The sequence below is a fragment of the Nuphar pumila genome, chromosome 11, assembly GCF_984573655.1.
Source record: "Nuphar pumila chromosome 11, dmNupPumi1.hap1.1, whole genome shotgun sequence".
Taxonomy (NCBI): domain Eukaryota; kingdom Viridiplantae; phylum Streptophyta; class Magnoliopsida; order Nymphaeales; family Nymphaeaceae; genus Nuphar; species Nuphar pumila.
In genome coordinates this window covers 104,382,935-104,527,113 of record NC_143259.1, presented here as the reverse complement: position 1 = coordinate 104,527,113, position 144,179 = coordinate 104,382,935, and the positions used below count along the sequence as shown (strand labels likewise).

At 37.5% G+C, this 144,179-nt stretch overlaps 1 protein-coding gene across 2 annotated transcripts; it reads left to right on the top strand.

The window, feature by feature from the left end:
• Window positions 1–68,117: 68,117 nt before the first annotated feature.
• Window positions 68,118–139,437, top strand: HVT1 (helicase in vascular tissue and tapetum). 2 transcript variants are annotated; one of them, XM_089979964.1, is made up of 14 exons: window positions 68,148–68,414; window positions 85,369–85,459; window positions 101,842–102,151; window positions 102,333–102,407; window positions 102,634–102,678; window positions 103,592–103,682; window positions 103,769–103,827; window positions 129,945–130,106; window positions 134,090–134,142; window positions 134,233–134,266; window positions 134,381–134,470; window positions 134,553–135,557; window positions 135,652–136,728; window positions 138,173–139,437. In XM_089979964.1, exons 1-14 carry the CDS (start codon window positions 68,294–68,296, stop codon window positions 138,683–138,685), a joined length of 3,726 nt encoding a protein of 1,241 aa, XP_089836090.1. In that variant the 5' UTR covers window positions 68,148–68,293; the 3' UTR covers window positions 138,686–139,437. The 2 variants fall into 2 exon arrangements, with proteins under 2 accessions (XP_089836089.1, XP_089836090.1); XM_089979963.1 differs by lacking the exon at window positions 85,369–85,459 and having other exon boundaries at window positions 68,118–68,414.
• Window positions 139,438–144,179: the final 4,742 nt, after the last annotated feature.

Here is a 144,179-nt window from a genome sequence, read left to right as displayed (position 1 = left end):
TTGAACATGATCTTCCGCTGAACTTCTGTTTTAAACTCTGATAAATGATTGATTTCAAAGCTTTCATAAAAGGTTTCAAGTCTACGATTTTGGGGCGTTACAACTTTTGGTATCAAAGTAACAAGGAAAGTGGTAATCCTTGATCATCCGCCATCTGCATCGCACTGTGAGTATCTACTTCTTTTAGATTGTTCTGTAGGTATTTTAATTAAAGAATGTGTTTTGCTTAAATGTTGTTCAATAAACTGATCAAATCTATAGACGCATTGACCGGAGCAGTTGAGCAGCTCCAAGCGATGGTCCAGAACCTGGATCATAAGGTTGATAGGTTGGTTTGCACGAGCACCAATCTAGAGCGAGGTGTCAGCCCTCATGTTTTGTCCGATCCGATGTGCCTTCGAAACCCTGTTGATTGTCACTTTTGCAGAAAGATGGGGCATTCTGCTGAAGAATGCCACTTTAACCAACGGCGCGACCGAGAGTCTGCCGAAGATAGTGCTGACAACAAGCGTCGACCTGCTAAAAGACAGAAACTAAGTGAAGGAAATGAGCCTCAACGACCGTTAAACCCAAAATGTTTGAGATGTGATCGTATTCACCGTGGACAGCATGTCCTCGAGCCTCTGGTGGTTGCTTTTATTGTGGAAAAGTGGGCCACTTTATCCGTGATTGTCGCATAAAGAAGGTCGATGACCTTCGGCGAGTGGGCAGTACGCCCCAACCTTCTCAGTAGTAGCAACAGAACACATAGAAAGCGTCGAGTAGACACTTTTGTTAGTCTTAGTTTTTGACTTTTTGTGTGTATTGTTGCGTATTTTTGTTAAGTAAAAGCTTATCGATGGAATTTCGTGTGACTTTGGTGTCTTTGTGATCTTAATGATTGTGATGCTTATTAGGTGAATGACGTGTCACGCCTACAACTGATTAACTTTTAGGTGGTTGACTTGTACGCCTACAAATCATTAGTTTAGATCCCTTAGATATATGACACCTCACGACTACAAAATGATTAGTAGTTTGATGATACATCACGCCTATCTAACTGTGTTGCAGAGTTTCGTATTATGATTGATTATGTGATTATATCATCCTTGTATAGCATGATTGGCGAATATCATGAGTATTGGACTAAGATGTCTCGTAGATATGTGCGTGTGTTTCACGCTGAAGTGGTCGAATGCGATGTGCTTCAAGGTAAGAATTGTGGATGCATATGATGGTGCAAAGATTTGAATTGTCTTATTTGCACATACAACTTGAATCCTGTGAATTTATTGAATTACGTAAGAGCTACATAAGTTGAAGTTTAGTTGATTCATAATACGTTATCTGCGTATTTCTGTGTATAGAATTTATGCTTTGATTGCGCATGCTTTGAGGTTCTATTTGAGGATATAACATTCTTGTGGCATGGATGAATTGCGTAGTTTAAATCTTCTATGTGATATGATCGATATGCCACGTGATAAGAATTGTTGGAAGAATGTGCGATTTTGTGATTTATTCTGCCATGAGAAGTGATACGATGCATATTGCTGGTATTTATGCTTATGCCCATCTTGGTGGCTTCTGACCCTGTGTGCGGTCAATTATTTTGATCAGTCGATTGTTTTGATGCATGTATCACTGGGTATGACGTTTGTTGAGGATCTGATCTCCAATGGATTATCTGCGAAGGGGTGTATGACCAAGATCAGGTGACCCACTAGAGTGGTAGAATTCTATGAGGACGTGCACTGTCCAAGACCGGGTAGCCGCGGAGACGGTGAACTGTGAGGAAGTGTATGGTCCAAGACCAAGTATACCATCTAGGGCGGTAATTCCTCGTGAGGTCGTACATTTTCCCATACCAGGTGATTCGGCGTGGATCTTGTCGATTATTAGTGGCTATCGACCCAGTGAGCGGTCATTTGTGTTGATGCGGGTATCGTAGTGATTTTCTTTGATTATGGCATTTGTTGAGGATTGGGTTCTCAAAGATTTTCTGTGAGGGTTCGTATGACCAAGATCTGGTAACCCGACTAGAATGGCAGAATCTCTGTGAGGATATACACTGTTCAAGAGCGGGTAGCCGCGGAGACGGTGAACTGTGAGGAAGTGTATTGTCCAAGACCAGGTATACCATCTAGATCGGTAATCCCTTGTGAGGTTGTACGTTTCCCGGATCAGGAGGTCCGACAAGGAACCTGTGTGACTTTGATTGCCATGAAAGGCTATGGTGAGCTGTATTGATCTTCTGATATTTATGAGTATAGCCAGTTGTGAATCTATAGATTTGGCTTCCTATTTTAGCGTGATTTTTATGCCCAGCTCAGATGTGTGAATCAGATCTGTATTGATTTTTAGATCTTGATCATGTTTCAGACCTTCTGTGGAAGGGTGGGCTTTTATGAGAAAGTATGTCGCCTTAAGTGAGTCTTGATAGGTGGCAGTTGGTCGCATAAGGCCTTGAGAGGGTATAGATTGTGGTTATTCATGACGCAGAGTTTGTTAGAGTTTGCGAGTGTGACACACGACGTCTTGATGACGATTTAGAGACCCCGTCCAAGGAACGCAAGTTAGAGCAGTGTCTCGTTTTGTCTCTTTATCCCTTATCACGTCTAGTAGAAGTTAATGTTTAACCTTTCCTTTTGGTCTTCTACTAGACCCATTTTCTTTGATGACTCGTTGTGTCTCTTCATCCTTGAGGATAGCGAATAAGCATTCTTATAGCCTTCGGCTAAACTCCTTTTATGACTCTCTATGAACTCTTGCGAAGACAAGTTTATAATCAATTCACACATACGTTTTGTTCGATCAAGTTGTGGATTTCGAACCTTTCTCTGGGACGCATTATGTGATGTCCTGATCACTTCAGAAGCTTATGTGTCTGGGGGTTCGCATGCGTGCGTGCATCCTAATCTACCTAGTTCCCTTTGGTTGCGATCTAGGCAGATCACCTTCCTATGAAATTTCGAGGGCGAAATTCTTTTAAGGGAGGTAGGATGTAAGCCCGTGAAAAAAAAATCGTGTCAGACACGTGTCGGACACGAGTCAGGGTCTGACCCCTGTGTCGGGCCCGGATCCGGGCCGGACCCGAGCTCAACCCGGACCCGGGTTCTCAAACTCTCGAGAACCTGCGTCTTTTAAAAAGACGCAGGTGTCTCGGGCGAGGGGCAAAACCCTCGCCCCTTCTCTCTCTCCTCTGCTCCGCCTCCCTCGAGCTGTCGCCGGCGATCGGAGACGCCGACGAGCGGCTCCGTCCGGCCGCCTCCTCTCTCGGTCCGGCGGGCCTCCCGACGATGCGAGCACCCCTCGGCCTCCCTGACGACCGGCGTTTCTCCCCCTTCGAGCTCCGGTGAGTCCACGATCGCTGCCGACCTCCCTGCTTAGCTAGCGGCTGCTCCAGGGACCCCGAGCACCGGCGACCCACCGCCGACCTCAACCCCCTCCCTGTTGTTCCTCCCTGCGGCCACCTCTTCGCCTTCGCTCTGAGTTCCGACGACCTTCGAGCCGACCCTCCACCTTTGCTGCTGCCGGCGATTGGAGTCCTCGGCAACCCTTCAGCCTTCGGCGATCCTCGGTTGCCGACGATCGACGCAGGCAGCCACCTTTCCTCGGTCCAGCAGGTTTCCCGACGGCGCTGGCACCTGCGTCCCTCCCCTTGGTCGTCGGCAACTCGCTGCCAGCTTCCTCAGCCACCAGCGACCTCGTTCTTCCCCCTCTTTGGGCTGTGAGGGCGGTGACCTCCGACGGTGGCCCTCGGCCCTCCAGCCTGCAGACTCCCCTGTTGCTGTCGTTCTCGGAGGTAAACCCTCCCCTTTTCCTTCTTTGTGCAGGGTTTATCGACAGGGGGGGCTGAGCCCCTGTCGTTAATGCTGGTTGGCAGGGGGTTAAAAACACCCCTGCCTCCCATTTTGCTGTTGGTCGACAGGGGGCTGAACCCCTTGTCGATTGACTCTTCTTGGCAGGGGGTTCTGCCCCCTGTCACTTTCCCTTGTCTCTCGATAGGGGGCGGAGTCCCCCTGCCTTTGTGATTTCCTTCTGCAGGGGGCTTCGCACCCCTGCCTTCTTTTTGCTTCCCGGTGGGGGGCGAGCCCCCCTGCTCTCCTATTGTCCCTCGGCAGGGGGTTCTGCCCCCTGCCTCCTTTTGGTTTGCTTGGCAGGGGGTTCCGCCCCCTGTCACCTTCTCCTTTTTGCTGTGGGTTAGCCGGGGGACTGAGCCCCCCTTGCTCCTTTGTTTGGTTCTCGGTAGGGGGAGGGGTCCCCCCCTGCCTTAATGTTGCCTCTTGGCAGGGGGCTTTGCCCCCCTGCCTTCTTTGTTTGTCGGCAGGGGGCTGGGCCCCCTACCTTCGTTTGTTTCCCCTGCAGGGGGCGGAGCCCCACTGCACCTTCTGTTGCTCCTCGGCAGGGGGCTCTGTCCCCCTGCCTCTCGCATTGTGCCGGCAGGGGGCGATGCCCCCTGCCTCCTGCGTTGTGCCAGCAGGGGGCGAGGCCCCTTGCTTTCTTGCTTTTAGGGCAGGGGCTTGCCCCCTGCATCTTTGCTGTTCTCCGGCAAGGGGCTTTGCCCCCTTGCCTCGTTCTTGCTGTCGGCAGGGGGCTGCGCCCCTGTCTCATGATTTCTGACAGGGGGTGTTTCCTCCCCTGCCTCGTTGTGGCAGGGAGCTTCTGCTCCCTCCCCTGCCTTTCCTTGTGCTAGCAGACAGGGAGCTCCTACTCCCTGCCTCTGCTATTGTTGCCAAGCAGGGCTGAGGCCCCTGCCTCTGGCACCCTTGTCTGCAGGATGCAGAGCTCCTGTCTCTGCCTTCTGCAGGCAGGAGACCTTGCTGTGTTTGTTTCTCTTCTCTTATATGGCATATACTAATGTTCTAAGCTCTCCAGGTTGAACGGTGGATCCAGCTCGCCCTCTGTGGCTCGAGCTCTTGCTTGCCTACGTTGCATGCGTACGAGGACCCGCAACCAATTAAGGTAGGGGATTCTTGCGTGAAAGGACAATGAACTGATAAATGCTAAAATAAGAAAGATAACTAAAAGAGGATGATATATGTATACGTATAATATATATACGTATGTCTTTACCTTCAAGGACGCGGTTTCGCGATCCTTGTCCTCTTTACTTTTCTGCACTTTCCTTTCTGTCGCTGCCGCGCTATATGTGCCTAGGCTTTCTATTTCTGTCTTTACATTCCATGTCTTTTAACTCAAGGACGCGGTTTCGCGATCCTTGTCCTCTTTACTTTCTCGCGCTTTACTTTCCTGCTGCCCCGCGCTTTGCGCCTTGGCATTTACTTGCTTATGTCTGCCTTGTTCTCCAGGATGTAATCCTGATCCTCCTTTATGTTCTTGCACTTTACTTCCAGCATTTACTTGTTGCCCCGCGCTTTATGCGCCATGGCTTTGCTTCTGCCTTACTCTTCGTGCTTTACTTTCTTGTGTTGTCGTGCTTGCTCTTGCAATTACCTTTTGTATGTATTCGTCTTTACCTGGTTGTTGCGCTTCGTGCATATGCCTTGTTCATGCATGTATCCTATATCTGTCGCATGCTCCTTTTCCTGCTTGCGCTTATCGATCTATCGAAGTGCAACCCTATGCCTCGTGAGTCGTCCTTTACACTTGCGTAGTCAGTGTAGGATCTCCTACCTCACGAGTCGCTTGCGTAGTTGCCTGCTTGTGCGTTACGATGATCGAGGTATGATCTCATACCTCGTGTAAAGCTTTAGCGTTCTGCCCTCGCGGTGCGGCTTCGCCCCCGAGGCTTGTCCCTCGTCGTACCTTTGTATTAGTATGTGCATGAGTTTGCCTCTTGTCAGCTTGCACTCTCTGAGTGCAACTTCGAGTGCGTAGTGTATATCGTCTCACTTGGCTTACAAGCCACGACACGCACTTATGCACTTCAGTTCTCAAAAGACATCGTCTTAGGTGCGATCCTATTTTCAGGAATGTATAGCTTGTAAAGTGATAGCGGCCAGATCTCCCAAATCGGTGCATTCGGGATAGGTGTGTTACAACCTTAGTTCACCTATTCGATTTGACTCAGATAGCCTGGTTCAAAAGCTTGTGCACGAGTAGGGGCAGGAATCCTAGCAAGGTACTTGCGCCATCACTAGATCGGCGTTACCTCACCTCTGATACAAGACCTAGTTTCTAGGCCTTTCTGGTTCAACCGAGATTGTAGTGCCTTCCTTTGTGAAGGTATTGTTGGATCTCTTACGAAGGATCCATGTTCCTCCTCTTGTAGTTGTACCCTTAAGTCACATACGATATGTTTGGGCTACGAGAGCAGAACGAGAGGTCTACAGTAACCTCCAAGCGTGTATTGACACATTAAGCTAATCCTGTTATGTTGTTTTCGCCTAATAGGCCGATTGCTCGCGATTGTCTAAAGGACCCGAGCATGATCAGTTGGAACTGGAATAAGTTCACTGCGGGTTTCTATAAAGTAGAAGCTTTGGGATTTCCTGCGAGAGATCCATACCCCTCTTATCGTGGTTGTACTTTTGAACAGGTACGTTTCGTACTACGATGAGTAGGATGAGAGGCCTATGTCTGTCTCGAATATGCAATGGCATGTGTTTGAGATCACAAGAGTGATGTTTCTACCCTCACTGAGGATTGACCCCCTTTTCATTGTGATTATATATGTGAATAGTTACGATGCGTACTGCTGTGAGTAAGATGTGAATTGTGTGCTTGTCTCGAACGCGCAATGGCGCGTATAACTCACCTAAATAATAATCATGCGCCTTCACAGGCAAGATGCTCGATTGGGTTGAAAGACCAGAGCATGAGAATGGGACGGCGGTTAAGAAACCCTCCGTCGCGCTCATTCGGAATGGTTCATCAAGAGAGAGGATGGATAGTACAAAACTCCGATGGACAGTCATATATGGCAATCTCGGCCAAAGATCCGACCTTCCCCAGTCATCGGAGGTTAGGGAAAATCCTTCGGGCCACTTCTGCAGAAGTACGGATGCGCATCCATTGGGCCTTTGTTTGCCTTTGGAGATTTACTCTCTTGGTCACAGACCGTCCCCTTAGGAAGCGGACTCAGTCAGTCATTCGGGGTATAATAAAATACATAGCATAATGGACCCCCGAATCGATCTCGGCTGTTTCTACGTTTTGCCTTGTGCGTACCCACAATGGCCTGCTCAGTAATGAGACAAGATATAACTTATACACATGATCTTGAGATATGCATATTGTGACGTGCATTGCTTGCTTGCTTGTTAGCTCGGTAGTTAGGTATGCTACTCGTTGAGCTAGGTACGCCGGTCGAGGCGTTACCCTTATTGGTTAAACTGCTTACGCAGTTCTGTGCTTGGTGATAACTAGTTTCTCATACTAGTTGATTGCTTATCTTTTGTAGCTTATAATTGCTTGTGATGCAATAGCTTGTGCCTCACGATTAATGTAGCTGTTGGCCAATAGGCTGAACCATATAATGGTACTTGTATTTATTTCGAATGTTGTTATGAATACATGTCTTTTGCAATTGCTTTTGCTTGGCTGGTGGATAGAGTTAGTTACTCTTCACCTATTATATTTGTGAGGTTGCTATAGTGGTCTGTTTAAGCACTCTGATCCTTCCTGCTCTTTTACGTAGCTGTCTGCTTTACTAGAGCTTTGCTTACTCCACAACACATTTGGTTAGATCTGCTAGTCTTGCTTGTTCCTGCTTGAGCTAGCGTTTATCTTACTTATTGCAGCTTCTGCTCTTTCTTGTCCTTTGCACCCCTACTAGTCTGTTGTGTGACTGACCCATTTTCATGGGCAGGTAGTGAACAGGTTGAGATGGCATGATGACGCGATGCACTCAAGGCAATGCCCTTTCCTGACGTTGCGCTCCTGGGATACTTTTGATAGATGCGGTATAAGGTTTTTTTTGAAAGCATCTCTTTTGATTATAACTCTGCATTTCTAAAACTGTATTACCAAAATGTGGTTCTTCTTTAATTTCAATAAAATATCTTTTTGAACTGCAAATCGGTTTGTAAGAGGGAAATTGCTTTTTGGTTGTAATGTGCCCAAGGTCTAGGGACTTGTTGTTTTGAACCTGATCTTCCGCTGAACTTCTGTTTTAAACTCTGATAAATGATTGATTTCAAAGCTTTCAACCTTTTTCATAAAAGGTTTCAAGTCTACGATTTTGGGGCGTTACACAAAAACTCGAAGGCTTGAATAATCTGGATGTGATCCAAAAACACGAAGATAAGGTGAGTCCATGTTTAAACTGGATGACGGAAGGCGATTGATAAAAAATTTGTGGTAGAGAATGCTTCTACCCAATATTGTTTTGGCACAGAACTATGAAAGATCATAGTGAGACCTAATTCAGTGATATTGCAATGTTTTCTTTCCACAACGTCATTTTGTTGTAGTGTCATGGGGCAGGATATTTGGTGTTTTATTCTCATATTATCAATATACTTAATAAACTTGTGACTAGTGAAACCACCACCATCGGATTGAAAAACTTTGATTTTTTACTCAAACTGAGTTTCGACATATTTATGAAAATGAAAAAAACTCTCATAAAAGTGATATTTTTGCTTCAGAGGATATAACCACGTGAATCGAGTATAGTTATCAATGAAAATAACATAATAACAATAGTTATATCGAGACAAAACAGGAGTGGGTTCCCATATGTCATAATGCACTTTTTCAAAAGGCTTAACAGTTTTATTATCTAAATCCAAAAATGGTAGGCGACAAGCCTTACCAAGTTGACAACTGGCACAGATGTTGTCTTTATTATCAAGTATAAAATCAATAAGTCTACTAATATTCAAAAACCACATGATATTGATCTGAGAATATCTGAGTTGTTCGTGCCATATAGCTTCTGAAACCTTCCTGAATCGTGTAGAGAAAAATGCCTCTAGACTCTCTCCAAGAGTATAAAGATCACCTTTTCTACTCTCCTTGGGCACTATTCTCCCTGTTTTTCTGTTCTTTATGACACAATCAGAAGAAGAAAAATAAAAAATATATGACTCATCCGTTGTTAACTGACTAACTGAAACAAGATCTTTCTTGAGAGAGGGAACATATAAAACTTCGCGTAAAGGGATGAAAACATTATCGACATTTAATCAAACACTTCCAATGTGGGTGATGGATACTTTTTCATCCCTCTCCACCATCACTAGATCATTGCCAGTATAAGGTTTCATGTTAAGCAATTTACCTAAACTTCTATACATATGTGTCGTGGCTCCGGTGTCAGCAAACCACTTTGCATCCTGACTTTCGTTTATGGCAATAGCAGTTAAAACTTGAGTTGCATCTTCGGCTTGAAAAGTATGATTAAAACGATTAAAACACCTCAAAGCTGAGTGGTTTTTCTTATTGCAAATTTGACAGACGACGCCTTCTTCTTTGCCTTTTGTCATTATGCATTTGAGATTCACCCGTTTTCTTATAATCACGTGGATTTTTATTCTGAAAAAAATGCCCCTTGAAACTATTTTTAAAATGGTCGTTCCCATGCCCTTTTTCTTTGTTAAGAGCATGTTGACCATAAAATGCCATTTGTGACTGGTTTAACTCATGTATTTTTGGTTCGCTCATCACGTCTTTGTAAGAGAGGTATGATTTTCTTGTACGAGGGAACGGGTGGTTTTAACATAACGGTGACAAACGACTCATATTCAGAACCAAGTCCTTGCAACAACCAGTAAACCTTTTTGTCATCGACAGGTTTGTCGATGGCAATGATGTCATCACAAATAGACTTAAACCTTTGAATATAAGAATCAATAGTGTCAATACATTTCTTTATAATAGTCATCATGTGCATAAGATGAAACTCCTTTTCTTGAGATTTCTGAGTGAAAGTATCGACAAGAGTCATCCATATTTTCTTTTATGTTTTCAATCCAACAACCAGTCTGAGAACACCTTCGGGCAAGGTTCCAATAATCTAGCCTTTTAAGAGGCAATCTGATTTTTTTCATGGCAGATATTATGGGTTCAGAGCCTCCATCGCGTTGGAATTGGCTTGAGTGACAATCATCATAGGCAGCTCATCAGAAAGAAAACCCTGTATGTCCTGGCTTTCAATCAACGCCATGATTTGGGTTCTCCACAAGAGAAAATTGGAATGAGACAGTTTTAAGGAAATGAAATTTGATACATTTAGTGTCACCGAGTATGGATAGACCAATGACTGAGTTGCAGAGGAAGCCATGGAAAAACTGGGTATGTCTGAAAAACGAAATGCTCCACACCTCGATGGCTCTCATACCATAAAGAGAAAAGGAATAAAGGATAAGAACACAAGATGTCCGTGGTTAAAAAAAATCCTATATCCAAAGAGAGAGAAGAACTTGGTTAACTTAAGGGTAGAGTGTACACATGTTCAAATAGGGGAAAATAATTTAATGCCAAGATTAAAGAAGCATTTGTTAGCTTTCGTTCACGTGCAGAAACTGACTCCATGTGACGTGATAGAGATCGTGTAGATGGTGTCAACTGATTTCGCATTTTATGGAAGTGGCTCCTCTTAAAATTATCGAAAGAATCATCTGTTAGCTTTTGTTTATGAGTAGCAACCGACCCCATGTAACGTGGTAGAGATCCCTTCATTTTAGTGTTGATGATGTCGACAGCGTCAACCGATTCCTCATTTGGTGGAAGCGGTTCTTCAACCTTGGTTTTGATAATATTGATAATTAACCTCGTAGGATTATCGATAAAATTAGATACTCCACTATGAGGTTGAACGTCTTTGACAAACACTCCCTTCAAAAGTGGAGCTAACTCCTTATGTGGAACAAATCCCTTCATTTGAGGATGGGGAAGTTCAACAATTATTGATGGACTCTCTTTATCAATAATTTGAAGCTTATCAAATGGGAAAGTCTTCATCATTGATTGAGATTTCACATTAGTAGTGGTGACTATGAAAATAGCTTAATATGCAGCAGAGTCCTTAATATCAAAAGTTCTTTTAAAAACTCCCTCGATGATCAACAACCACGCAAAGAACTTGGCATGCGGTGATGGACCATGAGCCCACACGCATTCCTTCGGGAATGTGTCGACCCCCAAAGGCATTCATAAAAAACAATAGCTATTAGTGATAAATTTGAAAATGCTAGGAATTACCAACTGGGGGGGGGGGGTCACCTTGTGTTGGACGTTGCAAGTTCGACTCCCAATGGTATGGTTGTATAACTGGTGGGGGTTTGCCTAACCCTAGCTTTCTCTGTTGAAAAAAAAATGCTAGGAATTATGACATTTAAAAATTTAAAAACAAAAAAAAATGAAGATTGGAGTCATCGTGTGTGAATCCACAGCTTATTACAGACTCGTATTAATGATGGTTGAAATCCTCATCTTAAATATTCTTCTCCTAAAAGGAGTCATTGGTTAACCAAGCTCAATCATGAGCTTAAAAGTCTCTCAATAGTTGCGGCAAATAGATCAAACTTCACCACCGAGGTGGTATCCCGTGTGGTAAGCGGGGTCCTGGGCCCAAGATCTAATCCCTTTGTCCGCCTAACCCCAAAATTAGATCAAACTTCCATCAGACCACTCACAAGGTCCGGGCGCCCCTTTTTATCAAAAGCAAAATGAAGATCGGTTCATGGAACATTCAGAGGGCTAGAATCCCGACTGGGGTAGTTGCCAATCACTCCATTTCCATGTTGCTAAACACTTTGCCATAGAATAATGATCAGTTTCTGTTGAGAGTTGTTTATGGGCCCCCACTACCAGTGATCGAAAGTAGGGTTTTTGGTGAGAGGTAAATCGAGTGGGTTCTCTTACGCCATGGGTGATTTTAACTCCCTACTTTCACCACATGACTGCAACTTCCCCACAAAAACCACCCATTCCAAGAAATGTTTAAACTCATTTCCAAACAAATGGGGTCTCTATGATATTCCACTAGGAGGAGTTTCTTTCTCTTCGTGCCTCTCCTTGTTCAAGAAAGCTGGATAGGGCTCTTGTATCTTCTCATTTCATTGAGTCTTTTCATGACCGTCTGGCACAATTTGCCCCCTCGCTGTTTCTGGCCATGTCGCGATTATTCTAGAGTTTAGTGAAGGATTTAAACACAAGAAGCACTTTCATTTTGAAGACTGATGAAAGCACATCTCAACCAACCGATTTATGATTTGCAGAAGCTATTGAAAGTGAAAAAATGACACATTGAATCAATGACATGAAAGAAGAGCTTGACTCTATGACAAACAACCAAGTGTGAAATCTTATACATCGACCAGATGAAATAAGACATGTTGGTTGTAAGTGGGTCTTTAAGACCAAGAGACTCCAAAGGTCAAATGAAGAGATATAACGCTAGGCTCATTGCAAAGGGCTTCATACAAATGAAAGACATTGATTATAATAACAGTATTTCTCTTGTCTCAACTAAAGAACCTTACGTGCAAACTGAAAAAGCTTAAAAAACAACTTAAAATATAAGTCAAGCATCATGGAGACACTAGGTTGCTATTGCTTCAAACTCGTCTAGATGTTGATGTTATGTTTCACATCCAAACGATGTGCAAAAGATTGAAACCCGCTTTATTGGATCTGAAATCAAAGAGGCACTTTGGTCTCTTCGATACTGGTGGGGGGTGGGGGTCTGCATAACCCAAGCTGGTCTTTAAAAAAAAATGCCCCTGAGCCCGATGGTTTCCCTTCCCACTTCTTCAAGGATTTTTGGGATTCCTATAAAAAGGATCTACTGGCTTTTGTTGTTGAATTTCACTCAAACGGTATTATGTTAAGGGAGTTGAACAAGTCACTTTTCATTCTTATTCTTAAGGACTAGAACACAGAAGACTTGTCACATTTTGGGCCTATATTCCTGTTTGGCACTCCCTACAAACTAAATGCCAAAAACCAAGCAAATTGCCTTCTAGAAGTTCAGCTTCCCCTTATATCTCCCTTCCAATGTGCCTTTCTCCCAAAGAGGCAAATTCATGATTGTGGGATGCTTGCAAACTAGCTTGTTCACTCTTTCTCAGAAAGGTAGTCCAATTTTCATCCTCAAGTTGGACATTAACAAGGCATTTGACACAGTTTGTTGGCCTTACCTCAAGCAATGCATGTCTAAAATGGGATTCGAGGCTCTCAATTCAGGGTCATTGGTAAGCTTTCTTCGACTCGGTTCCATGGAGAAGGGGCCGCACCAAGGGTGCACTCTTTTGCACCTCTTGTTCAATATTGTTGGTGAAAGTTTAAATGCTAGGAAAGCAATTTCTTCTAGTTTTATTGAGAGTCAATAGCTGTCTGGTTTGGAGGATTTCTCTATGGTACAGTATATGCCAACGACATACTAATTTTCGCCTCCGCTTCAAAGCAACAAATGGCAATGGTTTTGCTTCTACTCAAAGTCTTCCATAGTATTTTAGGCTCAAAATTTTTTAGCAGAAGTGTTGTATTATCATGCTAAACTCAAAGCATGTCAAATCCTTTGTGGAGTCTATTTGGTTATCATGCTACCTCCCTTCCTCTTGATTATCTTGGTTTTAAAGGTATTGTAGGTCAACAACAAGCTCAAATTTGGTCTGACCTTGAGGTAAAGATAGAGGACAAGATCAATACCTGGCAAGCTCATTACTATTAGCATGTAACGTTAATACTCTTGATAGTTTCCAGAGAATGGGCTGTCACCTTGCAAATCGTTGCTTCATGTGTAAGAAGGATATTGAGACTGGCCCACGTCTCTTTTGGTTTTGCTCTGCTTTCCGAAGTCTGTTTGAATTCAGCTTGCCGGGTGTTCACCTTGATGTTGATCCCTTAACGTGCTTCCCTCAGCTAGTACTTGCACCCCCCCCCCCCCATTTGCTAAGTACTCAGAAATTTCGGCCTCTTGGCAAATTTGGGATGACCAAAACAAAAACACCATCATTTGTAGTTTCATTTTTTCTTGGTTTCAAATTTTGATTGAAAAGGATGTTTTAAACAAAATTTTGCTAGGGGTGGTTTATTGGTGGTGGTCTAAAAAGGCTGAGAACCCGTTTGGGGTATATAACGAACAGGATTAAGCCCTACATAGTTGAACCCTGTGAAGTAGCCTCACGTATTCATGGAACATTCAGGGAGATCTAGGAAATTCAATTGTTTTCAAATTTTGGATTTGTGTGCAAGGTGCTTGAACGTGGACTCTGTGTGTATATAAACCTATATCTACGGGTAAGGGAGACTCAGAGAAGGATCCAAGTATGGACTCTTATGAGGTCCCATTTTTTTCAAACTTGGAGCAAAATTCAGAGGGACATAATCTAAGATCCAAAGTAGTACCCAGTACTTCTAGTAAGGACAAGATGACTGCTAAATCCTCTCATTTTAATTAGGATCCCAAGAACTAAGAAATGGGGGAACACCTAAATGATCAAGAGATGTTGAAAGTACGACAGTTACAAGTAAAAAAAATACAAAGACAAACATGAGATTGAATGTAAGGGGCCGTTGACGAATATGAAGAGGTCTAGTCAATTGGGAAAGGAAAACACGCAAGCTTTAGCCACTTATGTCATTATATATAGGAAGAAGCAAACCAGTCACTTATGATTAAGAGCAATTCATGGCAGAGACTTCTAGAAAAGGAAAGCAAATAGTCTATGAATATGAAGACAGGTGAATATGTCCTTATAGAATGAAAATGTTGTTTTCAAGTTGATGTTAAACTAGAGCCAACAAGAAATGACAGAACTCAAAGCTCTCAAGTATCAACAACAAGGGCAATCCAGGGAAGCAGTTCCTACCTGATAGGTCTGAATCAATCACCTTGAATGGAGTCACCTCCGTGGGCTGTGGGCTCGTAGGTGATGAATATGAAGATTTGGTATGGAGTTTGGAGAATGAACTTCGTGATATACATCAGATTCATCAAGTCAAAGGAGAAAGGAGGTCTTACATAGTTTGATACTTCATATTGGATGGAGATGGAATTCCAAAATAAGCTCCTCGAAATTTTATTAAGTACAATGGAGCTGAGGATCCTAAGACTCGTCTTACCTTATTCTTCAATGATTGTGACAATTATCAAAACAATGATCTAACTCTCATCAAGTGGTTTTACAAGATCTTAAAAGGAAAAACTCTGGACTAGTTTTTCACCTTAAACATTAATTGCATTAAGTAATTTTATAAGATGATTGATTTATTTGTGGAAAGATTCAAATACAATGTGGATGCACTGCCAACAATTAGTCAGTTATATGATCTCACATAGAAAACGGATTAGGATGCTCAAATATTTATTAATCAATTGGGAGTTGCATACCATCAAATGAAGGAGCTAATGAAAGAGTCTCATGCACTTACCATCATCCTCAACAATTTCAATCAGCCATTGAAGGGTCTTCTCATCACTCAAAAGTGTGATACTTTTATGAAGTTGATAAGTACAACCACATGGATGTAATCCAATTTGAAAAGATGAATGTATAAAGGGATGGTACTAAAAACTTGGGGAAAGCAAGGACTCAAGCTCAAAAAGTTTGACCTCAAGAACCAAGTCAACACTACTATGAGATCAGGAGGAACAAACCGAGGTCAAAGTCAGACAAACACATCTCATAATCAGTCACAACAAAAGTGAGTTATCCAAAGGCCTCAAAATCAATAGAGGCTAGAAACCCAAAAGCAAGAGTAACTCAGTTCCAACTCGAACCAAAACTGGACTCGAGATCAAAAGTTTGCCAAGTTTAGGCAATCTTTGACAAAAGTACTTGAGTTCTTGTTACAAGAAAAGATGATTAAGCTCCCTGAGGTCCCTAACCCTCCTCTAGTCAAGGGTAAAGATTCCACTAAGTTTCGCAAATTTCATCAAATTGTAGGTCATGATATTGAGTAATGCATTATTCTTCGTCACATCATTTAAGATTACCTTGAAAAATGATAGCTCAAGCTCATAAGAGAAGAAAGTTAGTGTGGAAATCAAAACGTGGGTATTTACACCAACCTGTTCCCTTCTCATCAATCCAACAATGTTGAGATAATAGAAGAAAGAGGTAGTCATTGTAATGGGTTTTTTCTTAAGCCAGAAAGTCAAATTTGATGATCTTACCAGCAATCTATATAGATCCTCAAGACATATAACAATCTATGGTCATTTCAAGCTAGGCTAAGGTGCCCATTGTCAAGATTAGGCCTGAGGTCATTGAAGGTGTATTTATCCAACCATGGCAGGTCAACATCATTTGCCTTGATGAGTCAATCGAGAGTATCTCACATGCTCCCAAAATAGGCAGTCAAGAGTCTTCCAGTCAAAGAGTGATCCCAGATGTCTTTGTCTTCCAACCATGTCATCTATGGTATCGATCACCTCATGCAGTCTGAATGAGTATACCAACCAAAACACCTCAGAAAAGGCATTCCCCTCTTGCAACACCAAATGGAGCTACACACTCAGCAAGATCCAAAAGCAAAAGTGTTAGCCACTCCAACTGGAACAGATACTAACACAATATCAAGAGTCATTTGCCAAAACTTACAACACAAATCTCTATTTTGGAATTGATCAAAGTGTCAACAGAATATAGACAAGCTATCGAGAAAATTCTCAACAAAGTTAGAGTCTCTCTTTCCTCATACTAAATCCCTCTGCATAATTGCCCAAATCAAAAGGCTTTATATCCCCAGTTGCTTAATAGATGGTGGAGGAAGTTTGAATATTTGTCCTTACATTGTCTCCAAAAAACTGGACATAACCTGATCAGAGTTAGGCAACCATAAAATTCAAATCAATGGGTATGATGGGAACATAACAATGACTTTGGAAACCATTATTATAGATGTAGGAATCAGACCCATAGACCATAAAACTTTGCTCCCTGGCATTGATCTCTCATCCTCCTAATACTAGTTTTTAGGGAGACCCTGGATCAATGATCTGGAAGTTGTTTTATCAACATATCACTAATATATCAAAATCCTATGAAGTGACCAGATAATTATTGTCTTTGCAAATGATCCAACTATTAGGATACCTCGACCCATGATCCCTAAAAGGCTAAATCTGATAAGTTACCTGACATACACTCAATCTGGGAAAGGGAAGAGACCTCATCTTCATCCTCTGGGAACCAATTTAGAGTGACAATTGTGGACTTCTAGACACCCCATTTTGAACCGAGATATTTTTCATAGCAAAATCCTTAATTTTCATCAAAAAGTCTAACTTTAATATGACTTTTGACCTTCAAAATGACTTCTTTAAGCTTTTTCAGTCAAAAGGAGAGTTTCATCTTTTCAGGAAACCAAAAATTAGGTTGATCTGACACCAAAATCAAATTTTATGACCAAAATAAAATTTTGAGTAATAATGACATTTAATTGTCATTATCTCTCCCTTGAATTATCGGCAGTGGAAGCCTTTTTCAAGTCATAAGGTTAGCATTCCTTGACAACACATTTCATTATCGTCAAGAGCTTGCTACCCCCATAAATTATCGTTAACACCTTCTGTTAACGACAAATAAATTTATTGTTATCAAAAAAATTGTCATTAATACCATATGTCATATGCAGGTTCGGTCAAGAGGGAGGATCCCATTAAGTTCTGCAAATTTTATCGGACTGTGGGACATGACACGGAACGGTGCATCACTCTAAGGCACATTATTCAATATCTCTTGGATAAAGGGGATCTCAAACTCATAGAAAATAAGGATCTTGTAATAGGGAATGAGGAACCAGGAATCCATATCAGCCTATTCCATGAACAACCAATAGTTTTGAAGCAGTAGAAGTCGTCGGACAAGAGGAGCACTCACAACCGTCTTCACATCATAGGTGATCGCACATTATGGTGCTCCCTTCGATTTTTCTAAGGAGGATAGAAATTAGTAACAGACAGTTCCAAGATGGACCATCATTCCAATTGTCAAGGTGGGATAGCCAACGCAACTAAAAGAGGAAAATCAAAAGGAATTCAATGTAATATACTTGGATCAATCCACTGAAAAAATCTTTGAACTAACCAAATAGGGTAGCATCCACAAAAAGGAGTAACAGACATTACTCTCTCTTACTATCCCCTCGGATTGAGCCTCAGCAAAAGGGGTTGATCACCTCACCTGGTCTGGTTGGATATACCAACTAGAGCAACCCCAAAAAGGTTCTCCCCTCCTTCCCCATCAAATTGTTCCTCGTACATGATACGAGTCCGAAAGAGAATTTCCAGTTTGGGCAGAATTTCCAAAGAAAGGATAATACGATATCAAAAGTCACATGTCTAATATCACTACACCTATAATCATATTGGAACTAATCAGGTTGTTATTAGCGCATCATAAAGCATTAGAGGACATTCTGAATAAAGTCAATGTCCTTCCAACGACAGATCTATAAAGTTTAATGGCACCTTCTCTGAGGATGATTCATCGAAGCCTGTATTCCCCCATACAAAGGCATTGCATATCACTGTCCAGATCAAAAGATTCTTTATTCTAAACTATTTAGTCAATGGCAGGAGAGGTTTAAACATTCGTCCCTATATAATTACCTAGAAACTCAATATCACCCCTTTAGAATTTGGAGACCGCTGCATCCAAATTAGTGGTTATAACGAAAATGTCATAGTTACCTTAGGGAAAATATTTTTGGTTGTAGAAATTGATCCGATATCCCATCAAACCATATTTTCCGTAGTGGACATATCTGTTTCTTACAATCTACTCCTGGGACCACCTTGGATCCATGACTTGAAGGCAATTTCCTCCACGTATCATTAGTGTATAAAGATCCCCTGAAAAGATCACATCATTATTGTCTTTGTTGATGATTCAACCATTAGGCTGACACAGACGATGACCCCTCGGATTGATAAAGTAACTAACATCCCCTCCATCTGGGAAAAGGGGAAACCTTCTCATCTCCCATAGAGTCTGGTACTGGTAAGACATCCAAGGTGGTTACTGTTGACTATTTGAAGCAGCCCAAGTTCCTCAAACTATCTAGAAGAGTTGATGAGTTTGAGTTCAGGAAATGCAATGAATATCCTAGATTTGCCAAGTTTACTAATGGATGGCCCATGTTGTTGCGAATGGGATACTTGACTTTTAAAGGACTGGGAAAAATGATCAAGAAATTCAAACTAACATCTTGTCCTCTAAAACCAATTTAGGAAAATGCCTAGGATATGATGAAAAAGGAAAGAAGATGGTAACGGCCAAGAAAAGGTTGGAACCACCTCATTTTTTTGAAGGAGAAACGTTGATTCATGATCTCATTACTGAAATCATCCCCGAAGACACAAAAAAGATGTTTAAAGAATTGGGATTAGAAGGTCTAACTTTTTTGTCGATGACCGATCCCCGCGTAAATTCCGACATCGCTTGTCGATGTTGTAGAATTCACATCAAGCCATCTCGAATTAGCAAAAAAAAATGGGAAACAAGGAAAAGAAAACACAAATCGCGATCCCAAGGGGGGCTGAACTGAAGAACCCCACAGCCGAATGAGCTATTCCTCAAACTCCAACCAAACAAAAGAAACCAGCAGGAAAAATGAAAAACAAAAAGAAAGAAAGAGAAAAGGAAAAGGGGAACCGAGGGGATACCTCTTTCGACGACGGTGAAACGAGCAGGGAGTGGCGGATAAACGGACGGCTGACGGCAAACAAAAAATTAAAGGCTCCGACAGTGGCTGGAGCAGTGGCAACCTGCGATGAACCGGTGGTCGGAGGTCTGGCGGCGGCGACGGAACAAGGCGGCGATGGGGGTAACGACTGCGGCACAGGGTTTTGAAAAAATAAAGAAGAGAAGACGAGAAAAGGGGGAAGAAGGAGGAAGGAGGGGAGAAGGCGGCTGATCCGCGGTTAACAGGTGGTGTTTCCGGCCGGCGGTGCGGGTCGGCGACAGAGATGGAGTGAGGGAAGAGGGAGGAGGCGCAAAGGAAGAAGTTCGGGTGAAAAAAGAAGGAAATTAAGAAGAAGGGAAGTAGCGAGAAAAGGGGGAGGGGGAGGGGGAGGGTCAGGGCCCTAATGGCCCGACCATGCCCCTTTTTTAACGGGTCGGGTCCGGTTCGGCCCGACTCAAAATTGGACTCCATGCGACCAAAAAAGAAAAATAATAATAAAAAAAACATTTATATATAAGAGACCGTTAAAGTAGAAGTTCATATAGACTGAACTTAGTCTATTTAGCCAGTATTGGCCTTAATTTTGACAAAAATTGGCTCTAAAACAATTATTTATTCAATTAAAATATTTTATAATTAATTTTATAACCAAAATATCTTTTTTAAGCAATTATTTCAAAAACCATTAAAATGTGTCTTATTAAGTTTGAAACACTTAAAAAACACCTAACTATGTTTGTGGCTTTTTTAAATAATTAATTTTCATGATAATTAAATATTTTAGCAATATTTTATCTACAAAAATGATTAAAATAACCCTTTTAACCTTACTAGTCCGGAGTGTATAATTAGGTGCATAAAGCAACCAAGATTAACATTTAAAGGATAGAAACACTTTTAACTCAAAGTAAAGCTAATTCTTTATTTATTTAAAATCTGCAAAAATTTATAGGTTTTACAATAAATAGTTGAAACAATAAACATTTGAGCTAAGAAATGATTAGATTGTGTTATATGTATTTAATGATTTTATTATACTTATTCATCATATAGTCTCTAACTCTTTTACATAGTTACACATATATGCATGCATGTGAAAAAAAATGAACTATTCAGTTATAGGCAATAAACCTATGAATTTATTACTACATTTTTTCTTTTTATTTCTCTAAAATGGTTTATATTGCTAGAATAAGCCTGTGAATTGTCCTACATCGTCAATTCACTCCTCTCTTCACGCGCATGCCCATATTAAAGAAGTGCTTGGGTGTTGTGAAAAGAAACACATTATATTGCAAAGATTCTTTCCTTAGAATTAAAATCAGAATCCCCATTTTACCCAAAATTGCTACCTCCAAAAACAAGGGTTGCCATTAAATTTTGCGTTTTTTTTTTTCATAACAAAAAGATCCCCATGTGAATAATAAATGAAACCTATAATATTTGTACAATGATTTGCTCATCCTACCAAATTTGAAAGATTGGATGATATTTCGTAGGAACCATAAATAAAAAAAAAAAAAAACATGACATATTTGCAGACATTTTGGGCGCAATAGAAAAGAATGCTGTAACCGGGGTGGGTGAACGAACCCTCTGGGTCTACATTCATCCTTGAATGTCATGTTCAAATTGTGGTGTTTTTTATAAGAAAATATTAGTAAATTTTATTTTAAAATAAAAATACACAGTTTTCACGATAAATAACCATTTAAAACGTAAATATCATGTTCAAATTGTGGTATTTATGTTTTTCATAAATCTCACGATATTTTGAAAATCTCAAGAGACTGCCATTTTTTACTTTCTAGCAATTTCTCGTGATAATCTATGCCAACCCCTTCCAAAATGTCGATCCTTTCCTCCAAGAAACTCAGGGGGTGCCAAAAGTCGATGATCCACCTTTACTTCCTCCACCTTCCTAGGTAGGGATGGCAGTGGACCGGGGCGAGGGACGAGGTCTTCACCCCCCGCCCCGTTTCAAAATCTGAACCTTCATCCTGCCTCCATCCCCGCACGGGGATGGATTTTAACTTCCACCCCCGCCTCCATCCCCGTTTCATGTCTTCCATCCCCGGTCCAAACGGGAGCGAGGCGGGGCCCCGTTTTCCCTTAGTCTATAGTCATCCCTTAAAGGATTGGGGACGGGGCTAGGCGGGGATTGGGATGGGGAGGGGAAAAGCGTAAGTCCATCCCCACCTCCATCCCCGCACGGGGATAGATTTTAACCTTCATCCCCGTTTCATGCCCTTCATCCCCGGTCCAAACGGGGCGAGGCAGGGCGGAGCCGCATCGTGTGCAGGGCATACTGTTTAGGATGTGTCGTATCAGAGCCACACATCTTGGCTTGAAAAGGTATTTTACTTGCCAAGACTGCACCTTTTTGTCAAATTTGTAAATTAGGCCCAAGCTAGGCCCGAACCATGGCCGAGGCCGTGGCCCAGTTCATCCTGTGCATATATATTATATACGTTATAAATATTATATATAATGCATTATATAATACATTATTTATGACATAATATATATTATAATATATCATATATAACATAATATATAAAATAATGCATCATATAAATAATAAACATTATATATAACATAATATTATATTTATTATATATAATATAATATATATTGTATATAATATAACAGTCCAAGCCTTTCCAATTAGGCCCATGGGTTGAACTTTAACAAACTGTTTTCCTTCACAAGACGAGCCAGCCCAAGCTCTGCTCGTGTGCATCTCTAGGTTTAGAGTCCAAAATTCATTAATTTTAATTTAAAAACATACACACACATATATATATATATATATATATATATATATATAGAGATAGAGAGAGAGAGAGAGATGCTAAATGATTCGTGTTAAATGGGTTTTTCAGGTTTTTTATTTTATTTTTAAATTCTGACCATACAAATGTGATTTATGTGCTTGGTTTTATAGGGATCAGCTCTTTAAGTGTTTGATTCTGACACACATGGGTGGGTTTTTATAAAGTTAAAAAAACCATCGATCATTTTTTTTTTGTAAATTTTCAACGCTTCAAGTGTCATTTTTCATCAAAACACATGATCCAAGTGTGGATTCCTCGTAAATTGACTATGCCCAACATATTTGTGGGGTCGATACAGCAAAAAACGGGGAAGGAGGAAAAAATCCATTTAACACGTATTATTTAACACATTTTATTTAGCATCTATCCATTATTATATACATATATAAACACCTACTATCACCTAATATAAGGTCCAATTTTTCAAAATTCTCAAACCTTTTTGTTGATCGCAGCCTACAAAAATGATATAATTAGAAAACAAGTTTTGGATCATGTAATTACGGGGTACATGTAAGTTCTTTAAGATCTTCAAAAGCCAATGGGTCACAAACTACCAAAATTTCTTTAAGATCTTCAAAAGCCAATGGGTCACAAACTACCAAAATTTCATGCCTTAAAAAGTTCTGTTTTTATATTTACTACTGAAACATGGTTTCTATTGAATAAACTATGTTGAGTACCTCTATAAAATTTGATTGAGAAGATTCAACATAGAGTAGGTGGCAATAACACCTTAGTGCTACTTTCTCTCTCTATATATATATATATATGTGTGTGTGTGTGGAAATTGCGATGCCCATTTTTTAGTTAGGTCAAGCTAAGAGCCTCCAACAATTACAATTGTAAGTGTTTTAAGCTATATTTGAATTGCTAGGTTTTGTTTATCATTACTTATTTATTAAGAAACAAGGTTTGTTTCAAATTGATTTGATGCAAAAATGTGAATATATATATATATATATATATATGTGTGTGTGAATGGAAATTGCGATGCCCATTTTTTAGTTAGGTCAAGCTAAGAGCCTCCAAAAATTACAATTGTAAGTGTTTTAAGCTATATTTGAATTGCTAGATTTTGTTTATCATTACTTATTTATTATGAAACAAGGTTTGTTTCAAATTGATTTGATGCAAAAATGTGAATATTTTGTCTTCAAATTTTAGTATACTATCAATCATTGAATTTTGTACCTCTTTAAAATAGATAAAAATGCCTAATCAAAAACATGTTTTCTATTGAATAAACAATGATAAACACATCCAATGGTTCAAATAAAAAACAGAACACCTAAAGCTATGATTTTTAAAAGATTCTAAGGTTTCTTAACAAAAAAAAGGCAGCATAATCCCACTTCTCTCTCTCTTTCTATATCTATATATTCTTATAAACAACTATTTTAACTTAGGCTCGCCATGATTTCAACCACGGCTTGACTCATTGCAACAATGTGCCAAGCTTCAACCCCTTTTGTTAGGTTTGTTTTGCTCATTTACCAGCCCTAACAAATTGAGAACAAATATGAGTTGCCCATATTCAATAGTACAAGTTGTACGTTTTTTCAATAAGTTATGAGGCTAAACTCTAACGTGCAGTCACAAGTAACGGTATCTTGGTAGACCTAAAGGGTTTGGCATAGTGGGATGGGGGCCTAGACTGTTTGAAAGCCAGTCTAGGTTCAAATCCTAATGGCGTCATCTCTTGTGTAAGCTGAAGCTTGGAGACTTTTTGGGGTCCTCGTAAGCCTTCAAAGTTTTACGATGTACATGAACAGATAAGTACATCCGGCTGAGCCAGCACAACTAGGTCTCTATGTTTGGAGCAATTTTTCAGAGTAAAAAAAAAATATTCGTATTATTGCCATATAAAGACGTAAACAAATACGAACACTAAAAGGTGTTTTTTGAATCCTATATGACGAAATTGTGACATGCCTCAAATTTCTCCAAAATATGGTAAACTTTGTGGAGTTATCAAAATATCATGATATTATCGTCTCATTTTCAAAATATAGCCGACATTGATGATTGTAGCGCTCTCATGAAACCTAAAACCCTTTTCTCATACACTGTACATGACTCGTGCGCAATCGTGTCATGTCATGCCCTTCCCAGTATATATATACAAGAGAGGCAACGATATTAGACGTTCTTTCTCGCCATTGTCGTCGGCTACAGAGAGAGAGAGAGAGAGAGAGAGAGAGAGAGAGAGAGAGAGGATGGGGAAGAAAGGACAAAAGAAAGGGAACATAGGCCAAGGCGGGAAGCCCCACGTCGCCGAAGCAACCAGGATTCAAATTTCCAAGATCCTCGAAGAGTTCCGACTCGGGAATTCCCAAGGTAAATCCTTTTTAACAACACCACCCACCTCCCCTCCCTCTCTCTTTCCTCCGTTCATTTTCTATTCCGATACCCAATTTATAGTTTCGTCTGTTGTCGCTTAAGATAGTCGCTTCTGTGCAAAATCTTGTTTACTTCAGCTCCACCGATATAAGTGCATCAGATAGTTATTGTCCTTCTTATATAGTTCTGTAATCATGATTAACGGCGGATGATTCTGCAAATTTGGGTGGTTGAACATAATCCAGTACATGTCTAAAAAATAAAAAAACAAAAGGAAATGAGAAAACAACAATAAATACAAAGCATCATAAATAAAAAAAAGAATGGAATTGAAATAACAAAATAAATTATCTGGATGCATTATAGAATGGTTCCACACTGCCAGACTCGGAAATAAGATGTGAGAATCAAATATTTATTGATTTTATATCATGATATGAGATCATGTTTTGAACCTTCTATGGAAGGGTGAACTTTTCTCAGAAAGCTTGATGCCTTAGGCAAGTCGTAGCAGGTGGCAGTTGGCCGTGCAAGGCCTTGAGAGACGGGAATAGATTAAGGTTATTCAGGACGAAGAGTTGTTAGAAATTGTGAGAATGACAAACAACGTCTTGATAATGGTTCAGAGACCCCGTTCAAGGAACGTAAGCAAGCTAGAGCAATGTCTCGTTGTGTCTCTTCATCCGTGTCGAATCAAGTAGAAGATAACGAATAAGCATTCGTATAGTCTTCTGCTAAACTCCTTTTCTTTTTTTGTGGCTATGTATAAACTCTTGCGAAGCCAAGTTTATTAATGAATTCACACATACATTTTGTTCGATCAAGTTGTTGGTTTCGAACTTTTATTTTGTGGAACTCATTATGTGTTGTCATGATCCCTTCAGAAGCTTATGTGTTTGGGAGCTCACACGTACGTGCATCCTGGTCAATATTTATTTCCTTAGACTGCGATCTCAACAGATCACCTTCCTATGAAATTTCGCGGACGAATGGGCAGGTTGCAAATTTCGTCTGCGAAATTTCATAGGAAAGTGATCTGCTGAGATCGCAGTCTAAGGGAATAGATATTGACCAGGATGCACGTATGTGTGAGCTCCCAAACACATAAGCTTCTGAAGGGATCATGACAACACATAATGAGTTCCACAAAATAAAAGTTCGAAACCAATAACTTGGTCGAACAAAATGTATGTGTGAATTCATTAATAAACTTGGCTTCACAAGAGTTTATACATAACCACAAAAAAAGAAAGGGAGTTTAGCAAAAGACTATATGAATGCTTATTCGTTATCTTCTACTTGATTCGACACGGATGAAAAGACACAACGAGACATTGCTCTAGCTTGCTTACGTTCCTTGAACGGGGTCTCTGAACCATTATCAAGACGTCGTTTGTCGTTCTCACAATTTCTAACAACTCTTCGTCCTGAATAATCTTAATCTATTCCCGTCTCTCAAAGCCTTGCACGACCAATTGCCACCTGCTACGACTTACCTAAGGCGTCATACTTTATAAGAAAAGTTCACCCTTCCATAGAAGGTCCAAAATATGATCTCATATCATGATATAAAATCAATAAAGATCTGATTCTCACATATGAGTCCAACATAAAATCTTGCTAAAGATTTGAGAAAAGTCCACCCTTATACCCTATGTCTAAGTTTATGTCAGATGCCAGACTCGGAAATCAGATGAAAGCATTTATTTCAGCCTTATTAGCTGAAACTATTCCTCTGAGTTATCAAACGACAATACTCGATAGCTGGTGGAAGCGGGCTATATAAGATGAAATGGATGCTTTGTAATGAAAAGAGGCGGAAGCACCAATAGAGCAAAAAGTCACTCCTTAAGAGTGACTACAAGAGCCAAGAACACAAACACCAAATGTGCATACACAAAACTCACAAATATAGGAAATGACTTAAAGTCATAAGTTGGATTTATTGAAGAAAGGAAGAGAAGGGTGTAAAAACCCATACATTTACAAGGGGGAACCTCCTCTTTATATAGAGGAGGGAAGCACTAAAGAGGACCCATAAAGGGGGCTCCCTTCTAGTCGTTGGGAGCCCCAACGGTTAGATGGGTGGGGCCCCTTTATGATTCCAAAAAGCAAAAAGAAAAAATAAAAAAGGAAAAAGAAAAAAGGGAAAAAGAGAAAAGGTGAAAAAGAAAAAGGTACATTTGGGAATTACCAAAATACCTCTATCGGGTTTTTTGGTTTATACAAAACAGAAAAAGAAAATATAATTATGTATATATACATATATACGTATATATACTTATATATATACTAATGTATATATATATATATATAAGTATATGTATATATATATATTTATATATACATAATTTAACATGCTTTACTATCTCAACAGACATGAGACCTTGTTGATCCCCCAGGGGATGCAAAAATTGTTGAATGCAAATGGGTATATACCATTAAGTATAACTCAGATGGTTCTATTGAAAGGTATAAAGCACGATTAGTAGCAAAAGGCTACACTCAGACATATGGGGTTGATTTCTTTGAGACATTTTCTCCGGTAGCACAGATGGGCACCATTCGTCTTGTTCTTTCTGTAGCGGTTCACTGTGGATGGAGTTTGTATCAGCTAGATATGAAAAATGCTTTCTTATATGGACATTTGTCTGAGATTGTCTACATGCAACAACCTCTTTCGTTCGAGGTTGAGGGGGAGTGTCAGAAGGTGTGTAGATTAAGAAATACGATATATGGTTTAAAGCAAAGTCCTCGTGCATGGTTTCAAAAGTTGTTTGAAGTGTTGTCAAAGTTTGGTTTTAATAGATCAGTGTCCCCTCGTCTCGTTCGAAGAACCCACCTCCGTTGCCACCTCCCATTTGAAATGTGGTCCTGAACCTCTCCCAGTCCTCCGTCAGGACTGAGGCAGACTTTATCGCATCGACCAGGGTAGTAGGCCAGCTCATCAACACACGAGTTTGCAATCCATTTTTCAACCTGCGTACATACTTGATCGCCCTCGTCTTCTTATTCTTGAAGAGATTCGGGCAATACCTTTTGAGGCTCCGAAATCTAGTGGTGTAGTCCACCAGACTCATGGTCCCCTAAGTCAAGTCGAGGAACTTCTGCTGCATCTCTTCCTCGGCGTAAGAGGAAAAGTATGCGTCCAAAAACTTCTCTCTAAACACCTCCCAGGGAATCTCGTCCATGTCGGCGAACTTCACCCTTTGCAGAGTGTCCCACCACTTCTTGGCATCACCCTTCAGACGGTACTTGCCAAATGGTGTCTTGTCCTCGGAGACAGGTAGGATGTCAAACGCTCGTTCCATCTCCTCGACTCAGCTCTCTGCTGCCTCTGGGTCGGCCTTGCCCGCAAAAGTCGACGAGTCCAATTTCAGAAACCTCTCGAAGGAAACACCGCATACGTTCGGAACAACTTCAACAGGCGGATCACACGCAGCTGCCTGCGCAGCCTGTGCCGCCTGCATGGTCTGTGTCGTCTATGCTGTATGCGTCGCCTGAGCCGTCATGGTCTTGGTCAGGGTGTGGATGACTTTCATCGTGAAATCCCTCTTCTCCTGCGAGTTTGCGGGAGCACCAGTGGAAGATCTACAACGCACATATTTTTCACACAAAATTAGACCCTTACCGATCTTACCCCATTGGGGTTGATCTCGAACAATGATCGTTTATACAATTACATCAAAATTCTTAATGCACACTATAAGGGAATTACCCATGAATACAAACAAGCATAAGAGATTCAGTGCTTAAATAAGAGTATTAAATAGCCTTACCAGTGAAGGAGACTGCTCTGAAATCATTGAGTTTTATGGGCTTTATGGTGCCATTTTCATTGTTATCCATTTTTACAAGGGCTAAAGGAGATAGAACGAGAAGAAAAGAATAGAGAAGAAGAAGAAAGTAAGGTGAAGAACACGAACCCTCCACCACCAAGTAAGCATCACTGATTTATCACTTGAAACACAATCATGATCTTCACAAGCACTTGAATAGAGAAGAGGAAGAAAGTAAGCAAGGTGAAGAACACGAGCACTCCACCACCAAGTAAGCACCACCGATCTATCACTTGAAACACAATCACGATCTCACAAGCACTTGAATAGGAGTTACAAATGAGCTTCAATATCTTCAAGCTTTGAGTGGCACACTTCTCGATGCACCAAGAAACAATTCAACTTGATCACCAAGCTCTGATACCATGTAAGAAAATGAGCCTCCAACAAAGTTCACCAAATTATTTGATTTTTCACATGCTAGTTCACTCAAGATAATTGTTATGCTACTATTTTTTGATGGTATCATAATCACAGGTACCCAAGAGTGGATCCCTTAACAATATGAAGACTTACAAGCCTCCACACTTTGGAAGGAAAAATTATGGAGTACCAAGGAAGATCATATGCCATTTTTGCAATGAATCAGGGCATATCAAACCGGAGTGTCAAAAATTGAAGAAAATGGTGACTTTCATTAGAGAATAATCTACCAAGATGAGTGATAAAGTAAGCAAGAAAGGTGGCAAACTCAAAGATCTTTCAATTGTTAAATAATATATATATATATATATATATTCACATGAATATGTATATATATATACATATATACACTTTAGAATGTACTTTAGGCTATATTATACATTTTGTCTTTTTTATTTTTTTTTTGTTTTCTTTATTTGTGAATATGTATTTGTGTATATAGTATAGTATATATGTATATATATATATATAAATATATACATATATATATATTTATATATATATATATATATATATATCAGATGTATATATATTTATATTGTAAAATAAATATATATATATATATATATTATTTTATATATATAATATAGTTGGGCTAGAATTCTAGCCGTTGGGAGGTCCTTCTCTCCCTTCTTGTGCTCTCTCTCTCTCTTTTAGTTCTCTCTTCTCTCCCTATTGTGTATAAATAGGGGTGTTCTCCCCTTTGTAAAGGACACTTTTGCACTCTTGATTTATGGAATAAAATATATTTTTTTTATATTGTGTTCATTCTTGTGAGTGTCCCCTTCGTGAGTGTGTTCCTTAGGGAACACTTTTGTGATTATCCACTCAAGTTAGTAGACTTTTGGTTCATGATTAAAGATTCTTTGTAGATCTTTACACATTCCTCCTTGTCATTAGTATAATTTTGGATTAATGAGTTTAAAATGCTTCTTGCATATGTTAGACATCAATAAAATATTATTTTATTGTGAGCCTCTTTTATGTGTCCACTTTGGTTATTTGGTGGACTTTATTGGAGGCTCCCATTTCCCATATTATCATCAATAAAATATTTTTTTGTTTATGTTCTTTTGACCCCTTGTGTGGGCGTTTGTGAGTGAATCCTATAGTGGGTTTCTTGTTGATGCTTGTCCACTTTTGTATCAATTTGATGGACTTTGTTGGTGACACTTGAAGGCTTCCATATCTTCACTTATTATTAATGATTTTTTTTACATTGTCTTCTTTGGTGTGTGTGTGCTCTTAGTGGCTTTGGTGTGCCCTTAGTGGCCTTTGTGTTTGTCCTTTGGTGCACTCTTGTTTGTGAGTGAAGACTCATTCATTAAAAGATTCCTTTTTCTTTATTGGATTTAATTTAAAAATTTGTTTTTCAAATTGTCTCTTATATATGAATCCCCTTATTTGGAAGTTTATTTTCATAGGTTCTCTTGCTTTCTTATGGCATTTGTGATTTGTGTTGTCCATCATAGAATTTTATCTGATGTATCATATGTTTTTTGGCTTGTTGTTGTTGGTTCAGAGTTAGCCATTGAGGTGAGTTATGCGTACACCTCAAGTCTTCTTATCAGTCTAGACTATCAAGTTTATGAGTGTTGTGTTGACACTTGTTTTGGGTCTGACCGATAGTTGATTGGCCTCCGAATCCATGAGTTGGTTCACTCTATTGTTTTTTGGGAACCAAAGATGTTTCTTGGGGTGAGTTGTGTGCACCTCGGTTTTGTCAGTTTAGATTGTTGGCTTATAGTTCAACTCTAACTGATGGTTGTTTGATTTATGATTCTTTGAGTGTGTTGTATACTTGTATCACTCATTTGTTTATATGGCCATTGATATATTGTTGATGCTTGTATTTATGCGTATCTGTGATGGCTATATTCTTCGTTGAAACCATGATGGTTTACTATATATTTTATAAAAATTCATTGTTCTTACCTTATTTTAAATCTTGTTTTCTTGGTGACATTGGTTTGTTGTTATAACAAGTTCTCAGTACCTCGCTTGTTGCTCCACCCATACCTCTTATTTAAGTGACATTTTTTTGTTGGATAAGAGATTTTTGTTTATCATTTTTACAACCATGGTTGTGGTGAGTTATGTGCACCTGTTGTAGCTGATATTATTTGCATTTTACAATCATTTGTGAGGTGAGGTATGTGTAGTTGATATTATTTGTATTTTACAATCATTTGTGAGGTGAGGTATGTGCACCTCTTGTGGTTGTAGCTGGTATTGTCAGTTTTGATTATCAGTTTGGTAATGGCTGACATTATGTTTGATCTCTTGTTCTATGCGCTGATACACTTGAATTTTGAGGTTTTGAGTTAGAGGTCTAATGAGGTGATTACTTGTAGTAACCAAACTATTGTTGGGATTTGCAGGTTTTTAAAATCTCTCCATAATTTTTTTAAACTTTTACTACTCATTTGCCCTTTTATGAGAAATGTTTATTCATTAAAATATTTCCATGCATCGTTATATGCATTGAATATGCTTTAATTGCATGTTGGATATATATGTTTAGGGTATTTAGATTTGTTCCATGTTGGTTGTCTTGCGTGTTTTGCATAAATTTAATTAATTTCTCGATTTTTGTAAACTCCTTTGAGTGTTGTGGTAAACAAGAGACAATTACTTATGGTAAACAAACTATTGTTACAAAGTATCATTTCTCTTGATTTGTTGAATGTGGGTTTTTGAATTTCCTCATTGTTTCCACTGTGCATTTATATAAAAATTGTTACTTTTTTTGAAAAATCCTTTCCCAAAACATTTTATTTTCTCCTTGGGTAGATTTAACTCCATGGTTGAGTTGTTTAATTGTTCTCTTTAAATCTTGTTCTTGATAGTTAAAGATTCATATTCATGTGTTAAATATAACATGTTATATATATGTGTTTTTTTCATCATAGTTGTGTAAATTTAATCTTCTCCTCTTGTGGGCTGTGTTTGAAGTTTAAAACATTTTGTATGCGTGATTGTTGAATTTACTTGGTATGATAGATGATTTATTTTCTTAAAACCTTCGGATGGTATGCATGCATGATTATCTAAATACATGTGCATGTTTAAATTTTTGTGGATAAAGCCTCTAATTAGGATTTATGTTTTCTTGAAATATAGTTGTTTTTTGTGACTATCTTTGAGGTGTGTTCATATTATCTATGTTTTGATTTATAAAAAGTATTTTTAAACTTTTGATTATATTTAGTATATCTATAGTTATTTTTGAAATCTCCTTTTATGTTTTATGATATATATATATATATAGTTGGGATGTTTGGTTAGCTCTATCTTTAGGTTTTCAAGTATTGATGATATCGAAGAACCTAGAGACCCTTTGTGTAATAGAGCATATGATTGAAGATCAAGTACACCCTTCAAGGAGACAACTAAATGGAAAACTTGACGAAGTGAGACATTTTATGTAATGGGTTTATGCTTTTGTAATTGCGAACTTACAGTGAGTCACCGTAAGTTTGAAGGGGGGGGGGGTAAAATAGCATGCATATATATAATATGTTTTTGAAGTTAGGGGCATTTTGGTCTTTTTACTCTTGTAATAGGCACTGTTCATTAAGAACAAATTTTCATTTCTTATTTTTTATTGTCATTAATTAAGTAGAGCAGGGGCTCTATAGTCATTTGACCATAGTCATTAGAGCTCCCCAACAGTCATAAATATGACCGTTGGGAGCTCCCAGTGGTCTCTCTCTCTCTTGTATGTGTATATATAGGGGGTTTGTCTCACTTGTACGTTGCTTTTGCTTAAGCATTTGATCAATAAAGTATATTTTTTATATTTGTTGTAGCCATTTAAAAGTGGGGTTAATACGAGTCAGATAGATTTTTTCCTACTTAGAAAGAGAGATAGGGGTTGTTGCATCGATTGTAAGGTTATACCGGGAGAAAGTGTAGCTACACAACATAGAGTCTTAATTTTAGATCTTAGAATTAGACAATGCCGCAAAAGGGATAGACATAGGATAGATCCTAGAATTAAGTGGTGGGCACTGAAAGGAGCTAAACAAGGAATGTTTGTAGAGCAGGTAGTTAAGGAAGCTGATTGGTGTCTCGAGGAGGATTCAGAATCAATGTGGAATAAGATAGCGGGTGGCATGAGAAAAGTGGCTAAGGAGGTATTGGGTGAGTCTAAAGGCGGTGCACCACTAGGTAAGGATACATCAAAACGAGGATGTCAAATTAGCTATTAAGGTTAAAAGAGAGTGTTATAGAAATCTAAGTAAGAGTCGTGATAATGAGAATTTGGAGAAGTATATGATAGCAAAGAAGGAAGCTAAAAAAGTTGTTCGAAACACGAGGGCTAAGGTATATAAGGAGGTTTATGACAAGTTGGATACCAAAGAAGGCGAGAAGGATATTTATAGGCTTGCAAAGATGAGAGATAGGAAATCGAAGGATTTGGGTATGGTTAGATGTATCAAAGATGAAACGCAAAGGGTTTTAGTCAAAGATGAGGAGATTAAGGAGAGATGAAAAGATTATTATGATAAGCTATTTAATGATAGTCATGCTCAAGATCTTGGAGACTTCTCCATTCCTTTTCATGAGATTAATCGTGACTTCATGCGCAAGATTCAAAAGAAAGAAATTGCAGAGGCTTTGAAGAAAATAAAATCAAGAAGGGCAGTTGGCCCAGATGGTATACCTATCGAGGCTTGTCCCCACAAAAACCACCCATTCCAAGAAATGTTTAAACTCATTTCCAAACAAATGGGGTCTCTATGATATTCCACTAGGAGGAGTTTCTTTCTCTTCGTGCCTCTCCTTGTTCAAGAAAGCTGGATAGGGCTCTTGTATCTTCTCATTTCATTGAGTCTTTTCATGACCGTCTGGCACAATTTGCCCCCTCGCTGTTTCTGGCCATGTCGCGATTATTCTAGAGTTTAGTGAAGGATTTAAACACAAGAAGCACTTTCATTTTGAAGACTGATGAAAGCACATCTCAACCAACCGATTTATGATTTGCAGAAGCTATTGAAAGTGAAAAAATGACACATTGAATCAATGACATGAAAGAAGAGCTTGACTCTATGACAAACAACCAAGTGTGAAATCTTATACATCGACCAGATGAAATAAGACATGTTGGTTGTAAGTGGGTCTTTAAGACCAAGAGACTCCAAAGGTCAAATGAAGAGATATAACGCTAGGCTCATTGCAAAGGGCTTCATACAAATGAAAGACATTGATTATAATAACAGTATTTCTCTTGTCTCAACTAAAGAACCTTACGTGCAAACTGAAAAAGCTTAAAAAACAACTTAAAATATAAGTCAAGCATCATGGAGACACTAGGTTGCTATTGCTTCAAACTCGTCTAGATGTTGATGTTATGTTTCACATCCAAACGATGTGCAAAAGATTGAAACCCGCTTTATTGGATCTGAAATCAAAGAGGCACTTTGGTCTCTTCGATACTGGTGGGGGGTGGGGGTCTGCATAACCCAAGCTGGTCTTTAAAAAAAAATGCCCCTGAGCCCGATGGTTTCCCTTCCCACTTCTTCAAGGATTTTTGGGATTCCTATAAAAAGGATCTACTGGCTTTTGTTGTTGAATTTCACTCAAACGGTATTATGTTAAGGGAGTTGAACAAGTCACTTTTCATTCTTATTCTTAAGGACTAGAACACAGAAGACTTGTCACATTTTGGGCCTATATTCCTGTTTGGCACTCCCTACAAACTAAATGCCAAAAACCAAGCAAATTGCCTTCTAGAAGTTCAGCTTCCCCTTATATCTCCCTTCCAATGTGCCTTTCTCCCAAAGAGGCAAATTCATGATTGTGGGATGCTTGCAAACTAGCTTGTTCACTCTTTCTCAGAAAGGTAGTCCAATTTTCATCCTCAAGTTGGACATTAACAAGGCATTTGACACAGTTTGTTGGCCTTACCTCAAGCAATGCATGTCTAAAATGGGATTCGAGGCTCTCAATTCAGGGTCATTGGTAAGCTTTCTTCGACTCGGTTCCATGGAGAAGGGGCCGCACCAAGGGTGCACTCTTTTGCACCTCTTGTTCAATATTGTTGGTGAAAGTTTAAATGCTAGGAAAGCAATTTCTTCTAGTTTTATTGAGAGTCAATAGCTGTCTGGTTTGGAGGATTTCTCTATGGTACAGTATATGCCAACGACATACTAATTTTCGCCTCCGCTTCAAAGCAACAAATGGCAATGGTTTTGCTTCTACTCAAAGTCTTCCATAGTATTTTAGGCTCAAAATTTTTTAGCAGAAGTGTTGTATTATCATGCTAAACTCAAAGCATGTCAAATCCTTTGTGGAGTCTATTTGGTTATCATGCTACCTCCCTTCCTCTTGATTATCTTGGTTTTAAAGGTATTGTAGGTCAACAACAAGCTCAAATTTGGTCTGACCTTGAGGTAAAGATAGAGGACAAGATCAATACCTGGCAAGCTCATTACTATTAGCATGTAACGTTAATACTCTTGATAGTTTGCAGAGAATGGGCTGTCACCTTGCAAATCGTTGCTTCATGTGTAAGAAGGATATTGAGACTGGCCCACGTCTCTTTTGGTTTTGCTCTGCTTTCCGAAGTCTGTTTGAATTCAGCTTGCCGGGTGTTCACCTTGATGTTGATCCCTTAACGTGCTTCCCTCAGCTAGTACTTGCACCCCCCCCCCCCATTTGCTAAGTACTCAGAAATTTCGGCCTCTTGGCAAATTTGGGATGACCAAAACAAAAACACCATCATTTGTAGTTTCATTTTTTCTTGGTTTCAAATTTTGATTGAAAAGGATGTTTTAAACAAAATTTTGCTAGGGGTGGTTTATTGGTGGTGGTCTAAAAAGGCTGAGAACCCGTTTGGGGTATATAACGAACAGGATTAAGCCCTACATAGTTGAACCCTGTGAAGTAGCCTCACGTATTCATGGAACATTCAGGGAGATCTAGGAAATTCAATTGTTTTCAAATTTTGGATTTGTGTGCAAGGTGCTTGAACGTGGACTCTGTGTGTATATAAACCTATATCTACGGGTAAGGGAGACTCAGAGAAGGATCCAAGTATGGACTCTTATGAGGTCCCATTTTTTTCAAACTTGGAGCAAAATTCAGAGGGACATAATCTAAGATCCAAAGTAGTACCCAGTACTTCTAGTAAGGACAAGATGACTGCTAAATCCTCTCATTTTAATTAGGATCCCAAGAACTAAGAAATGGGGGAACACCTAAATGATCAAGAGATGTTGAAAGTACGACAGTTACAAGTAAAAAAAATACAAAGACAAACATGAGATTGAATGTAAGGGGCCGTTGACGAATATGAAGAGGTCTAGTCAATTGGGAAAGGAAAACACGCAAGCTTTAGCCACTTATGTCATTATATATAGGAAGAAGCAAACCAGTCACTTATGATTAAGAGCAATTCATGGCAGAGACTTCTAGAAAAGGAAAGCAAATAGTCTATGAATATGAAGACAGGTGAATATGTCCTTATAGAATGAAAATGTTGTTTTCAAGTTGATGTTAAACTAGAGCCAACAAGAAATGACAGAACTCAAAGCTCTCAAGTATCAACAACAAGGGCAATCCAGGGAAGCAGTTCCTACCTGATAGGTCTGAATCAATCACCTTGAATGGAGTCACCTCCGTGGGCTGTGGGCTCGTAGGTGATGAATATGAAGATTTGGTATGGAGTTTGGAGAATGAACTTCGTGATATACATCAGATTCATCAAGTCAAAGGAGAAAGGAGGTCTTACATAGTTTGATACTTCATATTGGATGGAGATGGAATTCCAAAATAAGCTCCTCGAAATTTTATTAAGTACAATGGAGCTGAGGATCCTAAGACTCGTCTTACCTTATTCTTCAATGATTGTGACAATTATCAAAACAATGATCTAACTCTCATCAAGTGGTTTTACAAGATCTTAAAAGGAAAAACTCTGGACTAGTTTTTCACCTTAAACATTAATTGCATTAAGTAATTTTATAAGATGATTGATTTATTTGTGGAAAGATTCAAATACAATGTGGATGCACTGCCAACAATTAGTCAGTTATATGATCTCACATAGAAAACGGATTAGGATGCTCAAATATTTATTAATCAATTGGGAGTTGCATACCATCAAATGAAGGAGCTAATGAAAGAGTCTCATGCACTTACCATCATCCTCAACAATTTCAATCAGCCATTGAAGGGTCTTCTCATCACTCAAAAGTGTGATACTTTTATGAAGTTGATAAGTACAACCACATGGATGTAATCCAATTTGAAAAGATGAATGTATAAAGGGATGGTACTAAAAACTTGGGGAAAGCAAGGACTCAAGCTCAAAAAGTTTGACCTCAAGAACCAAGTCAACACTACTATGAGATCAGGAGGAACAAACCGAGGTCAAAGTCAGACAAACACATCTCATAATCAGTCACAACAAAAGTGAGTTATCCAAAGGCCTCAAAATCAATAGAGGCTAGAAACCCAAAAGCAAGAGTAACTCAGTTCCAACTCGAACCAAAACTGGACTCGAGATCAAAAGTTTGCCAAGTTTAGGCAATCTTTGACAAAAGTACTTGAGTTCTTGTTACAAGAAAAGATGATTAAGCTCCCTGAGGTCCCTAACCCTCCTCTAGTCAAGGGTAAAGATTCCACTAAGTTTCGCAAATTTCATCAAATTGTAGGTCATGATATTGAGTAATGCATTATTCTTCGTCACATCATTTAAGATTACCTTGAAAAATGATAGCTCAAGCTCATAAGAGAAGAAAGTTAGTGTGGAAATCAAAACGTGGGTATTTACACCAACCTGTTCCCTTCTCATCAATCCAACAATGTTGAGATAATAGAAGAAAGAGGTAGTCATTGTAATGGGTTTTTTCTTAAGCCAGAAAGTCAAATTTGATGATCTTACCAGCAATCTATATAGATCCTCAAGACATATAACAATCTATGGTCATTTCAAGCTAGGCTAAGGTGCCCATTGTCAAGATTAGGCCTGAGGTCATTGAAGGTGTATTTATCCAACCATGGCAGGTCAACATCATTTGCCTTGATGAGTCAATCGAGAGTATCTCACATGCTCCCAAAATAGGCAGTCAAGAGTCTTCCAGTCAAAGAGTGATCCCAGATGTCTTTGTCTTCCAACCATGTCATCTATGGTATCGATCACCTCATGCAGTCTGAATGAGTATACCAACCAAAACACCTCAGAAAAGGCATTCCCCTCTTGCAACACCAAATGGAGCTACACACTCAGCAAGATCCAAAAGCAAAAGTGTTAGCCACTCCAACTGGAACAGATACTAACACAATATCAAGAGTCATTTGCCAAAACTTACAACACAAATCTCTATTTTGGAATTGATCAAAGTGTCAACAGAATATAGACAAGCTATCGAGAAAATTCTCAACAAAGTTAGAGTCTCTCTTTCCTCATACTAAATCCCTCTGCATAATTGCCCAAATCAAAAGGCTTTATATCCCCAGTTGCTTAATAGATGGTGGAGGAAGTTTGAATATTTGTCCTTACATTGTCTCCAAAAAACTGGACATAACCTGATCAGAGTTAGGCAACCATAAAATTCAAATCAATGGGTATGATGGGAACATAACAATGACTTTGGAAACCATTATTATAGATGTAGGAATCAGACCCATAGACCATAAAACTTTGCTCCCTGGCATTGATCTCTCATCCTCCTAATACTAGTTTTTAGGGAGACCCTGGATCAATGATCTGGAAGTTGTTTTATCAACATATCACTAATATATCAAAATCCTATGAAGTGACCAGATAATTATTGTCTTTGCAAATGATCCAACTATTAGGATACCTCGACCCATGATCCCTAAAAGGCTAAATCTGATAAGTTACCTGACATACACTCAATCTGGGAAAGGGAAGAGACCTCATCTTCATCCTCTGGGAACCAATTTAGAGTGACAATTGTGGACTTCTAGACACCCCATTTTGAACCGAGATATTTTTCATAGCAAAATCCTTAATTTTCATCAAAAAGTCTAACTTTAATATGACTTTTGACCTTCAAAATGACTTCTTTAAGCTTTTTCAGTCAAAAGGAGAGTTTCATCTTTTCAGGAAACCAAAAATTAGGTTGATCTGACACCAAAATCAAATTTTATGACCAAAATAAAATTTTGAGTAATAATGACATTTAATTGTCATTATCTCTCCCTTGAATTATCGGCAGTGGAAGCCTTTTTCAAGTCATAAGGTTAGCATTCCTTGACAACACATTTCATTATCGTCAAGAGCTTGCTACCCCCATAAATTATCGTTAACACCTTCTGTTAACGACAAATAAATTTATTGTTATCAAAAAAATTGTCATTAATACCATATGTCATATGCAGGTTCGGTCAAGAGGGAGGATCCCATTAAGTTCTGCAAATTTTATCGGACTGTGGGACATGACACGGAACGGTGCATCACTCTAAGGCACATTATTCAATATCTCTTGGATAAAGGGGATCTCAAACTCATAGAAAATAAGGATCTTGTAATAGGGAATGAGGAACCAGGAATCCATATCAGCCTATTCCATGAACAACCAATAGTTTTGAAGCAGTAGAAGTCGTCGGACAAGAGGAGCACTCACAACCGTCTTCACATCATAGGTGATCGCACATTATGGTGCTCCCTTCGATTTTTCTAAGGAGGATAGAAATTAGTAACAGACAGTTCCAAGATGGACCATCATTCCAATTGTCAAGGTGGGATAGCCAACGCAACTAAAAGAGGAAAATCAAAAGGAATTCAATGTAATATACTTGGATCAATCCACTGAAAAAATCTTTGAACTAACCAAATAGGGTAGCATCCACAAAAAGGAGTAACAGACATTACTCTCTCTTACTATCCCCTCGGATTGAGCCTCAGCAAAAGGGGTTGATCACCTCACCTGGTCTGGTTGGATATACCAACTAGAGCAACCCCAAAAAGGTTCTCCCCTCCTTCCCCATCAAATTGTTCCTCGTACATGATACGAGTCCGAAAGAGAATTTCCAGTTTGGGCAGAATTTCCAAAGAAAGGATAATACGATATCAAAAGTCACATGTCTAATATCACTACACCTATAATCATATTGGAACTAATCAGGTTGTTATTAGCGCATCATAAAGCATTAGAGGACATTCTGAATAAAGTCAATGTCCTTCCAACGACAGATCTATAAAGTTTAATGGCACCTTCTCTGAGGATGATTCATCGAAGCCTGTATTCCCCCATACAAAGGCATTGCATATCACTGTCCAGATCAAAAGATTCTTTATTCTAAACTATTTAGTCAATGGCAGGAGAGGTTTAAACATTCGTCCCTATATAATTACCTAGAAACTCAATATCACCCCTTTAGAATTTGGAGACCGCTGCATCCAAATTAGTGGTTATAACGAAAATGTCATAGTTACCTTAGGGAAAATATTTTTGGTTGTAGAAATTGATCCGATATCCCATCAAACCATATTTTCCGTAGTGGACATATCTGTTTCTTACAATCTACTCCTGGGACCACCTTGGATCCATGACTTGAAGGCAATTTCCTCCACGTATCATTAGTGTATAAAGATCCCCTGAAAAGATCACATCATTATTGTCTTTGTTGATGATTCAACCATTAGGCTGACACAGACGATGACCCCTCGGATTGATAAAGTAACTAACATCCCCTCCATCTGGGAAAAGGGGAAACCTTCTCATCTCCCATAGAGTCTGGTACTGGTAAGACATCCAAGGTGGTTACTGTTGACTATTTGAAGCAGCCCAAGTTCCTCAAACTATCTAGAAGAGTTGATGAGTTTGAGTTCAGGAAATGCAATGAATATCCTAGATTTGCCAAGTTTACTAATGGATGGCCCATGTTGTTGCGAATGGGATACTTGACTTTTAAAGGACTGGGAAAAATGATCAAGAAATTCAAACTAACATCTTGTCCTCTAAAACCAATTTAGGAAAATGCCTAGGATATGATGAAAAAGGAAAGAAGATGGTAACGGCCAAGAAAAGGTTGGAACCACCTCATTTTTTTGAAGGAGAAACGTTGATTCATGATCTCATTACTGAAATCATCCCCGAAGACACAAAAAAGATGTTTAAAGAATTGGGATTAGAAGGTCTAACTTTTTTGTCGATGACCGATCCCCGCGTAAATTCCGACATCGCTTGTCGATGTTGTAGAATTCACATCAAGCCATCTCGAATTAGCAAAAAAAAATGGGAAACAAGGAAAAGAAAACACAAATCGCGATCCCAAGGGGGGCTGAACTGAAGAACCCCACAGCCGAATGAGCTATTCCTCAAACTCCAACCAAACAAAAGAAACCAGCAGGAAAAATGAAAAACAAAAAGAAAGAAAGAGAAAAGGAAAAGGGGAACCGAGGGGATACCTCTTTCGACGACGGTGAAACGAGCAGGGAGTGGCGGATAAACGGACGGCTGACGGCAAACAAAAAATTAAAGGCTCCGACAGTGGCTGGAGCAGTGGCAACCTGCGATGAACCGGTGGTCGGAGGTCTGGCGGCGGCGACGGAACAAGGCGGCGATGGGGGTAACGACTGCGGCACAGGGTTTTGAAAAAATAAAGAAGAGAAGACGAGAAAAGGGGGAAGAAGGAGGAAGGAGGGGAGAAGGCGGCTGATCCGCGGTTAACAGGTGGTGTTTCCGGCCGGCGGTGCGGGTCGGCGACAGAGATGGAGTGAGGGAAGAGGGAGGAGGCGCAAAGGAAGAAGTTCGGGTGAAAAAAGAAGGAAATTAAGAAGAAGAAGGGAAGTAGCGAGAAAAGGGGGAGGGGGAGGGGGAGGGTCAGGGCCCTAATGGCCCGACCATGCCCCTTTTTTAACGGGTCGGGTCCGGTTCGGCCCGACTCAAAATTGGACTCCATGCGACCAAAAAAGAAAAATAATAATAAAAAAAACATTTATATATAAGAGACCGTTAAAGTAGAAGTTCATATAGACTGAACTTAGTCTATTTAGCCAGTATTGGCCTTAATTTTGACAAAAATTGGCTCTAAAACAATTATTTATTCAATTAAAATATTTTATAATTAATTTTATAACCAAAATATCTTTTTTAAGCAATTATTTCAAAAACCATTAAAATGTGTCTTATTAAGTTTGAAACACTTAAAAAACACCTAACTATGTTTGTGGCTTTTTTAAATAATTAATTTTCATGATAATTAAATATTTTAGCAATATTTTATCTACAAAAATGATTAAAATAACCCTTTTAACCTTACTAGTCCGGAGTGTATAATTAGGTGCATAAAGCAACCAAGATTAACATTTAAAGGATAGAAACACTTTTAACTCAAAGTAAAGCTAATTCTTTATTTATTTAAAATCTGCAAAAATTTATAGGTTTTACAATAAATAGTTGAAACAATAAACATTTGAGCTAAGAAATGATTAGATTGTGTTATATGTATTTAATGATTTTATTATACTTATTCATCATATAGTCTCTAACTCTTTTACATAGTTACACATATATGCATGCATGTGAAAAAAAATGAACTATTCAGTTATAGGCAATAAACCTATGAATTTATTACTACATTTTTTCTTTTTATTTCTCTAAAATGGTTTATATTGCTAGAATAAGCCTGTGAATTGTCCTACATCGTCAATTCACTCCTCTCTTCACGCGCATGCCCATATTAAAGAAGTGCTTGGGTGTTGTGAAAAGAAACACATTATATTGCAAAGATTCTTTCCTTAGAATTAAAATCAGAATCCCCATTTTACCCAAAATTGCTACCTCCAAAAACAAGGGTTGCCATTAAATTTTGCGTTTTTTTTTTTCATAACAAAAAGATCCCCATGTGAATAATAAATGAAACCTATAATATTTGTACAATGATTTGCTCATCCTACCAAATTTGAAAGATTGGATGATATTTCGTAGGAACCATAAATAAAAAAAAAAAAAAACATGACATATTTGCAGACATTTTGGGCGCAATAGAAAAGAATGCTGTAACCGGGGTGGGTGAACGAACCCTCTGGGTCTACATTCATCCTTGAATGTCATGTTCAAATTGTGGTGTTTTTTATAAGAAAATATTAGTAAATTTTATTTTAAAATAAAAATACACAGTTTTCACGATAAATAACCATTTAAAACGTAAATATCATGTTCAAATTGTGGTATTTATGTTTTTCATAAATCTCACGATATTTTGAAAATCTCAAGAGACTGCCATTTTTTACTTTCTAGCAATTTCTCGTGATAATCTATGCCAACCCCTTCCAAAATGTCGATCCTTTCCTCCAAGAAACTCAGGGGGTGCCAAAAGTCGATGATCCACCTTTACTTCCTCCACCTTCCTAGGTAGGGATGGCAGTGGACCGGGGCGAGGGACGAGGTCTTCACCCCCCGCCCCGTTTCAAAATCTGAACCTTCATCCTGCCTCCATCCCCGCACGGGGATGGATTTTAACTTCCACCCCCGCCTCCATCCCCGTTTCATGTCTTCCATCCCCGGTCCAAACGGGAGCGAGGCGGGGCCCCGTTTTCCCTTAGTCTATAGTCATCCCTTAAAGGATTGGGGACGGGGCTAGGCGGGGATTGGGATGGGGAGGGGAAAAGCGTAAGTCCATCCCCACCTCCATCCCCGCACGGGGATAGATTTTAACCTTCATCCCCGTTTCATGCCCTTCATCCCCGGTCCAAACGGGGCGAGGCAGGGCGGAGCCGCATCGTGTGCAGGGCATACTGTTTAGGATGTGTCGTATCAGAGCCACACATCTTGGCTTGAAAAGGTATTTTACTTGCCAAGACTGCACCTTTTTGTCAAATTTGTAAATTAGGCCCAAGCTAGGCCCGAACCATGGCCGAGGCCGTGGCCCAGTTCATCCTGTGCATATATATTATATACGTTATAAATATTATATATAATGCATTATATAATACATTATTTATGACATAATATATATTATAATATATCATATATAACATAATATATAAAATAATGCATCATATAAATAATAAACATTATATATAACATAATATTATATTTATTATATATAATATAATATATATTGTATATAATATAACAGTCCAAGCCTTTCCAATTAGGCCCATGGGTTGAACTTTAACAAACTGTTTTCCTTCACAAGACGAGCCAGCCCAAGCTCTGCTCGTGTGCATCTCTAGGTTTAGAGTCCAAAATTCATTAATTTTAATTTAAAAACATACACACACATATATATATATATATATATATATATATAGAGAGAGAGAGAGAGATAGAGAGAGAGAGAGATGCTAAATGATTCGTGTTAAATCGGTTTTTCAGGTTTTTTATTTTATTTTTAAATTCTGACCATACAAATGTGATTTATGTGCTTGGTTTTATAGGGATCAGCTCTTTAAGTGTTTGATTCTGACACACATGGGTGGGTTTTTATAAAGTTAAAAAAACCATCGATCATTTTTTTTTTGTAAATTTTCAACGCTTCAAGTGTCATTTTTCATCAAAACACATGATCCAAGTGTGGATTCCTCGTAAATTGACTATGCCCAACATATTTGTGGGGTCGATACAGCAAAAAACGGGGAAGGAGGAAAAAATCCATTTAACTTATTTAACACATTTTATTTAGCATCTATCCATTATTATATACATATATAAACACCTACTATCACCTAATATAAGGTCCAATTTTTCAAAATTCTCAAACCTTTTTGTTGATCGCAGCCTACAAAAATGATATAATTAGAAAACAAGTTTTGGATCATGTAATTACGGGGTACATGTAAGTTCTTTAAGATCTTCAAAAGCCAATGGGTCACAAACTACCAAAATTTCTTTAAGATCTTCAAAAGCCAATGGGTCACAAACTACCAAAATTTCATGCCTTAAAAAGTTCTGTTTTTATATTTACTACTGAAACATGGTTTCTATTGAATAAACTATGTTGAGTACCTCTATAAAATTTGATTGAGAAGATTCAACATAGAGTAGGTGGCAATAACACCTTAGTGCTACTTTCTCTCTCTATATATATATATATATATGTGTGTGTGTGTGGAAATTGCGATGCCCATTTTTTAGTTAGGTCAAGCTAAGAGCCTCCAACAATTACAATTGTAAGTGTTTTAAGCTATATTTGAATTGCTAGGTTTTGTTTATCATTACTTATTTATTAAGAAACAAGGTTTGTTTCAAATTGATTTGATGCAAAAATGTGAATATATATATATATATATATATATGTGTGTGTGAATGGAAATTGCGATGCCCATTTTTTAGTTAGGTCAAGCTAAGAGCCTCCAAAAATTACAATTGTAAGTGTTTTAAGCTATATTTGAATTGCTAGATTTTGTTTATCATTACTTATTTATTATGAAACAAGGTTTGTTTCAAATTGATTTGATGCAAAAATGTGAATATTTTGTCTTCAAATTTTAGTATACTATCAATCATTGAATTTTGTACCTCTTTAAAATAGATAAAAATGCCTAATCAAAAACATGTTTTCTATTGAATAAACAATGATAAACACATCCAATGGTTCAAATAAAAAACAGAACACCTAAAGCTATGATTTTTAAAAGATTCTAAGGTTTCTTAACAAAAAAAAGGCAGCATAATCCCACTTCTCTCTCTCTTTCTATATCTATATATTCTTATAAACAACTATTTTAACTTAGGCTCGCCATGATTTCAACCACGGCTTGACTCATTGCAACAATGTGCCAAGCTTCAACCCCTTTTGTTAGGTTTGTTTTGCTCATTTACCAGCCCTAACAAATTGAGAACAAATATGAGTTGCCCATATTCAATAGTACAAGTTGTACGTTTTTTCAATAAGTTATGAGGCTAAACTCTAACGTGCAGTCACAAGTAACGGTATCTTGGTAGACCTAAAGGGTTTGGCATAGTGGGATGGGGGCCTAGACTGTTTGAAAGCCAGTCTAGGTTCAAATCCTAATGGCGTCATCTCTTGTGTAAGCTGAAGCTTGGAGACTTTTTGGGGTCCTCGTAAGCCTTCAAAGTTTTACGATGTACATGAACAGATAAGTACATCCGGCTGAGCCAGCACAACTAGGTCTCTATGTTTGGAGCAATTTTTCAGAGTAAAAAAAAAATATTCGTATTATTGCCATATAAAGACGTAAACAAATACGAACACTAAAAGGTGTTTTTTGAATCCTATATGACGAAATTGTGACATGCCTCAAATTTCTCCAAAATATGGTAAACTTTGTGGAGTTATCAAAATATCATGATATTATCGTCTCATTTTCAAAATATAGCCGACATTGATGATTGTAGCGCTCTCATGAAACCTAAAACCCTTTTCTCATACACTGTACATGACTCGTGCGCAATCGTGTCATGTCATGCCCTTCCCAGTATATATATACAAGAGAGGCAACGATATTAGACGTTCTTTCTCGCCATTGTCGTCGGCTACAGAGAGAGAGAGAGAGAGAGAGAGAGAGAGAGAGAGAGGATGGGGAAGAAAGGACAAAAGAAAGGGAACATAGGCCAAGGCGGGAAGCCCCACGTCGCCGAAGCAACCAGGATTCAAATTTCCAAGATCCTCGAAGAGTTCCGACTCGGGAATTCCCAAGGTAAATCCTTTTTAACAACACCACCCACCTCCCCTCCCTCTCTCTTTCCTCCGTTCATTTTCTATTCCGATACCCAATTTATAGTTTCGTCTGTTGTCGCTTAAGATAGTCGCTTCTGTGCAAAATCTTGTTTACTTCAGCTCCACCGATATAAGTGCATCAGATAGTTATTGTCCTTCTTATATAGTTCTGTAATCATGATTAACGGCGGATGATTCTGCAAATTTGGGTGGTTGAACATAATCCAGTACATGTCTAAAAAATAAAAAAACAAAAGGAAATGAGAAAACAACAATAAATACAAAGCATCATAAATAAAAAAAAGAATGGAATTGAAATAACAAAATAAATTATCTGGATGCATTATAGAATGGTTCCACACTGCCAGACTCGGAAATAAGATGTGAGAATCAAATATTTATTGATTTTATATCATGATATGAGATCATGTTTTGAACCTTCTATGGAAGGGTGAACTTTTCTCAGAAAGCTTGATGCCTTAGGCAAGTCGTAGCAGGTGGCAGTTGGCCGTGCAAGGCCTTGAGAGACGGGAATAGATTAAGGTTATTCAGGACGAAGAGTTGTTAGAAATTGTGAGAATGACAAACAACGTCTTGATAATGGTTCAGAGACCCCGTTCAAGGAACGTAAGCAAGCTAGAGCAATGTCTCGTTGTGTCTCTTCATCCGTGTCGAATCAAGTAGAAGATAACGAATAAGCATTCGTATAGTCTTCTGCTAAACTCCTTTTCTTTTTTTGTGGCTATGTATAAACTCTTGCGAAGCCAAGTTTATTAATGAATTCACACATACATTTTGTTCGATCAAGTTGTTGGTTTCGAACTTTTATTTTGTGGAACTCATTATGTGTTGTCATGATCCCTTCAGAAGCTTATGTGTTTGGGAGCTCACACGTACGTGCATCCTGGTCAATATTTATTTCCTTAGACTGCGATCTCAACAGATCACCTTCCTATGAAATTTCGCGGACGAATGGGCAGGTTGCAAATTTCGTCTGCGAAATTTCATAGGAAAGTGATCTGCTGAGATCGCAGTCTAAGGGAATAGATATTGACCAGGATGCACGTATGTGTGAGCTCCCAAACACATAAGCTTCTGAAGGGATCATGACAACACATAATGAGTTCCACAAAATAAAAGTTCGAAACCAATAACTTGGTCGAACAAAATGTATGTGTGAATTCATTAATAAACTTGGCTTCACAAGAGTTTATACATAACCACAAAAAAAGAAAGGGAGTTTAGCAAAAGACTATATGAATGCTTATTCGTTATCTTCTACTTGATTCGACACGGATGAAAAGACACAACGAGACATTGCTCTAGCTTGCTTACGTTCCTTGAACGGGGTCTCTGAACCATTATCAAGACGTCGTTTGTCGTTCTCACAATTTCTAACAACTCTTCGTCCTGAATAATCTTAATCTATTCCCGTCTCTCAAAGCCTTGCACGACCAATTGCCACCTGCTACGACTTACCTAAGGCGTCATACTTTATAAGAAAAGTTCACCCTTCCATAGAAGGTCCAAAATATGATCTCATATCATGATATAAAATCAATAAAGATCTGATTCTCACATATGAGTCCAACATAAAATCTTGCTAAAGATTTGAGAAAAGTCCACCCTTATACCCTATGTCTAAGTTTATGTCAGATGCCAGACTCGGAAATCAGATGAAAGCATTTATTTCAGCCTTATTAGCTGAAACTATTCCTCTGAGTTATCAAACGACAATACTCGATAGCTGGTGGAAGCGGGCTATATAAGATGAAATGGATGCTTTGTAATGAAAAGAGGCGGAATCACCAATAGAGCAAAAAGTCACTCCTTAAGAGTGACTACAAGAGCCAAGAACACAAACACCAAATGTGCATACACAAAACTCACAAATATAGGAAATGACTTAAAGTCATAAGTTGGATTTATTGAAGAAAGGAAGAGAAGGGTGTAAAAACCCATACATTTACAAGGGGGAACCTCCTCTTTATATAGAGGAGGGAAGCACTAAAGAGGACCCATAAAGGGGGCTCCCTTCTAGTCGTTGGGAGCCCCAACGGTTAGATGGGTGGGGCCCCTTTATGATTCCAAAAAGCAAAAAGAAAAAATAAAAAAGGAAAAAGAAAAAAGGGAAAAAGAGAAAAAGGTGAAAAAGAAAAAGGTACATTTGGGAATTACCAAAATACCTCTATCGGGTTTTTTGGTTTATACAAAACAGAAAAAGAAAATATAATTATGTATATATACATATATACGTATATATACTTATATATATACTAATGTATATATATATATATAAGTATATGTATATATATATATTTATATATACATAATTTAACATGCTTTACTATCTCAACAGACATGAGACCTTGTTGATCCCCCAGGGGATGCAAAAATTGTTGAATGCAAATGGGTATATACCATTAAGTATAACTCAGATGGTTCTATTGAAAGGTATAAAGCACGATTAGTAGCAAAAGGCTACACTCAGACATATGGGGTTGATTTCTTTGAGACATTTTCTCCGGTAGCACAGATGGGCACCATTCGTCTTGTTCTTTCTGTAGCGGTTCACTGTGGATGGAGTTTGTATCAGCTAGATATGAAAAATGCTTTCTTATATGGACATTTGTCTGAGATTGTCTACATGCAACAACCTCTTTCGTTCGAGGTTGAGGGGGAGTGTCAGAAGGTGTGTAGATTAAGAAATACGATATATGGTTTAAAGCAAAGTCCTCGTGCATGGTTTCAAAAGTTGTTTGAAGTGTTGTCAAAGTTTGGTTTTAATAGATCAGTGTCCCCTCGTCTCGTTCGAAGAACCCACCTCCGTTGCCACCTCCCATTTGAAATGTGGTCCTGAACCTCTCCCAGTCCTCCGTCAGGACTGAGGCAGACTTTATCGCATCGACCAGGGTAGTAGGCCAGCTCATCAACACACGAGTTTGCAATCCATTTTTCAACCTGCGTACATACTTGATCGCCCTCGTCTTCTTATTCTTGAAGAGATTCGGGCAATACCTTTTGAGGCTCCGAAATCTAGTGGTGTAGTCCACCAGACTCATGGTCCCCTAAGTCAAGTCGAGGAACTTCTGCTGCATCTCTTCCTCGGCGTAAGAGGAAAAGTATGCGTCCAAAAACTTCTCTCTAAACACCTCCCAGGGAATCTCGTCCATGTCGGCGAACTTCACCCTTTGCAGAGTGTCCCACCACTTCTTGGCATCACCCTTCAGACGGTACTTGCCAAATGGTGTCTTGTCCTCGGAGACAGGTAGGATGTCAAACGCTCGTTCCATCTCCTCGACTCAGCTCTCTGCTGCCTCTGGGTCGGCCTTGCCCGCAAAAGTCGACGAGTCCAATTTCAGAAACCTCTCGAAGGAAACACCGCATACGTTCGGAACAACTTCAACAGGCGGATCACACGCAGCTGCCTGCGCAGCCTGTGCCGCCTGCATGGTCTGTGTCGTCTATGCTGTATGCGTCGCCTGAGCCGTCATGGTCTTGGTCAGGGTGTGGATGACTTTCATCGTGAAATCCCTCTTCTCCTGCGAGTTTGCGGGAGCACCAGTGGAAGATCTACAACGCACATATTTTTCACACAAAATTAGACCCTTACCGATCTTACCCCATTGGGGTTGATCTCGAACAATGATCGTTTATACAATTACATCAAAATTCTTAATGCACACTATAAGGGAATTACCCATGAATACAAACAAGCATAAGAGATTCAGTGCTTAAATAAGAGTATTAAATAGCCTTACCAGTGAAGGAGACTGCTCTGAAATCATTGAGTTTTATGGGCTTTATGGTGCCATTTTCATTGTTATCCATTTTTACAAGGGCTAAAGGAGATAGAACGAGAAGAAAAGAATAGAGAAGAAGAAGAAAGTAAGGTGAAGAACACGAACCCTCCACCACCAAGTAAGCATCACTGATTTATCACTTGAAACACAATCATGATCTTCACAAGCACTTGAATAGAGAAGAGGAAGAAAGTAAGCAAGGTGAAGAACACGAGCACTCCACCACCAAGTAAGCACCACCGATCTATCACTTGAAACACAATCACGATCTCACAAGCACTTGAATAGGAGTTACAAATGAGCTTCAATATCTTCAAGCTTTGAGTGGCACACTTCTCGATGCACCAAGAAACAATTCAACTTGATCACCAAGCTCTGATACCATGTAAGAAAATGAGCCTCCAACAAAGTTCACCAAATTATTTGATTTTTCACATGCTAGTTCACTCAAGATAATTGTTATGCTACTATTTTTTGATGGTATCATAATCACAGGTACCCAAGAGTGGATCCCTTAACAATATGAAGACTTACAAGCCTCCACACTTTGGAAGGAAAAATTATGGAGTACCAAGGAAGATCATATGCCATTTTTGCAATGAATCAGGGCATATCAAACCGGAGTGTCAAAAATTGAAGAAAATGGTGACTTTCATTAGAGAATAATCTACCAAGATGAGTGATAAAGTAAGCAAGAAAGGTGGCAAACTCAAAGATCTTTCAATTGTTAAATAATATATATATATATATATATATTCACATGAATATGTATATATATATACATATATACACTTTAGAATGTACTTTAGGCTATATTATACATTTTGTCTTTTTTATTTTTTTTTTGTTTTCTTTATTTGTGAATATGTATTTGTGTATATAGTATAGTATATATGTATATATATATATATAAATATATACATATATATATATTTATATATATATATATATATATATATCAGATGTATATATATTTATATTGTAAAATAAATATATATATATATATATATTATTTTATATATATAATATAGTTGGGCTAGAATTCTAGCCGTTGGGAGGTCCTTCTCTCCCTTCTTGTGCTCTCTCTCTCTCTTTTAGTTCTCTCTTCTCTCCCTATTGTGTATAAATAGGGGTGTTCTCCCCTTTGTAAAGGACACTTTTGCACTCTTGATTTATGGAATAAAATATATTTTTTTTATATTGTGTTCATTCTTGTGAGTGTCCCCTTCGTGAGTGTGTTCCTTAGGGAACACTTTTGTGATTATCCACTCAAGTTAGTAGACTTTTGGTTCATGATTAAAGATTCTTTGTAGATCTTTACACATTCCTCCTTGTCATTAGTATAATTTTGGATTAATGAGTTTAAAATGCTTCTTGCATATGTTAGACATCAATAAAATATTATTTTATTGTGAGCCTCTTTTATGTGTCCACTTTGGTTATTTGGTGGACTTTATTGGAGGCTCCCATTTCCCATATTATCATCAATAAAATATTTTTTTGTTTATGTTCTTTTGACCCCTTGTGTGGGCGTTTGTGAGTGAATCCTATAGTGGGTTTCTTGTTGATGCTTGTCCACTTTTGTATCAATTTGATGGACTTTGTTGGTGACACTTGAAGGCTTCCATATCTTCACTTATTATTAATGATTTTTTTTACATTGTCTTCTTTGGTGTGTGTGTGCTCTTAGTGGCTTTGGTGTGCCCTTAGTGGCCTTTGTGTTTGTCCTTTGGTGCACTCTTGTTTGTGAGTGAAGACTCATTCATTAAAAGATTCCTTTTTCTTTATTGGATTTAATTTAAAAATTTGTTTTTCAAATTGTCTCTTATATATGAATCCCCTTATTTGGAAGTTTATTTTCATAGGTTCTCTTGCTTTCTTATGGCATTTGTGATTTGTGTTGTCCATCATAGAATTTTATCTGATGTATCATATGTTTTTTGGCTTGTTGTTGTTGGTTCAGAGTTAGCCATTGAGGTGAGTTATGCGTACACCTCAAGTCTTCTTATCAGTCTAGACTATCAAGTTTATGAGTGTTGTGTTGACACTTGTTTTGGGTCTGACCGATAGTTGATTGGCCTCCGAATCCATGAGTTGGTTCACTCTATTGTTTTTTGGGAACCAAAGATGTTTCTTGGGGTGAGTTGTGTGCACCTCGGTTTTGTCAGTTTAGATTGTTGGCTTATAGTTCAACTCTAACTGATGGTTGTTTGATTTATGATTCTTTGAGTGTGTTGTATACTTGTATCACTCATTTGTTTATATGGCCATTGATATATTGTTGATGCTTGTATTTATGCGTATCTGTGATGGCTATATTCTTCGTTGAAACCATGATGGTTTACTATATATTTTATAAAAATTCATTGTTCTTACCTTATTTTAAATCTTGTTTTCTTGGTGACATTGGTTTGTTGTTATAACAAGTTCTCAGTACCTCGCTTGTTGCTCCACCCATACCTCTTATTTAAGTGACATTTTTTTGTTGGATAAGAGATTTTTGTTTATCATTTTTACAACCATGGTTGTGGTGAGTTATGTGCACCTGTTGTAGCTGATATTATTTGCATTTTACAATCATTTGTGAGGTGAGGTATGTGTAGTTGATATTATTTGTATTTTACAATCATTTGTGAGGTGAGGTATGTGCACCTCTTGTGGTTGTAGCTGGTATTGTCAGTTTTGATTATCAGTTTGGTAATGGCTGACATTATGTTTGATCTCTTGTTCTATGCGCTGATACACTTGAATTTTGAGGTTTTGAGTTAGAGGTCTAATGAGGTGATTACTTGTAGTAACCAAACTATTGTTGGGATTTGCAGGTTTTTAAAATCTCTCCATAATTTTTTTAAACTTTTACTACTCATTTGCCCTTTTATGAGAAATGTTTATTCATTAAAATATTTCCATGCATCGTTATATGCATTGAATATGCTTTAATTGCATGTTGGATATATATGTTTAGGGTATTTAGATTTGTTCCATGTTGGTTGTCTTGCGTGTTTTGCATAAATTTAATTAATTTCTCGATTTTTGTAAACTCCTTTGAGTGTTGTGGTAAACAAGAGACAATTACTTATGGTAAACAAACTATTGTTACAAAGTATCATTTCTCTTGATTTGTTGAATGTGGGTTTTTGAATTTCCTCATTGTTTCCACTGTGCATTTATATAAAAATTGTTACTTTTTTTGAAAAATCCTTTCCCAAAACATTTTATTTTCTCCTTGGGTAGATTTAACTCCATGGTTGAGTTGTTTAATTGTTCTCTTTAAATCTTGTTCTTGATAGTTAAAGATTCATATTCATGTGTTAAATATAACATGTTATATATATGTGTTTTTTTCATCATAGTTGTGTAAATTTAATCTTCTCCTCTTGTGGGCTGTGTTTGAAGTTTAAAACATTTTGTATGCGTGATTGTTGAATTTACTTGGTATGATAGATGATTTATTTTCTTAAAACCTTCGGATGGTATGCATGCATGATTATCTAAATACATGTGCATGTTTAAATTTTTGTGGATAAAGCCTCTAATTAGGATTTATGTTTTCTTGAAATATAGTTGTTTTTTGTGACTATCTTTGAGGTGTGTTCATATTATCTATGTTTTGATTTATAAAAAGTATTTTTAAACTTTTGATTATATTTAGTATATCTATAGTTATTTTTGAAATCTCCTTTTATGTTTTATGATATATATATATATATAGTTGGGATGTTTGGTTAGCTCTATCTTTAGGTTTTCAAGTATTGATGATATCGAAGAACCTAGAGACCCTTTGTGTAATAGAGCATATGATTGAAGATCAAGTACACCCTTCAAGGAGACAACTAAATGGAAAACTTGACGAAGTGAGACATTTTATGTAATGGGTTTATGCTTTTGTAATTGCGAACTTACAGTGAGTCACCGTAAGTTTGAAGGGGGGGGGGGGTAAAATAGCATGCATATATATAATATGTTTTTGAAGTTAGGGGCATTTTGGTCTTTTTACTCTTGTAATAGGCACTGTTCATTAAGAACAAATTTTCATTTCTTATTTTTTATTGTCATTAATTAAGTAGAGCAGGGGCTCTATAGTCATTTGACCATAGTCATTAGAGCTCCCCAACAGTCATAAATATGACCGTTGGGAGCTCCCAGTGGTCTCTCTCTCTCTTGTATGTGTATATATAGGGGGTTTGTCTCACTTGTACGTTGCTTTTGCTTAAGCATTTGATCAATAAAGTATATTTTTTATATTTGTTGTAGCCATTTAAAAGTGGGGTTAATACGAGTCAGATAGATTTTTTCCTACTTAGAAAGAGAGATAGGGGTTGTTGCATCGATTGTAAGGTTATACCGGGAGAAAGTGTAGCTACACAACATAGAGTCTTAATTTTAGATCTTAGAATTAGACAATGCCGCAAAAGGGATAGACATAGGATAGATCCTAGAATTAAGTGGTGGGCACTGAAAGGAGCTAAACAAGGAATGTTTGTAGAGCAGGTAGTTAAGGAAGCTGATTGGTGTCTCGAGGAGGATTCAGAATCAATGTGGAATAAGATAGCGGGTGGCATGAGAAAAGTGGCTAAGGAGGTATTGGGTGAGTCTAAAGGCGGTGCACCACTAGGTAAGGATACATCAAAACGAGGATGTCAAATTAGCTATTAAGGTTAAAAGAGAGTGTTATAGAAATCTAAGTAAGAGTCGTGATAATGAGAATTTGGAGAAGTATATGATAGCAAAGAAGGAAGCTAAAAAAGTTGTTCGAAACACGAGGGCTAAGGTATATAAGGAGGTTTATGACAAGTTGGATACCAAAGAAGGCGAGAAGGATATTTATAGGCTTGCAAAGATGAGAGATAGGAAATCGAAGGATTTGGGTATGGTTAGATGTATCAAAGATGAAACGCAAAGGGTTTTAGTCAAAGATGAGGAGATTAAGGAGAGATGAAAAGATTATTATGATAAGCTATTTAATGATAGTCATGCTCAAGATCTTGGAGACTTCTCCATTCCTTTTCATGAGATTAATCGTGACTTCATGCGCAAGATTCAAAAGAAAGAAATTGCAGAGGCTTTGAAGAAAATAAAATCAAGAAGGGCAGTTGGCCCAGATGGTATACCTATCGAGGCTTGTCCCCACAAAAACCACCCATTCCAAGAAATGTTTAAACTCATTTCCAAACAAATGGGGTCTCTATGATATTCCACTAGGAGGAGTTTCTTTCTCTTCGTGCCTCTCCTTGTTCAAGAAAGCTGGATAGGGCTCTTGTATCTTCTCATTTCATTGAGTCTTTTCATGACCGTCTGGCACAATTTGCCCCCTCGCTGTTTCTGGCCATGTCGCGATTATTCTAGAGTTTAGTGAAGGATTTAAACACAAGAAGCACTTTCATTTTGAAGACTGATGAAAGCACATCTCAACCAACCGATTTATGATTTGCAGAAGCTATTGAAAGTGAAAAAATGACACATTGAATCAATGACATGAAAGAAGAGCTTGACTCTATGACAAACAACCAAGTGTGAAATCTTATACATCGACCAGATGAAATAAGACATGTTGGTTGTAAGTGGGTCTTTAAGACCAAGAGACTCCAAAGGTCAAATGAAGAGATATAACGCTAGGCTCATTGCAAAGGGCTTCATACAAATGAAAGACATTGATTATAATAACAGTATTTCTCTTGTCTCAACTAAAGAACCTTACGTGCAAACTGAAAAAGCTTAAAAAACAACTTAAAATATAAGTCAAGCATCATGGAGACACTAGGTTGCTATTGCTTCAAACTCGTCTAGATGTTGATGTTATGTTTCACATCCAAACGATGTGCAAAAGATTGAAACCCGCTTTATTGGATCTGAAATCAAAGAGGCACTTTGGTCTCTTCGATACTGGTGGGGGGTGGGGGTCTGCATAACCCAAGCTGGTCTTTAAAAAAAAATGCCCCTGAGCCCGATGGTTTCCCTTCCCACTTCTTCAAGGATTTTTGGGATTCCTATAAAAAGGATCTACTGGCTTTTGTTGTTGAATTTCACTCAAACGGTATTATGTTAAGGGAGTTGAACAAGTCACTTTTCATTCTTATTCTTAAGGACTAGAACACAGAAGACTTGTCACATTTTGGGCCTATATTCCTGTTTGGCACTCCCTACAAACTAAATGCCAAAAACCAAGCAAATTGCCTTCTAGAAGTTCAGCTTCCCCTTATATCTCCCTTCCAATGTGCCTTTCTCCCAAAGAGGCAAATTCATGATTGTGGGATGCTTGCAAACTAGCTTGTTCACTCTTTCTCAGAAAGGTAGTCCAATTTTCATCCTCAAGTTGGACATTAACAAGGCATTTGACACAGTTTGTTGGCCTTACCTCAAGCAATGCATGTCTAAAATGGGATTCGAGGCTCTCAATTCAGGGTCATTGGTAAGCTTTCTTCGACTCGGTTCCATGGAGAAGGGGCCGCACCAAGGGTGCACTCTTTTGCACCTCTTGTTCAATATTGTTGGTGAAAGTTTAAATGCTAGGAAAGCAATTTCTTCTAGTTTTATTGAGAGTCAATAGCTGTCTGGTTTGGAGGATTTCTCTATGGTACAGTATATGCCAACGACATACTAATTTTCGCCTCCGCTTCAAAGCAACAAATGGCAATGGTTTTGCTTCTACTCAAAGTCTTCCATAGTATTTTAGGCTCAAAATTTTTTAGCAGAAGTGTTGTATTATCATGCTAAACTCAAAGCATGTCAAATCCTTTGTGGAGTCTATTTGGTTATCATGCTACCTCCCTTCCTCTTGATTATCTTGGTTTTAAAGGTATTGTAGGTCAACAACAAGCTCAAATTTGGTCTGACCTTGAGGTAAAGATAGAGGACAAGATCAATACCTGGCAAGCTCATTACTATTAGCATGTAACGTTAATACTCTTGATAGTTTGCAGAGAATGGGCTGTCACCTTGCAAATCGTTGCTTCATGTGTAAGAAGGATATTGAGACTGGCCCACGTCTCTTTTGGTTTTGCTCTGCTTTCCGAAGTCTGTTTGAATTCAGCTTGCCGGGTGTTCACCTTGATGTTGATCCCTTAACGTGCTTCCCTCAGCTAGTACTTGCACCCCCCCCCCCCATTTGCTAAGTACTCAGAAATTTCGGCCTCTTGGCAAATTTGGGATGACCAAAACAAAAACACCATCATTTGTAGTTTCATTTTTTCTTGGTTTCAAATTTTGATTGAAAAGGATGTTTTAAACAAAATTTTGCTAGGGGTGGTTTATTGGTGGTGGTCTAAAAAGGCTGAGAACCCGTTTGGGGTATATAACGAACAGGATTAAGCCCTACATAGTTGAACCCTGTGAAGTAGCCTCACGTATTCATGGAACATTCAGGGAGATCTAGGAAATTCAATTGTTTTCAAATTTTGGATTTGTGTGCAAGGTGCTTGAACGTGGACTCTGTGTGTATATAAACCTATATCTACGGGTAAGGGAGACTCAGAGAAGGATCCAAGTATGGACTCTTATGAGGTCCCATTTTTTTCAAACTTGGAGCAAAATTCAGAGGGACATAATCTAAGATCCAAAGTAGTACCCAGTACTTCTAGTAAGGACAAGATGACTGCTAAATCCTCTCATTTTAATTAGGATCCCAAGAACTAAGAAATGGGGGAACACCTAAATGATCAAGAGATGTTGAAAGTACGACAGTTACAAGTAAAAAAAATACAAAGACAAACATGAGATTGAATGTAAGGGGCCGTTGACGAATATGAAGAGGTCTAGTCAATTGGGAAAGGAAAACACGCAAGCTTTAGCCACTTATGTCATTATATATAGGAAGAAGCAAACCAGTCACTTATGATTAAGAGCAATTCATGGCAGAGACTTCTAGAAAAGGAAAGCAAATAGTCTATGAATATGAAGACAGGTGAATATGTCCTTATAGAATGAAAATGTTGTTTTCAAGTTGATGTTAAACTAGAGCCAACAAGAAATGACAGAACTCAAAGCTCTCAAGTATCAACAACAAGGGCAATCCAGGGAAGCAGTTCCTACCTGATAGGTCTGAATCAATCACCTTGAATGGAGTCACCTCCGTGGGCTGTGGGCTCGTAGGTGATGAATATGAAGATTTGGTATGGAGTTTGGAGAATGAACTTCGTGATATACATCAGATTCATCAAGTCAAAGGAGAAAGGAGGTCTTACATAGTTTGATACTTCATATTGGATGGAGATGGAATTCCAAAATAAGCTCCTCGAAATTTTATTAAGTACAATGGAGCTGAGGATCCTAAGACTCGTCTTACCTTATTCTTCAATGATTGTGACAATTATCAAAACAATGATCTAACTCTCATCAAGTGGTTTTACAAGATCTTAAAAGGAAAAACTCTGGACTAGTTTTTCACCTTAAACATTAATTGCATTAAGTAATTTTATAAGATGATTGATTTATTTGTGGAAAGATTCAAATACAATGTGGATGCACTGCCAACAATTAGTCAGTTATATGATCTCACATAGAAAACGGATTAGGATGCTCAAATATTTATTAATCAATTGGGAGTTGCATACCATCAAATGAAGGAGCTAATGAAAGAGTCTCATGCACTTACCATCATCCTCAACAATTTCAATCAGCCATTGAAGGGTCTTCTCATCACTCAAAAGTGTGATACTTTTATGAAGTTGATAAGTACAACCACATGGATGTAATCCAATTTGAAAAGATGAATGTATAAAGGGATGGTACTAAAAACTTGGGGAAAGCAAGGACTCAAGCTCAAAAAGTTTGACCTCAAGAACCAAGTCAACACTACTATGAGATCAGGAGGAACAAACCGAGGTCAAAGTCAGACAAACACATCTCATAATCAGTCACAACAAAAGTGAGTTATCCAAAGGCCTCAAAATCAATAGAGGCTAGAAACCCAAAAGCAAGAGTAACTCAGTTCCAACTCGAACCAAAACTGGACTCGAGATCAAAAGTTTGCCAAGTTTAGGCAATCTTTGACAAAAGTACTTGAGTTCTTGTTACAAGAAAAGATGATTAAGCTCCCTGAGGTCCCTAACCCTCCTCTAGTCAAGGGTAAAGATTCCACTAAGTTTCGCAAATTTCATCAAATTGTAGGTCATGATATTGAGTAATGCATTATTCTTCGTCACATCATTTAAGATTACCTTGAAAAATGATAGCTCAAGCTCATAAGAGAAGAAAGTTAGTGTGGAAATCAAAACGTGGGTATTTACACCAACCTGTTCCCTTCTCATCAATCCAACAATGTTGAGATAATAGAAGAAAGAGGTAGTCATTGTAATGGGTTTTTTCTTAAGCCAGAAAGTCAAATTTGATGATCTTACCAGCAATCTATATAGATCCTCAAGACATATAACAATCTATGGTCATTTCAAGCTAGGCTAAGGTGCCCATTGTCAAGATTAGGCCTGAGGTCATTGAAGGTGTATTTATCCAACCATGGCAGGTCAACATCATTTGCCTTGATGAGTCAATCGAGAGTATCTCACATGCTCCCAAAATAGGCAGTCAAGAGTCTTCCAGTCAAAGAGTGATCCCAGATGTCTTTGTCTTCCAACCATGTCATCTATGGTATCGATCACCTCATGCAGTCTGAATGAGTATACCAACCAAAACACCTCAGAAAAGGCATTCCCCTCTTGCAACACCAAATGGAGCTACACACTCAGCAAGATCCAAAAGCAAAAGTGTTAGCCACTCCAACTGGAACAGATACTAACACAATATCAAGAGTCATTTGCCAAAACTTACAACACAAATCTCTATTTTGGAATTGATCAAAGTGTCAACAGAATATAGACAAGCTATCGAGAAAATTCTCAACAAAGTTAGAGTCTCTCTTTCCTCATACTAAATCCCTCTGCATAATTGCCCAAATCAAAAGGCTTTATATCCCCAGTTGCTTAATAGATGGTGGAGGAAGTTTGAATATTTGTCCTTACATTGTCTCCAAAAAACTGGACATAACCTGATCAGAGTTAGGCAACCATAAAATTCAAATCAATGGGTATGATGGGAACATAACAATGACTTTGGAAACCATTATTATAGATGTAGGAATCAGACCCATAGACCATAAAACTTTGCTCCCTGGCATTGATCTCTCATCCTCCTAATACTAGTTTTTAGGGAGACCCTGGATCAATGATCTGGAAGTTGTTTTATCAACATATCACTAATATATCAAAATCCTATGAAGTGACCAGATAATTATTGTCTTTGCAAATGATCCAACTATTAGGATACCTCGACCCATGATCCCTAAAAGGCTAAATCTGATAAGTTACCTGACATACACTCAATCTGGGAAAGGGAAGAGACCTCATCTTCATCCTCTGGGAACCAATTTAGAGTGACAATTGTGGACTTCTAGACACCCCATTTTGAACCGAGATATTTTTCATAGCAAAATCCTTAATTTTCATCAAAAAGTCTAACTTTAATATGACTTTTGACCTTCAAAATGACTTCTTTAAGCTTTTTCAGTCAAAAGGAGAGTTTCATCTTTTCAGGAAACCAAAAATTAGGTTGATCTGACACCAAAATCAAATTTTATGACCAAAATAAAATTTTGAGTAATAATGACATTTAATTGTCATTATCTCTCCCTTGAATTATCGGCAGTGGAAGCCTTTTTCAAGTCATAAGGTTAGCATTCCTTGACAACACATTTCATTATCGTCAAGAGCTTGCTACCCCCATAAATTATCGTTAACACCTTCTGTTAACGACAAATAAATTTATTGTTATCAAAAAAATTGTCATTAATACCATATGTCATATGCAGGTTCGGTCAAGAGGGAGGATCCCATTAAGTTCTGCAAATTTTATCGGACTGTGGGACATGACACGGAACGGTGCATCACTCTAAGGCACATTATTCAATATCTCTTGGATAAAGGGGATCTCAAACTCATAGAAAATAAGGATCTTGTAATAGGGAATGAGGAACCAGGAATCCATATCAGCCTATTCCATGAACAACCAATAGTTTTGAAGCAGTAGAAGTCGTCGGACAAGAGGAGCACTCACAACCGTCTTCACATCATAGGTGATCGCACATTATGGTGCTCCCTTCGATTTTTCTAAGGAGGATAGAAATTAGTAACAGACAGTTCCAAGATGGACCATCATTCCAATTGTCAAGGTGGGATAGCCAACGCAACTAAAAGAGGAAAATCAAAAGGAATTCAATGTAATATACTTGGATCAATCCACTGAAAAAATCTTTGAACTAACCAAATAGGGTAGCATCCACAAAAAGGAGTAACAGACATTACTCTCTCTTACTATCCCCTCGGATTGAGCCTCAGCAAAAGGGGTTGATCACCTCACCTGGTCTGGTTGGATATACCAACTAGAGCAACCCCAAAAAGGTTCTCCCCTCCTTCCCCATCAAATTGTTCCTCGTACATGATACGAGTCCGAAAGAGAATTTCCAGTTTGGGCAGAATTTCCAAAGAAAGGATAATACGATATCAAAAGTCACATGTCTAATATCACTACACCTATAATCATATTGGAACTAATCAGGTTGTTATTAGCGCATCATAAAGCATTAGAGGACATTCTGAATAAAGTCAATGTCCTTCCAACGACAGATCTATAAAGTTTAATGGCACCTTCTCTGAGGATGATTCATCGAAGCCTGTATTCCCCCATACAAAGGCATTGCATATCACTGTCCAGATCAAAAGATTCTTTATTCTAAACTATTTAGTCAATGGCAGGAGAGGTTTAAACATTCGTCCCTATATAATTACCTAGAAACTCAATATCACCCCTTTAGAATTTGGAGACCGCTGCATCCAAATTAGTGGTTATAACGAAAATGTCATAGTTACCTTAGGGAAAATATTTTTGGTTGTAGAAATTGATCCGATATCCCATCAAACCATATTTTCCGTAGTGGACATATCTGTTTCTTACAATCTACTCCTGGGACCACCTTGGATCCATGACTTGAAGGCAATTTCCTCCACGTATCATTAGTGTATAAAGATCCCCTGAAAAGATCACATCATTATTGTCTTTGTTGATGATTCAACCATTAGGCTGACACAGACGATGACCCCTCGGATTGATAAAGTAACTAACATCCCCTCCATCTGGGAAAAGGGGAAACCTTCTCATCTCCCATAGAGTCTGGTACTGGTAAGACATCCAAGGTGGTTACTGTTGACTATTTGAAGCAGCCCAAGTTCCTCAAACTATCTAGAAGAGTTGATGAGTTTGAGTTCAGGAAATGCAATGAATATCCTAGATTTGCCAAGTTTACTAATGGATGGCCCATGTTGTTGCGAATGGGATACTTGACTTTTAAAGGACTGGGAAAAATGATCAAGAAATTCAAACTAACATCTTGTCCTCTAAAACCAATTTAGGAAAATGCCTAGGATATGATGAAAAAGGAAAGAAGATGGTAACGGCCAAGAAAAGGTTGGAACCACCTCATTTTTTTGAAGGAGAAACGTTGATTCATGATCTCATTACTGAAATCATCCCCGAAGACACAAAAAAGATGTTTAAAGAATTGGGATTAGAAGGTCTAACTTTTTTGTCGATGACCGATCCCCGCGTAAATTCCGACATCGCTTGTCGATGTTGTAGAATTCACATCAAGCCATCTCGAATTAGCAAAAAAAAATGGGAAACAAGGAAAAGAAAACACAAATCGCGATCCCAAGGGGGGCTGAACTGAAGAACCCCACAGCCGAATGAGCTATTCCTCAAACTCCAACCAAACAAAAGAAACCAGCAGGAAAAATGAAAAACAAAAAGAAAGAAAGAGAAAAGGAAAAGGGGAACCGAGGGGATACCTCTTTCGACGACGGTGAAACGAGCAGGGAGTGGCGGATAAACGGACGGCTGACGGCAAACAAAAAATTAAAGGCTCCGACAGTGGCTGGAGCAGTGGCAACCTGCGATGAACCGGTGGTCGGAGGTCTGGCGGCGGCGACGGAACAAGGCGGCGATGGGGGTAACGACTGCGGCACAGGGTTTTGAAAAAATAAAGAAGAGAAGACGAGAAAAGGGGGAAGAAGGAGGAAGGAGGGGAGAAGGCGGCTGATCCGCGGTTAACAGGTGGTGTTTCCGGCCGGCGGTGCGGGTCGGCGACAGAGATGGAGTGAGGGAAGAGGGAGGAGGCGCAAAGGAAGAAGTTCGGGTGAAAAAAGAAGGAAATTAAGAAGAAGAAGGGAAGTAGCGAGAAAAGGGGGAGGGGGAGGGGGAGGGTCAGGGCCCTAATGGCCCGACCATGCCCCTTTTTTAACGGGTCGGGTCCGGTTCGGCCCGACTCAAAATTGGACTCCATGCGACCAAAAAAGAAAAATAATAATAAAAAAAACATTTATATATAAGAGACCGTTAAAGTAGAAGTTCATATAGACTGAACTTAGTCTATTTAGCCAGTATTGGCCTTAATTTTGACAAAAATTGGCTCTAAAACAATTATTTATTCAATTAAAATATTTTATAATTAATTTTATAACCAAAATATCTTTTTTAAGCAATTATTTCAAAAACCATTAAAATGTGTCTTATTAAGTTTGAAACACTTAAAAAACACCTAACTATGTTTGTGGCTTTTTTAAATAATTAATTTTCATGATAATTAAATATTTTAGCAATATTTTATCTACAAAAATGATTAAAATAACCCTTTTAACCTTACTAGTCCGGAGTGTATAATTAGGTGCATAAAGCAACCAAGATTAACATTTAAAGGATAGAAACACTTTTAACTCAAAGTAAAGCTAATTCTTTATTTATTTAAAATCTGCAAAAATTTATAGGTTTTACAATAAATAGTTGAAACAATAAACATTTGAGCTAAGAAATGATTAGATTGTGTTATATGTATTTAATGATTTTATTATACTTATTCATCATATAGTCTCTAACTCTTTTACATAGTTACACATATATGCATGCATGTGAAAAAAAATGAACTATTCAGTTATAGGCAATAAACCTATGAATTTATTACTACATTTTTTCTTTTTATTTCTCTAAAATGGTTTATATTGCTAGAATAAGCCTGTGAATTGTCCTACATCGTCAATTCACTCCTCTCTTCACGCGCATGCCCATATTAAAGAAGTGCTTGGGTGTTGTGAAAAGAAACACATTATATTGCAAAGATTCTTTCCTTAGAATTAAAATCAGAATCCCCATTTTACCCAAAATTGCTACCTCCAAAAACAAGGGTTGCCATTAAATTTTGCGTTTTTTTTTTTCATAACAAAAAGATCCCCATGTGAATAATAAATGAAACCTATAATATTTGTACAATGATTTGCTCATCCTACCAAATTTGAAAGATTGGATGATATTTCGTAGGAACCATAAATAAAAAAAAAAAAAAACATGACATATTTGCAGACATTTTGGGCGCAATAGAAAAGAATGCTGTAACCGGGGTGGGTGAACGAACCCTCTGGGTCTACATTCATCCTTGAATGTCATGTTCAAATTGTGGTGTTTTTTATAAGAAAATATTAGTAAATTTTATTTTAAAATAAAAATACACAGTTTTCACGATAAATAACCATTTAAAACGTAAATATCATGTTCAAATTGTGGTATTTATGTTTTTCATAAATCTCACGATATTTTGAAAATCTCAAGAGACTGCCATTTTTTACTTTCTAGCAATTTCTCGTGATAATCTATGCCAACCCCTTCCAAAATGTCGATCCTTTCCTCCAAGAAACTCAGGGGGTGCCAAAAGTCGATGATCCACCTTTACTTCCTCCACCTTCCTAGGTAGGGATGGCAGTGGACCGGGGCGAGGGACGAGGTCTTCACCCCCCGCCCCGTTTCAAAATCTGAACCTTCATCCTGCCTCCATCCCCGCACGGGGATGGATTTTAACTTCCACCCCCGCCTCCATCCCCGTTTCATGTCTTCCATCCCCGGTCCAAACGGGAGCGAGGCGGGGCCCCGTTTTCCCTTAGTCTATAGTCATCCCTTAAAGGATTGGGGACGGGGCTAGGCGGGGATTGGGATGGGGAGGGGAAAAGCGTAAGTCCATCCCCACCTCCATCCCCGCACGGGGATAGATTTTAACCTTCATCCCCGTTTCATGCCCTTCATCCCCGGTCCAAACGGGGCGAGGCAGGGCGGAGCCGCATCGTGTGCAGGGCATACTGTTTAGGATGTGTCGTATCAGAGCCACACATCTTGGCTTGAAAAGGTATTTTACTTGCCAAGACTGCACCTTTTTGTCAAATTTGTAAATTAGGCCCAAGCTAGGCCCGAACCATGGCCGAGGCCGTGGCCCAGTTCATCCTGTGCATATATATTATATACGTTATAAATATTATATATAATGCATTATATAATACATTATTTATGACATAATATATATTATAATATATCATATATAACATAATATATAAAATAATGCATCATATAAATAATAAACATTATATATAACATAATATTATATTTATTATATATAATATAATATATATTGTATATAATATAACAGTCCAAGCCTTTCCAATTAGGCCCATGGGTTGAACTTTAACAAACTGTTTTCCTTCACAAGACGAGCCAGCCCAAGCTCTGCTCGTGTGCATCTCTAGGTTTAGAGTCCAAAATTCATTAATTTTAATTTAAAAACATACACACACATATATATATATATATATATATATAGAGAGAGAGAGAGAGAGAGATAGAGAGAGAGAGAGATGCTAAATGATTCGTGTTAAATCGGTTTTTCAGGTTTTTTATTTTATTTTTAAATTCTGACCATACAAATGTGATTTATGTGCTTGGTTTTATAGGGATCAGCTCTTTAAGTGTTTGATTCTGACACACATGGGTGGGTTTTTATAAAGTTAAAAAAACCATCGATCATTTTTTTTTTGTAAATTTTCAACGCTTCAAGTGTCATTTTTCATCAAAACACATGATCCAAGTGTGGATTCCTCGTAAATTGACTATGCCCAACATATTTGTGGGGTCGATACAGCAAAAAACGGGGAAGGAGGAAAAAATCCATTTAACACGTATTATTTAACAGATTTTATTTAGCATCTATCCATTATTATATACATATATAAACACCTACTATCACCTAATATAAGGTCCAATTTTTCAAAATTCTCAAACCTTTTTGTTGATCGCAGCCTACAAAAATGATATAATTAGAAAACAAGTTTTGGATCATGTAATTACGGGGTACATGTAAGTTCTTTAAGATCTTCAAAAGCCAATGGGTCACAAACTACCAAAATTTCTTTAAGATCTTCAAAAGCCAATGGGTCACAAACTACCAAAATTTCATGCCTTAAAAAGTTCTGTTTTTATATTTACTACTGAAACATGGTTTCTATTGAATAAACTATGTTGAGTACCTCTATAAAATTTGATTGAGAAGATTCAACATAGAGTAGGTGGCAATAACACCTTAGTGCTACTTTCTCTCTCTCTATATATATATATATGTGTGTGTGTGTGGAAATTGCGATGCCCATTTTTTAGTTAGGTCAAGCTAAGAGCCTCCAACAATTACAATTGTAAGTGTTTTAAGCTATATTTGAATTGCTAGGTTTTGTTTATCATTACTTATTTATTAAGAAACAAGGTTTGTTTCAAATTGATTTGATGCAAAAATGTGAATATATATATATATATATATATATGTGTGTGTGAATGGAAATTGCGATGCCCATTTTTTAGTTAGGTCAAGCTAAGAGCCTCCAAAAATTACAATTGTAAGTGTTTTAAGCTATATTTGAATTGCTAGATTTTGTTTATCATTACTTATTTATTATGAAACAAGGTTTGTTTCAAATTGATTTGATGCAAAAATGTGAATATTTTGTCTTCAAATTTTAGTATACTATCAATCATTGAATTTTGTACCTCTTTAAAATAGATAAAAATGCCTAATCAAAAACATGTTTTCTATTGAATAAACAATGATAAACACATCCAATGGTTCAAATAAAAAACAGAACACCTAAAGCTATGATTTTTAAAAGATTCTAAGGTTTCTTAACAAAAAAAAGGCAGCATAATCCCACTTCTCTCTCTCTTTCTATATCTATATATTCTTATAAACAACTATTTTAACTTAGGCTCGCCATGATTTCAACCACGGCTTGACTCATTGCAACAATGTGCCAAGCTTCAACCCCTTTTGTTAGGTTTGTTTTGCTCATTTACCAGCCCTAACAAATTGAGAACAAATATGAGTTGCCCATATTCAATAGTACAAGTTGTACGTTTTTTCAATAAGTTATGAGGCTAAACTCTAACGTGCAGTCACAAGTAACGGTATCTTGGTAGACCTAAAGGGTTTGGCATAGTGGGATGGGGGCCTAGACTGTTTGAAAGCCAGTCTAGGTTCAAATCCTAATGGCGTCATCTCTTGTGTAAGCTGAAGCTTGGAGACTTTTTGGGGTCCTCGTAAGCCTTCAAAGTTTTACGATGTACATGAACAGATAAGTACATCCGGCTGAGCCAGCACAACTAGGTCTCTATGTTTGGAGCAATTTTTCAGAGTAAAAAAAAAATATTCGTATTATTGCCATATAAAGACGTAAACAAATACGAACACTAAAAGGTGTTTTTTGAATCCTATATGACGAAATTGTGACATGCCTCAAATTTCTCCAAAATATGGTAAACTTTGTGGAGTTATCAAAATATCATGATATTATCGTCTCATTTTCAAAATATAGCCGACATTGATGATTGTAGCGCTCTCATGAAACCTAAAACCCTTTTCTCATACACTGTACATGACTCGTGCGCAATCGTGTCATGTCATGCCCTTCCCAGTATATATATACAAGAGAGGCAACGATATTAGACGTTCTTTCTCGCCATTGTCGTCGGCTACAGAGAGAGAGAGAGAGAGAGAGAGAGAGAGAGAGAGAGGATGGGGAAGAAAGGACAAAAGAAAGGGAACATAGGCCAAGGCGGGAAGCCCCACGTCGCCGAAGCAACCAGGATTCAAATTTCCAAGATCCTCGAAGAGTTCCGACTCGGGAATTCCCAAGGTAAATCCTTTTTAACAACACCACCCACCTCCCCTCCCTCTCTCTTTCCTCCGTTCATTTTCTATTCCGATACCCAATTTATAGTTTCGTCTGTTGTCGCTTAAGATAGTCGCTTCTGTGCAAAATCTTGTTTACTTCAGCTCCACCGATATAAGTGCATCAGATAGTTATTGTCCTTCTTATATAGTTCTGTAATCATGATTAACGGCGGATGATTCTGCAAATTTGGGTGGTTGAACATAATCCAGTACATGTCTAAAAAATAAAAAAACAAAAGGAAATGAGAAAACAACAATAAATACAAAGCATCATAAATAAAAAAAAGAATGGAATTGAAATAACAAAATAAATTATCTGGATGCATTATAGAATGGTTCCACACTGCCAGACTCGGAAATAAGATGTGAGAATCAAATATTTATTGATTTTATATCATGATATGAGATCATGTTTTGAACCTTCTATGGAAGGGTGAACTTTTCTCAGAAAGCTTGATGCCTTAGGCAAGTCGTAGCAGGTGGCAGTTGGCCGTGCAAGGCCTTGAGAGACGGGAATAGATTAAGGTTATTCAGGACGAAGAGTTGTTAGAAATTGTGAGAATGACAAACAACGTCTTGATAATGGTTCAGAGACCCCGTTCAAGGAACGTAAGCAAGCTAGAGCAATGTCTCGTTGTGTCTCTTCATCCGTGTCGAATCAAGTAGAAGATAACGAATAAGCATTCGTATAGTCTTCTGCTAAACTCCTTTTCTTTTTTTGTGGCTATGTATAAACTCTTGCGAAGCCAAGTTTATTAATGAATTCACACATACATTTTGTTCGATCAAGTTGTTGGTTTCGAACTTTTATTTTGTGGAACTCATTATGTGTTGTCATGATCCCTTCAGAAGCTTATGTGTTTGGGAGCTCACACGTACGTGCATCCTGGTCAATATTTATTTCCTTAGACTGCGATCTCAACAGATCACCTTCCTATGAAATTTCGCGGACGAATGGGCAGGTTGCAAATTTCGTCTGCGAAATTTCATAGGAAAGTGATCTGCTGAGATCGCAGTCTAAGGGAATAGATATTGACCAGGATGCACGTATGTGTGAGCTCCCAAACACATAAGCTTCTGAAGGGATCATGACAACACATAATGAGTTCCACAAAATAAAAGTTCGAAACCAATAACTTGGTCGAACAAAATGTATGTGTGAATTCATTAATAAACTTGGCTTCACAAGAGTTTATACATAACCACAAAAAAAGAAAGGGAGTTTAGCAAAAGACTATATGAATGCTTATTCGTTATCTTCTACTTGATTCGACACGGATGAAAAGACACAACGAGACATTGCTCTAGCTTGCTTACGTTCCTTGAACGGGGTCTCTGAACCATTATCAAGACGTCGTTTGTCGTTCTCACAATTTCTAACAACTCTTCGTCCTGAATAATCTTAATCTATTCCCGTCTCTCAAAGCCTTGCACGACCAATTGCCACCTGCTACGACTTACCTAAGGCGTCATACTTTATAAGAAAAGTTCACCCTTCCATAGAAGGTCCAAAATATGATCTCATATCATGATATAAAATCAATAAAGATCTGATTCTCACATATGAGTCCAACATAAAATCTTGCTAAAGATTTGAGAAAAGTCCACCCTTATACCCTATGTCTAAGTTTATGTCAGATGCCAGACTCGGAAATCAGATGAAAGCATTTATTTCAGCCTTATTAGCTGAAACTATTCCTCTGAGTTATCAAACGACAATACTCGATAGCTGGTGGAAGCGGGCTATATAAGATGAAATGGATGCTTTGTAATGAAAAGAGGCGGAAGCACCAATAGAGCAAAAAGTCACTCCTTAAGAGTGACTACAAGAGCCAAGAACACAAACACCAAATGTGCATACACAAAACTCACAAATATAGGAAATGACTTAAAGTCATAAGTTGGATTTATTGAAGAAAGGAAGAGAAGGGTGTAAAAACCCATACATTTACAAGGGGGAACCTCCTCTTTATATAGAGGAGGGAAGCACTAAAGAGGACCCATAAAGGGGGCTCCCTTCTAGTCGTTGGGAGCCCCAACGGTTAGATGGGTGGGGCCCCTTTATGATTCCAAAAAGCAAAAAGAAAAAATAAAAAAGGAAAAAGAAAAAAGGGAAAAAGAGAAAAAGGTGAAAAAGAAAAAGGTACATTTGGGAATTACCAAAATACCTCTATCGGGTTTTTTGGTTTATACAAAACAGAAAAAGAAAATATAATTATGTATATATACATATATACGTATATATACTTATATATATACTAATGTATATATATATATATAAGTATATGTATATATATATATTTATATATACATAATTTAACATGCTTTACTATCTCAACAGACATGAGACCTTGTTGATCCCCCAGGGGATGCAAAAATTGTTGAATGCAAATGGGTATATACCATTAAGTATAACTCAGATGGTTCTATTGAAAGGTATAAAGCACGATTAGTAGCAAAAGGCTACACTCAGACATATGGGGTTGATTTCTTTGAGACATTTTCTCCGGTAGCACAGATGGGCACCATTCGTCTTGTTCTTTCTGTAGCGGTTCACTGTGGATGGAGTTTGTATCAGCTAGATATGAAAAATGCTTTCTTATATGGACATTTGTCTGAGATTGTCTACATGCAACAACCTCTTTCGTTCGAGGTTGAGGGGGAGTGTCAGAAGGTGTGTAGATTAAGAAATACGATATATGGTTTAAAGCAAAGTCCTCGTGCATGGTTTCAAAAGTTGTTTGAAGTGTTGTCAAAGTTTGGTTTTAATAGATCAGTGTCCCCTCGTCTCGTTCGAAGAACCCACCTCCGTTGCCACCTCCCATTTGAAATGTGGTCCTGAACCTCTCCCAGTCCTCCGTCAGGACTGAGGCAGACTTTATCGCATCGACCAGGGTAGTAGGCCAGCTCATCAACACACGAGTTTGCAATCCATTTTTCAACCTGCGTACATACTTGATCGCCCTCGTCTTCTTATTCTTGAAGAGATTCGGGCAATACCTTTTGAGGCTCCGAAATCTAGTGGTGTAGTCCACCAGACTCATGGTCCCCTAAGTCAAGTCGAGGAACTTCTGCTGCATCTCTTCCTCGGCGTAAGAGGAAAAGTATGCGTCCAAAAACTTCTCTCTAAACACCTCCCAGGGAATCTCGTCCATGTCGGCGAACTTCACCCTTTGCAGAGTGTCCCACCACTTCTTGGCATCACCCTTCAGACGGTACTTGCCAAATGGTGTCTTGTCCTCGGAGACAGGTAGGATGTCAAACGCTCGTTCCATCTCCTCGACTCAGCTCTCTGCTGCCTCTGGGTCGGCCTTGCCCGCAAAAGTCGACGAGTCCAATTTCAGAAACCTCTCGAAGGAAACACCGCATACGTTCGGAACAACTTCAACAGGCGGATCACACGCAGCTGCCTGCGCAGCCTGTGCCGCCTGCATGGTCTGTGTCGTCTATGCTGTATGCGTCGCCTGAGCCGTCATGGTCTTGGTCAGGGTGTGGATGACTTTCATCGTGAAATCCCTCTTCTCCTGCGAGTTTGCGGGAGCACCAGTGGAAGATCTACAACGCACATATTTTTCACACAAAATTAGACCCTTACCGATCTTACCCCATTGGGGTTGATCTCGAACAATGATCGTTTATACAATTACATCAAAATTCTTAATGCACACTATAAGGGAATTACCCATGAATACAAACAAGCATAAGAGATTCAGTGCTTAAATAAGAGTATTAAATAGCCTTACCAGTGAAGGAGACTGCTCTGAAATCATTGAGTTTTATGGGCTTTATGGTGCCATTTTCATTGTTATCCATTTTTACAAGGGCTAAAGGAGATAGAACGAGAAGAAAAGAATAGAGAAGAAGAAGAAAGTAAGGTGAAGAACACGAACCCTCCACCACCAAGTAAGCATCACTGATTTATCACTTGAAACACAATCATGATCTTCACAAGCACTTGAATAGAGAAGAGGAAGAAAGTAAGCAAGGTGAAGAACACGAGCACTCCACCACCAAGTAAGCACCACCGATCTATCACTTGAAACACAATCACGATCTCACAAGCACTTGAATAGGAGTTACAAATGAGCTTCAATATCTTCAAGCTTTGAGTGGCACACTTCTCGATGCACCAAGAAACAATTCAACTTGATCACCAAGCTCTGATACCATGTAAGAAAATGAGCCTCCAACAAAGTTCACCAAATTATTTGATTTTTCACATGCTAGTTCACTCAAGATAATTGTTATGCTACTATTTTTTGATGGTATCATAATCACAGGTACCCAAGAGTGGATCCCTTAACAATATGAAGACTTACAAGCCTCCACACTTTGGAAGGAAAAATTATGGAGTACCAAGGAAGATCATATGCCATTTTTGCAATGAATCAGGGCATATCAAACCGGAGTGTCAAAAATTGAAGAAAATGGTGACTTTCATTAGAGAATAATCTACCAAGATGAGTGATAAAGTAAGCAAGAAAGGTGGCAAACTCAAAGATCTTTCAATTGTTAAATAATATATATATATATATATATATTCACATGAATATGTATATATATATACATATATACACTTTAGAATGTACTTTAGGCTATATTATACATTTTGTCTTTTTTATTTTTTTTTTGTTTTCTTTATTTGTGAATATGTATTTGTGTATATAGTATAGTATATATGTATATATATATATATAAATATATACATATATATATATTTATATATATATATATATATATATATCAGATGTATATATATTTATATTGTAAAATAAATATATATATATATATATATTATTTTATATATATAATATAGTTGGGCTAGAATTCTAGCCGTTGGGAGGTCCTTCTCTCCCTTCTTGTGCTCTCTCTCTCTCTTTTAGTTCTCTCTTCTCTCCCTATTGTGTATAAATAGGGGTGTTCTCCCCTTTGTAAAGGACACTTTTGCACTCTTGATTTATGGAATAAAATATATTTTTTTTATATTGTGTTCATTCTTGTGAGTGTCCCCTTCGTGAGTGTGTTCCTTAGGGAACACTTTTGTGATTATCCACTCAAGTTAGTAGACTTTTGGTTCATGATTAAAGATTCTTTGTAGATCTTTACACATTCCTCCTTGTCATTAGTATAATTTTGGATTAATGAGTTTAAAATGCTTCTTGCATATGTTAGACATCAATAAAATATTATTTTATTGTGAGCCTCTTTTATGTGTCCACTTTGGTTATTTGGTGGACTTTATTGGAGGCTCCCATTTCCCATATTATCATCAATAAAATATTTTTTTGTTTATGTTCTTTTGACCCCTTGTGTGGGCGTTTGTGAGTGAATCCTATAGTGGGTTTCTTGTTGATGCTTGTCCACTTTTGTATCAATTTGATGGACTTTGTTGGTGACACTTGAAGGCTTCCATATCTTCACTTATTATTAATGATTTTTTTTACATTGTCTTCTTTGGTGTGTGTGTGCTCTTAGTGGCTTTGGTGTGCCCTTAGTGGCCTTTGTGTTTGTCCTTTGGTGCACTCTTGTTTGTGAGTGAAGACTCATTCATTAAAAGATTCCTTTTTCTTTATTGGATTTAATTTAAAAATTTGTTTTTCAAATTGTCTCTTATATATGAATCCCCTTATTTGGAAGTTTATTTTCATAGGTTCTCTTGCTTTCTTATGGCATTTGTGATTTGTGTTGTCCATCATAGAATTTTATCTGATGTATCATATGTTTTTTGGCTTGTTGTTGTTGGTTCAGAGTTAGCCATTGAGGTGAGTTATGCGTACACCTCAAGTCTTCTTATCAGTCTAGACTATCAAGTTTATGAGTGTTGTGTTGACACTTGTTTTGGGTCTGACCGATAGTTGATTGGCCTCCGAATCCATGAGTTGGTTCACTCTATTGTTTTTTGGGAACCAAAGATGTTTCTTGGGGTGAGTTGTGTGCACCTCGGTTTTGTCAGTTTAGATTGTTGGCTTATAGTTCAACTCTAACTGATGGTTGTTTGATTTATGATTCTTTGAGTGTGTTGTATACTTGTATCACTCATTTGTTTATATGGCCATTGATATATTGTTGATGCTTGTATTTATGCGTATCTGTGATGGCTATATTCTTCGTTGAAACCATGATGGTTTACTATATATTTTATAAAAATTCATTGTTCTTACCTTATTTTAAATCTTGTTTTCTTGGTGACATTGGTTTGTTGTTATAACAAGTTCTCAGTACCTCGCTTGTTGCTCCACCCATACCTCTTATTTAAGTGACATTTTTTTGTTGGATAAGAGATTTTTGTTTATCATTTTTACAACCATGGTTGTGGTGAGTTATGTGCACCTGTTGTAGCTGATATTATTTGCATTTTACAATCATTTGTGAGGTGAGGTATGTGTAGTTGATATTATTTGTATTTTACAATCATTTGTGAGGTGAGGTATGTGCACCTCTTGTGGTTGTAGCTGGTATTGTCAGTTTTGATTATCAGTTTGGTAATGGCTGACATTATGTTTGATCTCTTGTTCTATGCGCTGATACACTTGAATTTTGAGGTTTTGAGTTAGAGGTCTAATGAGGTGATTACTTGTAGTAACCAAACTATTGTTGGGATTTGCAGGTTTTTAAAATCTCTCCATAATTTTTTTAAACTTTTACTACTCATTTGCCCTTTTATGAGAAATGTTTATTCATTAAAATATTTCCATGCATCGTTATATGCATTGAATATGCTTTAATTGCATGTTGGATATATATGTTTAGGGTATTTAGATTTGTTCCATGTTGGTTGTCTTGCGTGTTTTGCATAAATTTAATTAATTTCTCGATTTTTGTAAACTCCTTTGAGTGTTGTGGTAAACAAGAGACAATTACTTATGGTAAACAAACTATTGTTACAAAGTATCATTTCTCTTGATTTGTTGAATGTGGGTTTTTGAATTTCCTCATTGTTTCCACTGTGCATTTATATAAAAATTGTTACTTTTTTTGAAAAATCCTTTCCCAAAACATTTTATTTTCTCCTTGGGTAGATTTAACTCCATGGTTGAGTTGTTTAATTGTTCTCTTTAAATCTTGTTCTTGATAGTTAAAGATTCATATTCATGTGTTAAATATAACATGTTATATATATGTGTTTTTTTCATCATAGTTGTGTAAATTTAATCTTCTCCTCTTGTGGGCTGTGTTTGAAGTTTAAAACATTTTGTATGCGTGATTGTTGAATTTACTTGGTATGATAGATGATTTATTTTCTTAAAACCTTCGGATGGTATGCATGCATGATTATCTAAATACATGTGCATGTTTAAATTTTTGTGGATAAAGCCTCTAATTAGGATTTATGTTTTCTTGAAATATAGTTGTTTTTTGTGACTATCTTTGAGGTGTGTTCATATTATCTATGTTTTGATTTATAAAAAGTATTTTTAAACTTTTGATTATATTTAGTATATCTATAGTTATTTTTGAAATCTCCTTTTATGTTTTATGATATATATATATATATAGTTGGGATGTTTGGTTAGCTCTATCTTTAGGTTTTCAAGTATTGATGATATCGAAGAACCTAGAGACCCTTTGTGTAATAGAGCATATGATTGAAGATCAAGTACACCCTTCAAGGAGACAACTAAATGGAAAACTTGACGAAGTGAGACATTTTATGTAATGGGTTTATGCTTTTGTAATTGCGAACTTACAGTGAGTCACCGTAAGTTTGAAGGGGGGGGGGTAAAATAGCATGCATATATATAATATGTTTTTGAAGTTAGGGGCATTTTGGTCTTTTTACTCTTGTAATAGGCACTGTTCATTAAGAACAAATTTTCATTTCTTATTTTTTATTGTCATTAATTAAGTAGAGCAGGGGCTCTATAGTCATTTGACCATAGTCATTAGAGCTCCCCAACAGTCATAAATATGACCGTTGGGAGCTCCCAGTGGTCTCTCTCTCTCTTGTATGTGTATATATAGGGGGTTTGTCTCACTTGTACGTTGCTTTTGCTTAAGCATTTGATCAATAAAGTATATTTTTTATATTTGTTGTAGCCATTTAAAAGTGGGGTTAATACGAGTCAGATAGATTTTTTCCTACTTAGAAAGAGAGATAGGGGTTGTTGCATCGATTGTAAGGTTATACCGGGAGAAAGTGTAGCTACACAACATAGAGTCTTAATTTTAGATCTTAGAATTAGACAATGCCGCAAAAGGGATAGACATAGGATAGATCCTAGAATTAAGTGGTGGGCACTGAAAGGAGCTAAACAAGGAATGTTTGTAGAGCAGGTAGTTAAGGAAGCTGATTGGTGTCTCGAGGAGGATTCAGAATCAATGTGGAATAAGATAGCGGGTGGCATGAGAAAAGTGGCTAAGGAGGTATTGGGTGAGTCTAAAGGCGGTGCACCACTAGGTAAGGATACATCAAAACGAGGATGTCAAATTAGCTATTAAGGTTAAAAGAGAGTGTTATAGAAATCTAAGTAAGAGTCGTGATAATGAGAATTTGGAGAAGTATATGATAGCAAAGAAGGAAGCTAAAAAAGTTGTTCGAAACACGAGGGCTAAGGTATATAAGGAGGTTTATGACAAGTTGGATACCAAAGAAGGCGAGAAGGATATTTATAGGCTTGCAAAGATGAGAGATAGGAAATCGAAGGATTTGGGTATGGTTAGATGTATCAAAGATGAAACGCAAAGGGTTTTAGTCAAAGATGAGGAGATTAAGGAGAGATGGAAAGATTATTATGATAAGCTATTTAATGATAGTCATGCTCAAGATCTTGGAGACTTCTCCATTCCTTTTCATGAGATTAATCGTGACTTCATGCGCAAGATTCAAAAGAAAGAAATTGCAGAGGCTTTGAAGAAAATAAAATCAAGAAGGGCAGTTGGCCCAGATGGTATACCTATCGAGGCTTGGAAATGCTTGGGAGAGAAAGGTTTAAAATGGTTGACAAATCTTTTTAACTTGATTTGGCGAACAAATAAGATGCCTAATGAGTGGAGGAAGAGTACTTTGGTGCCTTTATATAAGAATAAGGGTGATATACAAGATTGCACAAACTATCGTGGTATAAAACTCATGAGTCATACTATGAAACTTTTGGGAGAGGGTGATTGAGTCTAGGTTGAGGAAGGTTGTCATGATATCGGAGAATCAATTTGGTTTTATGCCTGGAAGATCAACTATGGAAGCTATACATCTTCTTAGACAACTTATTGAAATATATAGAGAGAGGAACAAAGATTTGCATATGGTTTTTATTGATTTAGAGAAGGCATACGATAGAGTACCTAGGGACGTTCTTTGGTGGACAATGATGAAGAAAGGTGTTTCTCTCAAGTACATTAGTATAATTAAAGATATGTATGAAGGAGTAGTAACCAATGTCCGCACTTGTGGAGGGGTGACAACCAATTTTCCGATAACGGTTGGGTTACATCAAGGATCTGCTTTAAGCCCTTTCCTATTTGCGATAGTGATGGATGAGCTTACGAGATCAATTCAAGAAAATGTACCGTGGTGTATGTTGTTTGCTGATGATATTGTTTTGATTGATGAGTCTAGAGCTGGGGTTAATGCTAAGTTAGAATTATGGAGACAGACATTGGAAGCTAGAGGTTTTAAATTGAGTAAGAGTATGACTGAATATATGGAATGTCGGTTTAGTAAGCAACGAAGTAGTGATGGGAGTGTAGTGAAGCTTGGTTAGCAAGAAATACCGGTGAATGATTATTTCAAATATTTGGGATCCATCATTCAAAAGTATGGAGAAATTGATGGAGATGTAAATCATAGGATAAAGGTGTTAAAATATGATGTATATATATATATATCTATATATATAAATTATGACACATATACATATATATGATATATATGTCTACGTGTCTATCTATATATATAAATATATATATATATATATTTATTTTGTAAAACCCCACAGGGGTATTTCTGTCATTTCACCTGTACACGCATATCATTGATATGTTTTTTCTTTTCTTTCTTTTTCCTTTATTCTTTTTCCTTTTTTTATTTTTTACTTTTTTTCTTTTTAACATTTGAGAAGGGTCCGCATAGAGTCGTTGGACCCCTCCAACGGTCATAAATATGACTGTTGGAGGGGCTCCAACGACTCTATGGGAGCCCCTCCTTGGGTCCCTTGCTGTGTATAAATAAGGGGCACAACCCCATGTATTTCCAAAGCTTCTTGTGAAGCATTCTATGAAGTGAAGAATATTTTTTACCTCTTTTGTGCTTGACCACTTTTGTGGTTTATTTTGCCCCTTTGTGGCCTCTTGTGTATGTGCGTGCTTCCGTGCTTTCGCTTGAAGACTTTGCCCATTTTCATTTGGCACTTCATTACATGGTATCAGAGCCTTGGTTAAGAAGGCTTCATCGGATTCTACCTTGACAAGTAATACCTCTCCTCTCTCTTGTCTTATTAATTTGTTTTTCTAAATGGCCAACAAATTTGCAAAAATCGATCTATCATTCAAATTGGATGGGACCAATTACCGCATGTGGGCCGCCGCTATGGAGAATAATCTCAAAGGTAAAAAGCTTTGGGGTTATGTATGTGGAACCATTCCGGAACCACAATTGAAGTTAACTAAATTTGAAGGAAATGAGGAAAAAACGTTGAATGAAGAAGAAAAGGAAAAAGCTATTCTTGATTATTCTTCTAAAATGGAAGATTGGGAAAGTGAACATGCTAAAATTTTAGCATGGTTCATGAATAATGTCGAGTTGAAGATTTGTGCAAACCTTGCAAAATTCAAAAAGGCTAATGAAGCATGGTTTTTTATGAAAGACATGTACACCCAAAGAGACCTTGCTAGGCATTTTTTTCTACAAGAAAAGGTAAGAGCTACCAAGCAAGGTGATATGAGCATTAGGGACTACTATAGTGCCCTATCCTCTTTATGGGATGAACTTCTCCTTCTCGAACCACAATGGGAAGGAAGTGCTATTGCTATGAGACAAGAGCAAATGGAAAAAGAGAGGTTTTTTCAATTTATTCATGGGCTTCGTCCCGAATTTGAACAACTTAGAGGATCTCTACTTCATAGGGCCTCTACCCCTCTAAGTGATATTTTGGCCGATTTATGTCAAGAAGAAACCCGTTTGGCCTTGAAGAGAGATGTTGATGAAGTGCATGCCGTGTCTAGACCCGGCAACAATGTAAGAACATATAAACCACCACATTTTTGGAAGAATAATGGTGGTAGAGGAAGAAAAATTATTTGTCATAATTGTAATGAACCGGGCCATATTCGTCCCGATTGCCCTAGATTCAAGAAGAAGGTGGCTTCCGTGGGGGAAACTCCTCCAATCATCAATGAAGATTCAAAGAAAGATGGTGACATAAAGGAGTCCATTGCTCATCTAACCGAAACTCTTCAACAATTTATAAAGATGAGCGCCTCTACATCCTCCTCCTCACCTTCCACTTCCGGTGCCGCCATCTCCTCTTTTCCAGGTATGACCTCTTGGATTCTTGACTCGGGTGCCTCTTTCCATATGACTCCAAATGCATCACTTTTATCAAAACCAAGTCTCAATAAATTTAAATCATATGTATCCACTGCCGATGGAACATCTTTAAATGTTGAAGGTATTGGAAACCTTGAGAAAACTTATGACCAAAATAAAGAATTTTTTGTTCCCAAAATCCGAATTATTCCAAAACTTAATTTGAATCTTTTTTCCGTCTCTCAAATTACTGATTTTGAATGTAATGTCTCGTTTTCACCAACCCATTGCTATGTGCAGGATCTCCGGTCCGGGAAGCGGATTGGGCAAGGCCATAGAAGAAGAGACCTTTACTATATGGATTTTTTGTCTTTGCCATCCAAATCATTTTGTAATCACGTTCAATCCAAAGATATTGAGACTTGGCATAAGAGACTTGGACACCCTAGTATTTCCAAGTTGTACCTTTTTCCGTTTTTGGAAAAATTTTGTAATACAAATACATTTACATGCAATGATTGTATTCTTGGGAAAATTCACTCTCTTCTATATTCTCATAGCAATTTTGTGTCAAAAAGGCCTTTTGAACTTGTGCATTCCGATGTATGGGGACCGACACCCGTTATGTCCAAGGGGGGCTTCTCTTACTATGTTTCTTTTATTGATGATTTTACTAGATACACATGGGTTTACATTATCAAGAATAAATCCGATGTCTTCATTAATTTTAAAGAGTTTCACGCTCTTGTTCAAAATCAATTCCAACACAATATAGCCATCTTTAGGTCCGACTCAGGAGGAGAGTACATGTCTAAAGATTTTCAAAATTATTTTAAAACAAACGGAATTTTGCACCAACGATCTTGTCCTAAAACTCCGCAACAAAATGGTCTTGCGGAAAGGAAACATAGACATTTAATCGAAACCATAAAAACTCTTCTTGTGTCTAAAAATGTTCCTAAAAACTTTTGGGCCGAAGCTTTTCTTACCGCAACATATCTTGTGAATCGTATGCCCTCCTCTTCTTTAAAAAATGTTTCGCCCTTTGAAAAACTTTTTAAAATTACTCCTGATTTTAATAGACTAAGAATCTTTGGATGCAAATGTTTTGTACTTAGTCTAGGACAAGATAAGTTGTCACCTAAAGCTATTGAATGTGTGTTCATTGGCTATGGTGAGAATAAAAAAGGCTATAGATGCTATGATATTCGAAACAATAAATTATATGTGTCGAGAAATGTAAACTTTATTGAAGATCAAAATGGTTTCGATATCCACACATCTAAGGGAGACATCGATTATTCTTTTCTATTCGACTTAGCTCCTAGGATTGAGTCTCCTGAGGCAATCACTTGTGATACTAGTTGTGATGGAATTTTACATTATAATGATATACCACAACATGAGAGTACTTCCCAAAATGAAAACCTTAATGATATAAATGTATATACCCGGCGGATAGGAAATGAACATCAACCTGCCATTGACAGATACTCTCAAGACTTCTCTTTAGAAGGATCTATTGATAACAATCCATCTAGGAGATCTTCTCGTACTAGTAGGCCACCATAAAAATTTGTGTCTTATGAATCTTTTTCGCCGAATTATAAGGCCTGTCTCATGTTAATACATTCGTATCATGAACCTACCTCATTCAAGGAAGCTAAAGATCACCCACATTGGATTGAAGCTATGAAAATCGAATTAGAGGCTCTTAACAAGGCCCAAACCTGGAGCATTATTCCTCAACCTTTAGAAAAAAAAGCAATTGGGTGTAGATGGTTATATAAGGTCAAAACCAAATGTGATGGGTCTCTTGAAAGATACAAAGCTCGTTTGGTTGCAAAAGGCTACGCCCAAGAATATGAGATTGATTATGAAGAAACCTTTGCTCCTGTAGCCAGAATGACTAGTGTACGAACCCTTATTGCTTTAGCATCCATCAAACAATGGCCAATATATCAACTTGATGTTAAAAATGCATTTTTAAATGGAACTCTGTGTGAAGAAGTCCTTATGGACCCTCCGCCGGGTCTTAAAATTGGGAAAGGTAATATTCTAAAATTAAACAAAGCTCTCTATGGTTTAAAACAAGCACCAAAAGCTTGGTATGATCTTTTTAGCAAAGTAGTTCTTGATAATGGTTTCTCCTCATGTTACACAAATACTGCTTTGTTTGTTAAAACTTCTAATGAATACATAACAATTTTGTTATTATATGTTGATGACATGATTATCACAGGTAATGATAAGAAAGGTATTGATCTTATTAAAAATATTCTTAAGAAAAATTTTGATATGTCTGATCTGGGTTTTCTAAGGTATTTCTTAGGAATTGAAGTTGCATACTCCCCCAAGGGGTATGTCCTATCTCAAATAAAGCTTGCCTCTGACATTATTGCTAAGTCTGGGTTGACAGATGACAAAAGGGTGGAGACTCCAGAAGTAATCAATGCCAAGATGAGAGCCAATGATGACACTCCTTTAGCAGACCCCACGCCTTATCGTCAATTAATTGGATCCTTAACATATTTATCTATCACCAGGCCTGGCATTTCACATGCAGTTCATAGTGCAAGCCAATTTCAGACTGCTCCTACCACTACTCACATGGCAGCAGTAATGAGGATTATCAGATACTTAAAAAATTCCATAACTAAGGGAGTATTCTTCTCCTCTTCTTCACCTCTTACTTTACTTGCGTATACTGACTCTGATTGGGGGGGTAACCCCGATGATCGTATTTCTACCACAGGTTATTGTGTGTTTCTTGGGGAGTCGCTTATCTCCTGGAGGTGTAAGAAGCAGCGTAAAGTTTCTCTCTCGTCTACCGAAGCAGAATATCGTGCGATGGCCACTACCACAACTGAGATTATATGGTTAAGAAGCTTACTTAAAGATATGGGTGTCTCATTCTCAACTCCTTCAAAGTTGTGTTGTGACAACAAGAACTCCATCTATATTGCTAGCAATCACACTTTTCATGAACGAACGAAGCATATTGAGATGGACTGTCATTATGTTCGAGATGAGTTCCTACGCGGCACCATTAAACTCCCATATGTTCCTACCGAATATCAGTTGGCGGACTTCTTCACCAAAGCCTTGCCTTCGCCTCGCTTCTACTTCCTCCTTAGCAAACTCTCGGTGATTTCACCATGTGTTTGAGGGGGGGTGTTAAAATATGATGTATATTTATATATATATATATCTATATATATAGATTACGAGACATATACATATATATGATATATATGTCTACGTGTCTATCTATATATATAAATATATATATATATATATTTATTTTGTAAAACCCCATAGGGGTATTTCTGTCATTTCACCTATACACGCATATCATTGATATGTTTTTTCTTTTCTTTCTTTTTCCTTTATTCTTTTTCCTTTTTTTATTTTTTACTTTTTTTCTTTTTAACATTTGAGAGGGGTCCACATAGAGTCGTTGGACCCCTCCAACGGTCATAAATATGACCGTTGGAGGGGCTCCAACGACTCTATGGGAGCCCCTCCTTGGGTCCCTTGCTATGTATAAATAAGGGGCACAGCCCCATGTATTTCCAAAGCTTCTTGTGAAGCATTCTATGAAGTGAAGAATATTTTTTACCTCTTTTTGTGCTTGACCACTTTTGTGGTTTATTTTGCCCCTTTGTGGCCTCTTGTGTATGTGCGTGCTTCCGTGCTTTCGCTTGAAGACTTTGCTCCTTTTCATTTGGCACTTCATTACAAAAGGTTGGGTGGATGAAATGGAAAAGTGCAACTGGAGTGTTGTGCGACCGTAGAATGCCATTGCGGTTGAAGGGAAAGTTTTATAGGACGACTATTAGACCCGCTTTACTATATGGTACGGAATGTTGGGCTGCCAAGAGACATCATATTCAAAAAATGAGTATACCTGAGATGCGGATGCTTAGATGGATGTGTGGAAATACAATAAAAGATAAGATTCGGAACGAGGAGATGAAGGTAGGTGTTGCACCCATTGAAAATAAGATGCGAGAGAATCGTTTACGGTGGTTTGGACATATTCGGCGAAGGCCTGATGATGCTCCAGTTAGAAGGTTGGAGAAATGGGAAAATATATTAGTTAAAAGAGGTCGGGGTAGGCCTAGGAAGACTTGGATGAAGATGATAGGAAAGGATATGAATGCTTTGAACCTCACCGAGGACATGGCATTGGATAGAAATGATTGGAGGAAAAGGATTCATGTGGAAGACCCAAAATGAATTTCTTTTTTGGTTCATATCGCTGACCCCAATTGTTTTGGGATGAAGGCGTAGTTGTTGTTGTTGTTGTAGCCATTGTTGGCTTTTGTATTGATCCATAGTGGACTTGCTTGTGCCCTTTGTGTTTATGATCTTGTAAGCCCTTAGAGGCTCTTGTTTTGTATTACCACATATTTCATTATATATTACCCCCAGAAACCATTAAATAATTGCAATGAATTAATCTTCACATTTTCATGTACAAAATGTTGATCTAACTCCACATGTGCACAGCAACAGTGGAAATAACCATAGCACTCATTATTGTGAAACAAAATTGGTTTACCAATTGTTTGAAGCAAGGATGTTTGCAAATGTTGTATCTATAAAATCTCTGCCACAACATCTGCCATTGCCTTATACTATGCTTTGTGTTTGACTGAGCCATTGTGTTTTGCTTCTTACTGGACCAGGACACCCAAGTGAAGACCAAGATATATACTATAACTGGTAACAGACTTGCCAGTCTTAGGAGAAACTGCCAAATGCGCATCTGAATAAGCATAATCTTAATGGAATGTCTGACACCTTTATGCTAGTCCTTTATACTTTAAAGTTAAACCTGACTGTTGTAGTCTGTTTGATGTCTTAAAATTTATTTGACGCATGTGTTTTCTTCATGGTGAGTGCATAAACTGTGAGACTTGGCTCACTATGTGAACCAAGTCTAGCCACGTGAATGTTAAATACTGCAGCACCCCTACTATCTTTTATCCTTTCAAGTTCTTAAGCAATGTCATTCTTTCAATTGGCTGTCAGCTGAGCATTGAGAGGAATAGGGGTCTTCTCAGATTTACATCAAACATTCAGTATGGAGGTGGGTATTTATAGGAGTGGGAGTCTTCTCTGGTTTGCAATCAATCCTTCCAGTATGGTGCAACCGACCTAATTCTTAATTTTGTTGTGTCAAGATTAGGCAATTCTTTTGCTAATTGATATTTATATATTGCATGCGCAAGATTTTCTTTTCTGATACTAGGCTATCTTGGGTTCTAGACATGATGGGCACTTGATATATGTGGACAAAATCAAGAAATATTTGATGATTGTGCTAGTTTCTACAGGTTTGAATTAAATTGGATGATCAAATATAATAAAATTATGCAACAGACACATTTTTAAATGAAATGAACTTTCCGAGGAAACTAATATCCAACTGTTCTGCATGCAGTGCATACATTTGAGTCTGAATTGACCAACACTGAACGAGCTGAAGTGCATGTCTTATGCAGAAAAATGGGCATGGTATCAAAAAGTTCTGGGTGGGTATTGCTATTGTGTGTGTGTGTGCTGTTGTCCAGTGCTGTTTTTGGTTTTTTTGAGATGCATATTTAAGTAAAATTGTTTGTCACTTCTGATGTTTGGTTTTTACAGTCTAAGTTGTAATTTCTTATACTTTTGTCATCCTACATTTCTCGGTCTTATTTTCCCATTTTGGCATGTAATGTTCTCATGTTGAGAAACATCCTTTTAGAGAGTTGGATGGTTGGGTGAAATATTTTTGAGTTTACCATCTAAAGCGATTTGTTCTAGAAATGATTCTCGTGTTTCTTTCATAAATGGTTGTAGGAGGATGCTGATCATGTAATTTTTGAAATTATGACAGGTGTTTCTTTCATAATTTTGAAATAATTTTACATGATTTTAAAGTAAAAAAAAATATAATTTTTGAATTTTATACTTATATTTAAATTCGATAAAATTGTGAGAAATAACAAGATATGGGGTGATGTCAGTTGGGTCTGGGCGTAGCCTAGAGCCCACTGACAAGAGCTAATTGAGTTAATTAAAATCTAAATTTTTTATGGTTTTTAACTTTTAAATTCGAGCAAAGTTCAGGTTAAATTCAAGCAAAATTCGGAGGTGAAATTCGGTTAAGACCACCGCCTTGGAATGTAGATCTCGTAGGAGATCTGTTTTTTCGAAATCGGATTAGGGTTGGCCCGAAAAATGTGTTTTTCAAAAATGACCGCCTCTATTTTTGAGCTTTTTCTGGGTTCGATTGGACTGGACCCGTTCCATTGGACCCAAGTTAATATGGATTTGGACCTAGTCTAGGATCCATATTGACTAGGATCCGATCCATGTTGGGATCCATTTGAATATGAATTTGGATCCTGGATCTAATCTGGATCTGTAATCCATCCATCACAATTTTAAAACTAACATGAATTTAAATTTTTAAAAACAATTAATTTTAAATTATAATAAGGATGAGGTAGAGTTCTACCTGGGGTAGAACTCTACCCATAAGGACTTCCAGAAGGGGGGTGTCCCCCCTAGAATATTCCAGGTATAAATGAAAAATAAAATAATAAAAATACTAAAATCCTAAAAAAAATCTAGAAGAGATAAAGGAGTAGAGTTCTACACTTTGTAGAACTCTACCCATATAGGCGAGCATCTGGAAGGGGACGTCACCCCCTCTCTAGAAGACATTAAAAAAATATAAAAGAGGCTAGAGAACGTCTCCCTCTAGAACTCATGTTCTAGAAAGAGAGAAATAGAGAGAGATAGAGAAAAAAAAGAAAAGTAAGAAAACCATGGGCTTTAAGAAAAGAAGAAAAAGAGAAGAAGAAGACGAAGTCATCCATCATTTTTTTCTCTAGTTTTTCATGCTTCGAATCAAGGTATGGGTTTCTCTCTTAATTTGCACGGGAAAGGACTTCATATAAATTGATTCGAGCATGGGTTTAGAGGAGAAAAGGAAAATTTGATATATATGTATATATATGCATATATTCAGGTTTGTCAATTTTAATAAATTTGATATATATATATATATATACAACAACAACAAAAATAACAACACCACCTTTATCCCAAAACAATTAGGGTCGGCGATATGAACCAAAAAAGAAAATCATTTTGGGTCTTCCACATGAATCCTTCTCCTCCAATCATTTCTATCCAATGCCATGTCCTCGGTGAGGTTCAAAGCATTCATATCCTTTCTTATCATCTCCATCCAAGTCTTCTTAGGCCTACCCCGACCTCTTTTAGCTAATATATTTTCCCATTTCTCCATCCTTCTAACCGGAGCATCATTAGGCCTTCGCCGAATATGCCCAAACCATCGTAAACGATTCTCACTCATCTTATTTTCAATGGATGCAACGCCTACCTTCTTACGTATTTCCTCGTTCCGAATCTTATCTTTTAGTGTCTTTCCACACATCCATCGAAGCATACGCATATCAGTTACACTCATTTTTTGAAAATGATGTCTCTTGGCAGCCCAACATTCCGTACCATATAGTAAAGCGGGTCTAATTGTCGTCCTATAAAACTTCCCCTTCAACCGCAATGGCATTCTACTATTGCACAACACTCCAGTTGCATTTTTCCATTTCATCCACCCAACCTTAATCCTATGATTTGCATCTCCATCAATTTCTCCATTCTTTTGAACGATAGATCCCAAATATTTGAAATAGTCATCCACCGCTATTTCTTGCTCACCAAGCTTCACTACACTCTCATCACTACTTCGTTGCTTACTAAACCGACATTCCATATATTCTGTCTTACTCTTACTCAACGTAAAACCTCTTGTTTCCAAAGTCTGTCTCCATAATTCTAACTTAGCATTAACCCCAGCTCTAGACTCATCAATCAAAACAATATCATCAGCAAACAACATACACCACGGCACATTTTCTTGAATTGATCTCGTAAGTTCATCTATCACTATAGCAAAAAGGAAAGGGCTTAATGCAAATCCTTGATGTAACCCAACCGTTATAGGAAAATTGTTTGTCACCTCTCCACAAGTGCGGACATTGGTTACTACTCCTTCGTACATATCTTTAATTATACTAATGTACTTGAGAGAGATACCTTTCTTCATCATTGTCCACCAGAGAACATCCCTAGGTACTCTATCGTATGCCTTCTCCAAATCAATAAAAACCATATGCAAATCTTTGTTCCTCTCTCTATATCTCTCAATAAGTTGTCTAAGAAGATGTATAGCTTCCATAGTTGATCTTCAAGGCATAAAACCAAATTGATTCTCCGATATCATGACAACCTTGCTCAACCTATACTCAATCACCCTCTCCCAAAGTTTCATAGTATGAATCATGAGTTTTATACCACAATAGTTTGTGCAATCTTGTATATCACCCTTATTCTTATATAGAGGCACCAAAATACTCTTCCTCCACTCATTAGGCATCTTATTTGTCCGACAAATCTTGTTAAAAAGATTTGTCAACCATTCTAAACCTTTCTCACCCAAGCATTTCCAAGCCTCGATAGGTATTCCATCTTGGCCAACTGCCCTTCTTGATTTCATTTTCTTCAAAGCCTCTGCAATTTCTTTCTTTTGAATCTTGAGCATGAAGTCACGATTCATCTCATGAAAAGGAATGGAGAAGTCTCCAAGATCCTGAGCATGACTTCCATTAAATAGCTTATCAAAATAATCTTTCTATCTCTCCTTAATCTCCTCATCTTTGACTAAAACCCTTTGCGTTTCATCTTTTACATCTAACCATACCCAGATCCTTCGATTTCCTATCTCTCATCTTTGCAAGCCTATAAGTATCCTTTTTGCCCTCTTTGGTATCCAACTTGTCATAAACCTCCTTATATACCTTATCCCTCGCGTTTCGAACTACTTTTTAGCTTCCTTTTTTGCTATTATATACTTCTTCAAACTCTCATTATCACGACTCTTACTTAGATTTCTATAACACTCTCTTTTAACCTTAATAGCTAATTTGACATCCTTGTTTCACCATGATGTGTCCTTACCTAGCGGTGTACCGCCTTTAGACTCACCCAATACCTCCTTAGCCACCTTTTTCATGCCACCCGCTATCTTATGGCTAAGAGAAGAACAAGACAAAGTCATCCATCAATTTTTTCTCTAGTTTTTCATGCTTCGAATCAAGGTATGAGTTTCTCTCTTAATTCGCACGGGAAAGGACTTCATATAAATTGATTCGAGCATGGGTTTAGAGGAGAAAAAGGAAAATTTGATATATATATGTATATATATGCATATATTCAGGTTTGTCAATTTTAATAAATTTGATATATATATATATATATATATATATATATATATATATATAAAATCTCAGATGTGTCGATTTCATCAAATCTGATATATATAGGTACATATGCATATAATCTCAGATGTGTCGATTTCATCAAATCTGATATATATAGGTACATATGCATATAATCTCAAATGTGTCGATTTTATTAAATATGAATATATATATATATATATATATATATATATATATATATATATTTCAGTTTGGTCGATTTCCCTGCTCATGCATCTAAGAATATATACGTGGTTCAGATTTGTCTATTTCCTTGCTCATGCATCTAAAAATTTATACGTGTTTCAGATTTGTCGATTTCATGCTCATGCATCCTAAATTAATATATATTTTAGACTTGTCGATTTCATTAAGCATGCATATGAAAATATATATGTAATCCAGATTTATCAACTTCCTTGTTCATGCATATGAAAATAGACATGCAATTCAGATTTATTAATTTCCTTGCTCATGAATATGGAAATATACGTGTAGTTTAGATTTGTTGATTTCATTGTTCATGCTGATGAATATGTTGTGTTGGCTGATCCATGTACATGAATCAGATCATGTACATGAATCTGGCCAACAGCCATATATCTTTATAATCGGTCGATCCATGTACATGAATCTGTTCATGTACATGAATCAGACCAATTGATGTTATTCATAACTGGCCCATTCATATACATGAATTTGTTCATGTACATGAATCAGACCAGTTGATGTTATTCATAACTGGCCGATCCATATAAATGAATCAGACCAGTTGATGTTATTCATAACTAACCGATACATGTACATGAATTTGTTCATGTACATGAATCATACCAGTGGATGTTATTTATATCTCGCTGATCCATGTACATGAACATAAATTAGACCAGCTTATTGTTAATTTATGCTTGGCTGATCCGTGTACATGAACCTGTTCATGTACATGAATCGGACCAGCTGATGTTATTTATGACTGGCCGATCCATATACATGAATCTGACCAACTATGGATATTTTTCTGTTTGAACGATCCATGTACATGAATCTGACCTGCAATTAATATTTTTTGCATGGTCGATACATGTACATGAATCTGATCATATATATATATATATATGAATCAGACCAACAATTAATATTTTATGCATGGTCGATACATGTACATGAATCTGACTAGTTGTGGATATTTTTTTGATTGGTCGATACATGTATATGAATCCGGCAAATACATTTAATTTGCTGCATAGTTGATTTGTGTACAAAAACTGATCATGCACACGAATCTGATCGGCATTTGAAATTTTCTGTATTAGCCGATTCATGTACATGAAGCTGATATGTAAATCTGATCAATTGTATAATTCGGAGTAGCTGATTCATGTACATGGAGCTGAACATGTACATGAATCTGATTAGGAAGTATGTGCCTATTCTTACTTAGCTGATTCATTGCACATGAAGCTGATCGTATGCATGTTTACAATGAGCTGGTCATGTACATGAATCTGATCTGTAAATGTATTTTTTTTGACTTGGTACATTAATCTGATCCTAAATTGATCAGTTTGCAATTTACATGTCATACGCATGAATTTTGAATATAATTAGATGTTTGCATGACTGTGATCATATGCATGTCTGGTTGATCATATACATAAATTTGATCATTAATAGTGTTATCTGCAAGCTTCCTATTTGCACGTGTATGTTCTTTGACTTAATGTACATTCTTTTGTGCTATTTATGTGTATTGTGAACATGAAATTCTGAAATTGTGTGTGTTTTATGTTCACTAAAATTTTGCAATTGACATAATTCATTTTTTGAGATATGTTAGTGGTTATGTGTTAACCACTACAGGCCTATGCAGTCCTAGAGCATATGTTGCTCCAATGTTACTGAATTGTTTATGCATTGCAAAATAATTTTTTGAAATTTATTGGTTTTTCAAATTTAATTATACTGTTAAATTGTGAGGGTCCGGGCCCAAAATTGCTATTGTATGTGGATTTGCAAAACGGTTCTTTTGTAAAGAACTTAAAATTTATTTGAAATGGTAAAAGAAACCAAAACTATGTAATTATACTCTTCCTTGATGTTCCTTCCAAAGTGTGAGAATCTTGGATAACAGTCAGGGTAGACCGTGAGAATACTAAAACTCCGTGTTAAATTGTGTTCCTAGAGCTCGATACGTGGTTCACTTCCCGACCACGGTTTTAAGGAGCTTTCAATCACTTTGCTTGAGAGTGGTGTTGTTGACTCACCTGTAGTTATTGGTATACCAAGAAAGTGACGTCAATGGTTGAAGATTTTCATTGATGTCTCAGCATTAAGTGAGGATTTCTAATGTTTTGATAGAATGTGAGGATTCCTGATATCGATTAAGGAACAAGTGTGAAACTTAATAAATAAAATACAAATTATGTTAAGCTATGACTGAGAACCTAACTTGGACCTCGAGATTGTGCCCATTTTGAGTATCCGAGGGTTTAAAGAAAAGTGAAACTTGTATGTATTTAAATAGAAGGACATGCATGCAAAAACAACTCTGATAAATAATTTAATAGGTTATTCATGCATGTGCATTGAACCATGCATATTTTATTGTTCAACATTAGTCCATGCATTTCTATATATTTGATTTGGCATGTTATTTGGTTGAATGTTTGAATGATAAGTTAATTGTGGTAAGTTATTCTTTGTGATTTTCTTCTGAAATTTATGCAAGAGTTAATTCATGCTATTTTCTTTACTATATGATTTTTAGAGGAATTCATACGAGGACTTCGATTCTTATCCATTTTCTAAAACTGTTTTACAGACACAAATGCTCAGTGATGTCTAGGATAAGAGACTGTGACTTGGTGTTTGGGTTCTAACCAAAGGGCATGATTGTGATAAAGTCGATTTTATGTTTTTGGACATTTTAACTTTTTGATTTAATTAATAAAGCTCATTTTATTACTTCAAGTTGATTCAATGCATGAAATGGTTTGTGGTTTGGTTATATTAAATTTGTGATTTACCTAGAGTCCTTTGGAGGTTTTGCGCAATTGTTTTAAGAAAAAAAAATTTACTATTTTTCGAGAGTCAGTTGGGGTCGTTATAATGGGTCAACAGTCTGAAATTGTTATTACATATAGATTTGCATAACTGTTTTTGTGTGAAGAACTTTTAATTGTTTAAGATGATAAAAGAGACTAAACAATGTAATAATTTTCTTCCCTTGTGTACCTGTAAAAGGGTGAGAACCTTGGATGGCGGTCATGGGAGACTGTGAAGATACTAAACATCGTGTGCATTTATTGTCTATAAAAACCCGATGTGTGGTTCGTGTTCTCAGCCACGGTTGTAGGAAACTTCAGTCACTTTTCCTAGAGGTGTTGGTGTTGACTCAGTTATAGTTATTGGTATACCAAGAAAGTGACGTCAATAGATGTAGATCTCCTTGATGTCTCGACATTAGGTGAGGATTCATAATGTTCCGATTGATGGTGTAGATTCTTGATACCTGTCGAGGAACAAGTGTAGAACTCAGTAATTAAAATACAAATTATATGTTAAGTTACGACTTAGAACTGCCTTGAACCTCAAGAACTTTACCCATTTTTTAGTATTCGCGAGTTTGTAAGAAAGTGAAAATTAAATTTGTGTGCATTAAATAGGGACATGCATGCAAAAACAATTCTGATAATTGAGCTTAAAATGGGTTATTCATGCATGTTGCATTGATTCATGCATTTTTAAAATTTTAGCATTGATTTCATTCATCCCTAAATGTTTAATTTAACATGAAATTGTTGATTACTTGCTTGAACTGATTAAATTGTAAATTGATCTGAATATGTGTTGTTTGTAGAGTCCTCTTAAACTTGTGTTTGATTTAGTCTATCTTAAATTCTTTCCTGTTGGATTTTGAGAGGGTTCCGTACGAGGACTTTGGTTCTTACCTCATTTTTAAAAATGTTTTTCAGGTACTGAAGCATCATGACGGAGGGACTGGCTGGCTGGGGGGGGGGGCACGAGGGTTATCTGGTGGACCGGGTTCTAACGTACATTGGAGATTTTGTTTTGATATGAAAACTGTATGGATTTTAATTGAAATTTTGTGTGAGCATGAGCAATCCAAAATTGTTTAGCCTAAACCTCCTCTCTTGTAAAGTGGCAATCAATATTTATGTGTTTTGTCATCTTATGAGGGAAGTGACCTTGATAGAGATCGCAACAAAAATATATCATGGACACTTATTCAATTTGTGATTTTTTTAACTATTTTGACTTCTCTGACAGTACGGTAAGACTGTTATACATGGTTCAATATGCATTCATTAAATTGCTGTGATTGTATCATGAATTGTGTTATGAACATGAGAAGTTGATTCTTTATGAGTGTTTCATGTTAGCATTTTATGTTCAGTGAAATTTTTTGCAATGCTATCTGATTGTGGTAATGTTTGAATCAGAGATGGGTCTTTTGAGGCCATGAGCATGTGTTGCTCATGAAATATTAAATTGTAATTTGCATTGCAACGATTTTGTTGAAAAGTTTGGTTTTGAAATAATTACACTATTGATGTGACAAGTATAATATTTTGTAATTTTTTTTATTTTAAAGTAAAAAAAAATTATAATTTTTGAATTTTATGGATCCTGGATCTAATCTGGATATGTAATCCACCCATGGCAATTTTAAACTAACATGAATTTAAAGTTTTAAAAACAACTAATTTTAAATTAGAATAAGGATGAGGTAAGGACTTCCAGAAGGGGGCGTCCCCCCTAGAATATTCGAGGTATGAATGAAAAATAAAATAATAAAAATACTAGAATCCTAAAAAAAATATAGAAGAGATAAAGGAGTAGAGTTCTACACTTCGTAGAACTCTACCCATATAGGAGAGCATCTAGAAGGGGACGTCACCCCCTCTCTAGAAGACTTTAAAAAAATATAAAAGAGGCTAGAGACCTTTCTCCCTCTAGAACTCATGTTTTAGAGAGAGAAATGGAGAGAGATAGATTGAAAAAAAAGAAAAGTGAGAAAACCGTGGGGTTTAAGAAAAGAAGGAAAAGAGAAGAAGAAGTCATCCATCAATTTTTTCTCTAGTTTTTCATGCTTCAAATCAAGGTATGGGTTTCTCTCTTAATTCACACGAGAAGGGACTTCATATAAATTGATTTGAGTATGGGTTTAGAGGAGAAAAAGAGAAATTTGATATATATGTATATATGCATATATGCAGATTCTTCAATTTTTTTTTTATTTTTAACATAATTCCTTTCTAAAAGTTACCATACGTATGAAAAACAAGAAGCCAAAGATACATACTGGAATGTGAAATCTTGAATCCATTTCATTCATTAATAGAAATCTTTTTCAAAACCCCGATGCCTTGCTCTGATACCATGTCACAAAATGGTATGGATTCCAATGCACTCCATGATGAACTCTAAGAATCCAAACATTATACATTTGGACACAAACTTAAGAGCTAAAAGGACACACATGAAAATGTGAATGAATAACTCTATTCATAATGAACATTAAAAATGCAAAAAGGAAAATAACATTAGTATATGAGTTACTCTATTCATAATGGACACTAAAAATACAAAAATAAAATTACATTTAAACCTCACTTCAAATACACTAAATACACATACATAATACTACCCATCACTCTAGATAACCCTTACACATACACATACATCCCATTTTATAGAGGAGAAGAATAAGTGAAGGAAGAGAGGGAAGAAGCCCTCTCAAATAACCTAAGGGAGAGACCTCCCAACGGCTAGAATTCTAGCTGTTTTAGTCTCCTATATATATTTATAATATATATATATATATATAACTAGGTTAGGCTAGTTAGTTTATTTAAATTTTTTTTGTTCAGTTTGAACTAGTCAACACTTGTTAACTAGAGCTGTTGGACCTCTCCAACGACTCTTTGGAACTCCCCATATTTGTGTATATATAGGGGGTGAAACTCCTCTCATTTGTATGCTTCTTTCATGGATTGATATCAATAAAATATATTTTTTTTAGCCTCTTGTATTTGCCCCTTTAGTGGGTTTTGTGAGTAAGCCTATTTGTAGCTTTTTATGTGTTCACTTTGGTATTTTGGTGGACTTGTGGCTCTTTTGTGTGTCCACTTTGGTAATTTGGTGAACATCGTTGGAGGATCTCATTTCCTTACAGTCTTCACCTTCAACTTCAACTCTTTTGTTCTAGCCACAACCACTTGTTTCTTGCTCTTTCAAGATACTAGATTTTCTCAACGAATGCACAATATCTTGAAGTATCTTTATCTTCTAATGAACCTGCCCTATGTGCATCTACATATGCATCAATATCAAACTGTCAATGATTGGTCTACAAAATTCACTTTCCTGGATTTTGCTTTGTCTTTAACAAAATTAGAAAGGATTCAAGGTGTCAATCCTCAAGGGATAAATTTAACAGGTCAGGTAGAGGCTTGGGGAGTCTGGACCATCAACTATTCTAAATTATTGGATTACATGGGAGATTTGATTGTTAAATTATGTACCTTATCACCTAATGTAATATATATATATTATATATATATAAGGTAATACATATACATATATTAATATATATGTATATGTATCTACTTTTTATATATATAAAATATATATATTTCTTATTATTTAGTCATAGGGGTAGTTTTGTCTTTTCTTCCATTTTACGCACATTCACCTTTTGAATGTGTTTGTAATTTCTTTTTAGTTTTTCTTTTTTCTTTTATTTCTTTTATTTTTGAACTTAAAGGAACCTTGGGGGGCCCACTCAAATAGACGTTGGGCCCCTCCAACGGTCACATTTGTGACCGTTGGAGGGGCTCCAACGTCTATGAGTGGAGCCCCTCCAAGGCTCCCTTTTGGGTTGTTATAAATAGGGGCTCTCCCCTTGTATTCTTTTATGGCTTTGAGTCAAAGCCCAAGTTCTCAATAAATTGATTCCATTGTTTTTATGCCTTTGTGCATTTGTGAGTTATTTGTGGGTTGTGCTTTTTGTGCACAAGTGTTCTAAAGTGTTCTTATTGTGCTTTCATGGTGGGTTCAATATCAAGAATATTAAGGTCTTGATATTAGTATCTTGTTGAAGATACTTTTACATGGTATCAAAGCCTCGTTGGAAGAAAGAAGATCGTGTATCTCGCCTCTCGTGAAGCACCTCGAAAATCTTGCCCTCAAGCTAGTGAAGTTTTTGAGTAAAGCATTTGCTCCGGGCAATATTTTAGAAGCAACTTTCGTCAAGAAAAGGTTGAAAATCCATTAAGGTACGTTTTATTTTTCATCTTCTCCTCTCCATAATGGGTGAAAAAGACTCCCACTTCTCCCTTGGTTTTAAACTTAGTGGTTCGAACTACCATGTTTGGGCCGACAACATGGAAGCCCATATCAAAGGGAAAGGTCTTTGGGGTTATGTTCAAGGTTCCATATCGGAACCCGAACCCAAGCTTTCTATTATAGAGAAAGGGGAAATCAAGATTCTTGAAGGAGAAGATAGACAAAAGGCCTTAGAAGAATATTCCAAAAGGCATGATGAGTGGGAAATGAAGAACTTCAAAATATTGTCTTGGATTTTTTCGTCCGTAGAAACCAAGATCAATGCCAACATCATCAAATTTAAAAGGGCCTCCGAAGCTTGGTTATACCTTGAAAAAATGTATACGTCAAGGGACTTGTCTCACAAATACTACCTCCAAAAGAAAGCCTTGACTCTTCAACAAAATGATTTATCTATTCGGGAATATTTTGCCGAATTATCATCTATTTGGGACGAGCTTGCCATGCTCGAACCAAAATGGAGCGGAGAAGCTATTGAATTAAGGCACAAACAACTAGAGGAAGATCGTTTCTTCAACTTCTTAAATGGTCTTAGACCCGAATTTGAGCAAATTCGGTCCTCCCTTCTATCGGCTTTTACCTCCCCATCTATTGAAGATGTCATCACCAAGCTAAGTGGTGATGAAACACGTATGGGGATTAGTAAAAATAACCCAAGTATTCTTGCTACACCTTCTCAAAATGACTATGAAGTGGTCAATGCCGTGTCAAGACCCGGTAATAATTCGAAGACCTACAAACCGCCCCATTTCAAAAATCAAGGGCAAAATGATCGATATGGCAAGAGAGATTATAGCAAATTAACTTGCCATTTTTGTAAAGAACCGGGACATATCAAACCCAATTGTCCCAAATGGAAGAAGTTCCTCGCCGCGGCTTTAGCATCCCAATCGGAGGAACGGCCTTCAACATCAAATGAACCTCTTTCGCTTCATCAAATTATGGATGCTCTTCAACCTCTTCTCAAAGGAGGCACTTCTGGAGCCGCCATGTCATCTTCTTCCTCTCTTGGTAAGACATCTTGGCTACTTGATTCTGGTGCTTCGTTTCATATGACTCCAAGTCATTGTTTTCTTTCTAATTATTCTGAAAATCGCCTTCCATCTTTTGTCTCAACCGCGGATGGAACCCCTCTTGAAATTAAAGGAATGGGCAATTTTGAAAAACAAGATTTTTTTATCCCAAAAATTCGTCTTATTCCAAAGCTAAACTTAAATTTACTTTCCGTTTCTCAACTCTCGGACTATGGTTGCGATATAAAGTTCTCTTCTAATAAATGTTGGATACAGGATCGCCAGTCCAGGAAATTGATTGGGGAAGGCTCTAGGAGAGGAGACCTCTACTATGTTGATTTTCTTAAAATTCCCAAGAATCAATTTTGTAATGTTGCTCAAAACAAAGATATTCATGTATGGCATAAGAGATTGGGTCATCCCAACATTGTTAAAATCTCTTATTTGCCTTTTATTAAGCATCTTTGTAATGAAAATTTTGTTTGTAATGAATGTATTCTTGGAAAAATGAGAAGTCTTCCTTTTCCTCAAAGATCCATGTTTACAACAAAACCTTTTGAAATCGTTCACTCCGATGTATGGGGTCCAGCTCCGGTGATATCCAAGGGAGGCTTTTCTTACTATGTTATCTTTGTGGATGATTTCACTAGGTTTAGTTGGATATATTTTCTTAAACATAAATATGAAGTTTTTTCAACCTTTAAAACATTTCATATGATGGTTTTAAATCAATTCAATGGAAATTTTAAAATTTTTAGAACCGATTCGGGTGGCAAATACCTTTCCAATGAATTTAAAAGCTATCTTGAAAACTATGGAATTCTTCATCAAAAGTCTTGTCCCAAAACCCCCCAACAAAATGGGTTGGCTGAACGGAAACATAGGCATATTATTGAAACCACACGAACTTTGCTCATTTCTCAAAATATACCGAAAAAACTTTGGGCGGAGGCCGCCCTTACTTCTGTCTATCTCATAAATAGACTTCCATCTAAAAACTTGAACAAGATTTCCCCGTTTGAAAAACTATACGAAAAAAAACCTGATTATAGCAGGTTAATGGTTTTTGGATGTAAATGTTTTGTCCTTACTGATAAAAATGACAAACTCTCCCCTAAGGCCATTCCTTGTGCCTTTCTTGGTTACTCTGAAACTCATAAAGGTTTTCGCTGTTATGATGTTAAGAGTGATAAACTTTATGTTTCCAGAAATGTAAGCTTCTTGGAAAATGTTAGTGATTTCGAAAAACTTGAAACTAATGACGAGAATATAGATTATTCTTTTCTGTTTGATTTATTAACTGAAGATGATGATACTAGCGATGATGAAACAAATCAAAATGATGAAACTCATACTGATCAACCCATTAATGAAGAACCACATAGAGATCCTATAACCTACTCTCATAGAGATAGGAGTACTTTTAGAAGTGCCCTCGAAAGATATGATAGTGAGTCTACTCCTTCAAGTGAAGGAAATCTTCGTAGGACCGAAAGATCAAGAAAACCCCCTTCTAGGTTCATCTCATATGAGTCTTTTTCACCAAAATATAGAGCCTGTCTAAGCGCCATTCACTCGTACATAGAACCTAGGGATTTTGAGGAAGCACGAAAATACCCAGAATGGATAGTTGCTATGAATAATGAACTTGAAGCCCTAAAGAAAGCAAAAACCTGGGAGTTTCAAGACCTTCCTAAAGATAAGAAAGCAATAGGGTGTAGATGGGTATTTAAAATCAAAACTAAGTGTGATGGGTCTCTTGAGAGATATAAGGCCCGCTTAGTTGCAAAAGGATATGGTCAAAAATATGGGATTGATTATGAGGAGACTTTTGCCCCCGTTGCTCGGATGATCACCGTCCGATGTCTTATAACCATTGCTTCAATAAATAAATGGAACATCTATCAGATGGATGTTAAGAATGCGTTTTTAAACGGAGATCTAAACGAAGAAGTATATATGGATGCTCCTCCTGGAATGGAATATCCTAAAGGGAAAGTGCTTCGTCTTCGGAAAGCACTGTATGGTTTAAAACAAGCTCCCAAAGCTTGGTATGATAGGTTTAACTCCGTGATGTTAGATAATGGTTTTTCATCATGCTTTACTGATACTGCTTTGTTTGTTAGAAAGTCTAATGCAGGGATTGTTATTCTGTTGCTATATGTGGATGACATGCTTATTACTGGGAGTGATTCTAAAGGGATTAAAAGCATAAAGTCCATTTTAAAGGATAAGTTTGAAATGTCTGACTTGGGTTTCTTAACTTATTTTTTGGGTATTGAGGTTGCATACTCTCATAGAGGGTATTTTTTGTCTCAAACTAAGCTTGCATCTGAGATTATTGACAGGTCAGGTATTACAGATGATAAAGTTTGTGAAACTCCTGCTATAGTAGGAGCAAAAATGAAGATTGATGATGGTGTTCCTCTCTCCGATCCTACTCCCTACAGGCAACTCGTAGGATCGTTGATGTATCTAAGTATCACCAGACCAGATATCTCACATGCGGTGCATACGGCAAGTCAATTTCAGCATGCACCAACTTCTGTTCACATGGGTGCTATCTTACGTGTCGTAAGATACCTAAAGCACACTATTAATAAGGGAGTTTTTCTGTCTTCTTCTTCTGAGTTAAGGTTAATTGCTTATACTGACTCTGATTGGGGAGGTGACCCTAATAACCGTCACTCCACCACTGGTTTTTGTGTTTTCTTAGGAGACTCATTAATCTCATGGAGATGCAAGAAGCAGCAAAATGTGTCTCTATCATCAACTGAAGCCGAATATCGTGCCATGACAACTACTACCATGAAAATTGTTTGGATTCACCAATTGCTGGAAGACATGGGAATCCCTATTGAAGGACCTACTAAGCTTTGTTGTGACAACAAAAGTGCGATTTATATCGCCAAAAATCACACCTTTCATGAGCGGACCAAACACATAGAGATGGATTGTCATTATGTTCGAGAGGCGTACCTCAAGGGAATCATTGACCTTTCATATGTCACGTCCGAATATCAATTGGCGGATTTCTTCACCAAAGCCTTGTGTGCTCCACGTTTCAACTTTCTTCTTAGCAAACTCTCGATCATCCTGCCCTAAGTTTGAGGGGGGGTGTTAAATTATGTACCTTATCACCTAATGTAATATATATATATATATTTTATATATATAAGGTAATACATATACATATATTAATATATATGTATATGTATCTACTTTTTATATATATAAAATATATATATTTCTTATTATTTAGTCATAGGGGTAGTTTCGTCTTTTCTTCCATTTTACGCACATTCACCTTTTGAATGTGTTTGTAATTTCTTTTTAGTTTTTCTTTTTTCTTTTATTTCTTTTATTTTTGAACTTAAAGGAACCTTGGGGGGCCCACTCAAATAGACGTTGGGCCCCTCCAACGGTCACATTTGTGACCGTTGGAGGGGCTCCAACGTCTATGAGTGGAGCCCCTCCAAGGCTCCCTTTTGGGTTGTTATAAATAGGGGCTCTCCCCTTGTATTCTTTTATGGCTTTGAGTCAAAGCCCAAGTTCTCAATAAATTGATTCCATTGTTTTTATGCCTTTGTGCATTTGTGGGTTGTGCTTTTTGTGCACAAGTGTTCTAAAGTGTTCTTATTGTGCTTTCGTGGTGGGTTCAATATCAAGAATATTAAGGTCTTGATATTAGTATCTTGTTGAAGATACTTTTACATTGATATCATTGGATTAATGGAGCCAAAAATTGAGGCCATTGAGGGGGTTCTTGCTAATCATCTGCCAAATAAAGAGGATAAGAGGTACATAGCCTTTTCCCTTTCATGAGAGCAATAGGTAGATCAAGATCTGTGGGACAATTGGAGAGACCTTATATTCTTCATCACTGTTGGTGCCCAGGCCTAATTCTTGAATGTGTATGATCTTCCGTAATGCTCAATTTACAGGACATGAGATGTCTGAGCCAGTCACTTTGCTTCTAGCGCTTCAATTTTTCCCCTTTCCACTTACTCATCAAGCAAAATGATGTCATTGGCTTTGAGTTCTTATTGGCTTAAGCAGTAGCTTGTTTGTTAACCCATTTTCCTTCCAGCAACATTCATATAACAATATAACTAGTGTGCCTATGTAGTTATTAACCTTGTACATGACCATGTTTTACCAGATCTTGGTTTATTTTAACATTTTAGAAATTTACAGGCGTGGAAACCAGCGCCGTGTTTCAGTATTCAAAACTCGCCAGAAGAATGTAGCAGCTAACAAAGATGAGGCCAATGTCACTTGTTTGACCTTTTCAGATGAGACAAAAAAGATTTTGAGGGATCTATTTACTCATTATCCTCCTTCTGAGGGGGAGTCCTTTGAAGGTAAGCAGCGTACCAGCAAGAACAATACTAGACAGAGGACTCATGACACCAGTTTCTGCAAGCCTACAATGTCCAAGCGAGATATTGCAAGAAAGATGGATATACCTGCGTTGAGAATGAAGGAATCTGGACAACTTAGAAAGGTTTTTGTGTACTTCAAGTGAACTTGATTCCTGATATATAAAGAACACTCCTAAATTTTTGTTTCTCCATTTTCATTTCATTCTCATTTTAATTTCTGATAATTTACTATTGTATTGGTATATGCTTGCACGATGCCTATCTTATGTTCTTTTTCACTGGGCGGATTTATTCTGTATGCAGATTACAGAAGAAAGGTCTAAGTTGCCAATTGCATCTTTTAAGGATGTCATAACAGAGACTGTGAAATCCCATCAGGTGCAATGAGGCACTATCCTCTTCATTTGTGATTAATGCTTCATGCTTCAGTTGAAGTTGGAAATCACTATTGAACCTGTGTTTATCCTTCCTCATCATGAATTTGCATGTTCTTATAATATATTTCTGTTCAAACTGACTAATGGATTATATATTTTACACTTCTTAAGTACTCTGATTAAACGCCTTTTGATGACAGAATGCTTTTCCTTGGTTTTTCAATTAGGTGGTGCTGATATCCGGTGAAACCGGTTGTGGGAAGACAACTCAGGTCCTCAGCACTCCCCTAGGTTTAATCTAGATATCTCTCATGCTGTACTTGTTAAGGAATACTGGTTAAAATTGGTTTTCTCGATGAATTCTTGATACATGTCTTTTTAGTGTACGTTGCTCCTTTTTTTCTTGATAGAAAGGATTTCACTTGTGATTTTCTGATAGAAATACCTGCGATCAGTCCAATGTCTAATGTACTTTCCGTTTTTCTCTTCAATCAGTTCACAAGGGGCCTCTATTTTGACATTCTTTAGTCATGATTTTCAGTTTTTTTTTTCTTTTTGCAGTTTGTTTCTTCATGTGTATTTTTAAAATTGTTGCTGTAACAAACTGGCTTGGTCAATAGTTATACACCCACTGCCATAAATGTTCAGTTCAAGGGATTTAGAGCAAATCTTTTGAGGCAGAAGGTTTCTATGTCACAGGGGTAGTTCAACTTACGCCCATGTTGCATACCCTTGTTTACTATTTCTAATGGGAAACTGCACAAAAATTACATGTCCCGTATCCTTTTGTACTTGTCCATGTGACATCAGCAGGTTTCCGTCTTTCGTCAGTAAGACTTCATAAAGTTGTGCTCAAGCTTTCATGGTTATAGATTTTCTAAATATCTTTTCAGTTAAGAGTTTATCTTAGACCAGCATTTTGACAAATTATATCGGTTTGTCATGTGCATGTTGATTACATGTTTGAGCTTTGTAGTTTGGTTGCCCAATTAAATGTTTGTACATTTGAATATTCAGATATCCTTATCACCCACACTACCTTGTCTATAGTGTGTTCCGCCTCAAACACATAACAATTTGTAATGTTGCTTATTTAAATTCACAAGTTCTGTTTTATTGTATACTCTGTTCTTGTCCATTTGCATAATGTTGAGTTTTTATTTTCTTCTATGCTTTCCTTTGCAGGTTCCACAATATCTTTTGGATTATATGTGGGGGGAAGGCCAGAATTGTAAAATTGTGTGCACTCAGCCTCGGCGTATATCTGCCATATCAGGTCTTTGGGTAATTCCCAGAGTTTCTGGAGAGTGATAGATTTTTTTCCCCTCTTTTGTTTCATAGTATTTTGTCTTATTGGAACAGTTGCTGAGAGAATCTCTTGTGAAAGAGGGGAAGGCGTTGGTGAAAGTGTTGGATACAAGGTGTGACTATTTTTTTCAACCAGAGCTGTGCAGTTTGTGCGCTTTTATGTTGATTTTCTTGTCTTGCCATTGGAGCATGATTCATTTTGAAAATTCCTTCAATTCTTTTATGCTGTAACTGTAAAACTCGTAAAAAAAATTGATGCGGGTCAGATGCAGACCCGGAGGCACCACCTCCCTCGTGTCTTTTAAAGACAACAAGGCAAGGGGGGGGGGGGAGGTTCTCAAAACCCCCCTTTCCCCTCTCGCTCTCTCGTCTCTCTCTCTCTCTCTCTCTCCCGACCGCCTCTCCCACTCTCCTCGCGTCTGTCGATTTGCTGCCATCGGCGACCATCTCCGGCGAGCTCCCTTCGGCAACCCTCAGGTACGCTCCTCCTCTCCTATTTTCTCTCCCTCACCTCTCTTTTACGGCAGGGGAGGGGGTTGAGCCCCTCCGTGCTCCCTGTTGTGGCAGGGGAGGGGGTCGAGCCCCTCCCTATTCCCTTTGACGGCAGGGGACGGTAGAGCCCCTCCCTGCTTCCTCTATTGGTCAGGGGAGGGGGTCGAGCCCCTCCTTGCACCCTCGTTGTTCAGGGGAGGGGCTGCGACCCTCCCTGCACCTTCCAGCGACAGGGAAGGGGCGGGGCCCCCTCCCTGTACCCCCTGTATGCAAGGGAGGGACTGAGCCCCTTCCCTGCGTACCCTTTGGCAGGGATGGGGCCAAGCCCCTCCCTGTGCACTCGTTTTGCAGGGGAGGGACCGAGCCCCTCCTTGCACCCTCAGTTTGGCGGGGGAGGGGCCAAGCCCCCTCCCTGCGCCTTCTCCTTCTAGTAGGCAGGGGCGTCGGCCCTGCCTCCACTAATTACGGCAGGTAGGGGCGAAGCCCCTTGCCTCCCCCCCCTTGTGGCTAACGGGTAGGGGCCTAGTCCCTGCCTCTTTGCTTTTCGACTGGAAGGGGCAGAGCCCCCTTCCTCTCCCCCGGCATCAGGCAGGGGCTTCGCCCCCTGCCTGTTCGCATAATCGCCAGGCAGGGGACAAGTCCTTGCCTCCTTACACGCTCAACAGACAGGGGCGAAGCCCCTTGCCTCCCCTTTGTTGTTGACAGGCAGGGGATTTGCCCCTGCCTCTCTTCTACTTTGTCAAGCAGGGGCGCAACCCTGTCTGCCCTCGCTTTTTGAGGGCAGGTGTGCAACCCCGTGCCTCCTCGTAGTTTGCTGACAGTGGATCAGCAATGGCTCGCAGCCCCTGCTTCTTGCGCTTATAACAGGTGCGCAAGGACACGATGCCCCTGCCCCTCTTCTTGCGCTTATAACAGGTGCGCAAGGGCACGCTGCCCCTACCTATGCTTCCTTCACGTCAGGTTAGCGGCAATGCCCCTGATCTTCTATTTTTAGAGTTAACTTGCTAAGATTGTCACTTTTTCAGCTCGTAAAATGGATCCCGCTCGCGCTCTGCGACCCGAGCCGTCAATCGTTTACACCCGTAGGAGCCAGCAAGCTTGCAACTCCCCAAGGTAGGGGAAGATTGCACAGAGGACTTGGATAATTGAATTGAGTTCAATTAACTAAAAAGGATAATTAAATAAACATATATGCATATATATATTTATACGAGTACACATTTAACTCAAGGACGCGGTTTCGCGATCCTTGTCCTTTACTTTCTGTCATGTCTTTACTTTGCCATCACGCTTTCTGCCTAGGCTCTTGCTTTTGCAAATGTTTTGTTACTGCCTTGCCATTGCAGATGACGTTCAGGTTTTCGCTTATTGCATGTGCTATAAAGGCATCCTCGTGGAGGATGCAAAGGCATTTACCTCTCTTTCTCTTGCGACAAGAGTTGAGTTGAGAGCTTAGCGATACATCATCGTCTAAAGAGAGGGATCCTTAGCAGGGATCCTGGGTCTTCTAGTACTTAGTCCTGCAGAGTAGACTTGAGATTTTAGGGAGCTGTGCAAAAGCATCAAAGATTGCCCAAATCGAAGCATTTGGAAGAATGTGTTTTGACTGGTTTTGTTCGTCTATTTGACATATCTTGAGTAACCCTGAATTGGAGCTTGAACGAACTTCTTAGCGGGGTTCTGTTGAGAAACCCGTATCCCGTCTATCGAGGCTGATATCGAGTCATACGAGGCATGTAGATACCACGATAGCGGATGAGATTCTAGAACATCGCATGCCACATGTGGCACAAGTTGTTGGCTGTTTCAAAAGATAAATAATGTCAAAAGTAAAGTTTGAGAAATATTATATCTTTGTGAAACACTTTTGTTGAGGCTCCTATTGAGGAGTTATACCCCTTTCATCCTAGAGTACTTGTATTCTTGCATTACACGCTAGTACTGCGATGATCAGATGAGACAATCGTGCAACCTCGAACAATGCTAAATGCACAATGTTGTAAACATATAAAAATGAGATCACCTTCACAGGTAAGATGCTCATTAGGTCAAAAGACCATAGCATATAAAATGAGTCGTCAGTTAATTTATCCCTGACGTACTCATTCGCTCTTGTGTTTCTGTCAAGGGAGAGGATGTATCAGTACAAAACTCTAATGGACAGGTTGTTAACAACCACCCCACGGGCAAAGATCCGACCTTCCCAGTCATTGGAGTTAGGGGAAGGGACTACCAGACATTATCCTAGGTGGTAGATCACATGGACTTCTGCAGAAGTTGGATGCATCCGTTGCCAAGTACCTGTCTTTGAGGAATCCTCTCTCGGCTAAAGTCGTCCTCTTAGGAGCGGATTCAACTAGCTGTTCGGGTTATTGAAAATACATAGAATAACAGACGCCCAAACTAGTCTCAGTTGTTTCTACGTTTTGCCTGCGCGTACCCGCAAGCCAGTAATATCGAAACATAAAGTCTGTTCACACTGGTTGATGGGTCATGAGACTTGCTTATTGCGTAGTAGTTCACAGTTTACGATCAAATGAATCGTCATGCTTCATTTGACAGTTGCACTGCTTACTTGCTTTGAACTGCTTACCCGTTTAACTGCATATCTGTTTTAAACTGCTTAGAATGCTGAATTAAATGCTTTTAATTCAGTTTTCTGTAGTCTTTCTTGTGCACCTACTAGTTTTTCGCGAAATTAACCCATTCTATGGGTACATGTGATGATTAGGTACACCACGGGCGATGGCAAAATGGTTTTAAGATTTCCTTTTTCCTGCTTTTAGCTCGCGTCCTGAATGTTTTTGGGGTTTGTAACGGATATTACTTGGGATATTCAAATTTTGTACTATTTGGGAACTTCTTTTAATGAAAGTGTTTTTTCCAAGTGTTTTGCAAGTAACATGAATTGTGAATTTTGGTTATTTTAGCTAACGTGCCCAAAGTTGTCAGTTTCCCTTTCTGAATTTAACAAAAGAATAGTCTTTCGTTGATTTCATAAACAAACTCTGAAGGAAATATATTTTTTCTAGTCTCTTGCCTGTTTTCTGAAAGGTTCGAAAGTTTGAAATTTTGGGGCATTACAGGAACATAAGTTATGCAAATCCCACATTAAGGCCAAATGATCCCCTCTTGGCTGTCAGAAAGTGAGAACATCGATTCATATAGAAGAAAATTGATTCAAAGCCTGTACCTATGGGATAGAGATAGAGGGAGAGGAAAGAAACCAAAGATTTCACATAGTACTTTTGATCGAAAAATCAATCTAATTGATTTCATACCCTTCGTTCGATGAGAAAATGGATTATTTTCTAAAGGATCAAACCCATGCAACTTAAGGAATGATGAAAAGACTATAACTATCAATCTTTCCTAATTACCTTACCCTACCAGTACCCTACTAATGTCGACTGTAGTGTCTCCTGATTCAGATCTGGCTGGGATTCGCTGCGGGGGGATCCAATTAGGAGTAAGATACTTTGTATATAGGCCATACTCGCGATAGGATTTCAATGCTCAATGCTTCAGAAAAGAAAAAAACTTTTCTCATTTTCTCCAGCAGACTTAGGGCACATTTGGAAGCAAGAAAAACTCTCATAGGAAAAGAAATTTTTGGCTATGAAAAGTTTTGATATGATAACTTTTCTAAATGAAAAGTTTTCGCTTGTTTGTGTAGCATGGGAAAAAGAGAGTGGAAATGTGAAAAAATGAGAGAGAGAGAGAGAGAGAGAGAGAGAGAGAGAGAGAGAGAGAGAGAGAGAGAGAGAGAGAGAGAGATCTGAAGATGGTCGTGGTTAGGAGGGAGATGATGGAGGAAGCTCTTCTTGTGGCAACCACGTGGAATAAGTTGTGTTGTGGGTGAACACTGAACAGTTGCCTTAATGCAAAAAACCCCCTCAGGTGGTGGTATTTTTCCTATAAAAAATCAAACTTTTTAGAAAAACTTTCCTTTCAAAATTTTTCTCGTTTGGAATGGTTGGAAAAGTTGCCATTTTTTTCCTATTTGCATTTGTCCTACCATTTTCTCGCTTCCAAACATGCCCTTAGTGTGCTCCTTTTCTTATTATCCTCTTGCACTTTGCATTTGTGCCTGTATGTATGTATGCATCTCAATTTACTCACTGTTTTGCTTGGAAAACTTCAGATGGTTGATGTGATCATGTGGCCAAGTTGGCCAGGTTCTTGCTTGCTTCTTTTCAAGGAAAAAGATTTCCTTTCAGGGTGTGTTCGGAGAATTGCTTCAGAAATCTCATGGCATTGATAAATCTTGATCCAATGAATTTTCAATAAAGAGAATTCTCTGACCAGTGTTTGGGTACACTTTGAATTCCATTGTAATTCTCAATCTATCATTTGGTTAATATGAAATGATTTACAGAATTTTGATCTACTGTTTGAATATATCTGAGAATTTGCAACATGGATGAGTTGCAAATTTTGGATCTTTCATCGGTTTCATGGGTCCTATTCAGATAATCTGAGTTTGGATATGAAAGTTCACATTTGATGTGCCCTTACCTGAAACAGAATTTCGTAATCAGATCTAGATTCAAATCACTTTGTTAGTAGACTAAATTTGGACTATGGTATCGGATTAGTGGATTATGTTGTGAGTCTTGTGACTCATATTTCCATACTAGGTTAGATTTGTTCCTAATGACATAAGCTTATTGGATTTGATTGGGTGATCCAGATGAAATTAAGTTGCTGACAGACTGAATTACAAAACCAAACCAGTTTAATCAATATAGTCCAAGTTGCTTGGATGGCCTGAAACAAATTCAACACAGTATTGACTTGGTTAGTTTTGGTGGAACTGTAGAATGATAATGTTACATGTAGCATTTATACCTCTGTATATCACAAAGTAGTATTAGTGTATTAAACTTTCATAATTGGCTCAAGCACTCAAAAGTCTTATGGCTGTTCTTCAATGTATTAGGTCCATACATGCAAAAAGAGATACACACAATCATACTCATAGTTATAAGCTATCATACAGCCTTAGACAATCATACTCATAGTAATAAGCCATCATACCGCCTTGATAGAGAATAAAAATGGACTTGAAATGTTGATATGAACAAGGCCATACATATTGTTTATTGAGAATAGGTTTTTCTGGACTCTATAGCCTAATCAGACTTCTAAACAGAGTTGTTAGTCGAGGAAATGGGAGCGGGAAACGAGGTACTTTCAAAGTTTTAGGAAGCGAAAAGCGCGAGATGACTAGAAGCAAATTGAGAATCGTGTCGGTAGCGAGAATGAAAGCGAACCAAAAGCGACCTAGAATCGGAAGCGAACCAGGATTCGAAGGGGAGAACGAATAAGGAAGCGACCTAGGATTTGAACGGGGAAGCGAAAGAGAAGCAAATAGGAATCGAAAGAGAAGCGAAAATGTAATTATATTTTCCCTAATTTACCATCTATAAGATTTATGTGATCATTGAAAAAATAAAACTTAAGTATCTAAAAATTGAATCATATATGACAAGTGCAACCATTTAACAAATACATCTGTTGCAAGCATTTAATAAATAATATATCAAGTAAAATTCAGAATTCATATTCATGTTGCAAGCATTTAATAAATAATGCATAAAAAAGATCCATAATTCATAATTATTTAACAAATGCATCATGTTGCAACTTGCAAACATTTAATAAATAATACATCATGATAAAATCATAATTCATATTCCCGTTGCAACCATTTAAAAAATCCATGCAAACATTTAATAAATAACATTAAGAAAACTAATCAAATTGATTAAAAAGTATACTTTTTTTAAGAAATGAATCAAATGACTTGTTATTTGATGTTGTGTTCTCTGCAGGATAGAAAATGAGAAATCAATAAACTAAAAGAGTTTCTAAGTTAGTCTACTCCAACTGCATAATAAATTTTTAAGTGCACAAAACAAATTACACATTTAAGCACTCAAAAGTAACATCATAATTTAATTTCAAGTATTTCAAAGTATAAACTTTAAAATTAACATAATCCACTACTTCACTTCATCATGCAAACTCCAAATCAAACCAACAAAATATTTTGGAATAGTCTAAAGACTATATAACATGATCCCACCAAGATGCTAAATGGCATGCCTTGGTATGCATCCAAGAGGCAACCTTGAAAATGGTACCATTCCACTATTTGTGGCACTACCATTACCGAATAGTTTGTGGCTATGTGCATGGAATCATGCTGAAATAAATGTGTGTAAACAAGCCAAGATTTTAACATGCATGCCTGCATTCTACAAACCAATATTTTAATATGTCAATGTTAGCTCAATACTTCTGCAGAAGTTGGATGCATTTGTGACACTGCTTTTCAGCCTCTGAGGAATCCTCTCTCGGCTAAAGCCGTCCCCTTTGGAGCGGACTCAACTAGCTATTCGGGTTATTGAAAATACGTAGAATAACAGACGCCCGAACTAGTCTCAGTTGTTTCTACGTTTTGCCTGCGCGTACCCGCAGGCCAGTAATATCGAAACATAAAGTCTGTTCACACTGGTCGATTGCTTGCTTGCTCGGTAGTTCAGTATGCTACTCGTTGAGTTGTACCCGCCTGTCGAGGCGTTACTCTAGTTTGTTAAACTACTTACGCAGTTCTTTGCTAAGTAACATCTAGCTTCTCATACTTGTTAAATGCTTATAATAATAGCATTATGCTTGCTTTACCTCTTGGTCGAACTGTTTGGTGCTTATTGTAGCGTAGAACTTGTTGGCTTGCATCTCTTATGATTAATGTGATTGCATACAGCTCGTAATCTACGAACTGGTGGCAACTAGGATTGATGTGGTCACTTATCTTATAAGCTGCTTACATATTGTGATATAACTGCTGCCGTATGATTGCTTATGAATGACTTATGATGTAATGGTTTATGCCTTACGATTAATTTAATTACTTGCTGATGAACTGAGCCATTTGATGATAATTGTATGTCTTACGAGCATTGTTATGAGTGCTTGTCTTATTCAGTTGTTTTGTTTGGCTGTCGAATAGAGTTAGTTACTCTTCGTTTATAGAATCAGCTGGATTGTCATATCTGCATGTTTTCGTGTGTTTTGTTTTACTATGTGAAGTGATACGATGCATATTGCTGATATACATGCTTATGCCCATATTGTGGCTATTGACCCCAAGAGCGGTCAATCGTTTAGAGCAGTCAATTGTATAGATGCATGTATTACTGAGTATGGTGTCTGTTGAGGACCTGATCTCCAAATGATTATCTGCGAGGGCGTGTATAATTAAGACCAGGTAACCGGCTAGAGTGGTAGATTCTCTATGAGGGATGTGCACTGTCCATGAGCGGGTAGCCGCAAAGACGGTGAACTCCTGTGAGGAAGTGTATGGTCCAAGACCAAGTATACCATCTAGGGCAGAATTCCTTGTGTGGTTATACATTTCCCAGACCAGGTGATCCGGCGTTGATCTTGTTGATTGTAATAGTGGCTATCGACCCTGAGAGCGGTCATTTGTGTTGATGTGTGTATCGCAATGATTTTCATTGGATATGGCATTTGTTGCGGACCGACTTCCCAAAGGTTTCGCTGTGAGGGTATGTATGGTCCAAGACCAAGTGTACCATCTAGGGCGGTAATTCTCTCTGAGGTTGTACTTTTTTCAGATCGGGTAATCCGGCTAGAGCGGTAGAATCTCTGTGAGGATGTACACTGTCCACGACCGGGTAGCCGCAAAGACGGTGAACTCCTGTGAGGAAGTGTATGGTCTAAAACCAGGTATACCCTCTAGGGCGGTATTTCCTTGTCAGGTCGTATATCTCTCGGACCGAGCGATCCGGCGTGAAGCTTGTGTTTTTGCTTACCATAAAAAGTTATGGTGAGCTATGATGATCTTCTGAGATTGTTTGAGATAGCCACTTATGAATCTATAACTTCGACTTTCTGTTTTAGCATGATTACATGTAGGACTCAGATGTGAGAATCAGATCGTTAGCGATTTGAGATAATGATCATATTTTGGACCTTCTACGGAAGGGTGGGCTTTTCTGAGAAAGTATGACGCCTTAGTGAGTCATAACCGGTGACAGTTGGCCACGTAAGGCCTTGAGAGATGGGGATAGATTAAGGTTGTTCAGGACAAAGCGTTTGTTAGAAGTCGTGAGAGCGACAAACGATGTCCTGATACTGATTCACTGCAGAGATCTCATTCTAGGAATGAGAACAAGCTTGTTGCGTGGTAGTTCACAGCTTACGATCAAATGGATCGTATGTTGTGTTTGTCAGTTGCACTGCTTCCTTGCTTTGAACTGCTTACTCGCTTGCACTACTTACGCGTTTGCACTACTTAACCCGTTTACACTGCTTACCTGTTTAACGACATATCTGCTTTAAACTGCTCAACATACTGAATTAAATGTACTTAATTCAGTTTTCTGTAGTCTCTCTCTTGTGCACCTACTAGTTTTTTGCAAAACTAACCCATTCTATGGGTACAGGTGATGATTATGTACACTACGGGCGTTGGCGTTGTTAAAATGTAAAACTGTACATATATGTATATATAATAATATTATATTATTATATATATATATATAAATACATTTTTAATTTCTTTCTTTTCTGTATTTTTTTTCCTTTATTTTTATTTTTTGTCTTTATGTCATCTAGTTCAGTTTGAACTAGAATGACTGTTGCTAGTCAAGTCCTGTCCAGACTTGACTAGCAATAGAGCTGTTGGACTGACACAGTCCAACAGCTCTTAATAGAGCTGTTGGACTGACACATTCCAACAGCTCTAAATAGAGTTGTTGGACTGTGCCCAACAGCTCTATTGAGTCCTCTTTCAGCTGTGTATATAAAGGGGTGCAGCCCCTCTTGTATTTTACTCCAATGCTTCTTAAGCAATTGGTTTTTCATATCAATAAACAATATATTTTTATTTTTATTTTGTTTCCAGTTATACCCTTTTTAAGGGTTATTCTTTAGTGTCATTCTTGACACTTGCTCTTGTTAATCAAAGCTCGTGTTTCGAAGATCCCCATTTCATTTCATGGTATCAGAGCCGCGGAAGTACTAAATCTTGAGGAAAAGCTGCCTCGGTTTCCGTGACCGTTTACAAAAGTGTTCGCCACTTGAAGAGAAGTGTTTTATCACTTCATTGGAGAAGATTTCACATCTTGTTGTATTGTTTTTTTTTTCTTTCTTTCTCATTTTCCTTCTTGTTTCTCTTCTATCCCTATTCTTTCTCTCCTTGTAATCGATGGATGACAATGATAAAGTCACCATCATGCCTATGAAACTAAGCGATACGAACTATGTAACATGGGCTTCAATCATGAAGCACCATATATGGGGAAAAGGCTTATGGGGGATTGTGGATGGTTCCGATTCGGAACCTAAGCTATCTCTTACTAAAAAGGAGGGAGATAAAGACGTCCCTCTATCGGAAGAAGAGAAAATCAAGGCTATTGCCTCATACGAGAAGAAATGGAAAGAATGGAGAATATCTCATGCGAAGATAATGTCATGGCTTATCAATAGCGTTGACATTAAAAAATGCTCAAGTCTTGCCAAATTTGATCATGCCGATAAGGCATGGGAATACCTTAAGAATATGTATTCCCTTAAAGATATTGCACACGTGTGCAACCTCCAAGAAAAAGTTCGAATGATGACACAAGGAGACAAAACTATTCGTGAATATTACAATGGGTTGTCCGAACTTTGGGAAGAACTTTCCCTTTTAGAACCAAAGTGGCATTGTGCTGAAGACATCGAGTTTCGTCAGAAACAACTCGATGTTGAACATTTTTACCAGTTTATCACTGGATTAAGGCCGGAATTTGAAACCACTAAATCGGCCCTACTTCACCGGGGAAAAATTCCTTCTATTGTTGAAACTATTGAAGAGTTAACAATGGAAGAAAATCGTCTCCGGAAAGGTTCTTTAAAAATTGAAGATGATTCCGTTTTAGCCGTGTCTAGACCAGGGAATCATGTTCGATCATATAGGCCTCCTCACTTTAACCGACAAAATGGTGACTATGATAAGAAGAAAGTTATTTGTCATCACCGTCATGAACCGGGACACTACAGGCCACAATGTCCCAAACTTAAGGAGCTGAGAGAAAAAAGAGCTGCAATTGCTGGATCGGAGCCTAAAGATCAGGATGCACCAGTTTCCCTGGCCCAACTAATGGAGATCCTTCAGCCTCTCATCAAAGGTGCCTCTTCCTCATCTGAAGCTTCAACCGGCGCAGCAGCCTCATCTTTTTCTGATTTAGGTAAAATTTCTTGGCTTCTTGACTCTGATGCATCTTTTCATATGACCCCAAATAATCAAAGTCTATCCAAATGTGTTAAAAATAAAACAAGTGTGTCAAAGGTCTTTACTGCTGATGGGACTTCTCTTGAAATAGAAGGAATAGGAGATTTTGAAAAAATTTATAAAACAAAAAATTTTTTTATTCCAGAAATTAGACATGTTTCCAAATTAAATTTAAATCTTTTATCTGTATCTCAAATTTCTGATTATGGGTGTAATATTTCTTTTTCTTCTCATGGTTGTTGGGTACAGGATCGCCAGTCAGGCAAGCTGATTGGGGAAGGCCATAGAGAAGGAGGACTCTATTACATGGATTTTTTGGAAATGCCGAAGAAAGCTTTTTGTTATAATATTCAAAAAATAGAGTTGGAACTGTGGCATAAGAGACTTGGTCACCCACATATAGCCAAAATCCAACATTTTCCAAATCTAGGGAAATTTTGTAACTCTGAATCATTTGATTGTAAAGATTGTATTCTCGGCAAAATGAAAAGATTACCATTTCAGAACAGAACCTTTTTCTCTTCAAGACCACTTGAATTAATACACTCGGATGTTTGGGGTCCTGCACCAGTAATTTCTAAAGGAGGATTTGTTTACTATGTTATTTTTGTCGATGATTTCTCCCGACATACGTGGATGTACTTTCTCAAACATAAGTCTGAAGTATTTTCATACTTTCAAACTTTTCATAATATGGTTAAAAACAAATTTCAAAATGATATTACTATTTTTCGCACAGATTCAGGGGGAGAGTTTTTATCCACAGATTTTCAAAATGATCTTAAATTGCATGGCATCACACATCAAAGATCTTGTCCTTATACACCTCAACAAAATGGACTGGCAGAACGAAAACATCGCCATATTATAGAAACCACTAGAACTTTATTAATAGCAAATCAAGTCCCTAAAGACTTTTGGGCAGAAGCTGCCTTAACTGCCACCTATCTCATTAATAGGATGCCATCTTCTTCGTTACAAAATATCACTCCCATTGAAAAACTTATGAACATTTCTCCAGACTACTCTAGATTAAGAATATTTGGGTGCAAATGTTTCATATTTACTGACAAAAATGATAAACTTTCCCCTCGTACGATTTCCTGTGCCTTTTTAGGATATGCTGAAAACCAGAAAGGTTATAGATGTTTTGACTTCAAAAATAATAAACTATATGTGTCTAGAAATGTTTCCTTTCTTGAAAAGGAGAGCTTCTTTGATTTTAGAAAATTAAAAGACGTCACTGAGTACTCCTTTTTGCTAGATCTAACATCAACATCTGATGAATATGACCTTGATTGTAACTTTGATGATGATCCAAGAATTATTGATCTTAATGTTGAAAATGAAGAAGTTCATAGAGATACTAGTATTCAATATTCCAGGCGACAAGAGTCTAATACTCCATGTGCACTTGAGAAATATTCTAACATTCCAACTAGACAATCATCCCGAATCTCGAGGCCTCCAGAAAAGTTTGTATCATACGAGTCTTTCTCACCCACATATAGGGCAGTTATTGCATTAATTCACTCATATGAAGAACCATCCACATATTTTCAAGCAAAAAATGATATCAAATGGATAGAAGCCATGAAAGTTGAATTAGATGCACTTGAAAAGGCTTCTACATGGAATATTCAAGATCTTCCTCCAGGGAAGAAAACTATAGGATGTCGATGGGTTTATAAAATTAAAACCAAGAGTGATGGTACTCTTGAAAGATATAAAGCCCGTTTAGTAGCCAAAGGTTATGCCCAAGAATATGGGATTGATTATGAAGAAACCTTTGCTCCGGTGGCTCGTATGACTACTGTCCGAACCTTAATTGCCTTAGCTTCTATCAAAAAATGGTCTATTTTTCAAATGGATGTCAAAAATGCTTTTTTAAATGGAAAGCTAGTTGAAGAAGTATATATGGAACCCCCTCCTGGTTTAAGTATTCCTAAGGGTAAAGTCCTTCGCTTAGAAAAAGCTCTTTATGGACTTAAACAAGCACCAAAAGCTTGGTATGATAGGTTTAGTCGTGTTATGATTGATATTGGTTTTCAATTCTGTTTAACTGACACTGCTTTGTTTATTAAGAATTCTGATGCAGGGATCATTGTGCTTCTTCTCTATGTGGATGATATGATCATCACCGGAAGCGATAAACAGGGAGTTAAAACAATCAAAACACTTCTTAAATCTCATTTTGAAATGACTGATTTGGGCTTGTTGAGATATTTTTTAGGCATTGAAGTTGCTTATTCTCCTAGAGGATATTTATTATCTCAGACTAAATTTGCTTTTGATATTGTTTTCAGGTCTGGTATTACTGATGATAAGAAAGTTGACACTCCAGAAGTTGTTAATGTTAAAATGAAGATTGATGATGGAGAACTTCTTGCAGACCCTACTCCTTACAGACAGCTTGTCGGGGCACTTTCCTATCTATCCATTACCAGACCAGATATAGCACATGCTGTTCATACAGCAAGTCAATTTCAACATGCTCCTACTTCTGTTCATATGGGAGCAGTCATGCGTATTATCAGATACATCAAGTCCTCTCTTTCACGAGGACTTTTCTTATCTTCCTCCTCTTCTCTTGATTTAATTGCATATACTGATGCTGATTGGGGAGGTGATCCCAATAACAGACACTCAACCACTGGCTTTTGTGTCTTTTTAGGGGAATCATTAATCTCGTGGAGGTGTAAAAAGCAGCAGAAGGTATCTCTCTCATCCACCGAAGCTGAATACAGAGCCATGGCAACCACGACCATGGAAGTAGTTTGGCTCCGACGACTGCTTGCTGACATGGGAGTTGAAGCAACAAAGGCTTCACAAATGTGTTGTGACAACAAAAGTGCGATCTACATTGCCAGTAACAGAACATTCCACGAACGCACCAAACACATCGAAATGGATTGTCACTACGTCAGAGAGGAATATCTACACGGGATAATTGATCTGCCATATGTCACTTCAGAATATCAGTTAGCAGACCTCTTTACAAAGCCTCTCGCTGCTCCCCGATTTCACTTTCTCTTAGACAAACTTTCGCTCATTGTACCGTAAGTTTGAGGGGGAGTGTTAAAATGTAAAACTGTATATATATGTATATATAATAATATTATATTATTATATATATATATATATATATATATATATAAATACATTTTTAATTTCTTTCTTTTCTGTATTTTTTTTCCTTTATTTTTATTTTTTGTCTTTATGTCATCTAGTTCAGTTTGAACTAGAATGACTGTTGCTAGTCAAGTCCTGTCCAGACTTGACTAGCAATAGAGCTGTTGGACTGACACAGTCCAACAGCTCTTAATAGAGCTGTTGGACTGACACATTCCAACAACTCTAAATAGAGCTGTTGGACTGTGCCAAACAGCTCTATTGAGTCCTCTTTCAGCTATGTATATAAAGGGGTGCAGCCCCTCTTGTATTTTACTCCAATGCTTCTTAAGCAATTGGTTTTTCATATCAATAAAGAATACATTTTTATTTTTATTTTGTTTCCAGTTATACCCTTTTTAAGGGTTATGCTTTAGTGTCATTCTTGACACTTGCTCTTGTTAATCAAAGCTCGTGTTTCGAAGATCCCCATTTCATTTCAGGCGTGATTGCAAGATGGCTTCAAGACTTCTTCTTCCTGCTCTTAGCTTGCGTCTTGGACGTTTTGGGTTTGTAACGGATTTTCTTTGGGATATCCGAATCTTGTGAGTTTTGGTTCTTTTAGCTAACGTGCCCAAAGTTGTCAGCTTGCCTTATGATTTAACAAAAGAATAGCCTTTCGCTGATTTCATAAACAAACTCTGAAGGAAAGATTTTTCCTAGTCTCTTGCCTGTTTTCTGAAAGGTTCACAAGTTTGAAATTTTGGGGTGTTACATCTAGACCTTCAAAAATGTATCATGACAACAAAAGTGCTATCTACATTGCCAACAATCACACATTTCATGAGCGCACCATGCAGATTGAGATAGATTGCCATTATGTACGAAATGAATATTTGAAAGGAGTTATTGAACTATCATATGTTACCTAGTTGCTGACTTCTTCACCAAAGCCTTTGCTATACCTTGTTTCATCTTTGTACTTAACAAACTTTCAATGTATACACCGAAAGTTTGAGGCGGGGTGTTAAAGTATGTGTATATATATTCTTAAATATAAAGAATATATATAATGCCCAATAGGAGCATTTTGGTTATTTCAATTCATGTAACTAGGTAAGTCCAATAGGGGCAGGTTAGTTAGGTATATTTTTATTTTTTTAACAATGTAATTAGGTTAGTTTTGAGGGACTATATGGGAACTATCCATAGAGTCGTTGGGATTGCTCCCAACCACTATAAATATAGCCATTGGGAGCTCCCAACGACTCTATGTGAGCTCCCAAGGTTCCTTGTCTCTTGAGTTTTTGTGTATAAATAGGGACACATTGTCCCTGTTCAAAGTATGCTTTTAGCTAAGCATATTATCAATAAATTCCATTATTTTTTATGTTTGTTGCAAGCCCTTGTTGGCTTTTTATGTTGTCCCTAGTGGACTTGTTATTGTGTATGTTGAATTATGCCTTTGTATGCCCTTAGTTGTCTTGTATTCATTTCATTACATAACCAACCATTGATGTAAAAATCAACATCAAACAAAAACTATCATGTATTGCAATCAAGAATTTCCAATCAAGCTCTCTAGTATTAAGTGTCATGGATTTAGAATGTATTCTTGTATTTGTGAAAAAACAAAATTAAAAAAAACTATTGGTTCACAAAGTGCCTCATGGCTTTATTAGGCCCCAGTTAGCTCCTGCTTGGTAGGACTTTGGAAAAAAAACCCATAAATATAATGCCCTAAAATTTTAACCCAATTTTTTGAGATTTTTTTTTTGTAACGGAAACAACCATTTCATTGGGTTAAGCATTCAGGCGCATTACAGGAGTGTTCAAGCAACAACATTGATTTTATTCTAAATAAATAATGACATCAGAGTTTCTAAATAACAGGAATAATAATAAATTGAAATTTAATCTGAGATTGTCTCGAGAACACAATAAATCAACATCTCGATCGAAGCCTCATCCCGCAGCCACTCATGATATTTTATTCTTTACCTGAAAAATGATAAATTGATTGAAATTAGACTACAACTGTCCAAGTAGGTAATTATTATGATTTTTGCAGAAGTACTGTGTAACAAGTATGTAATGTGTTTGATTAACTATTTGCAGTAAAGCATGGTACTAAGCATGGCACTAAGAAATAATTAACATGACTGCATAGCACAAATTCTAAATCACAAAACATAACAGGAATTAACATCTAATCAAATAAGTAACACTGGCTTAAATACTTAATCACATGTTTAATTTTCTAATCACAAGTAAACAAGTTCAAGTATAAAGCTCCCAATGTTTTATTCGATCTCACAATTATAAGTCTCTAACTAGCATATGTGAACAAAAGAAAGCTCAAATAAAACTCACATAGAGAAAATATTTCATGTTAATCTAAATAACCATATGCCAAAAGTAACCATTAACAAGTTAAAGTGTAAACCTGACGATCGCTTATTCAACTGCTGGACCCAAGATGTTTTTATTTAATGTTTTTCTTGAATTATCTCGTGGATACACACGGGCCAAGACAATCATTTTAGAAGAGAACATTCAGGGGTTTATTATGCATTGGTGTTTTATTAACCCGAATATTCTAACTGAAACTGTAAATCTTAAGGGAGCGGTCAATGACTGAGAGAACCTCTCAAATGCCCAAAACCAAAACAGGATGCATCTCTAACTTCTGCAGAAGAACAAAAAGCTACAACCTAGGACACATTGGTAGTCTGAGTCCCCTAACTCCGAGGACTGAGGACCAACGGGCCATTTTCGCTCGAAACAAGAAACACGTCCCCGAAGTTTTGTACCATCTACCCTCTCCAAGGTAAGCCCGAATCTGAGTGGATTGATGTTTTCATTTATTTAAATTTTCTAAAGTACAAGTACATGGGCGTTTCCCCAAAATTTACTACCATAGTAGTAGATCCCCACCCTTTGTGATCTTACAAGGGTATACAAGCCAAATTTTTTGTCTATTTGATTGCACTGACCCACTCAGAGTGCTCCAGTACCTTTAAACCAGTCAAACACGGATGCCCCGTTACCTTTAAACCAGTTAGGCTCACAAAAATTAAATTTAAGTTTTTCACCAGTGTTATTGACATTGAGTGCAAGCTCATCAACCCAAGTACCCGCATCAGGTACCCAAACCATATTGCCCATTAGGCAAGATTTTCCAAACTCACCCTCTAAGTGCTCCGGTGCCTTTAAATCAGTCGAGCACGGATGCCTCGGTACCTTTAAACCAGTCAAGCTCGATTACCAGATCATCATTTATTATCATATATATATATATATATATATATATATATATTTTCAATAGCAACTGCCACAACCTACCATTAGGTTTTAAACTTGCAACGTCCAAACACTGGGTGACGAGCATTGACAACTCTTGCCAAATAAACAAAGACCCGTTTGTTTCCTTTAGAGAGTATGCAGTGTAATCTCAAAGATTTGGTAATACAACTATATGCCTTCCCACAACACATTCACATTTGAACATTCCACAAGGTACACAACTTAGTTGACATTTGATAATTTCAGAAAATATGTGGTTTATTAGGCATTTGCACTTCAGAAAAATATGCAACTTGACATGCATTTGAACAATAGAGAATAAGCATCTTAATAGCCATTTGAACCTTCCAGATGATATACACTTAATGGGCATGTGAACATTTTAAGAAATATGCATTTAAATCTTGCTTGAATATGCGGCTATTTATGCATCAAGTAACAACTGAGGATACAATTACATAGGTATTCATTCAGCAATTAAATGTGCTACTAAATATGAAATTGATCATCATTTGAACGTGTGATTATTTATGCATCTGCTAAATACAAAATTGAACATCACTGAATTTGCACTAAATAGTCATTGAGCATCAATTTATTATGCAGCTTAGTGTGAGATTGTGTAAGAAAGTGAAAAATACGCTACAACAAATGTCTCTCAACAAGTTCTCACAAATACATCATAAGAACCACAAAGGTTCACAAAGAGAACTTAAGAATACACACAACCCGAAACGGGTATAAAAATGAAAAATAAACAATTTTATTGATTTGAGATAAAAACCCAAAACAAGAGTAAGTATTTACAAGGGGAATAGCCCCATATTTATAGAGAGGTAGAGAAAAGCCTTAAGAGAGCTGTTGGACTCTCCAACGGCTCTAATAGAGTTGTTGGGGAGTCCAACAACTCTTTTTGGATTTACCTTTTTGACTTGGTCAAAAAGGTACCTTTTTGACTAGTCAAAAAGGTAAAGGCCAAATCAGTCCAATGATGGACTGGTTTGGCTAATTCTAGTTGTATTTTAACTAGAATTAATTAAACGAAAAATCCTAACTAGAAAGGAGATAAAACATTACATGTCTATGAGATTACATATGAGATATTATATGAGATTACATATTTTAACACTCCCCCTCAAACTTACGGTTGGATAACCGAAAGTTTGCCTAAGAGAAAGTGAAACCTAGGAGCAACGAGAGGCTTGGTGAAGAAATCGGTCAGCTGATATTCTGAAGCAACATAGGGAAGATTGATGGTGCCACGCAAAAATTCCTCTCGAACATAATGGCAATCCATTTCTATATGCTTGGTGCGTTCATGAAATGTCCGATTGCTTGCAATATAGATAGAGCTCTTGTTGTCACAACACAGATTTGATGCTTTTGGACTTTCAACTCCCATATCGGAAAGTAGACGTCGAAGCTAGACTAATTCCATAGTAGTTGTAGCCATTGCCCTATATTCAGCTTCAGTTGATGAGAGAGAGCTTTTGTTGCTTCTTACATCGCCAAGACACCAAGGATTCTCCTAAAAAGACACAAAAACCTGTAGTTGAGTGACAGTCATTTGGATCACCACCTCAATCTGCATCAGTATAAGCAAACAATTCTAAGTTAGAGGAAGCAGATGAAAATAATCCTCGAGAAATAAAATTTTTGATATATCTAATAATACGCAAAACTGCTCTCATATAAACAGAAGTTGGAGCATGTTGAAATTGACTGGCTGTATGGACCGCATGTGTAATGTCAGGTCTTGTGATAGATAAATACGATAGAGCCCCAACAAGTTGCCTACACGGAGTCGGATTCTCGAGTGGCTCTCCATCATCAATCTTCATTTTGACATTCACAATCTCAGGAGTATCAACATGTCTTTCATCTGAAATACCTGACCTGACAACAATATCTAATGCAAACTTAGATTGAGTTAGCAAGTAACCTCTAGGTGAGTAGGCAACTTCTATACCAAGAAAATATTTCAAAAAACCCAAATCACTCATTTCAAAATGTGTTTTGAGAAATTTTTTAATATCATAAACTCCCTGTTTATCACTTCCAGTGATGATCATGTCGTCAACATAGAGTAGAAGGATGATAATACCTGCATCAGAATTCTTAACAAACAAAGTTGTGTCAGTAAGACAAAATCGAAAACCAAAATCAAACATAACCTTACTAAACTTATCATACCAAGCTTTTGGAGCTTGCTTGAGACCATATAAAGCCTTGTTTAGGCGAAGTGTTTTCCCTTTAGGTATATTCATTCCTGGTGGTGGGTCCATGTATACTTCTTCAGCTAAAGTTCCATTTAAAAAAACATTTTTAACATCCATTTGAAAGATATGCCATCCCTTTATTGATGCAAGAGCTATTAGGATTCTAACAGTGGTCATTCTAGCTACTGGGGCAAAGGTCTCTTCATAGTTTATTCCATATTCTTGAGAATAGCCTTTTGCCACCAACCGGGCCTTTAATCTTTCAAGAGTGCCATCACTCTTGGTTTTCACCTTGTACACCCAGCGACAACCAATAGGTTTCTTGTTGTTTGGAGGATGGTCTTGAATGGTCCAAGTATTTGCTTTTTCTAAGGCTTCTAATTCGACTTTCATAGCCTTGACCCATTCTGGTTGATCCTTGGCTATATCATAACTGGGAGGTTCTTCATAGGAATGAATTAGAGCAATAAAGGCTTGATGTTTTGGTGAAAAAGACTGATATGACACAAACTTTGCAGGAACCCTCGAGATCCTAGTGGATTTTCTAGATGAAGAGGCAGATTCATGTTCCCTTGTGTATTTATCCAGGGCACACTGTCTTTCTAAATTTCCTTGTCTAGAGTATTGAATACAATCTTGACTATTTCTATGAGGATCAGAATCAATCACATCCATCTGATCATCTAGATCAATTTCTCTTTCACTATCCTTTGGAACTAGATCCAACAAGAAGGAATACTCATATATTTCAGTAGAATTTTTGTTTTCAAAAAAACTTTCATTTTCTAGAAAGGATACATTCCTTGAAACGTATAACTTGTTGTTTTTAGGGTCAAAACATCTGTATCCTTTTTTATTATTTGCATATCCTAAAAAAGTACAGGGTATAGCACGGGAAGAGAATTTATCATTCTTATCTGTAAAAACAAAGCACTTGCACCCAAACACCCTCAGTCTAGAATAATCAGGTTTTTGTTTATAAAGCTTTTCAGTAGGAGAAATATTCTTTATTGAGGATGAGGGCATCCTATTAATAAGATACACAACAGTTAAAATAGCTTCGGCCCAAAAAACTTTAGGAACTTGATGTGTGATAAGTAGTGTTCTAGTTGTTTCTATAATGTGTTTGCGTTTTCTCTCAGCTAACCCATTTTGTTGAGGGGTATAGGGACAAGATTTTTGGTGTAAAATTCCATGTGAGTTCAAATATTCTTTAAATTCGGTTGATAAAAATTCTCCCCTTGAATCAGTGTGAAATATTGAAATATCATTCTTAAATTGATTTTTGACCATATTATGAAATATTTGAAAAAAAGAGAACACTTCAAATTTGTGTTTGAGAAAGTAAATCCAGGTATATCGTGTAAAGTCATCCACGAAAATTACATAGTATAAAAACCCACCTTTTGACGTAACTGGTGCAGGACCCCAAACACCAGAGTGAATTAATTCAAGTGGTCGAGTGGAGACAAAAGTTCTTTCTTGAAATGCTAGTCGTTTTATTTTTCCAAGAATACATTTTTCACAAGTGAAAGTTTCAAAATTACAATTTTTTTCCATGTTTGGAAAGTACTGAAGCTTGGATATACAAGGGTGACCAAATCTTTGGTGTAAAAGATCCAAGCCTACTTTTTGAACATTGCAGCATAATGTTTTCTTGGGTAATTCCAAAAAATCCATGTAATATAAGCCTCATTCTCTATGGCCTTCCCCAATCAGCTTCCCTGACTGGTGATCCTGTACTTGACAATCATGAGAAGAGAAGGAAACATTACACCCATGATCAGTTAATTGAGAAACAGATAAGAGATTTAGATTAAGTTTGGGGATATATCTAATCTTTGGAACACAAAATCCTTTTGAGTTTTGAGAGTTATTTTCGAAATTTCTTATTCTTTTTATCTCAAGGGATGTTTCATCCGCAGTAAAAACACTCGATCCACTTGAGTCATAACAATGCGCCAGTAATTTTAAATTTGGTGTCATGTGAAAAGAAGCACCAGAGTCAAGAAGCCATAGGGGTTTACCTGGATTAGAGGTGCCAACAGAAGAGATTGCAACTCCTGTTGAGGGAGAAGTTCCTTTAAGAAGAGGTTGTAGAGCCTCCACCAACTGAGATAGAGACATGTTTCCAATGGATGTCTCATTTGATTCTTTTGATTCAACAACAACTACCTTCTTCTCATAAGATTTTTTCAACTTTAGACAGTAAGTTTTAACATGTCCAGGTTCATGACAGTAATAACAAATAACTTTTCTCCTTTCAAAATCGCCTCCTTGCCTTTCATTGTTTATTCTCCCAATATGTGGAGGTTTGTATGTACGAATGTGATTACCTAGTCTAGATACAGCTAAAATTGTATCATCATTACTTTTGTCGACTCGTTTCTTGAGTCTATTTTCTTCCATACTTAGCTCTTCAATGGTATCTTCAATAGAGGGAACATTTCCCCGATGTAGAAGAGCGGACTTGGTTGATTCAAATTCGGGTCTCAACCCATTTATAAATTGAAAAAAATGCTCCGCATTTACTTGATTTTGGCGAAGCTCAATGTCTTGTGGACAATGCCACTTTGGTTCAAGAAGAGCCAACTCTTCCTATAGTTCGGATAAGCTATTGTAGTATTCTCTAATACTTCTCTCTCCTTGAACCATATTCCGAACCTTTTCTTGTAAGTTACATATATGAGCAATATCTTTAAGAGAATACATTCTCTTAAGATATTCCCACGCATCATTATCATGTTCAAATTTTGCGAGACTTGAACACTTCTTTATGTCTGCACTAGAAATTAGCCAAGACATGATCTTGGCGTGACCCATTCTCCATTCTTTCCATTCCTTTTCATATGTGGAGATGGCCTTAGTTTTTTCCACCTCCGAAAGAGGTACTTCTCTTCCACCTTCTTCTTTAGTGAGCGTTAGTTTAGGTTCCTTATCGGTTCCATCAACTAAGCCCCATAGACCCTTTCCCCAAATAAGATGCTTCATGATTGAAGCCCATGTTACATAGTTTGAATCGTTGAGTTTTATGAACTTAATGGTGACATTATCATTGTCATCCATTTTACAAGCTTGGGAATGAGAGGGGAAGAAGAAAAGCAAGTGGGAAGAGGAATATTTTAACCACAAAGATCGAAAATAAGTAGCCTTCTACGCCCTTCAAGGCTATACACGAGCACTCCTTCAAAGAGACTTCACTTTCTTGAAGAGTAGTTGCATGACACGCTTCCCAATACACGTCCACCGACCTTGCTCTGATACCATGTAAGAAAGTGAAAAATACGCTACAACAAATGTCTCTCAACAAGTTCTCACAAATACATCATAAGAACCACAAAGGTTCACAAAGAGAACTTAAGAATACACACAACCCGAAACGGGTATAAAAATGAAAAATAAACAATTTTATTGATTTGAGATAAAAACCCAAAACAAGAGTAAGTATTTACAAGGGGAATCGCCCCATATTTATAGAGAGGTAGAGAGAAGCCTTAAGAGAGCTGTTGGACTCTCCAACGGCTCTAATAGAGCTGTTGGGGAGTCCAACAGCTCTTTTTGGATTTACCTTTTTGACTTGGTCAAAAAGGTACCTTTTTGACTAGTCAAAAAGGTAAAGGCCAAATCAGTCCAATGATAGACTGGTTTGGCTAATTCTAGTTGTATTTTAACTAGAATTAATTAAACGAAAAATCCTAACTAGAAAGGAGATAAAACATTACATGTCTATGAGATTACATATGAGATATTATATGAGATTACATATTTTAACAGATTGAACATCAACTTACGAAGTTGTTAAATTGGCATTTTAACATAAGCAAATGTGCAGCTTAATCAACATTTGAACATTCCATAAAGTGTGCACTTTGAATATAAGAAATTATGCATTTTAACATGCACTTGAACCCAAGCAACTATGGAGCTCAATATGCATTTATCATCAGAGAAGGTGTAGTTTAAGAAATTATACAGTTTAAGAAAATGCAGACCATTCACATGGTAATAAACCCAATAGTACATATAGAAATCAAACTTTCACCCCGGTTACATTCGAGTTCACTCGTGGTAACTCAACCACAATTCAACATAAACATAACATACTGGTTATTACGATCACATTGGTATTTTTTTTCCGACCCATATTATCATCATACAAATCATCTATAAGTGGGTATCAAATTTTAAGAATACTTCTAAGAATACCCTTTTCAGGGCCGTTCTCAATAAAAATTGGCTGCTTATACAATGAATAAACATTTATCACAACCGATTCACAATTTTCAATATACCAATTGCCATGCTGTATAAATGGATTTGACGACATCTGTTTTTTTTTTCACAACAATTTGATAGACTCATCTCCTGGTACCATCAGTTTCACAAGGAGGATATATGTAAACAGAATGTTGTAAGATAAACCAAAAAAAAATTATTATCTTATACATTTAATCAGGAATTATGTGTGAAATGTAACACAGAACCCTTTCAAAAAACCATGGAATGGAATTTTTTTTTTCTTTATTTGGGTTTACGGTGAAACATTTCATGCTTGAAACAGGGTACATAAACAACAAGCACAGTGAATCCTACATAACTGGTTTAGCAGACATTACTTAACAGGAATGAAAAGATATAATTGAAAGAATCACTTTTGCTAGTGATGAACCAGACCCCCAACCAAAGATCAATCAAATAGATAAATGTTGTTTCATAACGGAGACCTTCGGATTTTTTTTTTTAGAGACTTACCTTATCCAGGCTAATAAGTCGAATATCCAACCACAAATTCAGATGATCAGTTAATATCCAGCGATTGAATAACATAATGATTCAAATCATTCAAAGCATAACACGATAAGCTAAATCAGAACGGGTATATAATATAGCAATACTCAAGTTCTACGCAGCAACAAAGAAGGCATGCTAAAAATGAATATCGAAATGGATCTGAATCGATATTTAGAAAAGAAAGTCCCAATCCTCATTAGCTACCTGAACAGTTTCCTGATGCTCCTATTAGGGTTAATGCACATACATGAGGGTATGTATTGTTCGCATACAGTTGAACAAAGGGAAAGCAAATTTGGAATCCTTAATCGATCTATAGCTCAGCCGCAACATACGGAAAAAGAATGCAATATGCCATTGCAAATCCTTGAACAAAGTACACAAAAAGATCATAAGACCCTACATTGAACCAAAAATCCCCAATTTTTCTGATATGAGTGTTACGACAAAACATTGCATACGTGAAACTGACACATATGCAAAAATCACAATGAATCCTACCTTATTCGCAACTTTTCCCCCCTATTGTCGAGTTCCCTGCCGCCATGCACTCTTCCTTAAGTCGTGCGACAGAGAGAGGAGGAACGAAAGAGTGGGGGGATTTAAAGAGGTGAAGGAGTGAGAGTTGGAGGAGAAAGGGGGAAACAGAGGAGATCGTGGGGGAGATGGGGAAGATCGTGAGTGGGAGAGGGGTCGGTTACCCCCCTTTCTCACCAGCGGCTGCTTGAAACTGCAGCCCCTGCCCCCCCCCCCCTTTCCTTTTTATTTCCAACGCAAACCCTAAAAAGGGTTTGCGTGTTTTTTTTATATCGTGAGTTCATTTTAACGCAAGTCATTTTTCATCGTTTTTTTTTCATGACTTCATTTTAACACACCAACGGTTGCGGGTTTGGTTCGATCGAACCCATGACCCGTGACCCACCACAGCAGGGTCTAGGTTTTGGGCATGTCCGGATCCATTTGAGGATCCAGACCCGTTTTTAAATGTTTAACTTATTAAATATTTAAGATTTGAATATGACCCAATTTAAAATTACTTGGATCCAATCTCATTATTATGGATTTCCCATAACTTATTATGGATCCAAGGTCCATTGTGCTTCATAAAACCCTTTACTAAATCCGGATCCAGGGATCCGAAGTTTTGATCGCACTCTAATTTGGAACCATGCATCCAGGTTAATATTGAAGTTCTGATGTCTAAGATCCAAATAAGGTAATTTGGATCTAGACCTTTTGGGCTACATTTTGGGATCCAAACCTTCGGTAGGTTGATATGGATCCAGAATAAACTACTATGGATCCTATATAAAGTTTTCCCTTTTACGATCCGATTATAAATTCGCAGATCCGCATAATAAGTTTTGGATCCAATATCAAATCTAATCATGATATCGAGGATCCAATATCAAGGATCCGAACCAAAAATTAAAATCTACTATTAGGTATTTTATCTGGATCCAATTATCGAAGATCCAAATAGTATTTTAAGGATCCGACATCGAAGATCCGAACAGGACATCCGAGATCCAATAAGGCATAAAATAAAACAATGAAAGTATCCTCGTAGCGGCTTCTAAATATGAAATTCAAGTTTACTTATTTGATAAAATTCACGGTTATTACAATAAAAGGGGTCGAAAACAGGAAATTGCTAGCTGTAGAGAGAAATAGATTGTTACACTGGGCATGGATATCCTTCTTCCTTCTCTTTATACCAACTATCTAGGGTTTGGTGAAACTTGTTTGGTTAATAGAGATATAGTATGAATAATGAGGTTCAAACTTCTTGAATACATCCTTGGAGGATTCTGTTAATTGCTTAACCATTTTTCCTGAAGCACTTTTGTCTAAACGTTTAGAGTGAAAAAATATTGTAATCAGTGATATGACTGTATTGTGAAAAAATAAATTTAGCATGGGTGCTTGTGTATGCATGCTCCAGTAACGTTTTATTTTTCTTATTGGCTGCTAAAGATTCATATTGTTCAATGTTGATTAGATTCGCTTAGAGTCCAAAGGCGGGAAGCACTCATCTATCATGTTTTGCACCAACGGGATTCTTTTAAGGCTGTTGATTGGCATGGGTTCTGGTACTTCAAAGAAAGAAGCAATCCTCGATTCTGATGAAGCCAAGGCCCATGAGATAACCCATATTATTGTGGTAATGACTTGTATCATTGTATATCTTTATCCATAGACCATGACAACATTATATTAACCATTATTTGTCTTGAGGTAAAAATGGTATTGAAAATCAGTTTCTTGGGAAGTTTATTTTTGTATCAAGCCACTTTTTGTCTTTGCAAATCGAATTCAAATTATCTTGCATTGATAGAAAGCAGCTTATGCCGTTTTTCCTTTTTTTTAAGTGGCACTGTCATCTGTTATTAATGATTTATTAATAAGTTCTTTGTTTTCTTGATATTTCTTACTGTTGCAGTAAATAGAACAATTTTTTAGCATGGGAGTTCAGTCAATCCGTATTGAAATGTTTTCAGTAATTGAAAAGAGGTGATCATATTGGAAAGGCAAATGCTTACGTTTTTTTTTAGAAAGAATGAAACTTATTGATGATACCAGAAATAAGGTGGAGTCAGCCAAAGAAACATATATAAATAAGATATTTGACAATGATCCACATTCCCTATATTGTATAAATCAATCCACGAGAGGGTCGCTGTCTGGTAATTTTAATCTTGCACACATAAGAAGGGCTCCTTGTATGGCGCAATGGATAAATGGATAACGATAGGCTGAGAGGACTGTTCCAAATATATCATTTCTCTCAAGCCTAGTAAACTACAATGCTGAAAGTAACCACCATTTCCAGGTTAATCTCCAATTCTTGCTTTTGTGGAGTGTGGAGCCTAGTAAGAGTTGGCAAACACAACACTCTTAAGGGACAATCCAATTAATGTCCATCCAGGCTGATCTCAATTTTTTTTTGGAAAAAAGTGCAATACCAAAACATGTGGGAAGTAGTTTCCTCCTTGGTGCGACAAAAGCACGTACTGGCCAAATGAAATCCTTTCTTCTTCAAGTTGGACTGAGTAATTTTATCCAAGGAAATCAATGAAGGAAAAATCATGGTTCTAGGAGATACACCAGAGCTCCATATAATATTGTTAAGGAAAGGTTTAACTCCGGCTGCACTAGAGAACAATAAAATGATGTTGAAGTGATCTTCCCATTTGTTGCAAATCCAATAAAAAGACTCATCCTCAGCAGATTGTTTCAAATGTCATATATCTTCCATTAGGTTAAGCCATTCAATTCCGAATCCTTAAAATGCCTTCTAAATTGAATTCACCAATTTTCTAGAGGCTGCTAGCAGTCATGTATCTTGGTGTCTTTATTTGCAACAATTGTCCTTACAGAAACACAGTTTATTGACAGAACGAGCTTAATGTCCAACATTGACCTAAAAGGATCAACGGCTGGTAGCAGCCCCTCCAGAGAACCAATCCTCTTTTCCATTAGTGCGAAACAACCTAGGTCCACAATGTAATGAAATAGTGGTCTTCAACAAAAGCACGAAAAACCTTCAAAAAGAGTGTCTATTGGAGACACCTCAAGCACAACCCATGAAAGAGTAAAAATAGAAGAACACACTAAAATAATAAATATTTATTTCTTCACAAGAGATGCTTAAGAAGCATTGAAATACAAAGGGGGGGATCGCCCCTATTTATACAAGAGAGAAATGAGGTTCGAACGACTCTATTTCTAGCCGTTGGACTAGGTCCAAGCAAATTACAAGAATACCCTTTAGGGTATTTTAGGAAGAGAATATATATATATATATGTATGTATACGTATCTTTATATATATATATAAATATATATGTACATTTAAGGATAATATTTTAACAGGCACCCCACCAAAATCTGAGGCGAGGCGTAAGCCTCAAATTTTTTTTTAAAACTTAAAAAAGACTATGAAAAATATCTAAAATTATGAATAAATAAAAAATGTTTTATTGATGAAGCAACAACCAACAAGAAATAAAAAATCTCAAATAAATACTGAAAATATATGAGATTAACATGTAAAAGTAACATAAATGCAACAACTTGATCTACGTAAGTATCTAAGAAATAAAATATGAGCATTCATTCAATTCTATATAAACCATATAGATGAACCTATACAAGAATTAACAGAGTTGAACAACAATTATTCATGCTCAATTCGACCACAAATGCTCAGTTATATTACTCTTCTCCTCCCCTCAACCCAGTCCGGTAATCATAACCCCCTCATTAGTTTCACTAAACTTTCATTATATATGTATCTTTTGAATTATAACTCCCAAACCTTTTCTGTCTAAGGGTTTCCTCCAAGCTTCATTTTTTTTGTTTCTCTCCCCAAATCTGGCATCCAAAACACGATAAGCCAACATGGTAAAACTAATCTACCATTTTTCATTTGTACCTTGTTCAAGCCACAAGGATTAAGGATGGTTGTATTGCTTACAAACCACAAATTCAAATATTGTCATCTAGATGTAGTCAATAAGGTCATAATAGAGTTATCCCTTGTTTGGAACATAAACAAGGTTTATTAAAAGTATTCCACCAACTACAGCAATAGCAATTCAAGAGATAAGAAGCAGTAAGCATACACAGTAAAGCACAGATATACACTAACATCTAAGAATATTTAATAAAAAAACTTAATATCAAACAATTAAAAAACTAGGTAATGGATTGGGTTTGATTGGTCAAATCCAAAACTGGTCTGACCCATACCCATTGAAGTACCAGTACCAATACCTGTGTTGACACAGATCGGCATGTTCATGAAGCACTCGTATTACATAGTTCATGACAAGCCGAACCAAGCAGAGTCATGAGCTGTTTGGTTCATTTACCAGCCTTACCCCCCCAACCCACCCAAAATTCATCATAAAAAATTTATCTTTCTTCTTCTTCTTCTTCTTAGGCTAACAGACGAGAGAGACAAAGGAGAGATCGAGACGAGCGAGTGAGTGAGAGACGAGCATAGATGAGCGAGTGAGTGAGAGACGAGCAGAGAGATGGGAGAGAGCAGAGAGACAAGAGAGGGCCTGAGTGAGAGACAAGCGAGATGTGAGAGAGCAGAGAGATGAGGGCCCTCGATATATTAACCCTAATTTTCGGTCAAATGGGAGCTTTGACCCCTATTTGTCCAAAAAAAAAATTGAGGCGTGTACGCCTCACCCTGAGGCGCGCCTTGCCCTGAGGCGCATGCCTCAAAGCGTATGAGGCGTACGCCTCAGGGAATTTACGCTTTTATGCTGCGCCTCAAGACACAAAGGCCCTCGCCTTGAGGCGAGGCGCGCTTTTTGCGCCTTGAGGCGCATTTTTAACAACACTGGTTTGATTGCATCTCATGTGATTTGGAATCACATGAGATGGGATCAAATGTGATTTGAAGTCATATGATTTCAAATCACATATTCCACCATGTGATTTGGAATCACATGAGAGTCACTTCAAATGTGATTTCAAATCACATTCAGTTTCTTATTTGCATGAGATTCCAAATCACATGTTTAGTTATCTATGTATGAGATTCATTTTCTCATTTGCATGAGATTCCAAATCACATTTGAATGCAACCGAACATACCCTAAATAGTAACTTTGCAGTTATTACATCAAACTTGAGACTCTTTCCCATACAAAATAATAGTATTCAAATTTGCGTGCCTCGAAAACAATGATTTTAATAGAATTATACCACATGCATACTAAGAAGCTGACTCGCAATCTTGCTGAAGGCATTTAACTGCTCCAATACACTTGTACCTTTTTTCATCTTTAAATCATAGAGTTTTCTCCTTCTAATATAACTTGTTTGTCAATGATTTTGTCATGTACAAGCTATTTAAATTTTCTCACAACTCTTGTTAATCTTACATCAAGCGCATTATACATAATCTCATTTGAAAGACAACTTGATTCTGCTCGCATTCCTATAACTGAAATCCTCCTAATCCTCATCACTCATTGTGGATGTCGCACTAGACCTACATCTGTTGTTAGTGTTGTTCCTCCTAACAGGATTATGATGTTCTCTGTCAGCTATGTTAATTTTTTTATTCAATTTGGATGGGGTTTCCTTGCAATATGTGTCTTTAATGCTTGATGATTTATTACAGGATGAAATCCATGAAAGAGATCGTTTTGCTGACTTTATGCTTGCTATTCTAAGGTAGTGGATTCATAGCTGGTGATTTTGTCTGTTGTCACTGCTGTACAATTTTATTATTCCTCTTCTGACCATTTTATGCACTTTATGCAGAGACCAGCTCCCTTTGTGGCCTCATCTACGTCTGGTCGTCTGATTTCCTTGGACTCATGCTTCCTATTCTTTGTCTCCTTTTGCTACAATCTTGTCATTTAATTATACTTGGAGTTAATAGTAATTCTACCTCGTAATGAATCTACAGGTATTAATGAGTGCCACTATTGATGCTGAGCGGTTTTCGCAATATTTTAATGGTTGCCCTATTATTCGAGTCCCAGGGTTCACATATCCAGTAAAATTTCTTCTCAAACTTTGAATCATTAGTCTTCAACAATTGTTTGTTGTTTTATTCCTTCTTTTTTTTGGTTCCTTAGATCAAGACTTACCACTTGGAGGATATACTTGCCATCTTGAGATCGAAAGATGCTGATCATGTCAAAGCAGATGTTTTATGTGGTGAAGCAAATATAACCCAATTAACAGAGGAATACAGAATTGCTATGGATGAATCAATTAGCTTAGCATGGTCGAATGATGAGTTTGAACCTCTGCTGGAATTAATCTCCACTGAAGTCTCTCCAGAAATTTATAATTACCAGCATTCATCAACTGGCACAACGCCTTTGATGGTGCTTGCTGGAAAAGGCAGAGTGGGTGATGTTTGTATGCTGCTTTCATTTGGTGCTGACTGCTTTCTTTGTGGCGATGATGGAGGTACAGCATTGGATTGGGCTCAAAGAGAGAACCATGAAGAAGTTGTGGGGATCCTAAAATCTCATATGGAGAATTATGACCTTAGATCAACAGAAGAGAATCAGCTTCTTGAAAAATATCTGTCAACTGTCAACCCAGTTCATATTGACATTGTTCTTATCGAAAAACTATTGAAAAGAATTTGTGTTGATTCTGAAGAGGGTGCTATCCTTGTTTTCTTGCCAGGATGGGAAGACATAAGCCAATCGAGAGAGAGATTACTTTCTTCTCCTTTTTTCAGAGATTCCTCAAAGTTTCTGATAATAGTTCTTCATTCAATGATACCATCAGTGGAGCAGAAAAAGGTTTTCAAACGCCCACCTCCTGGTGTTCGAAAAATCATTCTTTCGACAAACATTGCAGAAACTGCTGTAACAATTAATGATGTTGTTTATGTTATAGACAGTGGTCGTATGAAGGAAAAAAGTTATGATCCTTATAACAATGTTTCCACTCTCCAGTCTTCATGGGTGTCAAAAGCTAGTGCAAAACAGCGTGAGGGTCGCGCTGGCCGGTGCCAGCCAGGAGTTTGCTATCACCTTTATTCAAAAGCTCGTGCAGCATCTTTGCCTGACTATGATGTTCCTGAAATCAAAAGAACACCTATTGAGGAGCTATGCTTGCAGGTGAGTTCTCCATGGGCCTTAATATTTTTTCTTTTCATGTTTAAACTTTCAAGCCTTTGAATTTCTAATTCTGATGCTGTTCTGTCCTCTGCAGGTGAAGTTGCTTAACCCACAATTCAAAATTGTAGACTTTATACAAAAAACTTTGGATCCTCCAGTTTTTGAGACTATACGCAATGCAATCATAGTTCTCCAAGATAGTGGGGCATTAACAGATGATGAAAATCTCACAGAACTAGGGAAAAAGCTGGGTTCTCTGCCTGTACATCCATTGACTAGCAAAATGCTTCTATTTGCTATCTTGATGAATTGCCTTGATCCTGCACTGACCTTAGCATGTGCATCAGGCTATAGAGATCCGTTTATTTTGCCAATAGCTCCTAATGAGAAGAAGAAAGCGGAAGCAGCCAAAATGGAGCTTGCTTCACTGTATGGTGGTCACAGTAATCAGCTAATGCTAATAGCAGCATTTGACTGCTGGAAAGGTGCCAAAGCCAAAGGTCAAGAGCAGAAATTCTGTTCCCAATATTTTATTTCCCCAAGCATAATGAATATGTTATTTGGCTTGCGGAAGCAGCTGCAGACTGAACTCATTCAGAATGGATTTATACCAGAAGATATGTCCAACTGTAGCCTGAATGCTCAAGATCCAGGAATTTTGCGTGCAATAATCTTAGCTGGTATGTATCCAATGGTGGGAAGATTGCTACCACGACTCAAAAATGGTCAGAAGGCTGTTGTGGAGACTGCTAGTGGTGCTAAAGTTCGCCTGCATCCTCGTTCCTCCAATTTTAACTTATCATTTAGCAAATGTTCCACTTTCCCCTTGATAGTGTATGATGAAATCACTCGTGGAGATGGGGGCATGTACATAAAAAACTGTACCCTTGTTGGACCTTATCCATTATTGCTACTTGCTACAGAGATGGTTGTTGCTCCTGCAAATGATGATGAGAATGAATATGATGAAGGATTTGATACATGCACGAGTGATGAAGATGAAATGGAAATTCAGACTGCTTCTGTGAAACAAGGAGAAAGACTCATGTCTTCCCCTGAGAATACTGTTTCACTTGTTGTTGATAGATGGCTTAAGTTTGAATCAACTGCACTTGATGTTGCTCAGATTTACTGTTTGCGGGAGCGGCTCCTTGCTGCAATCTTATTCATAGTAAGCGTCTTTGAATTACTTCTATATCTGCTTCCAGTTTTTTTCAAATATTTGTCTAGATTGGGTTGGTATTCCGTTTACCCGCTAGACTCCAAAATGAAATAAGAAAGGGGTTGAAAGTTAGTATGCTATAAAACCATTCTCATATCTATTATCTGAAATGGTCACTTCATTTTTTTCATATAGTATGGGTATTTTGTTTCTGTTCAAGTACCTAGGCTTGCGCAGCAGGCATATGCTTCATGTTGCCTATTTTCCACATACATTCACATGTTATTATGTATTTTTTTGTGACTGTGCTGGGGGTATCATGCTACTAACTTGCATCCATCCTTTGCATCATTATTCATTTGTCAACAGACAGGAGGCTGACTGCTACATTGCGAATGTCGTCTTAATTTACTAATGGGGGATGCCATATGGTTATCCATTTTCTCAGATCAGCAAGCCATGAATTGGGAGATCACACGAAATAAAATGTTGTGTTAGTGCTTTCTGTTTCCATTATCAAATCTACCCTTTTTACTGTTCCTCAACTATGGTGTGGAAGGTAGAAATATGTAATTTGTACACCTGAAGCACGAAAACTTGAGTATATAAAAAAAGTATCATGACGACCTGCTGCTACTGTGTGTTATCAGGAATTAGTTATGAGATATGCTGCACTGGTGCAAAGAGCATCTGCTGTAAACTAGGGTTTGTCTGATTGGAAACAACTTGTGTAGTTACATAAGCAAATCTCATGTGTAAGCAGCTGCCTTTAATAAACCAGTGATGCTCTAATGGCTGTCATCCATTCTTTATTGTTTCCTTTTGTCTTTTGCTGTTGATGCACAAAGTGTGATAGATCCTTTTGTTTAACCTCTTGATAAACAAACTCAACATTGATCAGCCTATATATTTTATTGTTAATGGCTATGATCTATTTGAATTGCATTATTTCATTTGCTGTTCGCTCTTAACATGCCAAATATTGCTGATTTAAATTTTACCTTTTTCTCTTATGCAAATGTTGATGGTCGATAGCTTGTCAAGTTGTTCTACTTGTAGCTGTGATCCTAAGCTTTGTCCTGTATCGCTATGTACAGGATCATGAGTTGTAAACACTGCTTGCTAGACCAAGATCCTTGTGAAAGAACTTTCACATATAGTCCACATGACCTTGGATTGATAGGAAATGTGGGAATACATTTCTCTTGATAATTTCTGAGTTTCATCCAAATATGGAGACTATAGTTTGCTGGATCATGTATTAGTGTTATTTTAGGGATGATTTTCGATCTAGTGGATATATGTCTGGTGTCATTCGAGGGATGATTTTTGATTGATGGTGAATTATGGGTTTCTCCTCTCAAGTATGATATATTTTTTGAGAATTAAATATATTCTTACCTTGGATCTGTTACTCATATATGATCGCTGAAGCCCTTACCTTCCTCTGCAGGTGAACCATCCTCGGGAAATACTACCTCCAGCCCTTGGGGCATCTGTTTATGCGATTGCCTGCATGCTCTCATATGATGGTATGACGGGGCTAGATGCTGCGTTGATGTCTGTAGACTCGCTCACAACAATGGTAAAGATTGCTGGCATAGAAAGCTCAACATTTTCAAGGAAGCATTTTGTGCCTGCTGCAGAAGGGAAAAAACCAATTATAAACCAAAATTCATCCAATTCCATCGAATATCTGCGATCACTGTTGAACACAGTAACTGTTTCTGCTGCTGCTCATAATTCTACTCCGCACTTACACAAGTCAAAGTTGACTCCGAAGCTGCATAATGCACAGGGAAACACTGGATCAAGTCATAAGCATTCAAAATCAGTCGGCCCGACTAATAGAAACGCTACTACTAAGATAACCCAAAGAGCATCATCTCAATTTCCTGCTGCTAGTGGTGGTGCCATGCCAAGAGCTGGTTCTTTCAAGAGACAACGTGAAGGTGGCAACCAATGATTCAGCTGGCTTGTGTGAAGATGTTCAATGGAATGATCATGAAATATAATTTGATGTGAAAGCAATCATGGGGCTTGATTCCACAAGAGCATTGGAGAATGCATTCCTGACATCTCAGGGCGTTGGGTTGTTAGGGCCTGGGGATGTGGTCAGGCAGTATTCTATGCTGTCCTGTTTCAAAATATCCCAGTCCGGTAGAGAAGCAAAGATACACGAGATGGCAATGTGAGCTGTTAAAAATGAGTCTGATTATTGCTATGTTAAGAGAGGGCTAATCCACTGTTGCAGGAGTCCAAGAGACCAGAAAATGCAGCATTTCTCATCTCTGTGTACGTGTATGTGCACGCTCATGCGAGCGTGCATGTCACGTTGTCTGTTTGCAGTTTTCTAATGAAATCAGGTGCAACTACAAAGCCCTGTAAAAGTACTTAAAGATATGAACAGAACGGTCTACCTGTCAATGCAACGCACAAATTGGTTTTGAATAAGCTTAGGCATTTAATTTTTATATAATGATTGGGCAGCTGTCTCTCTTTCATTTTATGACCGACGTCTTGGTTATGTGAGCCACATGTATAGGCATCGACGACAAGGCATCACATAATACGTTCTGTACTTTTTCATCAAATCCAAAAATATCACTTGGTTTAGATACATGTTGCAACTTTTTTTATTCTATTCAGCGTTACCATATTACTGATATCTGGTTATTTGCTTAATTTAGTTCAATGACAACAATTCTCTCATTGAGCTACGCTTTGTGCATCTGGTTAAAAACTGTTGGCATTGCAAAGAATTGGCGAGACAGCTGCATTATTTGTTAAAAAGATTCAGATATGGCTGCACCAAGGCATTTTTTATATCAATGATGTTCATGTTGCAGCAAAAAATGGTGAAGACCTTTTCTTGAATATGATTTCATGGTTAATACATTGATTTTCTTTCACTGGTAAAAGAGCTACACGCTCTCCCAAGCCAAGTGAAGAATTGTTCTCTCAAGGGGAAGAATGCATTTTGGTTTGTGGCATTAGGTGTTGCCATAGTAACCATTCAAGGTTTGGAAAAGCTTGAGGCAAGTGAGAAGCTGTTCGGCTATTTTATGGGTGAGGCTTAGGCCTTGGGGCATTCTGAGGTGTAAGTATAAAAAAATTTAGTTAAATAGTATAAAATAGAAAAAATATAATTACAAGCTATTTAAATATAATGCCCCTTAAGCTATTCTCTTAACAGTAAAGACTGGCTTTCCTCGAAGTTCTTTTTCTTTTGAAAAATCATTGTAGTGTATGACAAAACTGACACATTTTTTTAAAATGCCCTATAAATTTTAAAATCTGCTGCATATCCAAATTTACAAATGCCTGACTTTTTTAGGACATTTTTAACGCTTTTTTGGTATCACAAGTTTTTATTAAAATGAAGATTCACGTGATTTTTTTTTGCTTGCATTGTAATATCGTGTTTTTTCACACTTAGCCAAATTATGATTTTTTGAAGATTTGGCTAAGTCTGGAAGAAAAATTGTTTGGGACTCAATTTTTAGACTGATGTTTTTGAGTCTGGGCTTGACTCAGGTCCCATCGACAAGGTCACAACGAGTCAATTGAAGCGAGATAAAGAGTTTTATATTCAAGCAAAATTTGGATTATTTTCAGGTAAAATTTAGAATTTGATATTTGTGTAATATGTCGTTGGAAGCGTCTCAGAATTTTGAGCGCAATGATATTTTACTTTTCTAAATTCAGGCTACGGTTGTACCAGAAATCATGTTTTTCTAAATATTGAGCAGTTTATCGAAATGAATCTGGAGTTGGATCCGATGCATATGATCCAAATTATTATGGATTTGGATCTTATTTAAGACTTAATTAAATCTGGATTTGAATCAGATCACAATCCAATTTTGTTTTGGATATGGGTTTGGATCTGAATTCAGATCTAAATCCATGTCCAATAAAAATCTAACTTTAAATTCAGTTTAAGGCTTTAAGTTGGAGTTTATTTTGGTTAATAAGCCACCTAAATTAATTTGGCTCTTTTTGGAAGCTTTTAGATAATTATTAATTAATTAATATTTAGTAATTAATTGATTTTTATTAATTCTGAAATTTGTATTTTAGGGTTGAGAAGGACTTTTTAATAGAGTCCTTACTCATGCCTAAAAAGGCTTGAGAGGTTTTAAGAATGGACTTTAAAGAAATTTGGAAACTTTGAAAATGTAAAAAAAAATAGAGTTTTAGAAATTCTTGGAAAGGAAGGTGAGAGAGAGTCCTCTTACAAGGAAACTCTCCCTCTTCAGCCCATCTAAAGAGGGCTGGAAAAGGGGGGGCCTCACCCTCCCTCTTGTCTATATAAAGTCAAAAAAAAGAAAAAGAGAAAGGAAGAAAGAGAGAAGGAAAGAAAAAAAAGAGAGGAAGGAGAGAAGGAGGAGATCTGCCCCAGCCCTCCACCCACGGTTTTCAATTTTCACCCTTATTTTTCTTCATTTTTTTATTCAAGGTATGGGTTTTCTCTCTTGAATCAAGTGAGAAATTGATATAGATTGCATTTTCATGCAATAATTTGATAAAAATCTATGAAAAAAGTTTTTATATTTATGTTTTTGCAAAAACACATGGAGGATGATGCATGGATCTTTCTCCATAGTTGTACTCTTGATATTTTCATTCTTTCATGCAATAAAAATTCTGTATTTGCTAAAACAGAATTTTTATTGATATGTGCGTATTTAGAGGTTTATTTTGGTGGATATTGATTTTCATAGATATACTTGTGATCCTTTCGAACATTCCTCACATAAAAAATTTGGTATATGTTTTTCTTTGTTGAAACAAACTTTTATCATAATCCAAAGAACATTTGTAGTGCTTGTTTATGTTAGATTAATATTTATGTAGAATCATGGAAGGCATGTAAGTTGTTTCTGATTTTCAGCATGTATTTCTCTTAAATAGTTGCATGATCATGATATGAATCTGCATGTGTATCTTATACAGAGAATGCTTATGATAATTAACTCTTGATCATGTGAATGTATAACTATATAAGACTGTATATGAATTATGTAAGTTGCTAAATGCTTAGGTTAAAATTTGTCCAAGTCTGCCCTGCCCCTGCATGGTTTATACTTCTAACCGTGATGTACAATACTTTTCAGCAACTTTTGTGGTATTAAACTTGTGAACTGCATTTATTCCTAACATCATTGGATATTCCCTGTCTATTCTCTTGGCAATTAATTGTAATTGATGCCCTGTGACTTTATCCTTCTCTTTGCAAATGCACCAAGACATTCTGAGTTCTTCTTTGCCCTGGTAGGATTTGTCATCCTTTTCTGCGTATGCTACAATCATATGTCATGCTGGCAGATCTCTTGGTTTTTTGTTGTTTCTTTTTCTTTTTCATAATTTGGCATTCTATTGTTCTAATAGCACCATCAAGTCTTGACTTGGTAACTTGTGTTAGGGATTTAGGAATTTAGTGTCCATATTTTGCACACACTATCATATTTTTTGTATTGACAATTTGACTAGTAAAATATATAGATGTGTATCCATGTATTGTGTCTGTCTCCTAATCACCTATTTCCCTCTCCAGGTCATACTGATTTTCGAAAGTGCTCATCTTTTTAATGGCAAAAGGAGTTGTCAGCTGTAATATCTGCTTTTGACTAGCGTTAGAACTAGTTATTCTAAACATTGTATAGTTTTTTGATAATTTTAGTTTTTTTGGTTTGTTATAAGTATTGAGTGGTAAGAAGAGCATAAGATCACGAGAGATCTGTATAATGAGAAGTGTTTCATCTATCTATTATAGCTTGTCTGAGCTTTTAGTTCTTGATAAAATACTCTTTTTTCTCCTTTTTCTGATTACTTAGAGAAAAAAAGCAACCCTTTTGTTTTTGGGCGGTTTGGGCTGGCAGGCAGCCGAGGGGCACTCAGTTAACTGCCAGGCCCTGGAAAGTGGTGCACAGGCCGTGTGGTACCCTTCCAGGCCCAGTCGACTCAGTCAGTTGGGTGCTGGACTATATTTTACAAAAAAAAAATATGATGAATGTATTTCTTGACTGTCCAGACTTATAGACAAATGATAGGTTGATTGAATCTTTGTTCATGTATAGTATGACTCATATGGAAGCTTAGCTTAGCATGCTAATTTTTCAGAATACTGGCTAATCGTGTTAGACTTGGTTTTTTTCATACAGATGAACGGATATGCTAACATGCTTAGGCTTGATTTGTTATGCTTGATTGAGATATCGTTGCCTAGTTGTTTTCATGGGCATGAGCAATCATTTAACTAATGCTTTATTGCTTGAAACCTACTTTCATGGGTGTTCACATGTTATAATAGAATTAATCAATGAATGACAGAATGCATTTTGGCATGAATATGTGAACTCTTGCACATGAATCTCTGAAACCATGCTTATGAATGTTATTTTTCCATGCACAGTTAAATTGGCATATATGAATGTGCATTTGGAAACATGTTGACATCATTGCATATTTGGCATGTTGTTATGGTTTTTGCATACGATGCATTGATGATCAAGACGAATCATCGCGAGCCTAGTGAGCCCTGAGTTTGGATTGCTTCTTTACTTATTTTTCATGGGTCTCAAAAATCACATTGATATTATTTTCTATATTGCATTGTTCTATGTTTTTCACGGGGAAGTTGGTTCCGTGATGAGCCTCACATTTGAAATTGTGAATTTGTGGTATTAATTTGGCATGCTGAATTACAAATTAATGAAGCAACTATTAATAATAACTTAAAAAATAGAATAGTGCAATGTACCTTCTGAGATGTCTTGTCGGGAGTATGGGACTCTTGAAGTTGCGGTTTTGGGGAAACCGAAAGGATACAAAAACTTTGTGTGCGCTATTATTACCCCTGAACCCGATATTGAGGTTCTTTCTTCTGACCACGATTTTAGAGAGTTTTTGTCACTTTGCCTGGGGGTGGTGTGTAGACACAACTGTTATTTTAGTACACCAAGAAAGTGACACTTGTAGATTTTGATGTCCCTGGTGTTCTCGACATTAGATTTGAATGTCTAATATTTCGAAGGTTGTTTCGGTCGAGGGTTAAGTTTGGAACCCAGTAATAAAATACAAATTGTGTGCTAAGCTACCCTAGAAACCAAACTTGACCTCAGGGATTTTACCCGATTGGTGTATCCGCGAGCAACGATAATTAAAAAGAGAAACTTAAATTGTGTACATTTAATAGGAACCTGCATAAGAAAAAAAATCTAATAAGAGGTAATAATTTACTCATGAATTGCACTGAAGCCATGCATATTCTTGCTATGCATTAGATCATGCATGTTTACTTGTTCCCTTAATAGTTAAATATTGGTAAATGCATAATGTTGTTCCCTAATGCATGTTAAATGATTGTATTACTTAAATTTTGATCCATGTTATTTATTAAATGTTTCTTCATGCTTAATAATCGTTCTTTATTGCATGAATGCTTAATTAAATTT

Bases quoted from the DNA above. Each gene is read 5' to 3' on its own strand.
- HVT1 (XM_089979963.1), top strand. From the start codon at position 68,176: ATGTCATGCCCTTCCCAGTATATATATACAAGAGAGGCAACGATATTA. The intron at 102,679-103,591 runs GTCCTCAGCACT...TTTCCTTTGCAG, and splicing joins GTTGTGGGAAGACAACTCAG to GTTCCACAATATCTTTTGGA. The intron at 103,683-103,768 runs GTCTTTGGGTAA...TTATTGGAACAG, and splicing joins GCGTATATCTGCCATATCAG to TTGCTGAGAGAATCTCTTGT.